The 139,396-nt window shown below is 34.3% G+C and overlaps 5 protein-coding genes, 1 long non-coding RNA gene and 1 pseudogene across 6 annotated transcripts; 6 read left to right on the top strand and 1 right to left on the bottom strand.

Moving 5' to 3' along the window:
- Positions 1 to 3,518: 3,518 nt before the first annotated feature.
- LOC128219966 (uncharacterized) lies at positions 3,519 to 23,486 on the top strand. The gene is made up of 9 exons (XM_052928179.1): positions 3,519 to 3,559; positions 4,470 to 4,605; positions 4,877 to 5,020; positions 8,522 to 8,719; positions 11,993 to 12,106; positions 18,218 to 18,295; positions 19,379 to 19,525; positions 20,712 to 20,802; positions 21,347 to 23,486. The coding sequence occupies exons 1-9, from the start codon at positions 3,557 to 3,559 to the stop codon at positions 22,008 to 22,010; spliced, it is 1,575 nt and encodes a 524-aa protein (XP_052784139.1). The 5' UTR covers positions 3,519 to 3,556; the 3' UTR covers positions 22,011 to 23,486.
- A 4,897-nt stretch (positions 23,487 to 28,383) lies between these two features.
- Positions 28,384 to 31,172, top strand: LOC128219459 (cytochrome P450 1A5-like; annotated as a pseudogene).
- Positions 31,173 to 36,480: 5,308 nt separating this feature from the next.
- LOC128219970 (uncharacterized) lies at positions 36,481 to 39,658 on the top strand. Its single transcript, XM_052928184.1, has 6 exons — positions 36,481 to 36,908; positions 37,724 to 37,785; positions 37,972 to 38,007; positions 38,279 to 38,370; positions 38,685 to 38,884; positions 39,551 to 39,658. Exons 1-5 carry the CDS (start codon positions 36,485 to 36,487, stop codon positions 38,881 to 38,883), a joined length of 813 nt encoding a protein of 270 aa, XP_052784144.1. The 5' UTR covers positions 36,481 to 36,484; the 3' UTR covers position 38,884; positions 39,551 to 39,658.
- Positions 38,998 to 40,760, bottom strand: LOC128219460 (putative nuclease HARBI1). Its single transcript, XM_052927271.1, has 5 exons — positions 40,697 to 40,760; positions 40,332 to 40,448; positions 39,811 to 39,922; positions 39,329 to 39,479; positions 38,998 to 39,186 (listed from the first exon to the last, which is right to left on the bottom strand). Exons 1-5 carry the CDS (start codon positions 40,758 to 40,760, stop codon positions 38,998 to 39,000), a joined length of 633 nt encoding a protein of 210 aa, XP_052783231.1.
- A 932-nt stretch (positions 40,761 to 41,692) lies between these two features.
- Positions 41,693 to 59,722, top strand: LOC128219968 (uncharacterized). The gene is made up of 10 exons (XM_052928182.1): positions 41,693 to 41,824; positions 43,350 to 43,547; positions 44,627 to 44,730; positions 45,932 to 46,067; positions 46,370 to 46,513; positions 51,196 to 51,393; positions 53,105 to 53,215; positions 57,134 to 57,280; positions 58,470 to 58,554; positions 59,355 to 59,722. The coding sequence occupies exons 1-10, from the start codon at positions 41,764 to 41,766 to the stop codon at positions 59,608 to 59,610; spliced, it is 1,440 nt and encodes a 479-aa protein (XP_052784142.1). The 5' UTR covers positions 41,693 to 41,763; the 3' UTR covers positions 59,611 to 59,722.
- A 34,107-nt stretch (positions 59,723 to 93,829) lies between these two features.
- On the top strand, positions 93,830 to 117,549 carry LOC128219964 (uncharacterized). Its single transcript, XM_052928177.1, has 12 exons — positions 93,830 to 93,934; positions 97,716 to 97,913; positions 98,741 to 98,844; positions 99,907 to 100,015; positions 100,324 to 100,467; positions 102,286 to 102,483; positions 104,183 to 104,293; positions 107,683 to 107,772; positions 112,726 to 112,815; positions 113,600 to 113,746; positions 114,758 to 114,848; positions 115,341 to 117,549. The coding sequence occupies exons 1-12, from the start codon at positions 93,874 to 93,876 to the stop codon at positions 115,993 to 115,995; spliced, it is 1,998 nt and encodes a 665-aa protein (XP_052784137.1). The 5' UTR covers positions 93,830 to 93,873; the 3' UTR covers positions 115,996 to 117,549.
- A 5,266-nt stretch (positions 117,550 to 122,815) lies between these two features.
- Positions 122,816 to 133,107, top strand: LOC128219973 (uncharacterized). The gene is made up of 5 exons (XR_008258693.1): positions 122,816 to 123,098; positions 123,651 to 123,733; positions 126,406 to 126,528; positions 127,806 to 127,891; positions 132,160 to 133,107. It is a non-coding gene; the product is annotated as an uncharacterized LOC128219973 (long non-coding RNA).
- The last annotated feature ends 6,289 nt before the right edge of the window (positions 133,108 to 139,396 follow it).

The following is a 139,396-nucleotide window of genomic DNA, read 5'->3' on the forward strand; positions in this document are numbered from 1 at the left end:
TTCCTAAGCAACCAAGTACTTTATAAGTAACCAATGACTTTCTTACCAACTACCTTCACCAATTGCAACCAATAACTTTCTTCTGAACTAGCAACCAGTGATTTTCTGAGCAACCAATGATTACTTTAGCAGTTTCCTTATTACAAAGCAACTAAGAAGGTCCTTTCCAACGAATGACTTCCTTAGCCTCCATTAACTATATAAGCAACCAATTACTTCCTTAGCAACCACTAACTACCTTAACCATCAATCACTTCCTTCTAAACAAAATAAGTTTCTTAGCAACCACATTATTCCTCAGCAACTACCTTGATCCATAGTAACAAATGATTTATTAAGAAACCATTGACTTCAATAGCAACAGTTGGCTTGCATTGCAATCACATCCATTGTCCCTGTTAACAACCAGCTAAAATTGTATTGATTTCCCTAGATTTGATTTTCTTATACAACGACCAACCTCTTCATCAACCATAAACTTGCTCGGCAACAACTTACTTATTTAGCAAGCAACAACATCCTTAATAACCACTTAATAATCACTTCCTAGTAGGTCATTTTAATCAGGTGTTCAACCATGTTGGCCTTCTTTTTTTCTTGATTTTTCGACAACTGGGCCCATCCCTGTAATCCCACTAAATAATAGAAATATGATGCAGAGTAAGAACAAATAATGCATAACGACATAGACGTGCTTTAGCGTTATAATAGTTTACGTTTTATAGTAAAACTTAATTTTATAAGAGTCTTAAGCATAGTCACAATTTATATATTTCAAGTTAGCATTTTTGTAAATCTAGAACATTAAATGCTAAATGAACTTGCAAAAGTTCGTTTTCCAGCCGATTGGTATTTTAATATGATTGAATTACTGAAATTACTGCTTGATTTGTGGTTGATAATGCTCAGTATCCATCAATTAACGTAGACCCAATGAGACACAATGTTAATGCCTAACATACGACAAACGAGAGACACACGAAATACAAAACAACTCAGAAAGACCACACGCCCATTAAAATGTTTGTAGTGATAAATACTGGGGTCACCGCCTTGAAACGACCATCGGACCAAGGGTATATGTGTCTTAACTTCGCACTTGTCCAAGCATACTTAAACAAAACGTATCTATTTACAATAAATTGGCCACAAATGGATACATCACAAATACGATTGCTTTGGTAAGGATGAGACGATACGGTCATCACCGATACATACATTCAAATACGAAAACAAACACTTGAGAAACCAGAATAGTGATCGTTTGTATAGACTTTTGTTTCCAAAACTTATACTGTTTAGCTATTTTGTGACTTATTTTAACATTATTGTGACCAAAATAAATACGTATGTGTTTAAAAGAGTCAAGAACGGAATACATTTCATATCTTTATCGATAAGCAACTGACAATCAATAGTACAATGAAAACTACAGGGACAAGCAGACTTTTCTAAAATTATAACGTTAATATGATGGAAAGGTAGTTGCTTATTAAATGAAGTATTAAAATATGGTAAAGAAGCGAAGTACTAAAAATCAAAATAGTTTTTTTTTCTTAGATTAGGAGAACGAGGTCTATTTTTTCTCTTCACGTTAGTTGTATGTGTAAGTAAACTTTGTATGAACCCACAGCATCAGTTAAGAAGGCAATCTTTTACTCTGTATGTAGGTTTATTCAGCCCATGTTAAGCAAAATCCTTTTATTTTTACTTAAACAAGTACACTTGTTTAAGCGCTGTGCGTTGTATGCACTATAATTTGGTTATTTGTCGAGCTGACGTGCACAGACATTGTTAAAACTGATCAATAAACAAAGATTTTCTTCGCCAATTTCGTTAATATTGTGCTATACAAAAGTATACAAACTATTTATCTATATAATCGTACTCTCGTGGTTGAATGCACACTCTTGTAAGGCTTTTTGGAAAATGTTTTAAATGAATCGGTTACTATTTATACAAGAAATAGATCAGCATTTGCATTATCATGTGGAATTTCAGGTCAGGGAGTTTTCATTTCACAAGATGAAACGAAATGGGCCGAGTCTAAATGCACCTTGGCAGAACCAAAGGTTACCTGCAAGGATTATGGCTCATGCATTGTTGAAAATGGTTTGGAATTTCATACAAACGCAGAAGATAAAAACAACGGATTTTGGATTGGATATGCCAAAACATGGATTAGTTATTCTTATGTTGGTATGTAAATGCACGTTTTTATGTATGTCTATGTATTATACATTAAATCAAAACAAAACCGATTCAATTATTTTGTCTTTATTTACAAGAATGTTTTTTAATCGGATTAAAAACAATAAAATAACATTAATAAAGTAGGCTAACGACAACTTTAAGACAATAAAGAATAAAATGAAACAAATTATACAAACTGATAGAGTATCTTCACATACAAGATACAGACAATATTGGCATTTCATAAAGGGTACGATAACACAGTCATTCGACATAGCTCCCCTGAGTCAGTTAAGAGTGTTTACATTCTAATAAATATATAGGTCATTATATATCATTGAAAGATCCTTAAAAAGGAAGATTGTTAAATCAAACATCAAATCATATTATAATTGACTAAAATACTCAACCACCAGATAGATTGAGTATTATAATTACTAACGACAGCTTTAATATATAAGTATACAATTTTTAAATGTAGGTTGACTCGAAATGAACACAATTTCTAGTTTTCCAGTTTTTATTAGTACATTAAATCGCAAACGTGACTGGCAATAATTTTGTTAAAAACTATTTCTAAAGGTATCTGACCGATGCACGTTCGAGTATTCTAGCTTGGTGGACAGAATGGACTATTAAAAGAACAGTCCTAAGCAAATTTTATTTTGTACAACAAGGCGCACAATGCAAAATAGTGACAAAACTGCCTGTCTTTTATCTCAATCGATGTTGACTTACTATATTGGTTATGATATGAATATGATTAAATCAGTATAATCTACCGGCTCTAGGATTTTCGTGCGCTTTATTTGGGGTAAATAAACTCGTAGCTTACAGTTTTGCAAAAAAAGGTATTATTCACCACGGTTATTTCGATTCGTCAGTACCTTGCTGCCGTAAGCAAATGTCTTTCTTTTGAAGGGTGTAACCAATTGAATGCTGGAGCCGAATTTATTGTTTCAACTCTTGGCGAATGTAGACGTACAACTGGATGCCAAACGTTCGGTATAAAAAATTCAACAGCGGTGAGTAATTCCGGGCAGAATTAATGTTATTTAATATTATCAAAGGACTAACTAAATATGTTATTTTCTGCAACAAAAATTCAACAACAGCAACAACAACAGTTGGCATATCGGTCCTTCAACATTTTATATTACAAAGTGTTTGTTGCCTTGTATCAGTAAGTAGGCCATAAACAATATATAGTCAGTATTTCTTGTTCGATATTTAAATAAAAGAGTAGCCATGAGAAACAAATGTTTGCACTTACAATATTCGATTTAACTTCTTTTTTCATATAAAGTTTCTCAAAACATTGTTGGTCAGAGCGATAGCTGAGGAGAAAGTTTGTACAAACATTATGGTAAAACATATTTTTGACACATGTGGCTAAAATTTCATGTCTTGACACAAGTATGTGCATCGAATGTGAAAACACTGATGTTGTGTTAGCCTGATGCAAGGGATCTGATAGAAATGAAAACAAACCTTTTTGAAGACGTTTAAGGAACCGGTATTATTCGCGATATTTGTTTTCAAACAGTCAGAGAATCACTAACGTTTGGCGAAGTACACACGCTCCAAATGATAACATTTCATTTTTTCAGCATGACTTGTTTCCTTGTCATATAAGGTATTTGTAATATGATGTCATTTTTGTAAGCTTTTATTTACTAGTTTATTTGACGAAAATGTAACCTCTTTATAACAGTGCTAACTGGCTTTTCGAATCAATCCGCATTTTTATTTTTAGCTTTTTCACTTTAATTCACTTTAGTCTTTTTCAAGGCATATGTACATGTTGTTTGTGAAGTTTTGTGCCGTTGTGCCATGTTTCTGGTTTGTGATGGTTTGTTAATGTGTGTTTTAAGTCTTTTCTAAATCGTTTACCCTGTGTCATTTAACGGGGGTTATGTTAAAACGTTCGGCTTCTGAGCTTGTTTATGTAGTTTTTCATATAAATGTTGAATACCTTTTTCTGTTAATAACAGCTCATGTGAAATAGTAATACAGAAATGCTACATTTAGCTTTAAAGTCTAACCTTGTAAAAGATTGAACTAAAATTAAAGTTTATTTCGGATGCTTAAAATCTCAAATTACACATTTGAATAGCTTTTAATTTGACTGTGTCAAAACATAAAATTTGAATGTTTCGTTTTCAACTAGTCTTTGTTACTAATATAAGAAAGAATGGCTACTAACTGATGGGGCATAACTTGCATTTTCCAGAAAGCCAAAGTAGCTTAGAAATGATGTATGAATACTATTTCAGGGATTGCGATGTATATGTGCCAGTAAAAACGCCTCGCGGACTCAAACATGCGGAGAAAAATGTAAAGAAGCAGATCAATATCCGTGTGGTGACACAGCTGGCACCAACATATTCTCATTTTACACAGTTGAAAACGGTACTAAAAATATTGATTTATTATGTGTACCTTCAGACATGATTATAAAATGTTTGCTTACATTAAAAACACTTTCTTTCGGAAATCAGCACGGAAAAGCTTACCGATTAAGCTAAATTCATTCTGAAAGAGGGATTTTTTTCTCCAAAGACACAAATGGAATATGTTTTGATAGTTAACAATTACATAATTATAACTTGTTATTTCATTTAAAATGAGATTGCACATGGTTTACTTTGTATGTGGCTAATCATTACCCCTTATATTCCAGTTCCTCCTAGCGAACATTCACAAAACAATAAAAGAAACTGCCTACTGTTCTACTATAAGTACAAAAATGGGAATGATTATTACTGGGAGTCATGCAATTTAAAAACCACCCCAAAATTATTATGCAGCAACAAAAACTTTTCAGGTAACTATATCAATTCTATGTTATGCCACTTTATATGAAACAAGACGAATCAAGTTGCGTAGCCTGATCATTTTATAGCGCCCACTTAACAATTTGGTTAATTGAAGTCACTTTAAGGCCAGAAGAAACCAAGCAACTTTAACACATAAAACGGTTTTGGTATCTTAAAGCATTAATCCCACGATTTTGTGTGATCACTTAGTGCACTATTTGAGAACCAATGTCATTTAAGGGTAGTGAACCATTCATCTTATGTTGTTGTTTTTCAATGGTGTGAAATTTGCTGAGCAAACGAGCTCCCTTGTTTGAAAAGGATTGTTTTGAATGTTGCTAAAAATAGTTGTTATGGAATGCGAAAATCACTTTCCGTGAGCAACGGATGATTCGTCTTAGAGTTGTGTACCTTTCCATAGCCCATTGGTATGAAATTAGGGAGTGACCATATTGTATAAATTTCAGTTGATAATAACATGTCTTTTTGAGTTTCGAATATTTATATTTTATAAGACCCATGTCGTTGCATTTTTATCCAGCCTACAAATTCGTAATATAATTGTGTATTTTTAATAATAAGCCATTGTCGGCATAACAGCCTTAAGCATAGTCACAATTTATATATTTCAAGTTAGCATTTTTGTAAATCTAGAACATTAAATGCTTAATGAACTTGCAAAAGTTCGTTTTCCAGCCGATTGGTATTTTAATATGATTGAATTACTGAAATTACTGCTTGATTTGTGGTTGATAATGCTCAGTATCCATCAATTAACGTAGACCCAATGAGACACAAGGTTAATGCCTAACATACGACAAACGAGAGACACACGAAATACAAAACAACTCAGAAAGACCACACGCCCATTAAAATGTTTGTAGTGATAAATACTGGGGTCACCGCCTTGAAACGATCATCGGACCAAGGGTATATGTGTCTTAACTTCGCACTTGTCCAAGCATACTTAAACAAAACGTATCTATTTACAATAAATTGGCCACAAATGGATACATCACAAATACGATTGCTTTGGTAAGGATGAGACGATACGGTCATCACCGATACATACATTCAAATACGAAAACAAACACTTGAGAAACCAGAATAGTGATCGTTTGTATAGACTTTTGTTTCCAAAACTTATACTGTTTAGCTATTTTGTGACTTATTTTAACATTATTGTGACCAAAATAAATACGTATGTGTTTAAAACCGTTAAACAGTATTTAACAGTTATAACAGTATTTAATTTGAATTCCTTTAACCATGACTTTGTAATTAGAAAAAGTTAAATGTTAAAATGTTAAAGGAAACTTTTAAAAGTTTTAATGTATTGTTTGGTCTGTAAGAATTGCATATTGCCTGTCGGCATTGTTATGTTATCTCACCGGTGTTGTTACGTGTCCCGTCGCAATGTTTTTTTATTCCTATGTTAGATTTTTTATCGCCGTTTTTACCACTTATGTTGAGGTTTACTTATTACATGTACGTATCCCGTCTTTCTTAAGTGATCTTCCGTCTTTGATTCGAGAGCAATAGCCGTTTTCCGTTAGCAGCGCTACCGATGGCGTTCTTGCAGTTACATTCTTTGTCACTGATGCTTAATCGTGTTTTTATATCACCAATGTATGCATTAGAATTTGACTTTTGTTTTTGATTTATCAATATTTGTGTTGTGCAATTTTACATGGATATATAAGAAATGTTTAAATAATCTGAGGTCGACAGTCCGCATAAAAAATGAGTCATATTAATGTTTACGTTTGTGACTTCAATATAGTTCACGTGGCTAATTAATAAACACAGATAACAGTTACCCCTCAAGCATCCACTGTTTAAATAATCACTATGCTTGTGTAAGGTGCGTACGTACATTCTTAACCTTGCCTTGATGTTATGCTTTTATAATATTTATATTATGATAACTAGTGTTTGAAAATCGGACTCCATTTGCTATCGATAATCGAATCGAATCGGACCAAGTATTTCGATTTACTATCGGACAATAATCGAAAGTTCATAATATCATTTAGGAATACATTCTTTATAGATGTACATAGTATAATCATGATCATTTAAATGGTTTAAGATGGAATCAGTACGTGTGATGCTATAGTCATGCTTTTTGCAACAGTAAATATCCATAACCTTTTTCTGTCATTAATAACTTAACGTAAAAAAACATAACAACAAAACACATACTTAATAATTGCACATCAATTACAAAATGATGCACACCGCAAGTAAGTTATTTTAGCATTTTATCCATGTAAAAGAAAATTATTTTTTTGTTAACCAGCTTAACATTCAAAAACCTGTCCTATTGAAGATTTCATTAGAATATCTTAATTTCATAAAACCTTCACCAAAAAAGTAAATTTGTTAATAACAATTGATAACAAAAAATGGTTTCAAAAACAAAACGCATCGAGCCAGAATCCCCGGTATTGGCAGGTAAGACCGGACCTATTACACCATAGAGACAGATTATTGAGGTTTTAAATGAAATATATAAACAATTAAAAACTATTTGTAATTCTGGGAGAGTTTGTAAGTTTTAAAGCAAGAGTGTTTACATTCACCGCATTTGTGTTAGATAGCCCACTTGTTAAAATGAATTAAACGAGAATTTACCGGAAATAAATATTAATATTTACCGCATAACAAAAAATACTTATTTACCGGAAGTAACATTAGCGACATCGATTTTGGACAACCACTATCGATTGTCGCCGACATTGCATTGTCAGCGACAATTTATCGATTGTACTCGATTATCGTTTCATCACTAATGATAACCGATTAGAATCGATTCACTGGAGCTTACAAGAGTTATTGGAATGTTTGCAAAATGAAACATATAAGCCTAATCGGAGCTTGCATTAACTTAACGATGAAAAGGATTCGAAAAAACTGTTACCGTAGTAAGAGTATTAGTTGTAGTAGTAGTAGTAGTAGTAGTAGTAGTAGTAGTAGTAGTAGTAGTAGTAGTAGTAGTAGTAGTAGTAGTAGTAGTAGTAGTAGTAGTAGTAGTAGTAGTAGTAGTAGTAGTAGTAGTAGTAGCAGTTGTAGTAGTAGTAGTAATATTACGGTAGTAGTACTAGTAGTAGCAGCAGCAATATCAGTAGCAGTACAGTAGTAGTAGTAGTAGTAGTAGTAGTAGTAGTAGTAGTAGTAGTAGTAGTAGTAGTAGTAGTAGTAGTAGTAGTAGTAGTAGTAGTAGTAGTAGTAGTAGTAGTAGTAGTAGTAGTAGTAGCAGTAGTAGTAGTAATAGTAGTAGTAGTAGTAGTAGTAGTAGTAGTAGCAGCAGCAGTAGAAGTAGTAGTAGTAGTAGTAGTAGTAGTAGTAGTAGTAGTAGTAGTAGTAGTAGTAGTAGTAGTAGTAGTAGTAGAATACACCTATTACATGTAACAGTTCTACAGGTAGGTGCGTATGACCGAATTTTAACATTTCCATGCTTTAGTAAGATTTGTTTTTACCATGATGCATGTTCTATTCTGTTATAGATTGTAAACCGATGGCAGAAATACACAATACAAGTAATGAAGTTTGGGCCAAGGCCGTTGAAAGCTGCGTCGATGGAGGAAAATTCCCTGCATCGATACAAAGTATCAAAAATGTTAAATTTACCAACGAGGACAAGCAGAACCATTGGACAGGAATAATTAAAAAAGAATCTATAATATCTAAGAGCAATATGCTTGGTATGTACATCATTCTATCTGAGTTTACCATCAAATGTTTCCATAAGATAACCACGGTTTTAACGTGTTGACGGATGCAGCTATTTACTTTAGATAAACAACTAACATGGTTTAGATTTTGTGTATATTTTCGTTGCAGGCCAACCAACGGTATGCATATTGTTCACCAACGTTTTTTTTAAACAAATGTTACGTACAACTGCTTTTAAGAAAACGCTCATTTGAAAGCAAAACATTAAACAAAACTTTTCTTTTAAACACATAATGTAAATTATTGTTTGTTTAGAATAAAAACTGTACAATTTAAAGCCGTGGGTTTTTTTTCAACAGGGATTAAATGTACTCCATTTAATAATGGATAACGTTTCTTTATTGGTTTACACATATCAACATTTTGATTGAAAAAATCGTGGCCTGCTAACCTTTAAAATATTTTACGTTCTTAGTAAATCTTTGTATATGCCTGAACAACTTAGAATAAATCAAGTGCAAGTTTTTGCAGCCAGAGCACCATGACAACAATGCGGATACATTGCCAACGGCTCCGCAAAGGCAGTTTTTAGGGAAACATACACTCTAGGCGGGAATTAAAACGAAACAGCAGTGTCACTTCCAAATGTTCTTAATGACACCTGTTAACAATTATAATGAAACAATATGTAACAAAATAGTGGCATTTTACCTTCCATTGGGGACTTCCTTTTAACTGATTTATCGTTCACGATTCAGGATTTTATACTCAAAGAGACCACGATTTGTTTTCAGAAATTGACGATTTCGTTCTGCATGAATTGCTTCTTGATAACTTGGCTCGTAAGGGAAATAATAATGATAATAATTGGACATTTTGCTTATAGCACCGCTTTTATAAGCAAACTATATCCGAAGAATATAAAATACATACAATGTTAGTTGTATAAAACAGAATCGACTACAAAAACAAGCCCTGCAGCGAAAGTTTGAATGTAGGCTCTTTTAAAATGAAACTTGGAAGATTTATAGATGACGTTTCATGTCAGAAAGTATAAAACGCTTGGACTGTTATTCCAATGATATACATATCTCTAATTTGTAACACCTTTGTTGCGTAGTTATCTGTCTGCCTTTCGCTCCAAATATTGCTTAAAATGAATTTGAAATATATATATATAAATATATCACGCCCCCAACATGAATAACGAAACACCATTGGTCCAGAACTGGGTCACGTGATGACCCCATATTTTCCATATTGGGTCACTAATTTTCATACCGTACCAAAATGGCGTCTATTTTCCGATTCCGATCAATAAATAAAACACTCCATAAAGCGTTGTCGTCCTGAGTAATGTAATTGATATGTATACGTCACGGGGCTACTATGTGACCCGATATGGGATATACGGGCGCATTAAACCATATTCGATATGGTTTTCTTTGCCCCGTATGTCCCTATCGGGTCACATACTAGCCCCGTTACTTATCATTTAGGTCTGAGAGTGCAAGAATAGTTTACTGGTGGAAATTATTACGTTCGTTTTTACCTACCTTTGTTAGTGCATTATAACTTGTGCAGTACTAGTAGAATTATAAAGGATAGGATGAATCATGAAATTTTAATTATATATAGATTGGAATGTGAAGATAAGATTTATCTTTTGCGTTTTATCTTTATCAAAAATTGTTGGGATAAGAGTGAGGTTTGTGCACATAAACTGGTTTAAACCCCCAGTTAATTTTACTGACCGTTCCAAGGCGGTACCTAACAATTCTTGATAAACATACCAATTATATATATATATATATATATATATATATATATATATATATATATATATATATATATATATATACATATATATATATATATATATATATATATATATATATATATATATATATATATATATATATATATATATATATATATATATATATATATATATATATATATATATATTGCTGTTTTCTAGAGTTGTGTGCTGTTCTATGTTTCTTGTTTGTGAATTTGTGTTCTATGTCTTTGGCGTTGCCCATTGCCACTAAACCGGGTTTATGTTTAAACTTTTTGCTACTGAGCATGTTTCTGTAGCTTTTTGCATATATATTGGACAAACAGCAAGACGAACAGTTATGTTTACCATGGCAAACGCTGCAATATTCTATGTCAAATATATCTATTCAATAATAGCTACGTGCGAACTAAAACAAAAATTATTTGTTCAATAATTGCAATATATTTAGTCAATAAAAGTATTAAAGGACTACAGTAGATCTTAAAAAATACTTGTTCACATATTTGTGGGGTAAAAATAATTAGTTTGGTGCAGTATGTTTTTATTCAGTTGATCTATAAATTGTAAGGTAAAACAAAACTATTGGTAATCGGGTTTATTGTAACAAGAAATTTCATTATTGATTTCAATAAATGTATACAAGTATATTTGTAATTAGATCGTAGTATCTTCTCTTTTATTATTTCTTAATTTGAATACTGAATCTTGTGTTCCCTGGTGGAGAAAGCAATAGGTTCCTGCCATACTGTTTTGCCTTGACCAATTTAAACTGAAATTATAAGAGGATGCAAATTAAACCCAATGTATTTATTTTAATCACATGCGATATAATTTTTAACTTTATCAATATATCTTTATGAATAGATAGATTTCTTTAAGTTCATCATTATTTTTTGTATTGAACAATTGGTTGTTCAGTCAATAAATATTGTTATTGAATAAATATATTACAATTATAGAACTCATAATGTCGTACTTAAGTTCGTTTATTGTTTTATTATTAAACAAATGTATTTGACATTAGATATTGGAACGTTTGTCACGCCATTGTTCTGGTATTTTTTATATCGAATATCAATATTTGAAATAGTATTTGTTTTAAATGCGCAGAAGGAGGAGATAGTATTTCTGGTATGTATGGATTTGTTGGAAATGATGTAGGAACGTATGACTCGGTTTTGCAGATATTCTAAACATATGAACATATTAAGAAAAAAAATACTGTTAGAATGAAGTATGTGTGCAAAATTGAGGAAGTCTGTGATATATGTAACATAGCCCGTATATCATGTATTTATTGAAGGAGAGAGAACATGTTTGGTATAATGCAACTTTCAGAAAGAACATACAAATGTATGATTTGTTCCGCTGATATTTTGAATAAATCAACGTAGTTTAAAAAAGTGTTTGAAATGAAGAAGTATATGTGCAAACTTAAGGAAGTCTATAATAGTTTGGATCAAACATCGAATAAAATTTACAGATCTATTACTTACAGATTATAGCACCGATCCACCTTTGACGTATGCATATGTGGAGAAGATAAACCAAGCTTTTGTCGTCAGCTTTGAAGGTGGCTCGAGAGAAAAGAAAAACAGCTTGTGCGCAGGAGGTAAATAGAAATTGTGAATTAAAATAATTTGTAAATACTGAGATATTTCTTTGTTTACTGACCGTGCCAATGCGGTTATCCCAACATGTATATCTACGCCACCATCGAGATCTTACTTTGTCTCCGCAGACTGTGCCAAGACGGTTAACCCAACATGTATATCAACGCCCCCATCGAGATCTTACTTTGTTTTCTCTGATTGTGACAAGGCGGTCATCCCAACATTTATATCAACGCCGAAGTGAGATCTTGCTTTGTTTTTACTTTCCCTGACAGGGCTGTCACCCCAACATTATATCAACGCCTCAGTGAGGTCTTACTTTGTTTTCGCTGACTGTACCAAGGCGGTTACCCTTACATATATGTCAACGCCCCAATAAGGTCTCACTTTGTTTTCACTGACCGTGCCAAGGCGGTAACCCAACATTATATAAAAGCCCCCAGTGAGTTATTTCTTTGTTTTCACTGACGGTGCCAAGGCGGTAACCTCAGCTTGTATCAACGCCCAAATTTTGCCTCACTTTGTTTTTACTGACGGTGCAAAGGCGGTTACCCCAACATAAATATCAACGCCCCAATAAGGTCTCACTTTGTTTTCACTGACCGTGCCAAGGCGGTTACCCCAACATGTATGTCAGCGCCCCTGTGAGGTCTCACTTTGTTTTCACTAACCGTGCCAAGGTGGTTACCCCAACATGTATATCAGCGCCCATGTGAGATCTCAATTTGTTTTCACTGATCGTGCCAAGGCGGTATACCAGAATATAAATCAACGCCCAATGAGATCTCACTTTGTTTTCACTGACCGTGCCAAGGCGGTTACCCAAACATGTATATCAAAGCCCCCAGTGGGTTCTTTCTTTGTTTTCACTGACCGTGTCAAGGCTGTAACCCCAACATGTATATCAAAGCCCCCAGTGAGTTATTTCTTTGTTTTCACTGACGGTGCCAAGGCGGTAACCTCAGCTTGTATCAACGCCCAAATTTTGCCCCACTTTGTTTTTACTGACGGTGCAAAGGCGGTTACCCCAACATGTATATCAGCGTCCCTGTGAGGTCTCAATTTTTTTCACTGACCGTGCCGCGGCGGTAACCCCAACATTAATTTCAACGCCCCAATGAGGTCTCACTTTGTTTTTACTGATCGTGCCAAAGCTGTAACCCCAACATGTATATCAAAGCCCCCAGTGAGTTATTTCTTTGTTTTCACTGACGGTGCCAAGGCGGTAACCCCAGCTTGTATCAACGCCCAAATTTTGCCTCACTTTGTTTTTACTGACGGTGCAAAGGCGGTTACCCCAACATGTATATCAGCGCCCCTGTGAGGTCTCAATTTTTTTCACTGACCGTGCCGCGGCGGTAACCCCAACATGTATTTCAACGCCCCAATGAGGTCTCACTTTGTTTTTACTGATCGTGCCAAAGCTGTAACCCCAACATGTATATCAAAGCCCCCATTGATTTCTTTCTGTGTTCTCACTGACCGTGCCAGGGCGGTTACCCCCAACATGTTTATCAAAGCACCCAGTGAGTTCTTTCTTTGTTTTTACTGATCGTTCCAAAGCGGTAACCCCAACACGTATATCAAAGACCCCATTGATTTATTTCTGTGTTTTCACTGACCGTGCCAGGGCGGTTACCCCCAACATGTATATCAAAGCACCCAGTGAGTTCTTTCTTTGTTTTTACTGACCGTGCCGAGGCGGTAACCCCAACATATATATCAACGCCCCAGTAAGGTCTCACTTTGTTTTTACTGACTGTGCCAAGACAGTGACCCAAACATGTATATCAAAGCCCTCGGTGAGTTCTTTCTTTGTTTTTACTGACCGTGCAATAGCGGTTACCACAAAATGTTTATAAATGGCAATATTATTATATTTGTGTATTGTTTGTTATCTTATCTTACTATGTTTTCTCTGACCGAGATTAAGCGGTCATCCCGACATGAATATCAACGCCCCAGTAAGAGCTTACTTTCTTTAACTGACCATGCCAAAGCGGTCATCCCAACATGAATAGCAAGGCCCCAGTGAGCGCTTTCTTTGTTTTTACTGACCTTGTAAAGGCGGTTACCCCAAAATGTTTATCAATAGCAATATTATTATGGTTTTGTAATATTTGTTATCTTGTAGCGTTGTGACTCTTTTTTGTATTTGTTAGCCAAAATGTTTCTTCATGATTTTAAACAGATTATCTACTCTAAGGAATTAACTTTGAAAATAAACTGAATGGAAGCAGGATGACCAATATAACTTTTCATAATATACTTTTGCTTAGATAACGAATTAAGAATGCACTAAGGCAAGATGAACAAGTCAAAAAGCAAGATGTAAATGTCAGAAAACAAAATGTAGTCTAGAAGTCAGAACGCAAGATGTAATGTTTGCTTCAATACCCTTCCATTAAATGCACTCCTGGTGTGGTAATCAAACCAACGTTAGCAAAACCACCAAACCCAACAAACGATGCTAAATTGTAAATTGGTAGAATGCAAAACCAGTCCTTTCTGTTTCAAAAATCGAGTAAAAATTAGTTATATATGTAAATAAGTTAAGGTGTATATACTGCATCTACTTAAAACAGATAATTTCACTTCCGTTGATTTAGATGTTCAATTCTCAAAGTGCCTTCAAATACCTTCAATAGACATGTACGGTAAAAATGTGTAAGACAATGCAACTGATTACCTTATCTTACAAAATTTCATCTAAACTTTTCTTATGTACGAAGAAATGGTTTGTCATTTAAATATTAGTGATTTTACAAAATTTATATGATTTGTGCAAGAAGTGCATATTTTATCTAACAATGTCATGTTTTTATTTCAACTTGTAGTTCAGACTTTAAATGTTTGTAAAAAGGTACCGCACCTATCGTGACAGAAAGAAAGCGTCTTACATTGTTTTAACGGTGTATGGTTAAATAAGTTTAGATAAGAACGAGTTCATTTCCTGTTTGCTTTTTAGCAAAGAACAGTTTCAAAGACTGAGAATCAAACTCAATCAATCTGCGCTGAGTTGTGCGTTTATGCTTTATAATGTGCGTAATGGAAAACCAGATGATACTCTACGTAGAAAAAGATCTTATAAAGGCCCAAAATATAAGTTCATGTTGTTTTGTTTTGTTTAAATTGCCATGCATTGTTATGTTAAACTCATTTCACTTTAATGATAAAAAAATATGATTTAGGTACAGATAAAACATTTTAGCTTTCATTAAAAAATAAGTGATGGCTTCGATGCCGCAACTTCCCCAGTGACAAAAGCGCCGAAATATTGCAAGTACTTTGTTTTATCTGTACCTATATCATATGTTTTGTTTTTGTTTTGGTCATTAAAGTCAAATGGTTTAAACATGATAATGTATTTTTAAAAAATGGACATCAACCTATACTGTGCGCCTTACTTAATTGCTTTTGGTAATATTGTACCAACAATTTTGTTCATATTTTGATGTTCAAGTTTCTTGTTATCACCTTTCACTTTTTTCCAAAGAAGTTTACTTCTATGGTTTTATATCATAGTTTGGATCATGTAGAAGAAGGCTCAAATTGATTGAACAGACTTTTAACACATTATGATAATATTATAACTACTACTTTTACTTTCGACGAGGTTTCCCTTTCAGTCAACAAAACAGGTTAAACTATGACTTTAATATCACCTGTACTCATTCAATTGACTGTCTAGGATGTATTACTAGTAGCAGTTACTTATGGAAGTTTGAGAGAGTTACATACTAGAAACACTATGTTGTGCATTATAAAAACATCCTTTCTAATCTCATCTGTTATTACAAAAAGTAGTAACACTCTCATAAAAACCACAAGAACAAGCCCAGTAGCTTAACATTTTTAGCAAGATCTTGGCCAAAGGCATATAGGTCCACGCCAAGTTTTTTGCGGATAGGAACTAAAAGATTTATACAGTTTTTTAAGTTTAAACACATTAAGTACCCAACATCTACAAAACGTTTTGATACAAAATCAAGCTCACTACAAACAATTGTAAAGGATGTATTTAAACCGAAACAAGGTAAAACATGTGATCAAATATCATATGATTTTTTTTTCAAATAAATGTATCTCCAGTCCAGTAGAGATTCTAAATTCGATTTTGTACAACAATACAATGAAAACTTCAAGTATGATCCGAATAATAGAACCTCTGTTTTCCCCTGAAGTTGGCTCTATTTACTTTTGAGAAACGTTAATTATATTCAACACTTGCTTCTTTAAACAGCAACAATCATTTAAAAGCAAAACATTTTAAAACTAATATGGCACAATATTCCAAGATTTAAGTATGTTCCGATGAATGTTTAAAGGCGATTCCTGAAGTGAATAACTATATGTTATGCCAATCTTTTATATAAAGGTCTTCACTTGTTGGAACAATATCTTGTGTTTTTTTATACGGCTGAGAAACCTGATTATCTATAATTTATGATAAATTGAGAGATTAATGCACACCTTGAGATTTGATAAACTTTTATCAGAATATGAGAAATTTATTTTTCTGTGTCCAACAGTAATTGGTTTTAGTTAGCATGGAACATTTATCAAAAGAGAATTATCTCAGATAAATTTAAAAGTAATTGGGCAATTGTAAGAAATTAGTTTTTGTAACTACACTTTTAAGATTTTATGTTTTTGTACAAAAAATAAAACAATGTATCGAAATGAACAGTTATATTTTATGAACATGCATGTTTTAAAATTTATTTATTTTGTTATTTTTCCAGTCGTTTTTGGTTGAGATTGTTTATTACATTCATAGTATTTTAATTATTATTGGTACATATCTTAACTGCATTCTTATATCATGGTTGTAAATTTGAATTATGTTATGTCATACTATGCAATGTAAAATGCATGCAAATTGTTAATGGTAACATTTAGAATATACAATTGATTATTCAAATTGTTATAAAAAAAATGATTGATAGTGGCATACTTGATAAAATGATTATTATGTAACACATTCTAATGAATCCTTTTTTTCTAATTTTGAAGTTACGAATGTAATGGTAGTAGACACTTTTGGGGTAAAGAAAAATGCTTTTAAAGCAATGGTAAAGTGTGTACTTAAATATATTTACAACAAAAAAGGCGTGAAAATACCAAGCAATGTGTCTAGCAGAGAGATATATGTCTGCTTTGCATTGGTTCGTTCAAACGTCTCGGAAAATCGTCCTCCGACAAAAATTAACAACTTCATTGAATATGGGGCGCAATATATCCTTCTGAAAGACCATCGACCTGTGTGACATTTTAGATGTATTGACGTTTGAAAACGTTCTATCTTAACTCTTTAGCGCGTATGAAAACTTATTGAATTTGGTGATTTCCAGTGTGTGTTTGGTATATATAAAATTGACCAAACATGTCTGTTGATATTACCCTCAAGCACGAAATAAATGGTCTTGGATGTTATTACGATGTGTTTTTTTCTCTTTTGGTGGCAACCAATTCTCTTTTTTTCCTGAATTCAATAACTAAACGTTTTCTCCGTTTTCTAGTTACCTTTAATCATAGATTTAGATTACATCGACGTTATATTGACGCCTGGGAAGGGCTGAAACTTAAGTTGTAATAACTTGTAGCTCAACCCATTTCGTCTTTCTTTTTTATTTAATTGTAAGTGTATGTGTAAATTGTATGTAATTTATACTGTTTACAGAAAAGAACGATAAAATATTATTAAACTATATCATGGTTTATATCGTGTTGAATAATGCTCAATTCTAAATTGAACAGAGTATTAACACATTATGTTTATATTAAAAATACTACTTATGCTTTCGACGAAGTTTCACATTCAGTTGACAATACAGATTAAATTGAATTGATATCATCTTAACTCATTCAATTAACTTATCATGTTTCCGACGAAATCCTTCATGGTTGTATTTTGTCTAGGATGTATCACTAGTAGCCGTTGCTTATGGAAGTTTGAGACAGTTGCATACTAGAAACACTATGATATACATTTTAAAATCGTATCTGTTATTACAAAAAGTAGTAACACTAAAATAGAAACCACAGGTCCACGCCAAGTTTTTACGCAGATATGATTGAACGTTTATGTTTTGTTTTATATTGTTCAGATGGCACCACATCGACAGGACCCACGATAACGACAGGAGATACACAATCATCTTATTCGGAATCAACCACGACAACAGGTTATTACTTTCAGTTGTTACACAGTATAGAGTTTAGACACATTAGGTACCCAACATCTTTTTTGATACAATATAAAGCGTAAAACAAACAATTGTAAAGGACGTATTTAAAACTAAACAATGTGAAGCATGTGATCAAATACTAAATGAATTTTACAAATAAATGTATCTCCAGTAACTGATTCATATCGTCCTTGTTTATGTACCCATTCGTCTTTTGGATTTTGATGTTTTAAATAAAGTTGACTTTTTGGAATCATAAAGCATTTGAATGTTTGATTACAATTGCATTGAACCAAAAAATCAAACATCAAAGGGGGATCATAAGAAAATCATAATTTCGGCCCTAAACAATTATTTCAATCAAATATCCGAACAATTAAATGCAAGATTTAATTATTTTAAGTTGCAACTATCTAGATTTTTTTCTGGAATATTTCTGCACTAACAAGCTTGGAAATATCGTAGAGATTCTAAATTCGGTTTTTACAACAATGCAATAAAAACAACAAGTTTTATCCGAATAGTTGAACCTCTGTTGTTGTTTTTTCCTGAATATATCTTTTCTTTTCACAAACGTTAAATGTCTGGAAAACTTGCTTAAATAATTATTATTCTTTGGGATAAAAACTCCATTTTATGGACATTGATAAAACACAATGACCGAGTGAATAACAAGAATTGCTTTGGTGTTATTGTATACTATAATAACTTACAGTTGAAAATATTATTTTCAAAACAAACAATAAACCACTATTTGTTATCTGATGTTTTTCCATTCCAATGTCACTTCAAGCGTATCGTAAAGGAGTGACCTTGTAATGGCTTATTAGTCAATTTATCGTTACATCGTGTTTTTGTTGTTTTTTGTTTTGTTGTATTAACTTCATGTTTATCATAAAGATTAAAATCAGAAATAACTCAATCGAGCAGTATTACCGATTGGTAATATTTCTCAATTGTGGTTACTCACACAACTATATTTTTCATACAGCCCAAAGCCGAAAAAATATTTCGTAAATAATTGGGAATTTGCGCATAGTTTTGATTTCTCAGAGACGTGTACCCCATATACCACAACAGGTCCTGCATCAAGCGTGACGTCAACCCGGGATGACAAAACAACATATACACATTCGACACAAACACCAGTATTGAATGCATCTACAACGCCAATATCGCATCAGGTACCTGAAGGAACAGCAGCGTCCTTAGACAAGGACGAAGGAGGTATATTTATAGTTAACCATATTCATGGAGCACTTTTTACAGTTTCATTTCAGTTGGAAACATATAAAAGTCAACTATTATTTTAAAGCAAAACATTTGAAAACTAATATGACACAATATTCCAAGATTTAATTATGTTCCAATGAATATTTACAGTCGATTCCTGAAGTGAATCACTATATTTAATGTCATTATTTTATATAAAGGTGTTCACCTAGTTGAGACAAAATTAAGCGGTTTTCTCGATACAGCCGAGAAAGCTAATTAACTATAAATCATGGTACATTGAGAGTTTATTGGACACTTAGAATTTATATATGATAATTTAAATTGCTATAGAAAAGTGATTGATGTAGTCATACTTAAAAAAGTAATTTTAATGCAACAAATTCTAATGAATCATATTTTTTTTTAATTTTGAAGTTTCAAAATGTAAAGGTTGTAGACACTTTTGAAATAAAAAAAAATGGTAAAGTGTGTACTTAAATATATCTACAACAAAAAACGTCGTGAAATCAAGAAATGTGTTAAGCACGGAGAGGCAATCCATATATGTCTGCTTTACATGGGTACGTTCAATCGTCTCGGACAATTGTCCTCCGAGAAAAAATGACAACACAATTGAATATGGGGCGCAAAATACCCTTCTGTGACAGACTTCCAACCTGTGTGAAAAGTTTTAACTTTTTAAGATTTTCTATCTTTAACGTTTTAACGCGTATGCAAAGCAATTGAATTTGGTGATTTCCAGTGCATGTTTGTTATATCAAAATCTGAGTTCACGACTTTGTATAATAATGATATATAACAACTTATACTTTGCGAAAATATTTCGATTAGATACAACCAACATATTGAGTAACAGATATGCTTGATTTATGAACAGTCCGTACTTTCTGAGTTTAATAGCATACCATATCAAACACCCGTCGTAGTTTGGTATGAATCAAATGTTTATTTAGCTGGTCGCAAATCTAGCTCTTTGTACGCATCGTAAAACATGATCGAATAGAACTTGTATATTTTCCATAAACACAACAAGAAAGAAACAAACAGAGCAATAACAAAGATAATATGTGAAATGTGTTATCAAATATTAATTGCGCACGATTAAACTCACACACATGGAAACACAAATGAGTGTGCCTATATAAAAACTATCGTGTTGTTTTTATATATTCCACAGGTTCAACGGCAGGTGTTACTGCTGGTGTGTCCGTTTTTCTGGTACTGCTTATCATTATTACGATCAGTGTACTGATTTTCATGAAAAGAAGGTAGGTCTGATTAATATATTTCATAAATAATTGTCCAAATCATTTATTACGCGAACGTTTGAAATGTTGTTTCAATAAAACTAAGGATAACAGGTTTAAACTTCTCTTCAAGGCAAATTTCAGTTTAAGCGGCATGTCCTTATCGTGTTGCAAATATGTTTAAAAGGTCCACACCCCTTGCACTTTTCTAAATGTTGCACTTGATAGAACGTTAAAATATTTCTCTTAGCTGTAGCACAGTTTTAATTGAATAAACACTTTAAAAACATGACGCAATGACCTTAAATGGTGAATTTGATTGCACGTGTATTTCTAAGATTACAATGATATACAACACAAGGTCTTTCGCTCGATTGATTTTCGAAGAAAAAGCAGTGCTTTAAGTATCTCTGGTTTCGTCGTTAACCTGCGTCATAGCTCAAAAAGAGACTTAAAGTCTTCAGAGGTCATGCAAGGGTCCATAGTATTGCTCATAAATGTATCCGATATACATTACATACTAGCCAAAATGATAAATAAATGCTACGTTTGTTTAACTTTACAGGGGACTTTTAACAAAGTGCAACAAACAAAATGATGAAAAAAGCAGCCATACCGAAGACACAGCCACCGATATAGCATACATATCAACACCGATATTTGAATCTACTACAAACACAATGGATGACTTAACAGACACAAATCATTCTTATTTTGTGCTTGAAAAAACGTTTGATGAAGAAACCAAAGAGGATACTGATTACTATGCAGAGCCAGATACGACCGATGTTGACCATTATGATTTGACCGATGAGTCACAAAAAGATACTGATAACAATTACGACACAACTGATGACAAAAAGAGCTCTGTCAAGGCTGGATTGGTGAAGCCAAATAATAGTTATAACAAAGTCACTTTAAATCAAACTAATGAGTACGATCATATTAATGGAAGACCGCCAACGTCGGACAGACAAACTGAAAATGAATACGATATTTCGAATAACCTGATCGACGGTAAACGTAATGATAATATCGGAGATGACAGTGATACATATAACCATTTGAACAAACATGAATCGAAGAGCTCTGGCACAGATAACGTTTATGGAAAGTCAGAAACAGATGGCGATAGTGGATATGATACTTCCCGTGCTCTAACCCTTCGCAGGAACGTAGATGAACATGATCAGCAAGCTGATTATGATGTGATCAAAAAGAAATGGTAGAACTATGTGCCAGTTAAAGGACATTTACTTAAATAACTTGATCATTTAAAGTTATCAAATTCCATGAAATTTGAAAGATGCATAGAGAGTTTGTCAACTTAATGTTCCTGATTAATCCTATTCTTGTAAAGTTGCCCTATCTGTCACTTTTGTTTGCAAAAACACTCAACAAAACATGCTCATCCATCAGTTAAGAAAAACATGATCGTAATGCATATTTAATATCAAGGAGAAAGTATTTTTGCGCACTTCTTGCCAGCGTTATATATATCTACGATATTACTGTTCGCCTGAAGTGAAACATGTTCTATAAGAGAACGTATGGAAACGCATTAATGCACTACGTAAATTATGGAAATTTAAGCAACTCAAATCTAGACGTAAAACATATACATGTATATTGTGTCTCTTGTACAAAATGCATTTTTGCATGACTACATCCTATCTTTCTTGTTAAATGACTTCATCAGTTTCAGTATATTTGTCCAATAGTCTCAGAAAAAAACCTCTCCGCGGTTACGGAACTTGAATTGAAAATCACAACACGTCTCGCAATCGTTTTACCATCAACAACATCTTTTTGGATTGCGCTTCCGTCATCCATGAGAAAAGCTACATCACTGCAATCATTACTCTTTTTGTTAAATAACAATGCTTAGTATCACCAAGGGTCTAGCGTCAACAACTTTCACCATGCTTACATTTGAATGCATTGCAGCAATGTAAATGAACATCTCCTCCTTAGAATATCGTAGAAAGTCCCCTGTGTACATTTGGAGCAATAGAAGACACTTAACACCTTTTTAACAGGTCCATTATATATAAACCACATAAAGGTCGTGTTTGAAAATATCAGTCCCCTTAACCCTATTACTATACAACTTATATTGTTTGAAGACACATCTTGCACCTCAATTATCAACAAGCATATCGTCTACCAAGTATAAACATTTACTCCTAACACCAAACGTTATACAAACTTATTTCAACATCGAACATACTCACCATCCCTGACTATGCTAAGTTACTTATATTTCCCTTTCATCTATCTTTCCGTCCTATTCCTTCACTCCTGTTCTATCTTCCGTACTACACATGTCAAACTTTTGTTTATTTTTATGCATTTAGAAATACATGTAATTTAAATCATTTTTGCATTTTGATAATGCCATCTTCTGAAACAATTATCAATGCCTGTTTATTCTTTATATTAAGTGTGAATAATGAATCAAAAATGACAACATGTTAACACATCATGCCATTTGTTCTAATGCTATACAGAAGAGAGACTTATAATAATATGCCTACTTCTCAATCCGGTAAATAAACAGTTAAATTTATAGTGCTAGTAGAACTAATTCTTGATATCTTAAACTTACAAATATTGACTACCATAATTACTTAAAATATTGACTACCATAACTACTTTGTGATTATTTGTCTACTTGTTATTATCTGTGTTTTTGAACCTTAACTCAAAATAAATACTGGTTAAACCAATTAACCATCAGTGAGTTAAATAGTCTCCTTTGCCCATCGTTTCAGGTTGTTTGCAACACATTAATTACTTAGCAAACCAAAAAGTTGATGTATTACTTCGATAAATATTTGAGTCTGTATAATCACCTTTTTTAAATGTCCACGACGTAGGGAAGCAATGTTCTTCTAAAATGTAATTCAACATTATTTCCAAAGGTGTCACCAATAAAATATTACGCATGTACTATATATAGTAACATATTACTATAGAAGGTTGTCCCTGCAAAAGGATTATCGTTTCCATCCGTAAGATTATCACGGCACTTGAGGGTGATGATGGCACAATTGTCCGTGAAAGTGAAGCACATGCACAATGACGTCTTTTTTTACGAAAATAAAAACGACCTACGAATACCTGGCCCCAATATCACGAAAATACTTAAGTCAAATCTCAAACTCAATCTCAACTCATTTTAACATAAAACAACAACATTTATTGAAAAAAATATGATTTTACACATTTTAAAACCGCATCCTGTCATTGAATATGTTGATTATAATCTTTGATCTAGACTCCAAAGGAAAAATATTCTACAGCCAAAAATGTACTTGAGTACAATTCATTGCCTTTTAACAATCACTCAAGTATATATTTTGCTCTAGAATTAGTTTTCTTTGAGATATTGTCAAAATCTTTTAATAACATACTCTTCGAGAAAATACATTTTCTAAGAGAATAAAAACATACTAGATTTTGAATAATACTATGCTTTTATGTGGTCAACTGAGTTGAGATTGAGATTGAGACTTAACTTGAGTATTTTCGTTATATTGGGGCCTGGTAGGCAAATATTTAATAAAGAAAACCTTTAAAGGGATTTAAACGGAGGGATCGGGGCAAGAAGTGTGAAAATAGTTTTACCATAAATGACACCTTTCTGGTTTAAGTACTGAGTTATACTTGGAAATGTACCGGATGTTTACATTCGGTGCAGGTCATAAAGCAGTGCGAAAAGGAAATGTTGACGAAGTCGAACAAGCGATTGGAAGGTGGCGAAGACACATAAGTACTAAGGCGCAGGAGGAAAGGGACGAAGGCGAACAAGCGATGGAAAGACGCCGAAGACACGAAAGTCCGAAGGCGAAGGAGCGAAGTGAAGAAGGCGAACAAGTGATGGAAAGACTCCGAAGACACCAAAGTACGAAGGCAAAGGAGCGAAGGGACGGAGGCGAAAAAGAGCAGTCGTCCCTTCGCGTACTCGCTCATTTGCGTAAGGGCGAAAACACGACGGCCCTAACAGAACACCGTACAAAGACACTTATAAATATGTGACACAAGGAAAAACTGTCATTGTCCTGACACTGGTATACTGGCCTACATAGGCTGTTTTATAAGCAACAATGTGAAATACGATCAATCAAAAATATTGCCGTTTCATTAATTTGCCTTGACCGTGTTTCGTCGGCCTGGGCTCCCATTTATCCTTCAAATGGTACTTAATGTCATATTTGGTCAATTTAAGTACGAATTTTGCGAATTTTCGTTGTATTATACTTCATAATGTTAAAGGTCGTGATAAGAAATACATCTCTGGTCGGTTGTCATTGTCAGCTGCAGCAGCATTATTTTCTGACGCCTGAATACTTGCTTTGATCAACATAAGTTTATTTATATGTAATTTAATGAATTTCAAAACGCATTCTCATGATATTATTTAACACATTGTTTATTTGTTTAATTTTGTCAAAGCTGCTGTGTGTTCACCTCCAACACAGTCCTTGTTTCCGTTAAACTAAGGTTTGCGTCTTTCTATGGTGCAATCGAAGCTAATTGTGCCAGCTCTGTGCTTAAGATATGCACTGGAAGCTTAGGGTGCGCGCCCGATGCTTAAAGTGTGCGCTCGAAGCATAAGTTGCGCGCCATGTGCTAAAGGCTTTCTCCCTGTTCTAAATATGTGTGCGCTGTGTTAAAGGTGTCATTCGAAGCTTACGGGGCGCGCTCTGTGGTAAAGGTGCTCGCTCGAAGTTAAATGTTCGTGCACTGTTGTTAATGGTGTGCACTCGAAGTTGAAGATGCCCTCCCTGTCCTAAAGGTGTGCACTCGAAGCTTAAGGTGCGCGCCCTGTTCTAAAGGTTTGCGCTCTAAGCAAAACGGGCGCGCTCTATGCTAAAAGTGTCCACTCGAAGCTTTAGGAGCGCGCCCGGTGCTAAAGGTGTGCGCTCGAAGCTAAACGTGCGCGCCCTGTGATAAATGTGTGCACTGGAAGATTAAGGTGCCCTCCCTGAGCTTAAAGTGTGTATTCGAAGCTTACTTAAGTTGCGCGCCCTGTGCTTAATGTGTACGCTCGAAGCTTAGTAAACGTGCGCGCCTTATGTTAAAGGTGTGCACTCGAAGCTTAAGGTGTGCGTCCTGTGCTAAAGGCCTGCTCCCTGTTCTAAAGGTGTTCGCCCTGTGCTTAAGGTGTGCACTCGAAGCTTAAGGTGTGCGCCCTGTGCTAAAGGTGTTCATTCGAAGCTTACGGTAAAGATGTGCGCTCGAAGCTTAGGATGCCCGCCATGTGCTTAAGGTGTGCGCTCGTTGCTGAAGGTGCCCGCCCTGTGCTTTAGTTGTGTACTCCAAGCTTAAGGTGTGTGCCCTGTGCAAAAGGTGTGCACTTATCGGCATATGTTTGTTTTGTTTTATTGACATTTCCCAGTGTTTTTATCGGCAATTCCTTTAAGAAAATAACATAATATGTTGGTGTTTTCTTCCTTGAAGGCATGTTTTGATATATGGCGTGACCAGATGCTAAACATTGTTGTGATGTAAAAAAAATCTTAAATAAGCAATTGACCAGGTCTCAATTTCCTTAAATAATGTGTTCATCTGTCCAACGTTTTGTGAAAGTCCTAATGTCCGGACGGAGTAATTGAAAGGTATGTCTGTTTGTTGTGATAATGAGAACGTTCAGTCACAACGTCTGGAGTTCAGTGTTATGCGAACGCATCTCAGCATATTTGTTTTAGTTGGGTCATTTTGTCACTTCATTTCACGCATATAAATATGTTCATTTGACCAGAAGTTTGAAGTAAATTTAGACTTAACACATTCAATTTCAATTACTTTAACGCATTGAGGATGATGTAGGTAATGTTCTACCACATGTTTCAATTGAATTTTGTTAATAGACATTATTTATGCCATATTCAAATATCCAAAATAACCCCTTACTGTTGTTTATGTCGCATTGTATTGAATATTTATTCAAAGGCTGGCCAAATACAACGGAGAAAGTCCCTTTAATCCCCGTCTGCTAACCCTAACATATCCATCATAAGTTCAACAAAGCACTCCTGGTAAGGTTCCATTTAAAAGTAACATAATATCAAGATTAAATATTTTAATGTTTCCACAAAGAACTTTTTTAAAGAGACATTGTTTTATTTAAGAAAAAAAAAACGTATGTACATAGTTGTTTTATTACCTCCCTTTAATAGTATATACTATTACAATAGTAGCGCCATTATGGTGTTATTCAGAAATAAAACTCATGCAAAATAATATAATAGTTAATAAAAAATAAAAATAATAATAAAAAAATATAAATTAAACATGAAAATAATATCGATTTAAAAGGGGCTGTACTCCGTGTGATAAAATAGCGGGGTAAAAAAAGAAAATTGTCGAAAACTGACATAATCTTGGCATCGATGTTTACAATGCATTGCAACTTTCTAACTGAAGTATATAGTTTACAATTTATTTAAGTTTAGCTGTGATTTCGTATTTTTCCATTAAAAAATAATACTGGATCTAACAGTTAGAATTTATTCCTTATGCGTGATTGGCTAGTCGGTGTTATTAAGTGATATTATCGAGGTAGGTGTATAGCTTAATAATGTCACCCAACTAAATAAGCCGTCGTAGCTCAGTGGATACGACGTTGGACTGCAATTTTGGCGACACGGGTTCGAACCCGGTCCCCGAGACATGTTTTTTTTACATTTTGGTACTTCTTTTACAATTATGATATCAAAGCGTAACACATTCTATAAGAAATTGTCCTGAGATTCATTACAGAAAAAAAACAATGTTTGGTGCCAATCTGGTGTACAGTACCTAAAATACACTTCCAGATCTTTCCATCTAAATTATAGATGACTTACCTTTAACTAATGAAGGTCTTTAACCTAAACTCTATGTAAACTTAAATTGGCATTGATTTCAAAATAAATTCAAATTTCATTCGTTGGGTGGACATGAAATGTGTCCAGCAATGAACTTATTCAAACTCGAACAATCTATAGGAGAGTATATGTCCTTCAACGGCATTTTCTGATTTGAAAGACTTGTGTTATTCCTCGGCTATACGCTAAATCATTACATTCAATGATATGTTTAGACAGTATATATATATATATATATATATATGTGTGTGTGTGTGTGTGTGTGTGTGTGTGTGTGTGTGTGTGTGTGTGTGTGTGTGTGTGTGTGTGTGTGTGTGTGTTGTCCGGCAAAGCATGAACATCACATGGATACATTTGTTGGTGTTGCAATTTTCAGTGATCAACACTTTTATATACATATGTATGGAACCTGTGTATTTTGGACTGCCGGCCTTTAAATGTACATGTAAATAAACACGTATTGTATACATACTGACATTGTTAATTGACACTGTGACCATCCACTGCTTAAAAAGGTGATTCAATTTATCCGTCATTGAAGCGTCCAGACACTGGTCACTCAAAGGTCACAGACGAAGTACAGTCATTTTTATGTTTTTATAACATGGTATCATTTTTCATCGAAATTTGAGCTTACATAAGCTTTAACTATATAAAATCGCACAATATAAGCGAGTTATGCCAGTCAAGGCAGGCTCTCGGTGTTGAGGTGCTTAAAAGATTCAGAATGTACACAACGGCGGTGTATCGGTTCATTATGGCAGTATGTGCTGTTAAAGGAAGATCAAAGAATTCTTCATGCAATGCCCTTTGTCCGACCGGCGTGCCAATTCTGGGCAATTTGTAACAGTTGGGACATAAACCGCACCTGACGTTAACGTCATTTCGACAAAAGTACAGCGACGTCTTTCAAATTACAATGGGATCGTATCCTACCGTCGTCCTAAACGGATTGAGAGCAGTTAAGCAAGCATTGGTCAAACAGGCCGAGGACTTCGCCGGACGGCCCGACTTCTACTCGTTCAGATATATCGCCAACGGCAAAAGCATGGGGTTCAGTGACTACGGAGCTAAGTGGAAGCTCCAACGGAAGATCGCACAGAACGCTCTAGCGCTGTGTGCCAACCGGAAGTACAACCCTATCGAGGAGGCGATCGTCGCGGAGGCGCGCCTTCTTGCCTTAAACCTGCAGAAATCCGATAGAGAGCCGGTTGATCCGCACAATGAGATATATCTTTCCGTAGGAAATATTATTTGTGCCCTCTGTTTCGGGGAGCGGTACCGCAGGGACGATCCGGATTTCCAGCAACTTGTCCAAAACAACGACGAGTTTATGGCATTTGTCGGAGCAGTTAGGGCAAATATAATTATTTTTGTTTTGGTTTACTTTTCTCATATGCTACTGTTAGCCTTGCTGTAATTGAAGTAATCTTATACGAGCGTCAGTGGCCACTTTAGCAGCCTTTAAACATATAGTAATTTGTTTTATCATATTATATATAATATATAAGAGATCATTTGTATTTTGCAAGTTTACCTGCGCAAAATACAGCAAGTGTAGTATATATTTAAAACATATCAGAATGTATACAAAACAAATCAGTTAACAATTAAATCGAACCCTTTTACCCGAGCAGGCAACCCAGTGGACCTTATGCCATGGGAGCCGACATTTCACGAAGCGTTCCTTCCGGCAGTTCCTCCGCATCCTTGAGACAATGGACGGCCTCTGCCTGAAGAAGCAGCGGGAGCATCTGGCCACTTACGATCCCGCGCGCGTCAGGGACATCACAGACGCTCTTATAATGGCGACCGAATAGACACCGGAAGTTGACAAGAAGGCTACCGGATTAACTGACGAAGACATCATGACCACGCTACAGGAGCTTATAGGTTTGTCTTAAAGAAACCAATCAACAAAATATTTCTTACCGAAAATCTATACCGCGTGACTCTTAAATGATTTAATTTTCTAGAGCATTTTCAAACGGTAAATGTGTTCTCGTTTTGTCAGAAATGGTCAGTTATTTATCCCTATAACTTTAACCTTTTAGTGTATTACCAGTCCTGGCTGTACACAAGTACTGGTATCCTTCTTCATCCTAATTGAATACCAATCGGTCAATCGATACTTTTCGGCTTGTTTCGGATTGGCCCCTGTGGGTATCATGCCATTCCAGTGTTGTGCGATATGCCAGGCCAAGCTTCGATCATAAAGCTTCAGTCGGGTATAAAATGATGATCACTGAAACCAATCACATTTGAGTTCCGAGTGGGCAAGCGGCGCTGTCCTGGTGAAATCCTGGCCAAAATGGAACTCTTTCTGTTCTTTACAGTGCTTTTTCAGACTTGTAAATTTTCCGTAATTAATGGGGAAATGCCTAAAGTAGACAGCAAATACGGATTAACTTTAAAGCCAATGAATTTCAATGTGTTGGTGTCTAAATGGCTATAATATTCATGCTACTAGGCTGTACATAAATGTCACATCTGTTATAGTAGTGAATTTATGCTGTAGCCAATAACATTTCACATATGCTTATACGAATAAAGAAGATGGATGTGCACTTCTATGCTGTCAACTATATCTGCAATTCATATGTGTTAGCTTTGTTTTCAAATGCATGTTGTCTTTAGAAGGAACCACACTTAATGTCAGATATGCATTGTGTTCTTGTAATGATAGTTTGTACTGAATTGTTTGACATTCTGTTCATCATTGCATGGCACCCTTTTACATTAAAAGATCTTAGTCGTCACTTACAACATCTTAAATCTGTAGATACGTCACAGATGGCACCAAGTTGATTTCTTTCACTTCATTGACTTTGTTTTTTAATTTAAAAAATGTTAAAAGCTATATTCACACCAATATGTGGCAATAAAACGAAATTATGGCATTAATATAATTTCCCTTTGCGACTACGGTCGTTATTGAAACATGCCCCAGCCAAACGACCGATCGACTGTCCGACCGACCGATTAATATTTATACCCCATAAAACACACAAGTGGTGAATGAAGTTTCTTTGGTACAATTTACAAATGGCATTATGAAAATTAAGAACACATCAATGCTTTTTTTCGAACCCATTTTATTGTATAAAAGTTATATACATAGATTGTATACATTACATTCCTAACCATCATCTAGTTAGTATAATATGTCTTATTGCACATGTCTAACTTAATTATATATATTTTTCTTGCTACGCCACACCGCATTTATCAACCAATTTCCAGTTGCATGGGCGCAGGAAAGATTTTTACACAAGTTAGTGTCAAATTGTCGAGCCGCCCTTACATTCATCGTCTGTTTTAACAGGCACCATTTCCAGTTGCTCGGGTGCTGGTGAGGATTTTCTTGTGCACGTGTACACGAGCGCAACTAGGAATCCGAAGCTTCTTAGGCCAATTAAATGGGACTTCAGTGAGAGAGAGAGAGAGAGAGAGAGAGAGAGAGAGAGAGAGAGGACGAGAGGGGACGAGAGGGGGGGAGAGGAAAGGTGCGAATGAAAGAAGGTCAGAAAGGAAGATTTGGGCACCTGATTCCCATATAAAGAAAGCGGATATAAACAAAGTAAGATATTGAGAGGAGAGAAGGGGACACAGACGAAAGGAAGGGATAGAGGGGTGAGGGTAAGGGTAAGAATAGGATCCAAGGCGATAAAGACACTGAGAGGTATGAAGCGTGTGCGAAAGGAAAGCGCGACAATGAGGTTGGGGGAGAGCAAGGTGATTGGGGTCGCGGGGAGGAGAAAATGGGAAGAGAACATAGAGAGAGGATGTGTTTTGTGAGAGACAGCAAACAAGAGAGAGACCCGGGCCCGAAAACTAGCTTCGATAGGTCCCTTTAAAATGCATCAAGGATTTAAAACCCATGTAAATGGTTTGTCATAATATTTGTCGGTTCAGTAGCAGATTATTGTAACACGTTTTAAACACCTTCATGTTATAAGATCTTACATTTAAAGTTATGTTCTCGAACAGTACCTAATACGAATTGGCTAATTCTCATAGTTCAGGGTAGAAAAGTTCAGCCACGTCTTAACATATCGAGTCTATGACGTCCCGCACGATGTTGGGCATTTCCGTTCAACGTTCAATTGTGTGGCTATTAAAGTATTGTGATGATGTATCAACACTTGAATAGAGAAAGTCAGTCGATTTTGACGTTATGTTTACTTGTCTCAGCATGGTGCGCGACGTTTTGTCTGTCCGTACCTGTGTCCGGACTTTGACGTCTAATCCGGCGTTATCCACCACGATGGCGGTCAGTACAGATTCTACCAGCAAGGCAACGAAGTGTTACATCCAAACACGAACCCATCACGTTTGCGGGTAAGAGCACTTGCTATCTGAGCTCTGGTATATAGGATGAAAATAAATATAATTAACAATAACATGTAGTGAGAATTAAGTAGAGCATTGTATGCTCATGCTATCTCTCGTCAAATTCCCATATGCTACAAATAGTCAGACGTGTTTACTTGAAACCAATTGTGTAAGGCTTGATAAATCATCCACATATTATAATCTTGGCTAGTGTGTACATACAAGCAATTTGATTGTCCATGCACAATTTTTGAACAAATATTGACCATTCAAAAATAGTTTGGCTAACTCTAACCAATCCAAAGTCTTAACCAGTTGTATATGAGTTGACTACATAATGACACACTTGTATATTGATTGTTTGTAAACATATATGTTCTTAATTTCGAGTATAAATACTTTACACAAATTGTTTACAGACGAAGCCAGAAATATGATGACATATCAATGGTATATATATATATATTACTCAACAATTAATAAATGAAGATATACATACGCTGCTTTGACCAGAACAATTTTGTAGGTGGATCGAAATAAATCGTAGAGAACGTAGCACACCCAAATGCTCGAAGTTTGTGACATGATCAAAAGAAATATGGCGTTAAGTCCGCAAATGACTGTTGTAACTAGCTGGCATGTTCCCGGGACTGACCAATTAACTGGCAGGAAGCCGACTGCTAACACGGCACATGAGCCTAAAACCATAACAAAATATTATTGCATATACTGTCTCGTAAAAACATACTTTTCATTACATGTTCTGAAAGCTAATTACTTCTAGCCAATGTTATGAACAAAAGGGTGTTTATGTTTCGGATAAATTAGTGTATGTCTACAAAATATTTTAAAATCAAATTAAGTCTAAGCATGAAAATCCCTCTGATGAAAGGTGGTATTGACTTCACTGAATACTATGGGGACAAGCCAAGTAGCCATCACATTAAAACATGGCATTGTTAGAGGAACATGTTAGACAATACATAAAAATCAGTCTATAATTATATAAAATGTGGGCAAAAAATACTAACAAAGCAATAACAATATTGGTAAATATATGAACATTCAGTTGGTCACCTGCGCGCTTATTGAAATGGATTATAGGAGTGGTAGGATTCCTCAACTTATTTCTTATTCTAAACGAACTGTAGTCCACAATAGTAATTGTTGTTGTTTTTTATTATACGATAGGACAGAACCATGCTAGCAATTGTCATAAAATTGCAGAGAAAACCAGCACACACGCACAGTATCATAAATTTAAACAAGGGAATTACTCGAAAATGGCTAGCAGCTTCCACCATTCCACTAGCGCCATTATAGATGTGGTGCTTCCTTGGATTATAGTTCTGGTACGGCGAAAGTATTTCCCACAAGTTCTGAACGTAGTTCGCAACTTGAAATTTTCCACAGGCCGCTAGGGCCCATCATATTGACCAAATTTGAACCGTCTCATTCGAATAGGCTGACTTTGCAACAGCCAAATAGTCTATTCGGAAACATTAAATCTAGAGCATAGTTCAATGTCTCCGCTGTCGTCTATTGTTTTGTCTGTTGATGGAGCTTGTGGATTATTTGTTTTCTCTTCAGTATCGTAAACCAACAACAAGAAAAAAATAACGACCGAAACAAAAACAACAGAAACTACTACTACTACAACAATACTACAACAACTACTACTATTAAAACTATTACTACTACTACTACCTTTACCACTACTACAATATTACTACTACTACTACTACTACTACTACTACTACTACTACTACTACTACTACAACTACTACTACTACTACTACTACTACTACTACTACTACTACTACTACTACTACTAAACTAGTTTTTTTTAATAATTGTCAAACATGTTGTATTGTTTTCAGTATTGTTTTTGCAAAGACACATCACTGCAACAAGTGTTCAGTGAACTAAGTTAAAACAAACATTAACATTTTAATTTATTGTCTAGTCATTTGTCTTGAACAAAATGCCTTTCCTGTAGTTTTTTGAAAATGTATGAATAAATTTCGTAGATTAATAGCATTACCTAACACTACTTCTTTTATCAGTTTAATTAGAAGAAAGTTTGTCTGATCATTTACTATCAATGCCTATATTCACTTTGGATTACATTAAACTGTATCGCTTGTCTATGGATGGAACTCAACACGTGTTCATTATTATACCATCATGGGTCAGATTGGAAGACCAAATTTAACCCAAACGCCGGATATTTGTCATTAAGTGCATAACAGTCAACCAAATGATGTTAATGGCGTTATATTGCAAGAGCGTGTTTTTAATTTGAAGCCCTGACAGCTTGAACATTAAGACGCAACTGAGGGGTCAGTGCATGACAAAAGCTTGAAATCTCACCTTAACCTAAAATTGACAATTTTCTCATCGGTTTTATTTTTACTAGAGTTTTGCTGAATGCATCATTTCAAAATCAGATATAGTTGATTCTTTTTTCAATGATAACTTTGCATAGTACAAGTCTGATTCTAATTTTGATATTTTAGTATTGAAGTAGAACACTAATGGATCACCCGGATAACTCAACATGTAACTTATATTTCTTTTGTACTTGTTGCTGCAATAAAACAGGTCATTGCTCTTGTACTCGGTGGTTTTATAGACTGCCTACAGCGATCGCAAACATACTTTTTAAGGATAGCAAAAATCCGAGCTCGAACCCTTCCCAGCATGGCAAATACTTGTCATCAACGACATGCACTTGTCCTAGATTGTTCGTTAAAACCATGTTTTATGTGGTAAGTCCTTCCAAAAAGTAAAACTTGTAAGCATCTCCCCTTCCCCCAACTGCAGCCAAAGTAATGCTGAATATTGAAAAAGCTCGTTTCCTAATGGAAAAAGTGATACTTTGAAACACTTTCATTATATTGATTTTTTTACTTGATGTCTAGTCTTATTGATTAGACGTATAAATGGAGATAATATGATTTTGAAAACCTTTGTCTAACGCTTCACGGTTTGCCTCTCCCGATCCCACCCTTGGTAAGCAAAAAGTACTAAAAAGTTTTATTATATTTGTAAAAGAGATATGTTTTGCAACTGTCTTGAGCCGCGGTTCATACCTTCAGCTCTGTTGTTTTGAAATTTGATTTACCACTGCTTGTTAGTAAAGTTAACCAAGGAGGGAAAGTGCGCAACCCACAACTGATAAACACCAGCACGGAGCTGTTACTGACTGAAGAAAGCGGACGGATGGTTCTTACCCTCACATACTACAGTCCTCTCCTCCTTAACATTTCAGGCCGATCCAGGCACTATTGCCTTTTATTTCTGACCGAGCATACCTGGTTGCTTGTTGCTACCCATCCTCACACCACACTTGGACCCCCCCCCCCTTCATCCCCTTCCCTCCCCCTCCCTCCTTCCGTTAAACAAATATAACAGATTGTACAAATTGCTATGTACATATGTCGTGGATCAGACCCCCAAACTCTCGCTCGGCTACACGCACCTTTCATATGCAATGAATGCAAAGCTTTCCTTGTAACCATCAGCTGAACCAAAAGCAACCCATGCCAGTGTGCATTACCTCACGTTAGAAAGCAATAACAGCGTGCCATTGTATTGTTCGTTGTCCTATTTTTCACAATGCTTTTACCACCACATCCCAGTCCAATGGATATTTCTCCCGTTAATATTCATACTTTGAGTTTATTTTACAATATCCTGTGTTTCAATGATGTTCTTGTGTATGTTATAATATCTCAAAATTAAAAGCCATATGTGTTATAATCTTTTTAACATTTCACTTAATGATCAGAATAAGTTTTTCAAAACTAAAATATATATTTACTTTAAACGAAGTCAATGATGTATAGCCAGAAAGTCCTGATACAAATATTTTACATGATTTTCAATTAAAATTCTTAACAAAACCAAGGGTATGCTTTAAAATGATTAATTATAACCATACCACATGTATTGATGTGTTGTGCCTCAGGATCTACCTTATTTTTTCTACTTGCTTTTAGTTTGTAATGTTATTTAAACATCATTGCAGAAAATATAAAGCGTACATGTATCTATACATTTTAATTTGAATGCCCTCTGCTCCACTTGAACACGTTTAACAAATTGTTCAAAATCTGAAACATTCGCCTACATGAGCGCAAAGGCTCAGGTAAAAACCATTTAATTAAAGCATGAAATCAATTAAATAGACATTGGCCCGATTGTTCAGAAAGTCGCTAAAAGTTAGCGAATCGTCAAATTAACAATCGCTACTTTTTTATGCATCGCTTGCTAACAAATTGTTAAAATTCCGATTGTTCAGACTATTGTTATCGCTATCGCTAACTAATAATCGTTAAACTATTTAACGATATCTCTAGGAAGTTTAGCGATATCGCTAAATTTTAAGCGACAAATGTATAATGGGGTTGACCCATAATGCATTTGCTTTTTCCCACAATGCATTTAAATGCATAAAGTATTACCCACAATGCATTGAAAAAAACATAATGGCTGCCCAAGCAGACAACACTTTGTCATTGTCAGAAAAAAATAAGAAAAGAGGTTGCAACTTTAGTGCATATGAGAGGGAAATTCTCATAACTGAATATGAAAAAGTAAAGGACAAATTAAATAACGCAAAGGTATCACAAGATGCGAAACAAAAGATGTGGGATTGTATTGGAAGTGCTGTTTCACTTGCTGGAGTTGGGATAAGAACAGGAAAAGATGTGAGAAACAAATTTCACAACTTGAACCGGGTTGCAAAGTCAACAGAAATGCAACAAAGAAAGCATTTGAAGGGAACAGGGGGTGGACCACCATCTGAAAAACCGCCCGAGGTGGTGCTCCGCCTTATTAACATCAATAAGGCAGACCCAGGCTTCAGTGGGATTCCTGGTGGGCTAGAAACCACAATTGCAGCAGAGAAGGGTATAAGACTTCTTAATTCATTGTTTATTTATAGATTTAATCATCAAGTACTACTTAATTCATTAAGTATCATGTTTATTTACAGATATATTTCTACACTATCAAATGCTTATTAAAATATTTCCGTCTGCTAAAAAGATACACAAATGAACTCGACATGTTCTAAAAATAGAAAATGGAATTCCTACCTCCATTTTGTTTCCATGTGGAGTGTGAATATGACAAATCCTTGAATAATGAAAAGATGTCATGATAATTTACCATAGTCAATTGTCCATGACATAAGTTCATACCTTTGCAAGTACATGCTACGTGTCGCAGCTTCAAATATTATCCAGTAAAGCGATTTTTTCTTCCAGCGCTTGCCAACTTCTGTCATGATTCATGTGCCACTTGATTGTAGAATGGTTTAACCGGTTTATGTTATTAAAATTCGAATGTCACAAACTTTTAACACGATGAAATAATCATTAAATCACAAACAGTTGTAAACAAATAAATGTGATACATGTTAAATGTATCTTTTGCAAGCATTTATATCATTTTGTTTAGATCTATTAATTTATTTATTTAAAATTATAATCAAGCAATTCTATATTTCATGACAGTGCCTTCCCTTGATATTTGAGGCCCTGACATGGGGTCACCATAACCCATTGTATAAATAAAATCCAAATTTTGAGACGGTTATTAGTATTGAACTGCTTCGATTCAGCACATTAGATGCAATGGATTTTATTTTATCCTTTCAATTTAATTTTGTTTCATCTATCATCGATGTAACTTTAAAAAATAAACATAACATATATTTTCAGAATTAAAGGTCGATGAGCTGCCAAATGGTGATGTGGTTATTCAAGTCATACCAGAATCAGATGTATGTTTATTTTATTCAATTGTAAATTATCATGTTGATATAATGTATACATTTATGAATTAAATACCTTAATTTTTAGCAATTAAAATTGAATTATATATCAACAATTGATCATTAAAGAGTGAACATGTAATCACACCCTATTCTTAAATAGTACACTTCGATGTATGCTTTATACATTTACAGTCAGAAGCAGAGAGACGTGCAGTGTTCGATTTGGACGTAAGAAATTAAAATTATTTTCTAGGCTGTATTAAAAATGTTAATGGATTTAGAGGCTGAAGGAGGAAACAAATTCTGAAATAAAATATATAATTAAATGGGTGTTATTTAGGGTTATAACTTACTGTCAAACTCAGTTGCAAGATATATATTTTATTACATTGAAAGTAAGGTACACACATACGAAGCCAAAATCATGACTTGTAAAACAAAACAATAATTCTATCCAATGTGTATTAATTCTATATCTTAATTTGCTTTCTCATATCAGACGATAGAATTAGACAGAGGAAGCCAGTCCACCGGCAAGGAATTCCAAAGTAGAATGCAATCCTCGAGTAATCAGCAAGTGAAAAAAATGAAGTAAGCAATTTTATACATATAAGGAATTGTTAACTTTAAAATGGAATACTAACTTATTTGAACTCTGGAATGAAATATGTAGTTGTATATTTATGCAACAAGACGTGAATAGACATAATAACATTGTATTTATCGCATTAAATGTTTTCGTCTAGATATGAAGATGATACTACCTTCAATAACCTTGGTTTCAAATACAAGCTGAATAAGCAATAGATGGGCAACGCTGCAAATGTTGTTTTATTTAGTTATTAGATACAATAATTTTAAATTTTAATTAATGTTTTTTTTTCATTAACATGTTATCCTTGCAGAACATCTCTGCAGGAAAAGGTGCAGACAGCTCAACTGGAATGGTTCGAAGGACAAAATAAAAAAGTTGAGCTGGAGATGGAGCTTTTGAGGGAAAAGATCGCAACGTCTAGGGAGAAAAGGAAGCTGTTTAAAGCTTTGCAGATAGAGTTGAAGGGGAAGGATGACATGGACATAATTCCATTAGTTTGTGACGAATAGGGTAAGTGGATCAGTTAACAGAAATGCATAGAACACGTAACATAAACTTTACTTTGTTACATCAAAACAACAACATAGCACCAGCTGCATGCTTCCTTCCAATAGGAAATGTTCCTATCCAAAATAGGCCTGCGCAATATGGTCACGGATGGCAAATCCATTTTCACCACCAACATAGGGTATAAGTGGAAGTTCATCCACATCGCCGTCATCAACGTCAGGTTCACCAAACAATATGGCAATGTTATGCAATACTGCGCAAGCGACAATCTCTCTACATGCTTGAGCGGGTGTCTTCCTTACCTAGAGTATAGTATATAAAACAAATTGAATAACTTAACATATATAGGCAAAGCTTCGAGCTTATATATATATCCTTTTTTTATATCCTTTTTTTAAGATATATAGCATAATTACATAACCTAAATTAATCTATCAAACAGACCTTCTTGCACATGACGGAGAATCTTCTCTTCCATCTACCAAATGTTCTTTCTATAACAACCCTCGAACGGCAGTGGGCTCTGTTGAATCTGGTTTTCACCGGTGTATCAGAGACTCTGTACGGCGTCAACATGTAACGCGAACAAGCATATCTTAAAAAAGACAAGAGAGAGAAATACTTTAATCTTGTGGCTGTTAATAATGTTATAATTTGTTGTTTCAGATTGGACCATAGCAGATAAGAAACAGGGGGAGATCATCAGTTCTGAAAATAATACTGTGTTAAAAAGATGACACTATTCATTCTGAGTATTAATAATGTTTTAATTGATCTCATTTGATAAACATATTGAATTCAAAGGTTTGAAATATACATTATAACAGTGTGATATACTGTTGTAATAATAATTAGATTCAATTTTTTTTATCTTTCAAATGTTTGTGTATATTGTGTGTTGCCCAAAAGTTTTAATGTGGACCTACCCGCTGTCAACAAGTAGAACACCATCTTCAAGTGTATGAATATTTTCCTCCAGAAAGTCCTGTAGCGAAGACGCTCGAAAAACAAAACTGTCATGCGCAGAGCCCGGCCATTCTGCATTTATGAAAGTAAATCTTCCTGAAAATATGGTAAATTCACTGACCTTTATCAACAGACGATTGATTATGTGATCATAAGGTCAAATAACCAAGTTCATTGTTATCTTTTAAAAAAGGATTTCACCTTGATAAACATAAGACCCAGCTCATCCAACATCTTCAAATATAAATTCAAATACTGATGTTAATACACAAAACATGATTTTGAGGTCAGTGTCCTTCTGACCAAATCACTAAATGATATTAATCCTTTCCAATAGGCGAAAATTCAGATTCAGACTTTTACTTTTCAAAATCGGCGGAATACTCAGTTAATATGCAATACACACGATAGTTTATGATAAACACATACGTGAACAATTAAAACAGGATTCACCTGAATAATGTATTGCAATATTATGTACCTTTATTATCACAAACTGCCATTACATTTATGGATGCCCTTCCCTTCCTGTTAATGAACGGCCTTTCTTCTGTTGGGCCTGGCTTCGTAATTTCAACATGTGATCCATCAATGGCATCTGTTGTCGAAACACATTTTATTACAAATGAGCATAATTAATATAAATTGATCACTATGAAACGGAATGGAAATTCTTTAATCCATCTACAAATATTTGTTTTTAAGATTAATGATAAATTTAACAACAGCTTTAAAAAAAATGAATGAATTGAACCAAAATTAATGCAACATATGAACGTATGATAATGTGATGTTGGTTACACTCATAATTTTTATATTTTTTAATACATATGGATGATTTCGCACCAATCACATTTGGAATCCCAACTACATCCGCAAACCCTGCCATAATGTTGCGACGGGTGTCCATTCTAGTCGGCCAACGTATAAAGCGATCTTTCATCTCTACAAGACCTTCTGTTACATGTTTTACCACGCGACAAACTGTCGCCTTGTCGCGCCCCATGGTGTCCCCTACCACATCGAAAAATGCCCCAGTGGCATAATAACGTAGAGCAATGCAAACCTGAGGGTAAGAAAACATACGTATGTTTTTACGTAAGTTTTTGTTTCATTGATAATACATTTATGTTTTCTACGATTAACAATTAATATCACGGGTCTATTAACTGATTAAAGGTCCATGTTAATATTAATGATTGAAAGGTATATATATACACATAAGTCCAATTATAATTCCTCTGATTAATTGAAATTTTTACCCAAAATGAAAAAAAAATGGTATAAATATTTACCTGCTCTGCGGGATCCATGGCACAACCTTTACCGGTAGGTCTACGGAGCCTTTCTTCAAGCCGGTCAGTTATAAATTGCAACCCTTCCTTACCAAATCTGTACTTTGCACGCAGTTCCTTGTCTGTGAGAGTTTTATATACAAAATTTGGCCGATAAACACGTTTTTTCCTGATGTTTACATTCTGAGCACCAATTATTGCGGCCATTTTGTTTGTCGTCGTTAACCGTCGCTAAATTTTTGATATCAGGGTAAGAGGTGATTTAAATTTGTTGTTAGTTTAACGAAAATGTTGACGATCGCTATTGCTAAAAACTTCTGAACAATCAAAAACAAATTAGCGAATATCCTAACGATCGCTATCTGTTTATCGCTAAATTTAACAACGATTTTCGTCGTTAACTATTTAGCGACTTTCTGAACAATCGGGCCATTATGACATAAACTCAAATTGCTACCAAAGATTGTGGCTTTCAACATACGATAGCATGACTAATCGAGCATTTATCGTGGTCATGAATGAGGAAGTTTAATTGAGCCAGTGATAACTTACTTAAATATTTATGTGAAACCGCGAAACATCCTGAATGAAGTTATAGGTGATGTGAAGTAACACAAAATGAATCCATTGAATTGTGTAATTGTGACCATTCTGTATTGTTTCGGAGTAATTTGCAAAGGTACTGTGGTATTTCAATATAACACCCGTTAAGCTGAAAACTCCATACGTATAGATATATGTATTCATATAGCTTAAATACTCAGATATGAACGTGTCAGCGTGACCATCGTAATATGCTGATGACTGTTAAAAAAAACTAATTCTTAAAATAGATTTGTGTCGACATTTAAAATGACTTTACGGTTATGATTTACTATGATTATTAAGATTTGAAAACATACACAAAAACATCAATGAAACAAAACATGATGTAAAATATACTCAAATGCAGCTTATATTTACAACAGGAAGAATTATTGCTACCCCAACCTTAATTATTTAAACTAAACTTAACAACCTAGAAACGCGAGTTTTGAATCATTCATTCACGAAAATTGTGTGTACTACCTGTCTTGTATCATATTGTCTGATCGGAATACAGATTTATTATTCAAATAAAAAAAATCTTCAATATGGTACATTTATTTTAAACTTTATGTTTGTAAAATTCACACTATGCTTATCACCAGTACATTGACTGTTTGAACCTACTTATATTTGTGCACACGAGTTACTCAATGAATACCATATAAGGTATTCAAACCAATACATAACTCAGTGCTAGACAAATCAATTGTTTGTCGAATAATGTTATTGCTTACAAGTCGATGTTATTAACCTTAGTATAAAAGTGACGTTAAAATCAGTTAAAAGGTATTATTATCACTGTGATAAAACGCAGTCCAGATTGAATAAGCATTGGTCAGATCAACAAAGTGCTGAGAACTCTTACATAGTACATACACATATTGGGTTTAAAATCTATCAACAGGTATTTTCGACTAATTAACATTAGTGGGAAGATTTGGCGTTAATTCCTTACATTCGGAATTAATTCGTAGCATAGTTTGGCTAGTAAGAGCACTTTCGTACTTCAATTTGTTCAGCTACGTTCAGTCGCGTCGAGTATATGAAACATACTATTGAACAAAGCTACATTATATAAAAAATAGGCATACTATTTATGATAATATGTTAAGTAAAGACGTATTCTAGCGAATGACACTAGTACTAATAATAAAAACCTAATTTTAGCACCCTGCCCAAATAATAATAGTGTGCCTCTTAACTGTTTTAGCTCTCATGAGCAGGAAGTGCATAGAAAAATTGTGCTGAGTGTGGAATGATACATGACGTCATAGACATCTTTTAGTGTTATAGTCATTTACATGTTATCGTTAAACTATATTTTATAAGTATCACCAACGAATTGAATACATTTTATATTTCATTTCTCTAGACAACTGACAATCATTAGTGCGATGAAAACTACACGGATGAACATACTTTTCTATAGTTATAACGTTAATGCGATTGGAATGTAGTTGCTTAATGAATTGAATCTAAAATATTGTATTGAATCATAGAAAAAAAAATAGGTTAATAGGTTGCACACGTGTACCTGTCAGGCTATTTAAGATTGTTTTAAATGAATCAGTTACTATTTATACAAGATACAAATCGATCAGCATTTCATCATTCAGGTCAGGGAGTTTTTATTTCACAAGATGAAACGAACTGGGACGAGTCGAGATGCACCTTGGCAGAACCAACTATAATATGCATGGATGATGGCTCATGCATTGTTGAAAATGGTTTGGAATTTCTTACAAATGTAGAAGTTCAAGAAAATGGATTTTGGATTGAATATGCCAAAACATGGATTAGTTATGCTTATGTTGGTAGGTAAATACATGTTTTTACGTAAATATAAAAATAATCACAACACTTCCGATTTAATAAGTTTGTCTTAATTTACAAGACATTTTTTGAAACCGTTTAGAAAACGATATAATAGCGTTAATATATTTGATGTGTTTTTCTTTTATACATTTGAGTTATCGCCTTTGAAAGGTCGCTTCAATACAAATTTACTGGGGTGGGGGGTCTGTAGTTTTTCACAAATATTTAAATGAGTTTTAAACGCAAAATCAATTTTGCTTCAACATTTATCAATATTTACAAAATTGAAAAAAAGGTCAAAATCAAAGCTAGCATCAACTAGCATGACAATAAAGAATAAAATGAAACAAACGATATAAACTGATAGTTTTTTCACATACAAGAAACAGACAACAGGTGCATGTCATCAAATGTACGATAACACAGCCATTCGACATGGCTCGCCTGAGTGAATTAAGAGTTTACATATTCTGAAAACCATATAGGTAATCATTTAGCATTGGCAGTTCCTTATAAAGGCAGATTGTAATGAATCACGATCATCACATCATATAATAATTGACTATAAATACTCAACCTCCAGCAAGTTAAAGTTGTATCGTAACCAACAGCAGCTTGAATATATAAGTATAAAATCAATGCAGTTTGACTCGAAATGAGCACGGATTCTATTTTTCCATTTTTTATTTGTACGTTAAATTCGCAAACGTAACTTACTTTTGTTGCAAACTCGTTCTTTAAGCATTTTGCCGATATCACGTTCAAGCAATCTAGAATGGTGGACAGAATGGACTATAAACATAACTGTCTTAGGCAGAATATATTTTGAGCAACAAGGCAAACAAGGCAAAACTATTAACAGAACTGCCTGCTTTTATCTCAATAGATTTTTACATACTCCTTTGGTTATGATATGAATATGATTTAACAACTATTACCTGGTGGCTTGAGGATCTCCGTGCGCTATATTCGGAGTTATAAAACTTTTTACTTAAAGTTTGGCTCAACGGTATTGTTTACCGCGGTTAGTTTGATTTGTCAATAACTTGCTTCCATTAGCAATGGCTTTGTTTTTAAGGATGTGGCCAATTGAATGTTGGATTCAGTTATTCTGTTTCAACTCTGGGCGAATGTAGACGTAAAACAGGATGTCAAACGTTCGGTATACAAAAGTCAACAGCGGTGAGTAGTTCCGGAACAAGTTAACATATATTCAAACTGAGATATTTGCAGGAAGATTGGAAATGTTATGGAAACGGGTAAGCTGACCGATTGGATTATAATGACTGAATACTAACTGCTGCGTATTTTGATATTTATAGTCATCAAAGGACTAACGCAACTATCAAAAAACAATGTCAAAAATTACAACAGCTGGAATCTCGGCCCTACAACTTTTTGTATTAAGGTGTTTTGGCTTGTATTGTTCTGTCATTTGTTTAGGGTGTGTGTGCCTTTAATCTTGTCCTTTAAACGGTAAATTGGTTTGAGGTCTGTGTACAGATATAGTCTCTGTCGATAACAATATGTCAACAGTTCTGATTAGATATCTAAAATAGAACATATGAGTAGCCATGCGAAACGAATGTTTGCACTGACAATCTTTAATGTGATTTCTTGTTTTATTTAGAGTTTCTAAAATCATAATTGGTCAGCGTGATAGCTGAGAAAAAATGTTGGTCCAAACATTATGGTAACACAAATTATGTACCCATGTGGGTAAATTTTAATTTCCTGACAATTATTTGTATGGTGTGTGAAAACATTGATATTGTATTAGCTTGTTGCCTGGCATTGCTTCAAGGTAATTTAAAGCTTCCTGTTTTGACTGTTATTCCTTGTCCTGAAAACACTATGTAACACTTGTGCCTCTGTGTAATCAATGATGTCTCCTCTTGTAAATCACATGCAAGAATTTCGGTAATAAGTAAGATTTGCTTTGGATTAGTACACCATAACATTTTGGTGAATATTCATATTCTATAAATGTAATTAATAAAATACACATCAACTTATTTTACATGTTTTAAAAATTCTTGATAACTATGTAATGCTTATTTCAGCATCATTTGATATAGTAATACACATAATCTAGATCTTACATTTAGTTTTAAAAAATAACTTTGAAACAGATTAAAAATTTAATATTCAAGTTTAATTAAATTGCCTTAAATCGCATATTACACAAATGGTTTACTTTTTATCAAACTGTGTCAAAACATGAAATTTGAATGTTTTGTTTTAAATAAGAGAACAAATCGCCTTTTTTGATAAGTATATCTTGTTCTTTTAAATGACCGATAGGGATTTTCTTGCATTATATTTTCGCGATGGCAAATGTAGCTCAGAAATTGGTGTTAAAAATGAATTGATCCTATTTCAGGGTTTGCGATGTAAGTGTGCAAGTAAATTCGCATCGCGGATTCAAACATGCGGCGAAAAATGTAAAGAAGCTGATCAATATCCATGTGGTGCCACAGCCGACACCAATATATTCTCATTTTACACTGTTGAAATAGGTACCAATTACATTTATTTATTATTTTTACCTCCAGGTGAAACTTACAAACGAACATAATGTTAATACATGATTACAAAATGTATGCTTAGATAAATCCATCGGTAATCAGCACGGAATAGTTTGCAAGCGTACTGATTAAATTAATTTCATTCTAAAAGAGTGATCCTTTGCCCTCCAGGGACACAAATGAAATAGGTTTTTAATAGTTATCAATGAAATATAAGTTTATGATTAATTAAAAAATATCGCATATGGTTTTCTTTGTACGTGGCTGATACATCAACATTTTTTATGTTTCAGTTCCTCCTAGCGAAAATTCACAAGACATTCACAGAAACTGCCTACTGTTCTACTATAATTACAGACCTGGAAATGATTATTATTGGCAGTCATGCAATTTAAAAGCTACACCACAGCTATTATGCAGCAACACCTATTTTTCAGGTAGCTATTTCTATTTCAATTTTCTCTGCCACCTAATCTGAAACTAGGCAAACATAGTTGGGTAACCTGACTTTTTTAAGCGCCCACGAAACAAATTTATGGTTGGTCGGCAGGTTTACAGATGATTATTAAACTTTGGACATCCTTCGTGGCTTTTTTTAATCATGAGATGCACCTTTTCATGAACTAATGTCGGTTAAGAGTTGTATACACTTTAACTTACTTTTGTTTCAATTTCTAACGGTATGGGATTTGTGGAGTGAACTTGCTGCTTTGTTTAAGTGAGATTGATTTGAATGTAAGTAAATATGAGGTGCAAAGAGCACTTTTTGTAAGCAACGGATAATTAATTTGAATAGCCCCTTGGTTTAAAGAAAAGGAATGATCATATGTCATCCAATACTAAAACGTATTTCGGCTTATAATATGGCATTTTATGTTCCTCTTTATATGTATGATACCCTTTCTGTCGTTATCCTTGTCCAGCCTACAAAGTGTTTGTATTATTGGCGATTGCTAGCATATCGCGGCAACTAGCATATTGTCAATTCATGTAATATAAATTAGCCTTTTGAAATCTATAACATCAAATGTTTATGCGTTACCAAAAGTTTTATTTTTCAACATAGTGGTCGTTTTGTAATAATTAAAGTACTGACAGTACTGTCGTCGATGATTTATGATTGATTGCATTTAGTAGCAACCAATTAACGAAGCGCCAATACGGCACAAGGCTTTGGCCTCAGATACACTAATCGAGAGACACAGAAAGACCACACGCGCATTAAATTAGTTTTATTTATACAGTTTAGGGTCACAATGCCAAAGAATCCTATCCAATTTATCCAAAGAAGAGAACCATTGTATGCAGGGGCTATGCCTGCATATACCTGGCATATTCAGAATGTTCCAGTCAGTGGTTTTGCGATTCTACAGACAACTTTTATCAGTTATCTGCTAATAGCTAAATCAACGAATTCTAATGGCCATTACGCACAGCATGAATTGCATAGGGGTAATGATTTTGGACAGTTTTTGGAATAGTGCATGCTTCTAAGGTTTAACGCTTCATTTTATTTTGTATATTTCGATACTCGTCAAACGGTCAAACAAAAAACAATATATTTTACTAATATTTTCTTACTAAATATAGACATGATTTTCTGAACTATAATTATCTTATAATTATGTATTAAATCTTTGATATTGTTTATAAACTATATTCTTGACAACAGTGTTTAACTCTCTAAACCACACACTTGAGTTATGTTTAAAGATGGAAACAACATGGTGGTGGTGGTGGTTGTGGTGGTGGTGGCGTTGGTGTTGTGGCGGTGGCGGTGACATTGGCAATAGCAGTAGAAGTAGTGGTAGTATTAACAGCAAAAGGTGCAGCATAACCAGCATTTCCAGCTGTTTCGCTACGACTTGAGAGCATACATATTAAATAACCAAACATGTTGACCTTATACATTTATTTAAGCTACAATATGACATAGTCGGGTCTGTTCGGGTTATATTCCTAATTACAAACATGATTCGTTGGGAGTCTTTTTTAAGGGATGGGAGAGGGGGCTCAATATTTTACAGAAAAGGAGTCACTCAATGATAATGATTTTGTATGGGCAAATTATGTTCTTACACCAATCACGGTATGAAAACAATGCAAGATGCACACAAAAAAGCAATTTTATTGATTGAAACTTTTGCAGAACAAACCGCTATCTGTTATACTAAAATGCATTTCAAACGCCCAAGAATGTTTTCATGATGATGTGAACACAATTGAAGTAAATTTAACATTCGGAGTTTCAGATTTACCAATATGATGTATTTTCAAGTTTTGTTTGTATTTTCCATGGTGTAAACTTATACAGTCGAACCCTGCTCAAACAGGATGTTAAGGACTCATTTCATTATACTGAAGGAAAGAATTCCCGCTTGGTTCATCTTTTCTTAGACTCGAAGTATTTTGCCGGACCCTAGGAGTTCGAACCAACGGGGTTCGACTGTACGAATTTAATAAAAAAGACAATGAAAAAAAAAGCTTTTAAGATGGATAATTTAAAGAGTGTTTTTTTTAAAAAAAAAATGCGAAACCAATAAATCTGGCATTGTAAAATCAATATATATACACTTAAAAAAGCACACACCAAAATACAATTCAACCTATGAAACGGCCAGATTCATACATAATGCAATAAAGGTTACATTAACATTCCAAATAAAACACAATTGGTAAGCATGCCATTTTCATTAACATCTGTCATATGTCTAAAGCATTTTAATGTTACTCATTAAAAAAACTTATTTTATTTAATTATGTAAGTTTATATTAAGTTTAACTTGTCAATAATTAGTTATAACACTTAATACTTCTTCATGTTTTTCTTGGCAAATTTAATACATTATTTCAAATCTTGACCAAAACCACAGCAATTCTCAAGACATGATAACATGATTAAGCACATCATGATTTAACACATGGTCAAGAATTGACCTTAGATTCTCGGTCAATTAGGGGTTAATGTGTAGCTGAAGTTGACTCTCGTGTAGAAATGAAAAGTGCAACAATTGGCTGGTATTTCTTGGCACGCGCATTGAAACGATCATCGAAACAAGAGTATATGGGTCCACACTTTACTCTTGTCGTTACAGCCATCAACAAAACATGTTAATTTACGACTAAACCATCACAAATATAAACAAAAGCTACGAAAGGGAAAGGAATGTCATAACTTGTTAATTTTAAAAGCTGTGTAGTGATACATTCTGCGGAATTACCGTGGAACAGAGTTCAACGGTAGGGAAGAGAAGTTACGTTCATCTCGCGATACGATATGCATCGAAACAACTAAACACCGATACGATAAGATACCGATACAAAAATCTAAATGGAAAACCAATACACTACAAAAACTAGAATAGTGATTGTTTATTTATTGAAAAAAGTGTTGAATTTGCGTTCCTTTTACTAGGTAAATGTGAAGGAATACATGTTGAATGAACAATGATGCCTATCGATTGTTTGTCTATGTTTAGTCTGTTAAAATTGTATACTGCCTATCCGACTCGTTGTGTAACCTAAAAGGTGATGTAACGATGCCCGACACCGTATATTACCGTGTGACCTCTTTCGTCGTCGATGATACCACTTATGCCGATGTTTACTTAATACTTACTCCATCTTTGTTGGTTGGTTATTGAGAGCAATATCTGCATTTCGTTTGGGCGCTCCCATTGACGTTGTTACAATTTACTTCTTTGTCACTGATACTTCGTTTAACCAAGAAATGTCTAATAATTTGGCTTTTGTTTTCATTCATCGTCAGTATTTTTGTAGTGCGAATGCACATGATGTACGCTGAATATTGAAGAAATGTTCAAATATTCGAAGGTCAGCAAACGAATTCCGTAATATGAGTGTTTGTGACTTGCATATATTTGACACATGGCCAAATTATCACAAATAGAAGTTAACCCTCAAGTATACCATGATTTTCCCGCCGCTGTAATTGTATAAGATACGCTCGGATATTCTTAACGTTGCCGGATGTTGTGCTTTTATAATTGTGGTGTAATGATAACCGAAAAGAATCGAATCACCGGGTGCATTAAATAAGTAAATGGTATATTTGAAAAATAGCAAACATTAGCCTTATCGGAGCTTGTATTGATAATTAGGCAATGAAAAAGCTTTGAAATACTGTTGTCATTAAATGTTTCACCGGTACTTATTTACCTCAGAAGAAGGCGTCATATTATAACGGTTATGAAAATTAAATATATGCTGTGGTATATTTATTATCTTATAAGATTTGCAACACGCAGGCAGATTTAACAACGAAGGAGTTGAAATCTTATTCGTTGACACTATTTTCACTCGGCTAGGGTCTTACCGAGGTCTGCTGTCCTTAGTCTGATAGATTTGGGACTTTTTTAAGCATTGTATATTCAAATGTTATGGTTTTAAGCTCCTGCAACAAACACATATTGTCACGTACATTATTAACTGTTCGGTATTTACGGCTACTGCTGAGGAATAAAATATTATTTGGAGATAATGCCTATATTCCTGCTTAAGTTTGAAAGAAATTATTTGGAAAGTACAAGATATTTAGAATTTATATTTAGAATTTTTATATATATGTTGCGTGTGAAATAATTTAAATATTATGATATTTAAAAAAGCATTGGCGCAAAATCAAACTCTCTTTTCACATATAACGATTTAATCAACGAGGTGTGCATGAGGAAAACTTGCGGTTATACAGTTTTTGAACAAATATAGACCGATTAAAAATGCGATTTGGATAATTATATGAACATCGAACATTTTCCTGTTATTTTCTATTTTTAATTAATGTCTTGAGCATATCTTTCAATGAAAATAAGAAACAAAAACATTGTTTTATTTTAACATTGCACTGTGATGACTTGATTTGCAATATTTAGGGTAATGACAAACAATAAAGGATAACGCTGACAGCAGAATAGTAGAAACAACGATGTACATTGTAAACCCATATGATTGTTCTTGTTGAAAACCACATTTGATGATGTACGTAAATGCGTTGTCTTTAAAATTAACTGTTCTGTAGGTAGGTACGTATGACCCAAATCTAACATTTCCATGTGTGTGATTTGTTTGTTACCATGATGTGTGTTCTATTCTGTTATAGATTTTAACCCGATGGCGGAAAGATACAATCAAAGTAATGAACGTTGGGCTCAGGCTGTTGAAATTTGCATCAATGAAGGAAAATTCCCTGCTTCGATACAAAGTATCAAAAGTGTGAATTTAACAAACCAGGACGCACAAAACCACTGGACAGGAATAATTAAAACAGAATCTATTATATCTTTGAACGATATGCTTGGTAAGGACATCATTCTATCTGAGTTTACCCTATAATGTTTTCATACATGTTACAACGATTTGAACGTATGGGCGGATGCAGAAAGTTATTTCTGTAATTGTAAGAAAGGCTTACTAGATAAACAACTACCATGGTTCAGATTTAGTGTTTGATTTCGTAGCAGGTCAACCGATGGTATGCATATTGCTCACTAACAGCCTTTTTAAACAAATTTTATCTTCAACTACTTTTAACAAAACGATAATTTGAATGTAATACCATTCAACAAAACTTTCCTTTTAAACACATAAGGAATAAACGTTTTTTTTGTTTAAAATAAAAGAACCGGTACAATTCAGTGTTAACGTTAACATGAGTAAAGTGTACTCCATTAAATAATGGATATCGTTTTCTCTATTTTATAAGAATCAAATTATTACCAGTAGTGTTGATCGTGTAAACTATTTGCTACGATTGTGTTTAGACGTAATCTAATAGTAACTAAACACATTATTGTGAAAAGATATTGACCAATATTTGCGAAATGTTTCCTTTCCATCAATTGATATTTCTTTCATATTGTAGGTACAACGAAAGAGTTCATCTCTCTTTAAATGAAAGACATGATACGTCACATTAAAAATATATTTGATATATTTTAGAATACGTAGAATAGAATAGTGTTCGGAACTTTATGCTTCAATAAAAGAATCGTAACTTTTGAAGTGAAAAACATCAACCAGAATATCGGAAATTGTTAACCCGCTCGTTCGTATCCACGGTGAAAATCTCCGTAGACAATTCATGCGGGAAGCATACAATATAGGTGGGAAACGAACCGGAACAAAATTTTCACGTTTATTTAAAAAAAAAAATTCAACTTCAAGAAAAGTCTGAAAAGAGAAAAATTGAAGGATGACATAGTGATTTTGAAATTGTTACTTTCGATGTCCCAACCGAGGCATTAGCCGAGTTTGACATATACTTATCGCTCTCAATGGATTTTTTTTTTCTATCATACCGAACAAACAAATGCTTTTGTGAAATACAAAGAATAAAGTCACTTATATCAATCAATCTATTAGGTTACATACAGGTTTGAAATTGATTTTTTTTCAAAACTCAATTTGATAACGTTTTGTGATTGCAAGGTAAACTACAGGGACAAGTCCCAAAGCCAAAACTTGAACGCAGATCCTTTCTAGAAGGTACTTGGAAGATTGATGCATGACCTTCAGATCATAGAAAAAAAAAGCTGCAACCAATGTTCAAATGACGGATAACATTGGTCTCCACTCCACCGCACAAATGTTGTCAAAATAGACTTGGATAATACTCATTCTGTCTGTCTGCATCGTAAATGTTCCATTTCTGGTAAAACTCATACAACGAAGGAAAGGACATTTCACTTGGATTATAATATAAATGGGAATGTACAGTTTGCTAGAAAAAAGGTCATAATGGTTTTATGTCGAATAATTCATATAATATTTCTTTAAAATGCATTGAAGGGGAGACGTTTTGCTGGTATAATGCAACTTTTTGAAAGAAAAAAGAAACATATGATTTGTTCGGCTGACCCTTTCAGCATATAAAAAGTTATATTTAAATGTTGTTGTTGTTTTTCTAAATTAGGTGTTTGAAATGAAAGAAGAATATGTGCAAACTTGAGAAAATTTATGCTATTTTGTATCATACTTCGTATAACATTTACTTGTATATTACCTTACAGATGATAGCATGTATCCACCTTTGACGTATGCATATATGGAGCAGATCAACCAGACGCTTAACGTTAGATTTGCCAAAGAAGGTGACTTGAGAAAAAGCCTATGCGCAGGAGGTAAATACAATTTGAGGATGACTACCATTTGTAAATACTAATTCATTGGGTAAGTGAGGTATTCTTAACGGTTTAAATTCCCAGTGAGGTCTTGCTTAGTGTTTACTGACCGTGCCAGGGTGGCTATCCCAACATGTATATCAACGCCCCAAGTGAGGTCTTACATTTTTTACTGACCCTGCCAAGGTGGCTATCCCAACATGTATATCAACGCCCCAAGTGAGGTCTTACATTTTTTTACTGACCCTGCCAAGGTGGCTATCCCAACATGTATATCAACGCCCCAAGTGAGGTCTTACATTTTTTACTGACCCTGCCAAGGTGGCTATCCCAACATGTATATCAACGCCCCAAGTGAGGTCTTACATTTTTTACTGACCCTGCCAAGGTGGCTATCCCAACATGTATATCAACGCCCCAAGTGAGGTCTTACTTTGTTTTACTGACCCTGCCAAGGTGGCTATCCCAACATGTATATCAACGCCCCAAGTGAGGTCTTACTTTGTTTTACTGACCCTGCCAAGGTGGCTACCCCAACATGTATATCAACACCCCAAGTGAGGTCTTACTTTGTTTTACTGACCCTGCCAAGGTGGCTACCCAACATGTATATCAACGCCCCAAGTGAGGTCTTACTTTGTTTTACTGACCCTGCCAAGGTGGCTACCCCAACATGTATATCAACACGCCAAGTGAGGTCTTACTTTGTTTTACTGACCCTGCCAAGGTGGCTACCCAACATGTATATCAACACCCCAAGTGAGGTCTTACTTTGTTTTACTGACCCTGCCAATGTGGCTATCCCAACATGTATATCAACACCCCAAGTGAGGTCTTACTTTGTTTGACTGACCCTGCCAAGGTGGCTATCCCAACATGTATATCAACACCCCAAGTGAGGTCTTACTTTGTTTTACTGACCCTGCCAAGGTGGCTATCCCAACTTGTATATCAACGCCCCAAGTGAGGACTTACTTTGTTTTACTGACCCTGCCAAGGTAGCTACCCAACATGTATATCAACACCCCAAGTGAGGTCTTACTTTGTTTTACTGACCGTGCCAAGGTGATTACCCAACATGTATATCAACATCCAAAGTGTGGTCTTACTTTGTTATACTGACCCTGCCAAGGTGGCTATCCCAACATGTATATCAACACCCCAAGTGAGGTCTTACTTTGTTTTACTGACCCTGCCATGGTGGCTATCCCAACATGTATATCAACACCCCAAGTGAGGTCTTACTTTGTTTTACTGACCCTGCCAAGGTGGCTACCCAACATGTATATCAACGCCCCAAGTGAGGTCTTACTTTGGTTTACTGACCCTGCCAAGGTGGCTATCCCGACATGTATATCAACGCCCCAAGTGAGGTCTTACTTTGTTTTACTGACCCTGCCAAGGTGGCTATCCCAACATGTATATCAATGCCCCAACTGAGGTCTTTCTTGGTGTTCACTGACCGTGCCAGGGCGGTCACCCCAACATTTATATCAACTCCCCAAAGCGTTACCTTACTTTGTGTTCACTGACCGTGCCAAGGCTGTTACCCCAATATGTATATCAACGCCCCCAGTGAGTTCTTACTTGGTGTTCACTGCCCGAGCCAAGGCGGTAACCCCAACATGTATATCAACGCCTTCCACTGAGGTCTTACTTGGTGTTCACTGACCGTGCCAGGACGGTGACCTCAACAAATATATCAACACCTCCAGTGAGTTCTTGCTTGATGTTTTTTCCGTGCCAGGGCGGTCACCCCAACATGCATATCAACGCCCCCAGTGAGTTCTTGCTTGGTGTTACTGACCGTGCCAGGACGGTAACCTCAACAAGTATATCAACGCCACCAGTGAATTCTTGCTTGGTGTCACTGGCCGTGCCAGGACGGTAGCCTTAACAAGTATATCAATGTCCCCAGCGAGTTCTTACATTGTTTTACTGACCCTGCCAAGGTGGCTACCCCAACATGTATATCAACGCCCCAAGTGAGGTCTTACTTTGTTTTACTGACCCTGCCAAAGTGGCTATCCCAACATGTATATCAACGCCCCAAGTGAGGTCTTACTTTGTTTTACTGACCCTGCCAAGGTGGCTATTCCAAAATATATATCAACGCCCCAAGTGAGGTCTTACTTTGTTTTACTGACCCTGCCAAAGTGGCTATCCCAACATGTATATCAACGCCCCAAGTGAGGTCTTACTTTGTTTTACTGACCCTGCCACGGTGGCTATTCCAACATGTATATCAATGCCCCAACTGAGGTCTTTCTTGGTGTTCACTGACCGTGCCAGGACGGTGACCTCAACAAATATATCAACGCCTCCAGTGAGTTCTTGCTTGATGTTTACTTACCGTGCCAGGGCGGTCACCCCAACATGTATATCAACGCCCCCAGTGAGTTCTTGCTTGGTGTTACTGACCGTGCCAGGACGGTAACCTCAACAAGTATATCAACGCCACCAGTGAGTTCTTGCTTGGTGTCACTGGCCGTGCCAGGACGGTAGCCTTAACAAGTACGTCAATGTCCCCAGCGAGTTCTTGCTTGGTGTTCACTGACTGTGCCAGGGCGGTCACCCCAACATGTATATCATCGCCCCCAGTAAGAACTTACTTTGTTTTATTTGCCGTGCCAAGGCGGTAACCCAACATGTATATCAGCGCCCCCAATGATTTCTTGCCTGGTGTTACTGACCGTGCAAGGACGGTAATCTCAGCAAGTATATCAACTCCCCCAGGGTGTTCATGCTTGGTGTTCAGTGACCTCGCCAAGGCGGAATCCGCAAGATTTACCAATGATGTTTGTATCTCGTAGCTTTGTGTCTCTTGTTTTGTGCTTGTTCGACCCTTGTCATTGTGCCTGATAAATCCTTGATAATGATTTGCTAATGTGCTTGTCCCAGGTGTTTGCATTTTTATGTAGACAGATATGTTGATAGATATGTATATTTTACGCTACAATTCAATACCATGTATGAAAAGCTACAATGATTATGCTTTCAATAACGCGATACATACATATGATGATGCAACTTGCAGACAAACACAAAATTAAAAATACAAACGCTTAAGTAGTATAATTCAAATGACGTCGTACATGTGATCTTTCACTTTTTACATTGTAAACCTATGACCGAACCATTTGTTGTCATCGAATCAACAATAAACGATGTCTTGCAATTTCATGTTTTTGTATTTAGTTTACATAATTCTTCATAAACCTGTGGTTTAATTTGTGTCAAATACAAGCATTTGGGGGTTTGTATCCTGTTTAAAATGCGATTATATACGTTTGAATACTGTTGGTATTAGAATATTAAAGCATTTGAAACACAATAATCAATTTAGAAATTATCGAGATAGTATTGTAAATCAATACAATGCACACTTCAGGCAAATGCTCGATCGAATCACTCCCTTACCTGTATATTTATGTGACTGAAATTTGACTTAAATGCAGTGTTGATCAGTACCCTTCAACCAGCGTGGTTGGATGTACTACTGTTTGATAAAATGTCAATGTCTGGACAAGAATGTTCAATAAATGCCAACAAATCAAATTCTACTAAACAATGGCTGCAAAAGTCTACTTTTGACTGTTAGGAACCCTTAGAAGATCAAACGATTTGTTTCCAAAACCACACCGACTGTTGTTCTAATACAATTGTGTTCATCTTCAATAATACTTTAGCGTAATAAAATGCGAAGCCCAATCATATAGTGATATATTAGACATATTTAAAAAAACTACTCTGGAAATAATGTTTTGTATTTATTACATATTTACAGTACCGATGCCGTCAATTGCTAATGACAATATAATAAACACACATCGAACGAAACTTTCAACATTGAAAATGTTTTGGATTTCCGCATAGTTTAGATTTCTCAGATACTTACGTTCCATTATAACACACCAGGTCCTCCATCAGGCGTGACGTCAACCAATGCTGTCATAACAACAGATACACATCCGACGCAAGCACCAGCATTGAATACATCTACAATGCTAATATCGCATACAGTACCTGAAGCAACAGCGGCATCCTTAGACAAAGACAAAGGGGGTATATTTATTGTCAACTATATTCATGGAACATATTTTACATTTCACTTTAAATGTAAACAGAAACAGTTTGAAGTCCTTTTGAGAAATGCTATACATTTTAATCAAAATTATAAAACTAGAATACAAATGTCCAAGCAGTAAGAACGTTTTAATTACTATTTTTTGCATTGATTATCGATTTCAAATAACTAAATTATTAGCCAAAAAGATATTTACATCTAGCTCAAATTAAATTCAATGCTTTTGATAATTCGACCGAGAAACTTAATCGCAATTCATTATATTACTATAAATGATAAATATTCCTATTGTAGGAACAAAATTAACAAGAAGTCAATTTCGGCATTGTTAGGATCACGAGTGGTGCTTCGTGGGTAATGCTATTGCCCTAGGGAAGCCGTTGAATCGGAATACAAGGTCTTTTCATGTAAATTTAATGACATAAAACCTGACCTCAAATCAAAAACTCTAAACAAAGAATAAAAGAAAAGTTAAAAAAGAAGCGCTTTTTAAAAAGTCGGTATAACAAGACAGATCGAAGATCATGAAAATATTCCTGTCGTTTTTGGAGCCTGTTCAACATGTATTTGTTAAATGATTAAATATTGAACGTCTAATGTTTTTCTGCGAGCCGGCACAACGTTCATTTATTGAGTTGACTTACGGTTGTTAACTTCGTATTCTCAAGTGTAGATTGTATGTCAAGCCAGCTTAACATTATGTTCTGAATGTCAATAGTCAATTGTGAAGCCAGGTCCACGTTCAATGTCCAATTACGTTTGTCGATCTACCTCCACATAAATTATCTTAATTTGTGAATGTCGTTCGTGAACGTAGTAGTTATGCTTTTATTTATGTCATAATGAGTTAACTCTTCTAGTACCCATCAAATACAGATTTCAATACACACGGCGTATTAGATACCATGAATCAAAGTCTGTATTAGTCGATATTTGTGTAAATTCCATACCCAAATGTAGCAATATGGAAAATCTTGCTTTTTACTATAATCATCGTAAAAAATATATTATGTTCAAATGAAAGGTGACAGTTAGCTAGAAGCATGAAGAACGTGACTATGAATACAACAGGGAACGTCCATTCCAAGAATTAATTTTCCATCAATTACTTAACAGAACGGAATTTAATTATATTCTCAAATAAATCGTCATTTACTATTATTACAGGGTCATTCATTGGAATAGTGGTCGGTGTGGTTATTGCTGTGACAATACTTATTGCTGCAGTTCTTGCGGTTATTGTCAAGAGAAGGTAACTCATCTAATAATAATTTCTTATTATTATGTCGTTATATATTTTGGACTGCTTTTATTTGCATGTGTTAATCATTATTGGGTAAACACTTATATGTAACATTACCCTCTATTGAAAACTGATTACAATATAAGATGTATATGTTGACGTTTTAATGAAATAAAAAAGGCTTAGATTGAAATATTAATACCTGTTATCACACGGATAAAGAACGTTTAACTGATTTGAAATACAAGTTTGATTTTTTTATTAAATCCAGTTATCTTTAAAACGGTCAAAACAAATCATCTTTAGCATATTTAAGCAATTGTAATCTGATTGAAGTTAAAATAATGATATTTCAAATACAGATGCCTTAATATTAAAACTTTTCATTAAGTTACGACGTAAAGTATAGCATATTTTCTCATACAAATCTTTACCTACAAAGAAGACACATGATTGAATGCGATTTGCAGGATCTAATGATGCTCACAAAAAACGCATCATTTTGTGAATCGTTTTCATTACAAGCGAAAATATAACAGTCAGTGTTTAAATCAAACCCCTTTGAACTAAATAAAGAAAGACATGCTGAGCTGTTTTCCTTTTAAAATAGTGAAATTCAAGCGCATGTAACAGTACACACATAACCTTACTGACATTCAATTGAATAGGCATTTACTGAAACAAACAAATGTGTTCGGAATGCAGGAAGAGGGATTTTTTTGCAGATGTTATATATATTACTAAATTGACATTTAAGGTCAGTGTATGCTGCAGGCCTATAAAACGGTATAATGTCGATATTTTTTCAGGTACATGGCGAGGGCTTGCTTTAAAAACGCCGCAACAGCAACACCTTCAGGACAGCCATCCACAGGAGTATCTACTGATGTGGACAATCAACAACAAGTTGAATATGTTAACACAGCAAATAATGAAATGCATATTAATACTGGAAACAATATGGAGTCTAATACTTACGAAAAACTTAACACGACTAAGGGTGTTGACAAGTATCTCTCACTCCAAGAAATAAATGCAGTCGAGCACGACTATCAAAACACATGAAGACAAAGAGAAACATAATAATGAAAAGAGAATATTTGCTTTTATTGAGTTGTTGTTGTTTAAACTGCATGGATATATTAATAACAAATATAGTACAACAGTTTATATAATATGTCACATTATTTATTTATTTTTATTATCCAACACAGATGTACATAATTTTCAGTAAATAATTGTAGTTTGTTCTAACCAGCTTCAATACAGTACACAAAATATACAGAATTCAAAGCCTATTCCTGAAGTTTTCTTTGTTTCATTAATTAACATAATTATTATAATGTCTGTCAAATTCCTTTTCCATATCCGACAGTGAAAATACAGCACACCGTATTGAAAAATCCGTATCAACATACTGTCGTTTTCAGATTCCGTATCATGCGAATACCTTGTGTAATCTCGACACTACTTTCGCTTTGCTGAACATAGCGTGACCAAAAAAAAACTGGTAAAACCTGTCATTTTTTAAATACATAAAATTATCTAACTTTACTCACGCTCCAGAAGAATGTAAATAATCAGGATCATGATTCTCATGTTCTTCAAAGAAACATGAGGATAAGCACGAAGCAGAGAACACTTCCAATCTGATCTAGACATCTACTTCAGTGAACTAGTTGTTTGCCATTTCGAAGTCCATTATTTTCATAAATATGAGCAGCTCGTCAATACAAAGAAGAAGGCGAGTTCGCGTCATCGATAAACATAGCGACTGACTCACGAACTTCTCTCAATTCTGCATAGTATACTCGTCAAAAAATTCCTCGATTACTTTGTTAAAAATGGCCGCGTTCCGTCAAAAGGAAAGTGTATACTCGTAAAATACCGTTTATTTGTTATATTTTTGTGATGTGACATTTAATAATTGTTTTCGCATTAGAAATGTGTTAATCTTGCTATAACATAAAATGTGTTGTCTTTTTTTGCTCAATAAAGCGAATTCTGTAACTTCTGACTTCGTTTCGCTGTAGTAGCCTCCCTCGACTTCATTACACAAAACAAAGTAACACATTCAAATTTATACGCGCATTTGAATCAAATGGATACCGAAAAATAAAAAGGTATAATTAAATAGGCAGGTATATAATGAATGGAATATTACGATAAAACTATTTTCTGCTGACCTGCTTCACCACTCGTTCGGTGATTTAACATGTATCCGTATTTACACACCGAACTCGACGTGATACAGGTCACCAGAAAAGCGTCCTATCATAATATCCCCTATATTTCACATTTGTCGAAGTTCGATTGCGGATGTATATTAATTAAATCGAGTGGTCATAGAAAGCAACATTTTCACGACTAGCAAAGACGAGTCATTCAGTGATAACAGGTGAAGTTAATTTGTATTCATTATTCTGATTTCTATTAATCAACTGAAATGTTCAAATAAAGCTTCTGCGCAAAATCAAGACCCAGCTTGACACTTATTTAGCACTTACGAGTAAGACTTTTCTATTATTTTCATCCATGTCATGATACCATAGGAACATTTCGAGTTAATCATATTTTCGATTGTTTACGTTTTAGTCTTACATTTCCAATAGTTAAATTCAAATCACATCTTGCATCGATATAAATTTGCTTTGACGTTTAGCTTTGAACTTATGATGAAAGTAAGGTTTTAAGTTGTTACTTTTACTAAAAAATGGAAATTTATAGAGACTGAATACACTTTGAGCATATCTTCATATTTAGATGTCTATGATAACGTATCAGAAGCATATGAGGTAATTTAACCTTGTGCCGTTTCGAAATCTGGGCTGGTATATTTGATGTAATTTCTTGAGATAAGACATATTATCTAGTTTTAAATGCGTACTGGTCAAATAATACACACATTATCATGATAACGTTAAAAATCATTATTTGCAATTAACTAAGTACACTGATTCATTTTTTTTTTCAATTTAATAAATAGTTAATATACATCACTAAGAAAGTGAAAGAAAAGTACGAGTAGATACAAATGTTTACGGAAATGAACGAGTAGATATGAACTTTACGGAAATTCTCATTCAAGATCATGGTCCCTGCCGTGTGCGGCTTCGCAGCAAGTTTTTAATCCATAGTACACAAGGAATCGTTATGTATGCTTCTCATGCAGAATTTTGCAAACGGATCTTTAGATAACTTTAAAAGTGATTCTGCACGTGAAAGCGGTTAGTCGGCGTGGGATTTATGGGTATTGAAACGTTATCATTACCTTTAACGTAGTTTGATTCACATCGGAAGCACTTTAAAATGATTTGGCTTCAGAAATAGAATAGAAGAAAATAATAAATCAAGAAAATATCTCACAATATACAGTTTTATTTCAATACAGATATGACTACTCAGGGGGTGCTTCGACAGTTAAAGAAAAAAGTTTTTGCAATTAAAATACATACATTACATACAATAAAATTCGCCTCCGATGTCAACAGTCAATGCATATGTAAAGAATAAATGTTTTAGTAGGATTTTGCAGACTAAATAAATCTTCTCCAAGCAAAAGAACTTTCATCGTTCTACTTTCTTTCATCCTTACAAATGTACTCCTGCCATTGCGAAGTACGCGCGCACCGGGAGCGGACAGGTTACTGCCTATGCAATGTGGGGAGCTGTAAATAAAAGGCTGGGTAACAGTCAACGAATATAACAGGAATGTTTTAGTCTGATTTGCAGACAGTAATAAATCTTCTTCAAGCGGAAGAACTTTAAGCTCTTCTAAACCATCTATTGTCTTTTAACCTTACAAATGTACTTTTGTTATTGCAAAGTATGTGGGCACCGGAAGCGGATAGGTTGCTGCCGACGCAGTGTGGAAAGCCCTGGACTACTCAATTTTCGTTGGGAAGATATTATCTATGTAATCAGTTTTGGGTATTTTAGTCAAATTGTTGACAAGACATACCTTTTCACGAGCTTATAAAAACTCTATACTCTTAGGAAAGTATGTTATAAAGTCCTAAAGATCATACACGTGTCAGCGATATAACGTTTTGCAATTCAAACACCTCGGGTATATAAAGCTTAACATTAAAATTTGTATTCACATACATACTTAATTGTATACTCGGATTATACTTGCTCTGCTGCAGCTTCAATTAAAGTCTATTGTAAATAGGTATGTATCGTTCTTTTTCGAAATGGGGTCGTTTCAGTATATATCTATAAACGTTACCGGTAGCAACATATTGATTCTTTTCCTCACCTTTGTATTCATTTTTTTATATTTAAAGTTTACTCAACTCAAATATAGAGCAAACTTATGACACGAATATAGTTCAATTTTGACTAAAATCGACTAAGATCTTTATAGAAACAGGCTACATATAAATAGAAGCAAACTAGTTTTATGAGCCATTCATATGAGTCGCACAGATTACGGTAATATATAACCCCAGTTGAAAAGGCCCCACTACATAAACGGGGCATTCTGCACAAAGAAACTACATCGAACGGTGCTACGTTTTGGCTTTCAAAGCAAAAACCAAAACAAAACAGCTTTTTCACTGTTTTCGATAACAACTACAGATGTGAGCACATTAGTCGCGAATTCAGAATTAAACCCCGTTAAATAGCAGAAGGCAAGGGCCAAAATGACAGCACTACCGCATAGACACCACATACCCACGTCACTTGACCAGCTACAGATAAATGATAAAATAAATTGTACAAGCTACAATGCAAAATAATGTCTATTAACAAGCGGGTATATGATAGCAATAATCTAAGCTCGTTTTGGCGTTTTTCTGAGACAATACAGAACAAAGATGTGTTATGCTAGAACAAAAACTTAATGCACACATTGAACAAAGTTTCTAACGTCCGCTACGAGTTTGATCATGATAATTAAATAAAACATACATCAAAAGTGCTATACACACATTTTACGCCTTTTATTGTATTTTTTTTTATTAAAACACAAAATATTGTGTAGGAAAAAGTATGAAATTTACTAGCTTGTATGACCACCATTTGCAGCAATGACTCCTTGGAATCTGACCTCATTGAAATCACATATCTGTGCTTATAATTGTGTGGAATTATGTCCAACATCTGACGAATATCACTAGCTCGTCTGCATTGTGTTGTTGGGGCAAAGCCCTAACTCTACTCTTAAGCAAGTCCTGCTCATGTTCTATCAGATTCGGGACTTTTGTGTGGAAATCTAGAACACGATTGTTGTTTGTTGACAGCATATTCTGAGTTCACTGTGTACCATAACGAGGCGGTTTGTCTTTGTCAATTAGCTTGAATTAGCGGTATCAATACAGGTTGATTTATGTAGCCCTGATATCTAACTGCGCTTAAATTACCTTGGATTAAGATAATTTCAGTCTCTGTGTGCATTGTAATATTTGCACAGACCTACACGGAACCATCGCCGAACCGATCTGCATTATCCAGGCGCTAGCTGTGCTGCTCTGTGCCTCGCGGTAAGAACAGGAGCCGTCGGTTATGTGTTACAACTGCCTTGCTGTTGACGTAGCCGGATTGAAACGATTGGATAGGTGAGATAAAACCATAAAACTATCTTTATGGCGAGAATTTAATCAGCGTTTATGACCCTCGGTGCATACCAGCAACTATTCCGGTTCTTCTAAATTTCTCCTACAGCTGACGGATATTCGACGCGCAACCTGAACTATAATGATTACAATGCGTCGTTGGTTAAAACAGTACCCTTTTATTATTATTTACCACAGTATATCGAATTTTATTAATTATAAATCTAAAAAACAAGTCACGCTTTTCGCTTGTTTCTTAGTATTCTAAATTGATTTGTTTTGTAAACCATTCATTATTAGATTGACCTCTTCTCTGTGATATAAAATAAGCCTGTGGACTTGTAATTACATGTCTTTGTCATTCTGGATGGCCTGCTTTTTTATTCATTTGGGAGCAGCAGACTGGAGGCACCTCCAGTACAGTGATTTATATTTCACTGTTTGGTTTAGAGTAAGTTATCTGTTAGTATTATTCTCGGACATTGTGGTGAACACATACACAAGTATTACAAAAGTTATCAGACTGCAGTTGTTCGAATTTTACACGCTGCATGGTTTGGGCGTCCTCTTCGTAAAAGGAATGTCTTTACAAATATTGGAATTAACTTAAACCCTAGGTGTACACAATGAATGGATTCCAATGTCGATAATATATATCTATATATAACGGTTGTAACTCTGAAGTAAGTAGTGCGAGAGTTTGTACTGTATATTCTGCTTGATGGAGATATTCGTCCTTAAACGTTGATACCAGATTTGGTAAACATTTGCTATCCAATGTTTGAGTTAAACAGAAGTCGCTATCATGGATTAAATCAAGGGCCATAGATCTGGTGGTGAGAATGTTAATATATGGCTGTTTATAGTGCTCGATCGGGCTATTTTACCAAACAATAAAGTATAAAGATTTGTTAATATCGTTTAGAAATGATTTTGTTTGAGAACTTAATCTAAAATAGGACTCTAAGATGCTATACAACAATATCTCTATATGGTATTCTCTAATTTGAATTGAACACACATACTCAAAATAAAATACTAGAACTTTCGTTCAATATTTTATTGTCTCCATACAACGCTAAAGTCAATAAACTAAGTTTTCTGTGTGACATTAGGGTAATTAAACATGGTCTTAATTACAACTTGTTACACTGACCCAATTCAAAGTGATACTTTTAATTAAAGTGACACTCTTATTCAAAATAAATACATACACATTTAAAACAAACATAAATTTTGAGTGATAAACCCTCAACTAATTACTAATACATGAAATGCATTTAGAAAAAATATCAATAATTATTAACAATATTATATATATGTATATCATCATCATATGCAACCTTGTTTTCGACATTTGTTCATCTTTTTTGGTTTATTAAATAAATTTCATTTAATCTTATTTAGGAGTAATATTGCATCTTTAAGTTAAAAGAACTGTCTAGCCAGTCTAAACCAGCGACATCGAACTGAACAGATAATTGATCTTAACACGTTTAATGTAGGGTATCTGCAGAAATCAGTCTAAACGCGCGATGATTCACCAACATTTTTAGTATTCAATTTTATAGTTTTAAAGCGAGGACCAAAAAGGACAAACCAACACAAGAATACCTTACTTTGTGTCCTGTCCACTGCCATCACATCTACCATTCACCCACTGATCATTTGTCTGACATTGCGTGTTTGGTAAGCACTAGTCACCGATAAGATAAGAGTAATTTCATCAACACAGATCATCTTATTTAAATACATGTTTGTCAAATAGTAGCTGCCAATGCATGTAATTAAATCGAAACGTTTGTTACAACAGGAAGGAAAATACAATATTTCAAATGTAATTGCAGTAAAGATATTTTAACACCCAAAGAGCACCGCTAGCGGATGCAAACTTTCGTCTTGTTTTTGCCGACCAGTGGAATATTTTGAAAGCCATAACATATTGGGAGTTGCAGCACATCTGCATATTGTATCTAGAATAAAATATTAAATCATATACAAAGTACAAATAGATAAAGATGATAAAGATGCTATTGTCCCTCAATGGTGACCATGTTCAGCTTGTGATGTTTCCCCCGTTTTTGCTATTAGGTTCGTCTGTGTTGTTTCATATAATTTAGACAATACTTGGAAAAATTCAAACTACGGCTACGAGACTGTCATTTAAAATCTCAATGTTTGGACCACACATCATACCTGAGCAGAACGTGTGTAACGTTGAAGTGCTAGAATTGTGTTTGTTAAAGTGAAAACAATTGTCTTTCTCAGTAATTAGAAGTGATTTTAGCAGTTGGATTAATAACTTTGTTAAGCATAAGTCTCTAAGATCTCAATAGATGTCTCAAAATCAAAATACCTTATTAATTTCCACTAAAGGTATCATGCCGGAAAACTAGAAATTTAACAATGTTTTAATTTCAGTTCTGACGAAGCAAAGGTATGTTTTCTTCCCAGTCATACCATTGTGCCTGTATAAGTCTGTTGTGCATTGAGACTAGCTCTTTGTTATTTCTTTGCTACTTGGCTTTTCCTCGCAATTTGCATTTGAATATAAATATTTTTACAGGGAATTTATAGGGCGATATTGTTTGTTTCAGTGTAAGATCGTAATATATTTCAACGAGTTAGCACCAAAAGATATATTTAATTTATTTAAAGTTTTTTTCAGAAAATCACACAAAATCGTATGAACGACAATATATATTTTATTCTATTTTATTGTATTAAGACATTTTCGAGAAAAAAGAGAATGACTTTTTATTCAAAATCTGATAGGATTTTATTTTGACACAGAAAGATATTCATTTTTTTATATAAAGTTTAAAAAAAAAATAGTTTAAAAATTGAAAATGCTTTTGGTTGAAATTCTGATAAAATCTTATTTCATAAAAATGCTCAACTCCTTATTTCACATAAAGCAATCAAGTGTCTATGTTTTGGTCCTTCAAACTAATTGAATCAACAGACCCTCGAGATCTCTTCAATGTTTACGACATAACTCCTCTAGTGTTGAACGTGCTAACACGAACGTTTTAATAATAGAAAGTCTTTACCTGAGATCGTGATGCATCCATTGAATTCTTTAACTGTGACAATTTTGTATTGTTTTGGAGTAATTTGCAAAGGTACTCTGCTATTTCAACATAACACCCATTCATAATTTACATTTTTTACATAAACAATTTTATTTAGAATGAAATCTTTTTCTGATTATGACTGTTAAACAAAAAAAAAAAACATTCTTAATGTATGAAGCTCGTTAGATATAAGTTGACATTAAATTGACCTTACGGCCTTTAATGTACTACGAGTATTATGATATGCAAGCATTAAAAATAGCAGCATAAAAACACGATATGTTGTAAAATGTATGCACAAGGCAAGTGAAGTGATTGCTTCCATTACCTGGGATATTCAAAATAAGTTTTAACATTTTCTCATTTTTTTCATCAGGAGAATTTGTTCGTGAATGAAAAAACACTTTTGAGTATGGATCATTTTTTAAACTTCTGTAAAACTTTGTCGCTAAATGTGTTTCTATATGTGATACAGACCCTCAGCATTTGTATTTTTACTACTTATTTCTTCCACCCTAGATAAGTAGATCCAATAATTAATATAACCATGCTAGAAATTCTTATCTTGCCCACGGTTGAAGATAAAATGCCTGTGTGAAACTCCTTTTAATTGGTCTTCACATTGTAATTACCTCCCTTGTTTAAGACTGTCGTCTGTAGCATCATGGAAAGCTTGACTTGTGGCAATATTCAAAACGCTAATTAATTATTTCTCGCTTCAAATGTCACCATAATCCAGTTTTCACGCACCTATCAAGAAATAATGCTTCATTCTCCTTAGGACTATTTAAAGAGCGATTTGACTGTTAACATAATCTGAATCCCTGCGCGCATATCCATGGCAACCACGAATCATCGCGTTTCCATACGCAATATATTCACTAAGCACAAAATACATTTTTTACTTAATTTTGTTAAACTGGGTTGGGAGAAAAAGCTTCTACCATAGCCGCTCGTGTAAGATAGGTTCATCCCGATGTTATTAATTAAACGTGATTTTCTGAAGTTGCATACAGAAGTGACGTCAAAACAGTTTAAAGGTACTGTGAATACTACAAATGTAAAAGACGAAGTCAAGATTGAATAGGCATTAATCAGATCAACAAAATGCTAAAAGTTAAGATAAGTTTGACATTATCGGCAATATCTATTCTACATTAGAGTGCAAACTTCCGACAAATGTTGTCTATCATTGGGTGCGGTAGGTAGACCGAGGCGATAATTTTGCATAATTTTGCTATTTTAATTACCTCGTGTCATGCTATAAAGCCCATTCTCGTTTTTTTCAATTTGTCCCACACCGATTGGTTCAGTATACGGAACATATTAGTAAACGAGCTTACATAGCAACGAAATATGCATTTTATGTTTATGAATTTGTTTAATAAATACATTATTTAGCGTTGCTAACCATGTGATAAGTACAATATTTTAAATAGAAACATAAACACTGTCGAAATCAGTTTTGACCCTTCAATTGTGGCTCTAAACAGGTCTGATGTGGTTTTTTCATCAATATTGCTCTTAGTATGTCTTGAGGTTAAAAATCGCCCCGCCCAATGGGTCAATTCTTTTCAATAGACTTATATTGACTGATATAGGCAGAGTTTGAAATCTTATTCCCTGAAATTGCATGGCACAGACCAATGGGTTTTCGTATGAAGCCTCAGGTAGTGATACTTTTCCAAGTTTGACCAAAGCCTGATGTATTGGTAATTAACCTTTTTGGTTAAGAATGGCTCTGCCCAAGGAGTAACAAGTTTATAATAGACTTATTTAAGTAAAATCTTTGAAAGTTGATTCTCTGAAACCGGTAGGCCCATACGCTTTACTCTTTGTTTCGAGCCTCATGAAGTGGTCCTTTACCAAGATTGTTCTAATTATTACCATTTAGCCGAAAATGACCCCGCCTTAGGGGCCAATAGTTTTTTAAATAAAATTTGAAATATTCTTGTCTGAAACCGCAAAACCAAGAATTTTGCAAGCAACGGCTGTTTTTTAAATACTTATATAAAATCCTTTACTCTAAAACCGCATAGCACAGACCCATGGTTTGTAGACTTATGTAGAGGTCCCTTATCAAGATTCTTTGAATTATATTCCTTTGGTCAATGCTCGCTTTGCGCCAGAGGTGTAAGGTATTATATTTACATTATTTATATAGTAAAGACCTCAAAAATCTTCTTCTCTGAAACATCATGGCCCAAATCACTAACTACCCTAACCACCAATGACTTCCTTCTAAACCAATGACTTTCTAAGCAAGAACGTTCTACCTTAGCAACTACGTTCAGCTATAGAAACGAAGTATTTCTTTGGCAACAATTGTTTTCCATAGCAACAGTCGGCTTCCATTGCCATCACATCAGGTGTCCCTTTGGATAACCAGCTGACAATATCTTGACTTACCTAGAAATACTATTGATTTCCTTTAACAAGACCTTATCAACCATCATATTGCTCGGCAACTACTATCTTCCTTAGCAAGCAGCAACATCCTTAATAACCATTGACTAGTTGGTCATTTTAATCGGAGGAGCGATATAGAGCCATTTTGTTATTTTGTTTTCTTTTTTATTATCGACTGGCTTCGTCCCTGTAGTTTTCAATATTTTATCGAAATATATTGCAGAGTGGGCGAAGCATGACGCCACAGTCGTGTTTAAGTGTTATTTTTTTTAAATGTTATGGTGAAACCTAATGTTATAAGAGTCAGGAATACATCGAATACATTTTGTATCTCTATCGATAGGCAACTGACAATAAGTAGTACAATGAAAACTACAGGGACAAACAGAACGCGCATGTTCTATCCTTATAACGTAAATATGATGGAAAGGTAGTTGCTCGTTAAATTTATCTCTAAAATACTGTAAGGAAACATAGAACAACAATAAAAAAATGATCTTTTTCTACGATAAGGAGGACGAGGTTGATTTCATTTTTCTTCACGTTAGCTATATAGGAAAAGTTAAATTTGAATGAACTCACAGCATTATTTAAAAATGCAAGTACATACTCTGCAAAAACAACTTTTCTCAGCCCATATTCAGCAAATTAATTGTATTGTATTTTCATTAAACAAGTACAACTGTTTAAGTAGATTGGTATGCAATACGTTTATAAATTTTGGTTCAGTTTGGTTGAGCGGATGCGCACAGATATTGTTGAAATATATCAATAAACAAAGTTTTCTTCTAGAATTTGTTAATATTGTGCTATACAAAAGTATAGAAACTGTTTATTCATATCAACATACTCTCGTGGTTGAAAAAGTAAACCTGTCAGGCTATCAACATTGTTTTAAATGAATCAGTTACCATTTGTAAGATATAGTATTTGCCCTATCATGTGGAATTTTCAGGACATGAAGTTTTTATTTCACAAGATGAAACGAAATGGAACGATCTAGATGCACCTTGGTAAAACCAAATGTAACCTGCCGGGATGATGGCTCATGCATTGTTGAAAATGGTTTGGAAGTTCTTACAAATTCAGAATATCAAGACAATGGATTTTGGATCGGATATACTAAAACATGGATAAGTTATGCTTATGTAGGTAGGTAATCGCATGTTTGTATGTACATATAAAAATAATCAAAGCAAGTCCGATTTCATTAGGTTGTCTTAAAAAAACAATTTTCTTCTTGAAAGTGTTTAAGAAAACACGATATAATATAATTAATATATTGATCGATTTTTAATATTGGAGTAACCGCCTTTTAACAGTCACTAAAACATGAGATGCTTTGGGTTTAAATGAGTTTTAAACGCAAAATCAATCTTGCCTCAACATTATCACTACAATTTTTTCTTTAAAAGAAATCTAACTCAAAGCTAGCATCAAACTGAAGACAATGAAGAAAAATATTAAACAAATAACATAAACTGATATAGTTACTTCAGATATAATAAACAGACAGCAGTGACATGTCTTCAAAGGTACAATTGCACAACAATTCGACATAAATCTCCTGAGTAAATAAAGGGTTGATATCTTCTTATAAATATATAGGTACTTATTATCATTGACAGTTCCTTATAAAGGAAGATTGTTATTAATCACTTAATATACACAATATCAGATCATATTAAGCTGACTAAAAATACTCAATCTCCGAATATATAAAGTATTATAATTACCAATGACAACTTTAATATATAAGTATAAAATTAATGATGTTTCACTCGAAACGAGAACATTTTCTAGCTTTCCAGGTTTTAATAGTACATTAAATCGCAAATGTGACTGGCATTACTTTTGTTGCTAACTCTTTCTTAAAGCATTTTGGACGATGCAAGTTCGAGCAATCTAGATTGGTGGACAGAGTAGACTATAAACAGGACTGTCCTAGGCAGAATATATTGTGTGCAACAAGGCAAATAAATCAAAATAGTGATAGAACTGCCTGTCATTTCCTCAATCGATGTTGACATACTCTTTTAGATATGATATGAATATGATAAAATAAATATTACCTTCCGGCTTTCAAAACCTAGTGCACTATATTTAAAACCCTTAACTTACAGTTATGCTTAAAGGCATTATTCACCGTGTTTGTATGATATTTTAGTAACTTTCTTAGTAACTTTCTTCAATAAGAAAATAGCCCAGTATACCTGTGATATGCTGATATATAAACAACATATGAATAAATACTGTTTAAACCAAGCAAATGTCTTTTACTTGAAGGATGTGGCCAATTGAATGATGGAGCCAATTATTCTGTTTCAACCTTGGGTGAATGCAGACGAATAACAGGATGTCAAACGTTCGGTATACGAAAATCCACAGGGGTGAGTAATTCCGGGACAATATTATATAAAACAACTACAGTAACAAACTCGGTAGTGGAAAGTTTAAACATAAACCCCGTTGAATGGCACAGGGCATACGCCAAAGGCATAGAACACATAAACAAATAATCACAAACCAGAAACATGGAACAACAGCACGAATCTAAAAATAATACGGTACATGTATACTATATAAAAAAAATAGGCGTGTTAACAAGAATTCATACTGAAAAATTAGCACGAAGTTTGAAAATGTGACGGAAACGGGTTAGCTGACGGATGGGATAATGACGACCGACTAATAACTTCTGCGTTTTGATATGATTTTATTTATATAAAACATATTTAGATAGAGCGATAGCTGAGAAAAAATGTTGTCCAAAAATTAAGGTAACACAAATAATTTACACATGGGTTTAAATTAAATTTCCTGACAATACTTTGTATGGAATGTTAAAACATTATTGTATTAGCTTGTTGCCTGGGATTATATTGATTTAAGGTTATTAAAAGGTTCCGGTTTAACTGTTATTCCTGATCTTATATACTAATATAAAAAGTAGAGAAACAAGATCAGCAGCATAACGTTTAAACACTATCTGACACTTGTGCCTCTGTGTAAGCAATGAAGCGCCTTCTTGTAAATCACTTGCAAGAATTTCAGTAATAAGTACGATTTGTTTTGGATTACGACACCATAACTTTGTTTCATGTATAAACCTTTTAGGTGAAAGTTCATATTGTATGAATATTATTATTATCATATACATAAACTTATCTTGAATGTTTTAAAAATAATGAGGGTTGATAATGACACATAACCTTACATTTAGCTTTAAAGTATGATTTTAAATTGATTAAACATTTAACATTTAAGTTAAAATTTGAATGTTTTGTTTTTCAACAAGTCTTTTTCCATGGAAAGAATGGCCTCTTTTTGACGCTTATGTCTTATTGGTGTAACTGACTGATAGGGAATTACTTGCATTACATAATGGCGATGGCCAAAGTACCTCAGAAATATGCCTTTAAGTATAAATACCATTTCAGGGTTTGCGATGTAAATGTTCCAGTGAAAACGCCGGGTGGAAACAAACATGCGCAGAGAAACATGTGTTGAAGCTGATCAATACCTGTGCGGTGGCACAGCCGACACCAATATATTCTCATTTTACACTGTCGAAAATGGTACTCATTGCACTGATTTATTATGTCTACCTCCAGGAAAAACTTACAGACGAACATAATGTTAATACATAATTATAAAATATATGCTTACATGAAAAACAATCTTTATCGGAAATCAGCATGAAAAAATGGGAGTTTTTCATCTAGATTAATTCATTCTGGACGAGGGATCCTTTTCCTTACACGGGCACAAATGATATTAGGTTTTAACTTTTAGATATACATGTAACTTTATATTATATTAAAAACAGAGATTACACATGGTGTACTTTGCACGTCGTTGATACATCAACCTTTATGTTTCAGTTCATCCTAGCAGTAATTCACAAGACAATCACAGAAACTGCCTACTGTTCTACTATAATTACAGTCCTGGACATGATTATTATTGGGAGTCGTGCATTTTAAAACGCCCCGTTATGCTTTACTGCAGCAACAAATATTTTTCAGGTAACTATTTTAAGGTTTTTGAAGAGTTGTTCATCCTTTACAATTGTTTAACTTTTTAACGGTAAAGGATTCGTTAAGCGAGATAACTCCGTTGTTTGAGTAAGATTGTTTTGAATGTTAGAAACATTGCTGTAATGAAGTGCGAAAAACACTTTTGTTAGAGACGGATATTTGGTCTCAAAGTTGCGTAGCCCTATGGTATACAGTTATGGAATAACCATAATTCATTCGACTTAATATCGAAAGGATTTCGCTTAATTACATAACATTTTGTGTTTCGAATGTTTATATTTATAGACCCTATCTGTTTTGTCCTTGCCCAGCCAACAAAGGTGTAATAAAACTGTTTTTATTATTGGCCATTGCTGGCATTACATCCACAAATGTATTGAAAATTCATATATATTAGCCGTTTTAAAATCTATCACAGCAAATGTTTAATGCGTTTTCAAGAGTTTACTTTACAATATAGTGGTCATATTAATATTACTTATGTACTATAAGTACTGCTGAAGTTGATTTGTGATTAATTGTGCACAGAAGCCACCAATTAACTATAGCCCATTTAGGCACAAGGCCTCATATACACTTAACGAGAGACGCACAAACCAACACAGAAAGACCACGCACCCATTAAAATGTTTCTTTTCATAAATATTGAGTACAACGGCTACAAATGATCATAGAAACAGGTATATGGATGCCGACTTTACACTTGTCTAAACACCTATCACAATAAAATGTATTTAAGATTAAATGGCCACAAAAGAAGACATCACAAATAAGAACTACAGATGGCAAAGGAACACCATTACATATTACTGGTACAAGCTGTGTATTGAAACATACTGATGTGCCGCCTTCGAACAGGTATTGAAATCTACAGATCAATAGTGCGGAAAATACGATACAGTCATCCGATACAAATGGGGCACTATGAAAGGATGTTTCTTTACGTTTTGTATCACGTTAAGTTCGATGTGTAAACATAAATCTGTCGTGAACGCATAGCGTTCAAAACGGATATATGTGTATACATTAACCAAGACTTGCTACAGGTCGACGGAAAGGCATTGTATCGTGATATTCTTCCTATGATATATTTTCTTTGAATATTTCCACGTTTTAACGAAACGCCTTTAGTTTAAACCGACGTTACTGCACTCAGAATTTACACGATATTTCCCGGAATTTTAATGTCGAAAATGACGTCATAAACCAATCGAATAAATGATTAAATGGAATTTCGTAAATATTAACACAAATCATCGATTCGGCGAAATCCTTTCTATAAGAAAAGAAATAAGGTCCTGAAAAGAAAAGTAACTGCATAGTAACGTTATGTTGAGTAATGTAACAACAGTTGAGTAATTCGGAATTTTCAATACTGTGTGCTGTATTTTTACTGTGTGATATGGAAATGGAAATTGATTGGCATATAATAAGTATCGATACAACTACATACACTTCGTAAACAAACACTTGAAAAAAAAATTAAGAGCCATTTTGTTTTTAAATTGAGGAATGTTAAACTTCTTCTTACATTATTGTGACATTATTGTGACAAAACATTTATATAAAAATGTAGGTGTTTGAAAAAACCAACAAAGTATTTATTTTGCATCTCTTTAACTACGTATTTGTGACTAGGATACATGTCATATTTACAAGGGTGCTTATCGATGTCATGGCTTTTTTTGGTGTAATTGTACATTGCCTGTCGGCTTCTTTGTGTAACCTCAACAGTGCTGTTAAGTCTCCCGCCGCCATTGGTCGTATCCGGTGTTAACTATTTCATCGCTTCTGTTACCACTCATTTGGATTTGGTTGTGAATATTTGTCAATATTTTGTGTAGTGCAACTGTCCATAATTTACGCTGAACACTAAAATACATGTTTAAAACCTCGCGCGTCGACAATTTGCATAAGAAATGTATATTGTTTGTGTTAACGTTTGTGACTTGCGTATAGTTGACATGTTTCCAGAATGTCAACATATAGCAGTCAATCCTTAACCATCGTGTTTTTCAGACGCTGAGTTAGTATTAGATGCGCATGGGTATTCTTAACCTTGTCGGGTGTTATGCTTGTATAATTCTAATGTAACGATTTAGGTGTAGAATCAAATTATTGAGTTTGTTTTCAAAATCTAAAACATTAGCCTTATCGGGACTAGCATTAACATTAAGGCATTGAAAAGACTTTTAAATGATGTTAATCCATTAAAGATCACTGGTACTAGCGTACAGTGCGACCCTCAGCAGCAGGCGTCGCACTATAATGATAATGAAAATGAATGTTTTCTGTGGAATATTTATTATCTTATAAAATGTGCAACACGCAAGCACATTAAACAACATAAGATTTGAAATTGTATCTTTCGTCACGTGGTCCGATCGGTCTCAAGAGTCTTGAAAAGCTGTTTATTTCACCTGACCTTATGTATTGTTGCAAACTTATTTTAACTTTATGGTCATTTTAGATCTAATGTTTTCTGCTGAGGCAAAGTCAAGACTAGAAAATAATGCCAATATTCCTGATTCTAAATGTGTATTTTTAAGTACAAGACATTGCAAACGATATTTATTTGTCGCGTGTAATTATTTACATCTAATGATATTTAAAAACAAACTCATTCTTGCGCAAAGATTAGACTCACCATGCACAAGAAGCGGTCTACTCAATGATGAATGCAAGACGAAAACATGCAGTTTTATAGATCGTCGTCGTCGTCGTCGTCGTCGTCGTAGTAGTAGTAGTAGTAGTAGTAGTAGTAGTAGTAGTAGTAGTAGTAGTGGTAGTGGTAGTGGTAGCGGTAGAAGTAGTGGTAGTCGTGGTAGCCGTAGTAGTAGTAATAACGGTAGTAGTAGTAGTGGTAGAAGTAGTGTACTTTAATACACGTCTTACGCCTAACAACTTTACATGTAGGTAGGTTTGACCAAAATCAAATATTATGATGCTTACTACAGTTTGAATTGTTAGTTACAATGATGTTTGCATTTTTCTATTATAGAAAAAAACGTTATTGCGGAAAAATATCCGACAGGTCGTTTAAAGTGGATTCGGGCTGTTGAATACTGCGTCGTTCAAGGAAAATTCCCTGCATCGATACAAAGTATTAAAAATGGGAATTTCACAAATCAGGACAAGCAGGACTACTGGACCGGAATAATTAAAAAAGAATCTATTATATCGTTGAGCGATGAACTTGGTATGTGCATTATTCTATCTGGGTTTACCGGGTTATAACTTCACAATGTTACCACTATTTTAACGCATTGACGGATGCAAAGATGCATTTCTGTGATTGTAAGAAAGGCTGACCAGATAAACAACTACCGCGGTTCAGATGTTGTGTATAATTTCGATGGTATGCAACGTTCCGTAAAGATGTGAACAAATGTTACCTACATTTGCTTTTTAAACAAAATGATCCTTTGAATGAAAACCATTCGCCAAATTTTCCCTTTAAACTCATTACGAAAAAAAGGTTTTGCTTAAAACAACATATACGGTTCGTTTCAAAGCCGTAGTCTACTTTCATTTAGAACAAAATTGTTCATTTAATAATTGATAACAGGTTCTCTTTTTTACGTAAATGTTTCCAAAATGCCAAAAGCATACACAGTGTATGTAAATAAGAGTGAACTAATTAGAGTTGATCTTGTAAACCATTCATTACAAGTTAGTTCAGAGTTAATTCAACAACTCATTTGTATTATTTTAGAAGCGATTAAACCATTTTTGCAATTCTATCAGATATATATCTGTATTTGCAAAATATTTTTATCAATTGAAATTTATTGCCTATTGCACGTATAATGTATGGGTGCAGCAGTGTTTTAATGAAAGGCATATATCGTGATAAACTTAAGCTTAAATTGGTAATTTGGCTAAACGAAATGACAATAAAATGACAATAAAATGCTTGTTACACAATATATATATATATATATATATATATATATATATATATATATATATATATATATATATATATATATATATATATATCGAAATAAAAAATATAGAATAAATAAGTTTTACATATATGAATGGACTTGTGACGCAAACAAGGCTGAATTATCAATTTCTTGAAAAACACTATAATTATATAGCAGTAGATATAGTTAAGGCAAACTATAAAAAAATAAAATAAACAGTTTTACCACATCGATGATTGAAGACACAACATGTTGTATCATAGTTAACAAGTTGATTTCCAACATTTATATTAGATGAAATTGTGCATTTAAAATTATCCAATTTTACTAATTTAGTAGCTTTTCCGTATATGTTCTATACTGTTCATTTGGTAGAACGTTTGCGATTAACAGCTCGGTTATTTTTTTACATATATTTGCGCAATATCTACAACTTGGTAACCCATTGTTGAGTATTATTTTCATGCTTTTCGCCAAAAATATAGATTAAATTAACTTTAAATTAAATATTTATATATTGGTCTGAGAGTGCAAGAATATTTAAATCGTGGAAATTATTGTGTTAACTTCCTATTTTCGTGGATTAAAACTTTGAATTTCAGGTACAAAAATACAATAAAAAAGAAGGTTGGATTACGTATATATTGCAATGTGAAATTGGCCAAATTGCTAGACGGTGGTTTTCTCATCGAATATTAATAATTAAAAAAATATGTTTTTTAAAAAAGTAAATACTTTATTTTGAGTTTATATTGAATTTAATTTAGAAAAATAAAAACGAATGATTTGCTCTGCGGATATTTTGAGCATATCTAAATACTATTTTTCAAACTTTACTTGTTTACAACAGGGTTGTTTGTAAAGTCAAGAAAGTATTAGAAGCAGTCTTCATAGTACATGCACTTCTTTGCGTTGAAGTGGAGACAACATGTTTAGTATGATGCAACTTTTTGAAAGAATATAGAAACGATGATTCGTTATGCTGATGTTTTTCACATATGAACGTATTTAATTAATGTAAAAACCCTTAATATTTGAAATGTGCAAACTTGGTATAACATTTACTGATATATTACCTTGCAGATGATAGCACTAATCCACCTTTGACGTATGCAAATGTGGAGAAAATAAAACAAACATTTTACGTCAGATTTGAAGGTGATTCGCGGAACGAAAGGAAAAGCTTTTGCGCAGGAGGTAAAAACAGTAAATACAAATTAAGAATGAATATCATTTGTAAATACTAAATGTTTGGGTATATGTGAGGTCGAGTTTTAAAAACCGGTTAAACTTCCCAGTCAGTTCTTACTTGGTTTTCCCTGATCGTGCCAGCTCGTTTACCCGCAACATAAATAATATATATGGCAATATTTTGATTCGTTGTGTAAGGCGAAAAAATGTTTGTGTAAACTAACCCGACCGACCCTTTTATTTACCTCCCAACCCTACACATTTTCCCGTAGTGTGGATTTTATTTCGTAGTTTCCTAAAAAATGTGTCTTAATTTGATTAAGCATGTTTAAATTCGACCATTTATATATATAATATTAAACGATAGTGATTTACCCTAATATCGTATAGGTATACTTGGTACAGATTCTCAGTTTTCGAAATAAGTAATAGAGAAAAAAATGAAATTCCTATCTGTCATGGTTTTTTAAAAGAATATCGTATCCTTCTTCTTGGTTAAAGGATGACCCGGAAGGGATATTTTAAAATGATTTTTTTTCAAACCGATTTAAAAACAACATGACTGGAAAGGTGAATAAATTGTAAGGTAATTAAGCAGAAATGTAAAGCAAAAGCATCTATTCATTTTTTATTTCTGCAATAAATAAGTTTACTGTAGTTCATTTAATTGTCGACCATTATGACTTGATCAAATTTAAAATAGAGAAATTCGTAGTATATTTACTAAATATTAATGGTTTCTAAAGACACGTGAATTTAAATCAAATAATAAGAAATTAGTTCGACGTTTTGAATTTGTAATTTCTACCACAAAATAGAAATGCACGACCATTTCGTGTGTAATGATTTTACAGTGCAAAAAGTATGATTTAAATTAAGGTATGCTGTTTAACAATCTGCTTTGGAATTTAGAGTTCTCACATACAAATCATTCTTTAGTGCACACTGGGCTGGGCGAAAATTTAACGATGTCATTTCCGAAATAAGGTTATGTTTGAATACTGTTTGGCACCATTTATGAAAAACTATATTTAAAACAAAATTATATCCTTTTTAAAGATATGAGAACAAAGTAAAATTGTTCATATCAGTGTGAGATCGCAAAATATTTCAGCTCCTGAACACCAAAAATAAATATTGTCGTGAATTATAACTTTTGCTGCTTATTCGAAAATTTATTGCGATCTTACAATGAAACAAACAATTATCCTCCATATTATTAAAAATAAGGATTAAACGTATGATTTGCTAAAATATCGCCAATTAAGCAAAACACTAAGCTTACTAGTAGTGAAACATTTTCTGACCAATAGAAGATACAAGTGATGGTTAAAGTGGGTCGAAAATAAGGTTCAGCATATGTTAAATTGTACCTAGGATAACTAAACTATTGATTAGTAATAATGCACAGGAATCGAGTCCAGTAGCCTGATATTTAACCAAGATTCAGCTTAGAGGCACAATTAAATAGGCCAAGTTATTACTTAGCCAGTAAATGATTCAAAATTGATGCAATCATGTTCTGTTTAATGCCTTTCATATTAGCTCATAGATAAGACCCTCAATACCGACACGAGATACGGAATAAACCATATCACCCGTCAAACGCACAAAAGGTTAATTTAGAAATATATCGGCAGCGATTACGATTGAAATGTGTCATTTTGGTATATTTTTCCCGTTAATTTCAAATGCATTTTAAGCAAGGTTTTAATTTTGTTAGTATTGATAAATGTTTAAACTAGTGTGAGGGATAAACTAATATATAAACCTAGTGGAGTCGTGTTCCAGTGAACTAGACTGGCTGAGAAGCAGTTTCCTACAAAGCGCTTTTTCGCGTACTTTCTTAAGATCTTTAAAGAATGTACTGCTATTCAACTATATGGTAACTAGGCAATCAAATGTTGAAATTCTTACCTTACAAACGATGAACATTTGTACATATTTGTGAACACTGGTGCCATGCTTGTTTCGCACCCACATTCACTTAAATGTATACAAACACAAGTTTCTATAAGAAATGATTCAAAGTATCATTGATATTCAGTGTCAGCCTGATTTCAAGTATGAATTGACTGTCGTAAATTTTAAGGTTTTAAGTTTTCGTAAATGCTGAAAAATTAAAAAAATATTTCTCTTATTATAGTCTTATATTTAGTATATTAAATAAACGGATAATAAAAACGCACAATAGGCACCTTAAATCTGCCCCACATTCGATATGTCGGAAACTGCTTCTCATCACAAGCTAATCAGAACAGTGTAAGTACCCTCTTTGCGCCCCTATTAGATACACTATATGTGACGTCACACATGTGAAAAATAGATCGACAATATCATCTTGAGCTGTAGTTATCTAAAATGTGAACAATTTTTAGTCGATATTTAAACACGTATAAATAATTCAATGAAAACGTAAAACAAATTGTCGGAAACTGCTTCTCAACCAGGAGAGTCAATGGAAGTTACTAGGCAGTTATTCAATCGTTTACCGGTAAAGCTATTTGTTACGTTTGAAGTCTGTCTGTGGTGATTATATTCGTGCATGTATATTTGTGCGTTGGTGTCTTTAGTTCAATGTTGTTTGGGTTTTTAATTTGTGCCTCTAAAATGGCTTATAAAAGATGTTTTATTGGTTGGATTTCTCCCTGTAGGTTTCATTGTATTACTAGAAATTCTGATTAACAGGGGTGAAATGGTCGAACGCGTTTTCTCTTGTGAAATGTTTAGTTTAAATTTTGACGGGGTAAATGATCATGGTGCGCTGCTACGTAATTGACGTGACGTCATTGAAAATACATAGATAACCCAATGGTCTTTTGCGATTAACAATAACTCTACAAAATTGCACATACTACGTCACAATTGTGTATAAAAACTACATACCTCTGAAAAAGACCAATATTCGATAAAAAAAACATATTGATGACGTTCGCCTTTCTTCCACTTCGCAGGTTACAATTGCGTCCTTAGATACAAAGATTTTGAAAGGATTTCTGCAAAAGAATATGTCGGGAGTTGTATATACAGCTTCGACGTATTTTTAGAATAGCTGTCGTACTAGTAAAAAAAGTAAAATATTTCTTCACAATGGCATTCAAAAGTATTACCTTCGCTTCATTAAGATTGTGAATATGCAAATAGTTGTTGTCAACATCTCTCGAAAAGCACAGAACTGACTCCTCCTATTACTTTTCAACTGCTTAACCCGATAGACTCACGCATTCGATAAACTATCCAGTGCACGTCGGATACCAAAAATTCAAATATTCTGCTTATAAGTAAACAACACATTCCGTTGGTACACGGCGCGCGCTAACGATTCACAAAAACGCAACCTGAACAGTTAAAAAGATATGCGGAATTTATTTATGGGCTATTTTTTGCGATCATTGTGAAACTTTTGAATTTTTTATTGACGGTTTAAATGAAAATAAGTTGATAATTGTTGTGTCATCGTGAATATAATATATTTCTAGTCCAGTTTGAATACCAATGTACTGTGTTTTTGCGCAATTGTTTTCAAACAATGAGCTCTCTACGGGTCTATAAATGGCTTGTTTTTTAACATGTAGCGTTTTTATCTACTAGTATGGGAAAAACCTTTTATATTGCAAAAGGCATTCATATTTGTGGTTGAAATGATAACCAATTATTTCGATCATAGTAACAAACTATTAATAATCAATAATTTCATGCTTTAATTATAGCAGTGCCGTGTGTCAAATACATATAGTGACTTAACAACGGTTTACCCTTAGTAGACAAAACGATATGTTTAAAAGACTTAATTGTGTTCGTATACAATTGTGTTCACCTTCAATGTATAAGCCCATCATATAACGATATATTTAACACTGATTCTATTTGTTTTTGGCTAATAGGTGAAAATATCCAACCTTAATGTTTCTTTAAATGTTTTTCCATGTCGTAAACATATTTAAAGTAGTTTAAAATCAGCATTTACATAGACAAGCAGGATTTGAGACCGATATGCTTCCCAATGCGCTTACTTACAAAAACTTATATAATACTTTTACAACACATAACGGGACAACTATCCTAGAAATAATGTTTTATATTAACCGCATATTTACAGTACCGATGTCATCGACCGATTATGACAATACAGCATCTACACAACGAACGCGGGCACCAACATTGAAAACAACGAAAATATCGCACCTGGTACCTGAAATATCGACAGCTTCTTTGAACAAGGATGAAGGGGGTATATTTATTGGCAACTATATTCATGGAGCAATTTTGACATTTTTATTTTAATTGGAAAAAAAGTGATTTGAATAAGTATTGAGAAAGGCTATCGATTTCAAAGGTACGACATAAATGACTCTTATAAGACATTTTTATTTTAATTGGAAAAAAAGTGATTTGAAGAAGTATTGAGAAAGGCTATCGATTTCAAAGGTACGTCATAAATGACTCTCAAATAACAGGATGCTCCCTTTTTATTTAAGCTTGAGCATGCTACTTCAGATTGATAGTTTGTTTATGTCTGAGTGATGCACATACCGTATAGTTTTTATTTTTAAATCTAGTCCAATACATAAACTCGAAGACTAAAAAAATCATAAATATCTCAGAGAAAAAAAAACAACATTGCACGCAAGAAATAAGTTATAAACATTGACCGTCATAACGTCTTACCTTTTATTGCATAAATCCTGATGAAGGCCAAGATTTCTTGGACCTTGTTAGATAACATGTTGTTATGTTGAAGTTGGTTTAAACTGGTATATTTTACAACGATTGCGATTATTTTAATCACTCTCGTTGGCACGATTTTACACGAGCGTGTGCTATTGTGAATAGGGGGTTACTTAAGTACCCGGGGGACGTCCGGCTTGATGACCACAAATCAAACATGCGCCCTTGATTGGAATTGAATTGCAACTCAATTCTTATCGGAATCTCAATATATTTGCAAATGAATCGCCATTTTTCTTTAATTACAGACTCATCAACTAAAATAGTGGTCGGTGTAGTAATTGCTGTGACATTTGTTGTTGCTGCAGTCCTTGTAGTTTTGATTAGGAGAAGGTAAGTCATATAATAATAATTTCTTATTAATATGCCGTTACTGTTTTGTTAATCGTTACTGTTTTGAGTATTTGCTATATAATATATATATATATATATATATATATATATATAACAGTTACCTAACTAAAACTAATTATAATATAAAATGTATTATATGATGACGTTTTTGCTGAAACAACTTGAAAGATACTTTCGAACATCAATGGCTATATTCTCACCGCCGATAAAGACTTTTATTGACTTCCTTTTAACTACACGTTTTGTTTTTTTCTCAAATCTAGGTATTTTTAAATGGTAAAATAGCTCATTTTCAGTATATCTTAGCGATGGTTTTCTTATCAAATTTAATCAATGATAATCAGAGTACAGATTCCTTTTAACATTCAATACGTTTATACCCGTTGTAAACGTTTTGCATATATTCTCATACAAATGTAAACATGCAAAATATGGCACGTTGTTGAATTTGATTTGCAGGAACTTATTATGCAAAATAAAATACATGTGAAACATTGTCATTACAAAGTTAACATAAATCCCATAGAATTAAATAAAAAAAGACCATACTGAGCTGTCAAATGAAAACTATCAAGAGCATGTAAGAGAACATACAGAAACATCAATGTTCTTCCATTCAATTCAATGTGAATATACTGAAACAAACAAATAATTTGATCGGAATGCAGGAAAAGGGACTATTTTGCGGATGCTATACATACAATTTAAATATACCAATTAACATTCAAGTTTACGTTGCACGCGGATAAAACGGTATACTTATGATATTTTTCAGGTACATGGCCAGGGCTTGTTGTAATAACGCCTCGACAGCAACGTCTCCAGGACAGCCATCCACAAGGGGTGTCTACTGCTGTGGACAAACAGCAACGAGCTGAATATGTTAACACCGCAAATAATGAACTGCACAGAAACACTGGAAATAATGCAGAGGGAAATACTTACGAAAAAAATAACATGACTAAGGGTGTTGACAACTATCTCTCACTCCAAGAAATACACGCGGTCGAGCACGTCTATCAAAACACATGAAGGCTCAGAGGCACACATAATGCAAAGAGAATATTAGCTTTTGTTGATGTTTTTTCTTCGTTTAAACTATATTTCTACTCAATTCCAATGATAGTGTGCGTTATATATAAAATTGTACAATATTTTTTTTTTCTTGATTCGACATGCATAATATTATACATACATTTGTAGTAGATAATTTCAATTTGTTCTTATCGGGTTCAATACAGTACACACACTACATAGAACGCAAAGCTGGTTTCTTTTGTTTTTACTGTATCATCAATAAACGTAAATATCATAATTGGCTAAAGTTCGATTTCGGATAAGAATTAATCTCACCGAGTGGTCACAGAGAGCAACATTTTTACGATTAGCAAAGACGGGATTTTCTGCGATTAAGAGTGAAGTTAAACTTTTCTTCATTAGTCTGATTTAAATAAATCAACTGAAATGTTTATAAAAGGTTCTGAACACATTTTAGACTCAAACTTGCTGATCAGTGGTCTATGCCGTGTGCATCTTCGCGTTTAGTATTCAAGCCACAGTGCATAATAACTTTTCATTCGATGCATCTTTCACAGGCAGATTTGGTAAATGGATTATCAGATAACTGCGAAGGTGATTATGTTTCTGCACATGATACAGGAAATTTGCCGTGGAATTCATCTGTATAAGTGCGATATCATTATTTTGAGCGTAGTTGATTTCAGAGTGAAAATACTTTAAAATAGTTTGGTTCCAGCTTCAAATAGAACAAAATTAAATTAAAGAAACGGTCTTACAATTATTTTCAATACAGATTTGCAGGAAAACATAAAATGCATGGATTTGACATCTCAGAGGGTGCCTCGACAACTAAAGTAAAACAGTTTGCAATTTAAGCACATAAGAACCATAATATTCGCCTTGGATTCCTCCGGGGGCTGGTTAGCAGTCAACGAATATATTGATTTGTTTAAGTCTTATTTTGCAGACTAAAATAATTCTTTGTCAGGCGGAAGAACTTTTAGCTCTTCTAAACCTTCCATTGTTTTTCATCCTTACAAATGTACTTTTTAAGATTAGTGCCGAGCAACAGACCCGATAACCACCATTATTCTCTTATTTTCGAGAACGAATGTCAATGAATTATTACCAAAAAGCATTGTGACAACACATCAATCTTGTCAATCTACTAAACAAGAATCGCCTTATTCTATGTTTTCGCAAAGTAAACTTATAGAATATATTTAATTTCATTCGATTAATTGATATTAGACTTTGATTATTTTGAAAGGAAATCATTGTCTTTCATGGTTAATAACTTGGTATTAGACTTTGATTATTTTGAAAGGACATCATTGTCTTTCAAAGTTAAACAAAGTCAATGAGCCCATTATATTGGCACTTACCTAATCATTATTACGTTCATAGGATTTTCAGTAAAGGAACTGTTATGCTGTTTTATAGTTTTACGTTTTGTTTTGATTTCTGCACCGAAAATGTTTTGAATCTATCTCAGAGCTATTGTCAACTTTTGAGGATTAAATATAATTATAATCGTTATGTTGTTTGATGGTGGTTGTGTTAAGAAAAAAGACTGTGACAGAACTTTTAAAGATTCAGATATTGTGTCACCTTTTGTTTCGTTACAAACGTTGAAAAATCAGTTTGGTTTACAGTGCAGATAATAAAATGAGTAGGGATCTTATAGAAAAGTTTAAATTTGTGCATTTCTGTTCCTTTGGCGTTTCAGAATATATATGCAAAAAGCTACAGAAACATGCTCAGTAACAAAAAGTTTAAACATAAACCCGGTTTAGTGGCAATGGGCAAACGCCAAAGACATAGAACACAAATTCACAAACAAGAAACATAGAACAGCACAAAACTCTACAAACAGCACAGTGCATAAATACTATATATATATATATATATATATATATATATATATATAATTGGTATGTTTATAAAGAATTGTTAGGTACCGCCTTTGAACGGTCAGTAAAATGTAAATTTACTGGGGGTTTAAACCAGTTTATGTGCACAAACCTCACTCTTATCCCAACAATTCTTAATAAAGATAAAACGCAAAAAGGTATATTTTATCAAAGTATGCATTAACTTGAGGAAACTTATCAATAAAACAAATAATAATAAAAAACGAAAAGGTAAACCCCAAGTACTTCAATGATAGAGATCCCAACTCTATCTGCAGACGGAGGGAAACAATTCAGAGCACCTAATGCAAATACCTTTCAAAGATACGATGCAGTCATCGTTAGAAACCAAAAACATCACACACAGTCTGCCTTATAAAATAATAATAAAAAGTACCATTGTACTAAAACTGGGAACAAATAAAAAGAAAAAACATTATTAAAAATAAAAGCGACTTGTATATGCTATTCTCTCCTTCCAAATGATTTGAAAACGTAAAATATTTGAAGAAAATTATGTCACAGCCAAAACACTCAGAGTCAGTCAACACGTGTCCGCCAAAAACGGTTTTAAAGATAACATGAATTAGCAAATTCTTCATAAAAATCAAAGCACTGAAAGTTTAGTTATGAAAGGATGCTATATTCAACCCAATATTTTGTTTCAGGTATTCATCTTCAAAATCAAGAAGGCAAGTGCTCTTCAAAATATTGCCTTTATATGAACGGTTTAAATACAATCCAAGTAATTCATTAAGTCTGTCTGCCCAACTACCTGCTGGAAACATTTTAATGTTACGAATTTTCTTTAAAACATCACCATAAAAATCGGGATGAGCAATACTTTAAGTAATCAGGGAGTTAAGACTACTATTTTACTTTGATATAAGATTTAAATGACCATTTACAAATTTTGAGAAAGTTTTTCTTAATTTAAAATATCGGAAACCCTGTTTTAGAAGTTTTTGCGTCATAAGTTTACTGCGAGAGCTCAAATTTTTGACATCTGTACATATTCTAGCAAATCGTATTAACTGTGCAATAAAATACCACATGATGATGAAATAGGAACATCACCATCTAAAGAAGGGTAATTAATTATTTTAAAATTAAAATCATGACGTTTATCATAAAGATTGATGCTCAATATACCTTCCTTTACTTCTAGTTGCAAATCCAAATAGAATGTTTTTAAAACGGATGTATTAGATTTATTAAGTGGCAATTGTGAAGGGTATATCGAATGAATGTTATCTGTAAACACAGGATTATCTAAACATAGAATATCATCAATATATCTAAACGTGCTATTGAATTTATCAACAAATGCTAGATCTCCAGACTTAAATAATTTTAATATATATTCACTTTCATAGCAGTATAAAAAGAGGTTTGCAAGTAAAGGTGCATAATTTGCTCCCATTGGAATTCCAATAGTTTGCTTATATAAACATTTACCAAATTTAAGAAATAATTATTGAGTACAAAATTTACAACTTCAATGACATCTGTGCATGACCAATAGATATATTTATCTGAGCGATCATTAGTAAAAAAAGCCTTTTTAACATTAACTACCATGTAAGTAGTTTTCTCCATAGCAAAAGTTTTTTCGATAAGAGGAGTCAATTTATTTGTAACTAAAGACTGTGGAATAGATGTATAGATCGTTGAAATGTCATAAGTATTAAGTACTGAGACTTTATATCGTATATTTTCAAAATCATTAACTAAATCTAAAGAATTATTGATAGACCAAAAGAGATTAATTCCAGAATTCTTATAAACTTTACTACAGTATTTTTTTCACATGAAACTTTATAGCAGTTAAGCAGGATGTAAGTAAAATTGAAACTTGTTTAGTAGAGCAAGAAATAAAGTTAACAATAAATCGTGATTTATACGGATTTTTATGCATCTTAAGCAACCAGTGTATTGTAGGAATGCTATTATGATCATCATTCAAAAGAACTTGAAATTTAGCATTATAATCAATATGATTTTTAATAACACTTTCTTCATCGAGTTGGCTAGAATTGTAAGTTCTGGAAGATTTTAACTCTCCAATAATAGTATTTACATAATATAAACGTCAAACTATGATTACATTATTAGCTGCTTTATCAGCTGGTACAAATACAAGTTTTTTATGTAGGGATTTGATATCCATTATCAACTTTGGAGTTATCGAAATAGACTTTGCCAACGGATTATTGTTGAAAAACTCTATTTTCTTATCTATTAGGTACAATATTTTATTCATCCACGGTAATACGGCATTTGGTTCAACCCCTTCTCTTTTGCACCAGCTTTTACTATATTTGGATAAGGTGTCTGTCAATTCTAATTTACATGTATGGACATTAATTTCAGATGCAATCCGGTATTTAGGACCTTTATTAAGCAGTATTCTAAGAGGATTATTTTTAATAAAAGAAATATCTCCTGTAACAATATGCCCAACAGGGTCGTAGCGGTACATTGAGTCAGTACAATCTCATGAAGGTGTATTTGCGGAAATATCATCTTCTGATACTACTGTATTATAATTAAATATGAAATTTCTAATAGGCTTTTTATATTTGTAACATATTATTGGTATTTCTTTATTCTTTAAGTATTGTGGAAAACATTTTTCCACATTTTTATTCTTAAATAAATTATTTAGATTAAGAAGATCTATACCCTTGTTGCTAAAAGAAAGTTTATTGCGATATCTTTTGCTAGTATCAACATTTTCAATATTGGGATGAAGATAATGTTTAGTATATCCATTAACGATACAATGGTTAATTTATCTAAGCTATGTCCGGTCTTGTAAAAATGTTGATATAGAAAATTTAAGGAGTTATTATACTTTTTTATTTTATAAACATGTTTACGTAATCGGGCTTTCATGGCCTCCCTGTCTGTCCTACATACTGTATTCCACAAGTATCTACATTTCAAGTTAAAAACATAAAGAATATTAGATGATTTCAAGAGACATTCTCCTTAAGAAAACAATTAAACTTCCTTTTATTTATGGACGAGGTAATATTAGAGCTATTTCGAAGAAAAGAACAACAGATACACTTCCAAGAATTGCACGAAGAAATTTTAGGAAACAAGCCCCATCGTAACTTTTGCACTATTGGAAGTTTTAATGGGGAGACTACCACTCTTAAATTATTTGAGAACAGTTTATTATTTGAATCTGTGTTATAAACTAACTTGACAAGTATTAGCTAGATGTAAATTCAATCTAGGAATATTTACTATAGGTGTCTTTTTAAACAGTTCAGGGAAATGATGTTGATTAAAAGATAACGAAGCCTGCCTCCTAGTCAAAGGTTTTTGGTTTATTTTTTTAGGTACTGTATTCATAATTATTTGTTAGTATAGCCACCTCGTTTATAGAAACGTTGCAGAACATTGCCAAAAAGCTATATTAAGAACTACCAGAGATAAATCGAGTGAAGGATCCTGGCATATTAAATGCGGTCTAAAATTCATGAGTGATTAATAATTCAGTAATATAAATTACGTGAATGAAATAAAAACTGAGTGATTAGAAAAATGTACTGCAACCTTTGTATAAAAAAGGTCTTCAACATGGCTAAGATTATATAAACCAAAAACTACCGATCACAGTCTCTGTAAAACTGGAAATTATGACAATTTTAAATGTGAAACCTTGGGTTTATGAAGCTTAACATTTAGTATTCTATTCACTGACACACTTAATTGTTTATTCGGATGATACTTGCTCTGCTGCAGCTTCATATACAGTGGATTGTAAAAGTGTATCTATTGGTCTATTTCAACAGGGAGGTGTTTCAATAAATATATATTATAAACATCTCGTATGGCAAAGCAATGATTCTGTTCCTGACTTTTGTGTTCATTTGTATTACTTAAAGTTCAATCACTGAAATATAGAGCAAATTAACTTATATTTTTTTATTGAAACGGGTTACAGATAAATAGAAGCAAACTAGGTTAACCCTTGGGAAATTATGAGCCATTCTTATGTCTCACACAAAAATCGAAGATGAAAAGCCCGCAGTTCATAAACAGTGCATTTCGCACCAAAAAACACCAGCGAAGGGTGCTAAATTTTGCCTCTCACAGAAAACACATCAAACACCATGGTTTACAATGTGATTTAAATAATTTTGGTGGTTCCACAAGAAAACCTGTAATAATACAATTGCAACGACAGAGGTAAGCCACATAGTCGTAAATTCAGAAACAATATGTTAAGACGCACAAGGCGAGGGCCTGAAAGACACAGAACAACGAATACACACCACATACTCACGTCATGTCACCAATTACAGGTAAATGATAAAATAAACTGTACAAACTAAAATACACAGTATTCTCTATTAAGAGATGGGTATATGATAACAATTACCTAAGCTCACTAAGCTATTTTCCGAAAAAATACAGAAAACAATGTGTTCAGCTGGAAATAAACTTAATACATACACTGAACAAAAGATAAACGTCCACTAGGTGTTTGGTTTAAATTTGAGAATGAATTAAAACAAGTCCCAAACTAGTTTATTACACACATTTTAAGCCTTTTATTGCAATCATTTTTATAAAATTTCATTTCATTAGAATAGTTTGAAATAACAAAGTTAAAGTTGGTTACCCATAAAATTAAAAGACACAAAAAAGAACTAAATTTAGTAGCTTGTATGTCCACCATTTGCAGCGATGACCGCATGACACCTTGACCTTTTTGATACCACATATCGGTGCATGTAATTGTGTTGGAAAAAGTCCCACATCTGACGAATAGCACGAGTTCTTCAGCATGCTCTTGTTTGTGCAAAGACCTAACTTTCCTCTGTAATAAGTCCCACACAAGTTCTATCGGATAAAAGAAAATCAAGGAAATCTACAACACGAATGTTGTTTGTTGACATCATAGTGTGGATTCCCCGTTCAACATTACAAGACGCATTGTCGTGCAACACAATCATGCCAAAAGCAAATTGAACGTGCCGTTTCAATACAGGTTGAATAATGTCGTTCTGATATCAAACTAAAATACCTTGGATAGGACCAATTGGAGTAGTGGTGTACATCCTGTCCAGACCAATACGCGCCCGTCTTTTCCACGGCGCTACAATCTGGTTTCATCAGCCCAGTCACCTCTAGTTAACCGTTGATTCCGACTGTATATACGTTATCCGTCTGCAGATTTATCTTGTCATATGCATAAACATAAGTTCGTTCATCGTCTCTCGTCTTCGATATAACTACTTTTTATATCCTTACTTATGCAAGATTGAAGTTAGGTATATGGAAAAAAACGAAATGTTATTCTTGGCTATTATTGTGTACACATACACCAATACTATAAAAGTTATCAGACTACACATGCTCAAATTATAGATGATGCATGCTTTGGGCTTAACCTTCTTAAAAGATAAAGCTTCAACAATAATTTAAACCCTTGGTATAAACTGTGAATAAAGTCGTACATTGATAATACAAGGGTCGTAGCTCTGGAGTGAATATTGCGATCTGGTTGTGCTGTTTATTTTCCTTGATCGAGATATACGCCTCGAAGGAGCCAGACAACATGATCTCTTAATGTCTGTCATGTAACCAAGGTGACTTAAACATCTCCTGTCTAACTTGAACAAACATGATACTAAAAATGAAATACATGATTTTCGTTAAATATTTATAAGTCTGCAAACAACACTGAAGCCAATAAAATAAGGTTTCTGTGTGACATTTAACATGAAAGTATTATATTGTATTAATATATCAACTTATTAAAATGACCCAATTCAAAGTGATACGTTTAATTACTTGTTTAAAGTCTAAAAAAGCAACATCAAACTGATATTTCATCTGTATATGTTTAATGTTAGGACATTGAAGATGTCTATTCTGTCTAAATGGGCGATGATATTCATACAGTTTAAGACGTTTAGTGCACATTATATATATACATCTCTTGAAAAAGGTAATGTTCATTTGTCTGGCATTGCTTGTTTGGTAATCACAGATAAGAAATATCTTAACGCATTTGAGTGATTGTATAAACATATATCATCTGCTTTAAATGCATACAAGTTGTACTCAGCACACTTTCATCAGTTTATCAATTCTACACAGACCATACTTGACTGATATCAACTTGTGTATTAGCCATATATTAATGCAATGTGCTTGTCAAATGCATGTGACTACATCGAAACTTGTGTTACAAACAGGAAGAACTATGCAATATTACAAATTTTATTGCAGTAAAGATATTAAAACACCCAAAGGAATTGTGTTTAAACTCAGTGCGCGCAAACGTTAAATTTGGAAGTGAGAACGTGGTCAAAACAGTGAATAATAAAAAAATGTTATTTCACTGTTTGAAACACGGAAATCATCAAAAATTGAAATATCATTTTCATTTCACTGAGAATTTTTTATTTATCACCGGAACAACTATACCACATCATATTCTTTCTCATGTGTGCTTTGCTGCAAAATTTCAGATAAAGCTATTTAAGCATCAATTAGTTTTCTTAACGTTAATTTGACCAAATGCTCAACTCCTGAAACATTCGCTTTAATGAACGTATTCTTGCGATTTCTTGATGATATAGTTTCAAATAAGAAAGATATCAATTATAATAATGCAAAATAGTGGATTAATTTAATTCCCTGCTTACAAAAATGCATTTTATTTTATAACCTGATCACTACAAAGCCACAAGGCATCGAATATTCTTTAATATTACGACAAGAAAAAAATATCTATTTTGTCTAAAGACATTTTAGAAAAAAAAAATACATGTTGCAATGGGTGTTATAGTATGCTTGCTATAATTCAACTTCAATACGAAACTTGAAACAAGAAATAATTGTTATGTTTTGGTCCTTCAAACCAACTTTTTCATTGTGGAAAGACCTTAAATTGCCGCTAAAACACTGTGCTATCATAGATAGAAACGCAGGAAACTCGAGGCACTTCAATGTTTATTAAATGACTACTCTAGTGTTTAACATTTTCATACAACACGGAAGTTTTAATAATAAAAGATCGCGTGACCAGATTTTCCTTAAGGAAGTTTTTAAGTGATAAAATGTAACACAAAATGAATCCATTGAAATGTGTAATTGTGACCATTTTGTATTGTTTTGGAGTGATTTGCAAAGGTACTGTGATATTTTAATATAACAACCGTTCATCTAAAATATCAATTTGTAAAGATATATCTATTCATGTAATTTAAATATTTAAACATAAACAATAGAATTTAGGATGAACATTGTTTTCTGATTGTGTCTGTTAACCAAAACTCATGTCCAATGTAGTAAGCTCAATAGCTTTACGTTTACATTAAGGTTACATGTGCTATGCGTATTAGAATATGAAAGCATTCATAAGCACAGCACTGAAACAGGAAATTGTTTCAAATGAAAGCACAAGGCAATGTTTAAAATGTAAAGAATAGTTATTGCTACCACTACCTGGGATATTCAAATTACGCATATCGAGAGCGTAACTCTAGTCTTGTAATATTATAAATAACTATGTCGCTAAATGTGTTTCTAAATCTGAACGGAATTACTCGAGAAGTATCGTTTTCATGAAAAATGAGTTCTTTTTTTAAAATTATGTAATTAATTAAATAGTGGTGTTCTAAAGTTTCATGCAAAAGTGACTTCAAACTTAGTTAAAAGTATTGTAAATACTGTGAAAACACGCTCTAGGTTGATTCATTTCAAGATTTATTGTACATTCCTGAAATTCGGTAACAGACTTTCGACAAAAGTCTATTAAAGGGTGAGATAGGTAGATCAAGGAGATTTATAGCATAGTTTGGCTAGTGTAATGACCTTGAAACATTCTTTATGGCGCATTCTCGTATTTCATTTTGTCCCACAACGTTTCGTGCGTTAAGTATACGAAACATATTATTGTACAAAGTAACATCATTGACTAGTAGAACAAAGATACATTTAAGCGTTTATCATTTTATCCATGATATTAGTACTGTTAAAAAAAGCATAGTATTAACGAGTATTCCCCGTCGACATTAATCTTGGCCCTGAAATGATGCCTCTAAATATGTTTTTTAGAGAACGAAGTGCTGAACGTCGTCGATTGTTTAAGCCATATGTACGGCGTCCGTGGTCCGCCGTCAACATTGAAGTGGTCCCTGACCTAGATTGTTCTAATCATGACCTTGGATCTAAAATGGCCTTACTCAGGGGTCCATGGTTGTCTATAGTCTTATATAGACTTATATAGACAAAGTTTGAATTATTATTTTCTAAAGCCGCATAGCCCAGACAAATGATACTTCGTATGCCTCATGGAGTGGTACTTTACCAAGTTTGATACAATTATGTCTATGTCGTCAAAAGTTGCCCCATCCTGGTGATCACGAGTTTTCTACATTCCTATATAGTATTTTTTTCTCCTCTGAACATGTAATGTAATTCCTAGACCCTTGATATGTAATATAGAGTATCATGTAGTTGTCCTTAACTCTTTTTTTTAAATTATGTCACTTTGGTCAAAAGTGGCTCTGCCTCATGTGAAACAAGTTTCCCATATATTTATTTAAGAAAAATCTTTGAAATTCTTCTCCTATGAATATATATGCAAAAAGCTACAGAAACATCACAAACAAGAAATATAGAACAGCACAAAACTCTACAAACAGCACAGTGCATAAATACTATATATATATAATTGGTATGTTAATCAAGAATTGTTAGGTACCGCCTTGGAACGGTCATATGAAACCGGTAGGCCCAGCCAATTTATATTTTGTATTTAGCCTCATGATATGATCATTGCCAAGATCGTTCTGATTCACTGGGGGGTCAAGAATGGCCCCAATCTAGGTTTATATATATACTTTTACAGTTATTTTGAAATATTATTCTCTGAAACCGGGTGGCACGGACCCTTACTATTTGGTATGCAGCTATATGTAGAGGTCCTTTACAAAGATTGTTTAAACTATGTCCCTTAGACCAAAGCTGGCCATGCCACGGGGGTTCAAGGTTTTCTATTTAAACATATACGTAAAGTCTTTGAAATATATTTCTCTCGGAAACCGCACTTTCGAGTTCATTGATGTTTGGTTTGCAGCTTCAGGTTGTGGTCGATTACAAAAGTGTTTTCAATTTCTGCCCCTTTGCCTTTGGTCATAGCTGACGCCGTTTTATATAAACTTGTACAGTTTTCTTCCTAAGCAGAAATTTACCCCTCTAGAAACTAATGACTTCCTTAGTAATATATTACTTCCTTTGCATCAAATGCCTTACTAAGTATCCACTTACAACTTGTTTGTAACCTACGACCTTATTAGCAACCAATGACTTCCTTAGTAACCGTTAGTTTCCTGAGCAACTACCTAAATCCATAGCAATCTATGACATTTTTAGCAACCACTGACTAAGCTAGAGACGACAATATTAGCAATTACCCAAAGTCATAACAACCAGTGACTTCCTTAGCGTCAAATGATTTTGAGAACAACCAATGCCTACTTCAGTAGCTTAAGTATTTTCTAGTATTTACTTTATTCCTTAGTAATCAATGACTTCCTTAGCAACGAATGACTTTCTTTGCAACTACTCACTTCTAAGCAACTACCTTTATACAAAGCAACCCATGAGTTCTTAAGCAACTGATTACTTCCCTTTCAACCACTGACTTTCTTTGCAAACATTTACTTTCTTAGCAACCACAAACTTCCTAAGCAACCTATGACTATCTTAAGCTAATGACTTCCTTAGCGACCAGTGATTTTTTCAGCAACCACTGACTACCTCAAAAGCTTCTTTATTACATAGCAACCAGTGACTTCCTTTTCAACCAATGACTTCCTTAGCCGCCATTATCTAACTTAGCAACCAATTTCTACCTTAGCAACCACTAGCTACCTTAACTACTAATGACTTCCTTCTATACCAATGATTTCCCTACCAACCACCTCTTCCGTAGCAACTACATTTATCAGTATCAAAAAATGTATTATTAAGACACTATTGAATTCAATAGCAGCAATCGAATTTCCATTGCCATCACATCCATTGCCGCTTTGAACAACCACCTGAAAATGTCTTTACTTCCCTAACCAACGTCGTTATCAGCCATCAAATTGCTCGGCAACTACTTAAGTTCTTAGCAAGAAGTACCATCCTTAATAAACACTAATTTGTTGGTCATTTAAATCCGGTGAACGCTTGTTTCTTGATTGTTCAACAACTTGGTTTGTCCTTGTAGTTTGAACTGTATACAAATAAAATGCAGAGTAAGGAAAGTATAATGCGTGACCTAATAAACGTGTTTTAGGATTATGATCTTGTACATGTTATAGGAAACTTAATTTATAAGAGTCAAAAACGGATCGAATGCATTTCATATCTCTATTTATAACCAACTAACAATCTAAAGTGAAATTAAATTACAGACACAAACATAACGCGTTAATATGAAGGAAAGGTGGTTGTTCATTAAATTAAGTTTTAAAATATTGTAAAGGAACATAGTACAACAATTCAATATAGGATAATTTCTTAGATTAGGATGACAAGTTTGATTCTTGTTTTCTTCACGTTAGTTATATGTTTAAGTTAATTTTGTATGAAACCACAGAATCAGTTAGTACGGCAATTATTTACTCTGTAAGTAAAGTAAACCAAACTCCTTTTTGTTTTAATTAAACAGGTTCAATTGTTTAGTTGAATGTACTGAAGTTTGGTTAATTGTCGAGCGGATTTGCACAGACATCGTTAAAACTTATCGATAAACATTTTTTCTTCGTCAATTTGTTACTATCGTGCTATACAAAGGTATTATATCAACGTGCTCTCTTGCAAAAAACTAATTAAGCTATTTAAAATGTTTTAAATGAATAAGACACTAATTATATAATATATAGACCAGCATTTGATTAATCTTGGGAATTTTCAGGTCAGGGAGGTTTTGTTTCACAACATGAAACGAAATGGAACGAGTCTAGATGCACCTTGGCAGTACCAAGTGTAACCTGCAAGGATGATGGCTCATGCATTGTTGAAAATGGTTTGGATTTTTTTACAAAAGCAGACGGTCAAGACAATGGATTTTGGATTGGATATGCCAAAACATGGATTAGTTATGCTTATGTTGGTGGGTAAATGCATGTTCTTTATGAATATACTAAAATAATCAAAACAAGTCAGAACTAATTAGTTAATCTTTATTTAACAAATAAAACTATTTTAATACGGTTGAAAAATCAATACATTATTATTGATATATTTGATGAATTTTTAATTTTTGAGTAACCGCTTTTGAACAGTCACAGAAACACGAGATCACAAGGGTTAAAGAGAGTTTTAAACGCAAACTCAATTTAGTCTCAACATTTACCATTACTTTCAAAATTAAAAAGATAATCAAAATCAAAGCTAGCGTCAACTAGCATGACACTGAAGAATAAAATGTAACAAATAATAAAAACCGATACAGTTGCTTCACATATAAGATACAAATTCCACAAACAAACAAATGTATCCAGTCGAAACAACAGCGATATCTCGTGAAATGTACGATTAGGTCATTCAAACACATTCTCGCCTTGTTAAACTCAGGACTAAAAACTTACAGTAATTTCTCATACAAGTAACAGACAACAGAGACATGAATTCAAAGGTATGGTAACACAGCTATTCAACATAGCTCCCCTGAGTATATTAAGGGTTTATATCATATGGTTAATATATAGGTAATTGTAAATTATTGATTGTTAGAAATCACAAACATCAAATCAGTTCATAAATTGACTAAAAATACTCAACCACCAGATAAATATCACCTTCTAGCTTACATCTTCGTGCGCTATATTTTGGGTAATAAAACTCTTAACTTAGGAGTAATACTAAATGGTCTATTCACCGTGGTTGGTTTGATTTGTCAGTAACTTGCTTCCGTAATCAAATGTCTTTGTTTTGAAGGATGTGGCCAATTGAACGATGGAACCAATTATTTTGTTTCAACTCTGAGCGAATGCAGACGTACAACAGGATGTCATAAGTTCGGTATACAAAAATCAAAAGTGGTGAGTAATTCCGTTGCAAGTTATCAAGTATCCAAACTGGGAAATTTACAGGAAAATGGGAAAAGTGACGGAAACGGTTAAGAACATTGATGGGATAATGATAAGTTAATAATAATTTCTGCGTTTTGATATTTATAGTTATCCAAGGACTACCGCATTGTCAAAAAATGTAAACTATTGAAATCTAATAACAGTTAAATATCTAAAATAGAACATATGAGTAACCATGCGAAACGAATGTTTACACTCACAACCTTCCAAGTCATTTCTTCTTTTGTATAAAGTAACAAACAAAATTGGTCAGCGGAATAGCTGAGAAAAAATGTTGTCTAAAAAAGAATTATAACACAAATTATTTACACATGTGGCTAACATTTAATTTTCCTGACAATACTTTGTATGGAATGTGAAAACAGTGATATTGTATTAGCTTTTTTCAAGGGATTTCATTAAATCAAGGTGATTTAAGGGTGCCAGTTTTGACTGTTAGTCTTTGTCCTGAAAACACTATGTCACACTTGTGCCTATGTCATTGCAATGCGGCTCTTCTTTTATATCACTTGCAAGGAGTTCAGCAATTATTTTTTAGGTATGATATGTTTTGGATTAGGACGTCATAACTTTGTTTCATGTCTTACCCTTTTAGGTGAAAATTCATATTCTATGAATATGATTAACATAATACATATAAAACCTTTCTGAAATGTTTTAAAAATTATCATTCTTGATAATTACTTACTGTTTAGTTCAGCATCAGTTGCAATAGTAATACACATAATCTTACATTTACCTTTAAAGAACAACTTTGAAACAGATTAAATATTTAACATTCAAGTTTAAATCCGTTGCTGAAATACCAAATTGCATGTATAATTTGCTTTTTATGAAATAGTGTCAAAACATGAAATTAAAATGTTTTGGTTTTTTTCAACGAGTCTTTTTTTTATAAAAAGAATGGCATTTTTGACGCTTATGTCTTATTTTTGTAACTGACTGGTAGGGCACTACTTGCATGACATTATGCCGACGGAAGTAGGTCTTTAAGTATGAACACTTTTTCAGGGCTTGCGATGTAAATGTGCCCGTAAAGTCCCTAAGCAGAAAAAATCTTGCGGAGAAAAATGTGACACAGTCGACACCAATATATTCTCATTTTACACTGTAGAAAATGGTACCAGTTACATTGTTTTATTATGTTTATATCAAGGTAAAACTTACAAACGATTGATATTGAATACATGATTAAAAAATGTATTCTTACATGAAAAAACAATCTTTATCGGAAATCAGGACGGAAAAGATTGCGAGTTTACTGATAACGTTAATTCATGCTGATAGACGGGTTCTTTTCCTTCCAGAGGCACAAACGATAAAGGGTTTATAAAGTTATCTTTTAAATATAACTTCATATTTGATTAAAAAAAAGATTGCACATGATGTACTTTTTACGTCGCTTATACGTCAACTTTTATATTTCAGTTCCTCCTAGCAATAATTCACAAGACATTCACAACAACTGCCTTCAGTTCTCCTTTAAGTACAGACCTGGAAATGACTACCATTGGGAGTCATGCACTTTAGATACCTACCCAAAGCTTTTATGCAGCAACAAAAATTATTTTGGTAATTATTTCTTTTTCTATGCCACCTGATATGCAACAAGATGAAACAAGTTTCGTAGCCTGACAATATTATAGCGCCCACTCAAGAAATGTTGGGGTTTTAATCAGTAAACTATCCACCAATGTCGTGGAGTTGTATACCCTTTACCTTTTGATGAACATTTTAACGGTATACGATGTATTGAGCGAAACAGCTTCTTTGTTTAGTAGGATTGTTTCGAATGTTAGCAAACACTGTTATTATGAAGTGAGAAAAACACTTTTTGTGAGCAACGGATAGTTCGTGTTAGAGTTGCTTGCCTTTAAAAAGGCCCTTGATATGAAGTTAGGGAATAACATATTTGTGACTAGAATACATGTTGAATATGAAAGGATGCTTATGATTTTAATGCCTTTGCTAAGACTATTGAAATTGCATATTGCCCGTCTGCTTCATTGTTAAGTTCACCGTTGCCGTTGTTAATATCCCTGGGTTAACTCTTTTATCGCTGACACAACTTATGTCGACGTTTACTTAGTACTTATCCCGTCCCTTTTAGTTGTTCTTCAATCATTGTTTCGAGGACAATGGCCGTTTAACGTTAGTGGCGCTATCGTTTTTGTTTTTACCATTTCCTTCGTTGTCACTGATACTTCCTTGTCGTTTTTTTAACACCGATCAATTTTATCTTTTGATATGATTGATCGTCAATATTTTCGTAGTGCGATTGTACACGATGCACGCTGAATATTAACCAAATTGACCAAATACTCGTCTGTCAACACTCCGCATAAAGAAATCCGTAATGTGCTCACGTTTGTAACTTGCATATAGTTATCACATGGCTAATTAATAAACAACAAATAAAAGTTAATCGTCAAGCATCCCATGTTTTCCCGCCGCTGTTCTAGTATCAGATGCGCACTGATATTCTCAACGTTGCCGAATTTTATACTTTAATGATGTAATGTTTACCGAGTAGAATCGACTCACTTGGGGCTTAAAACAAGCTATTGAGGTAAACAGACTGATGGGTATGTTTGCAAAATGAAAGGCATATAAAGGCTTTGAAATGCTAATTTAATACATTAACTTTTACATTGGTACTTGCTTACCACACGACATTCAGCAACAAGTGTTACATAATAAAGATAATGAACTATTCTATTTTCTTGGGTATTTTTTCAACCCATGAGTATTGCAACAAGCTGGCAGATTTAACAAGGTAGGACTTGAAATTGTATCTTTTGACATTTTTTCACTCATCCGAGGTCTCAAGAGCCTCCACAAGCCGTTTATTGCACTTGGCCCTTAGCTTGATGAATTTGGGAATTTTTTAAGCATTGTATATTCAAATGGTATGGTTTTACGCTCCTGCAACAAACATATATTGTCACGTTTCTTGTGAACAGATGTGGATCTACGGCTACGACTGAGGCAAAAAGGCGATTAGGAGATAATGCCTTTATTCATTCTTTAGTTTGAAAGAAAGTATTTGAAAGGTAATAGATATCTAAAATTGCAATTATATATGGCGTGGTATTATTTAAAACTTATTACATTTAGAAAAACATTCTTTGCGCAAAATCAATATCTCTATAGACAAGGAAGGGCCTAGCCAATGATGTGTGCACGAAGAATTTGAGTAGAAAAAATGTACATTGTATGCCCATGTGATTGTTGTTGTTAAAGAATACATTAATTGATGAACGTAAATGTGTTGTCGTCATCTACCTTTACAAGTCTTCAGGTAGGTACGTATTACCAAATCGAACATTTCCATGCTTACTCAAGATTGACGTGTTTGTTACCATGATACATGCACTATTCTATGTACAGATCGTAAACCGAAGGCGAAAATACAGACTCAAAGTTATGGGAATTGGGCTCAGGCTGTTGAAAACTGCATCGTTGGAGGAAAATTCCCTGCATCGATACAAAGTATAAGAAATGCGAATTTTACAGACCCGGAAGACCAGAACCACTGGACAGGAATAACTAAAAAAGAGTCCATCATATCCTTAAACGATATGCTTGGTATGTACATAATTCTATCTGGGTTAACCCAATAATAGGTTCATACAGTTACGACGATTTGAACTTAAGGACGGATGCAGCTATTTGTGTTTAGGCAGTAGGCCGCTAGGTATTCAGACTTTTATTACCGTAAATCAGAATCTAACATCGGCAGATCGACATAATATGTTTTACATTTGACAAATAAATGCGTGCACGGTCATTTCAACCCGAGTGTTGTATTAGCGTATTGCTCCATAACTTTTTAAATGATTATTTAAAGTGACTTATGATAAGACGCTTTTCAGCTGACCTGTATCACATCGAGTTCGGTGTGTTTACACGTATCTGTCGAGACCGCAGATCTTATCTAGACTGGTCTTTGCTGATTTTGTCATGCATCCCCTACAATGACATTGCATACACTTATGGATAAAGCCGATTGCATTGTACAGTCTAAGAAAACATATGTGTTTGTTAACCGTTACCAAAAGTTCAAAATTGTTCTCGCGATTGTTTTCTCCTTCGTCGTCCTCTTTGTCGGTTTTCCAAAATCATATTTATCACAAAATTCAACCAAACAGGTTACAAACAACTGTAATATTAAAGCGTACAGAGTGATTGAAGTACTATATTTGTTAGTTGTTCCAAGTATGTTTAAAACAAGGCCCTTCACTTTTAAAACCAGTCGGTAAAAAAGAAAAAAATGGCAGCCTTTTAGACTCATTTACAGCATTTTCATATTGGGGCGAGTTTCGACATCCAATTAAAATGGTCCATTCCTCTTATCCCGTATTTTGCGAGTTTAGTAGCGAATTAAAACGGCAGAAACTCATATTGGCTGACATTGGTCAATATTGGGCGAGTTTTGGCATATATTATCGTCAGTTGTCAAGAATAAATATTATTATCGTCCCGGTACGAAATCGTAACAGTTGATTAATAAATAAATATATCACGCCTCCAACATAAATGACGCAACAGCATTGGTCCAGGATTGGAAACGCGATGGTCAAACAGTTTTCCAAAATGGCGTCTATATCCCGTTTCCGATTATTAAACGAAACATTTCCCAGATGGTGTTGTCGTATTGATAAATCTTAACAGTCAGTCGAAATGATATATACATTACGAGTTAGTAGGTGACCCGACGTGGGATGTACGGGGCGCAGAACTATATTCCATATGATTTCCGTTGCCCCGTACATCCCATATCGGGTTATCAACTTATAATCTTGGTCTGAGAGTACAAGTATATTTCACCCGTTGACACTGTTGCGTTCATGTTAGTTACCTTTATTAGTGCACTATAAATTTTGCATTACTAGTTAAAATTATAAAAGAAAGGATGGGCTATGAAACTTGAATTATTGGAATGTGAACTTGGGGAAATAGCAAGACGAACAGTTCTGGTGTTTTAATGTCGAATATTAATAGTTCGCATCATATTTGTTAAAATTCATTGAAGGAGAGACATCATTTAGTGTATATATTGATTTGTTGGAAAAAATGTAGAATGTATGACATGTTCTGCAGAAATTTTAATCATATCAACATATTTAAATATATTTTTTAAAATGTTCTTATTCGCGTTAAAGGGAAGACATCATGTTCGGTACAATGCAACTTTTTGAAAGGATATATAAACGTATGATTTGTTCTGCTAATATTGTACACACATAAGTAAACGTATTTAAACTGATTCATTATTACCTTACAGAAAATAGCACCAATCAACCTTTGACGTATGCATATGTGGAGAAAATCAACCAGATTTTTTACGTCAATTTTACGGAGGCAAAAGAATTGAAAACAAGCTTGTGCGCAGGAGGTAAATACAAATCGAGAATAATTATCATTTGTAAATACTAAATGTTGGGGTACGTGTTGGGTTGAGCTTTCCAAAATGGTTTCATTCATAATTGATTTTCGATGACCGTATCAATGCGGTCACTCAAACATGTTTATCAACGCCCCCAGTGAGATCTTACTTTGTTCTACTGACCGTGCCGAGGTGGTCATCCCAACATGTATATCAACGCTCCCAGTGAGATCTTACTTTGTTCTACTGACCGTGCCACGGCGGTCATCCAAACATGTATATCAACGCCCCCAGTGGGATCTTACTTTGTTCTACTGACCGTGCCGAGGTGGTCATCCCAACATGTATATCAACGCCCCCAGTGGGATCTTACTTTGTTCTACTGACCGTGCCGAGGTGGTCATCCCAACATGTATATCAACGCCTCCAGTGCGATCTTACTTTGTTCTACTGACCGTGCCGAGGTGGTCATCCCAACATGTATATCAACGCCCCCAATGCGATCTTACTTTGTTCTACTGACCGTGCCGAGGTGGTCATCCCAACATGTATATCAACGCCCCCAGTAAGATCTTACTTTGTTCTACTGTCCGTGCCACGGCGGTCATCCCAAGATGTATATCAACGCCCCCAGTGGGATCTTACTTTGTTTCTACTGACCGTGCCGAGGCGGTCATCCCAACATGTATATCAACGCCCCCAGTGGGATCTTACTTTGTTTCTACTGACCGTGCCACGGCGGTCATCCCAACATGTATATCAATGCCCCCAGTGGGATCTTACTTTGTTTCTACTGACCGTGCCACGGCGGTCATCCCAACATGTATATCAACGCCCCCAGTGGGATCTTACTTTGTTCTACTGACCGTGCCACGGCAGTCATCCCAACATGTATATCAACGCCCCCAGTGGGATCTTACTTTGTTTCTACTGACCGTGCCGAGGTGGTCATCCCAACATGTATATCAACGCCCCCAGTGAGATCTTACTTTGTTCTACTGACCGTGCCGAGGTGGTCATCCCAACATGTATATCAACGCCCCCAGTGAGATCTTACTTTGTTTCTACTGACCGTGCCGAGGTGGTCATCCCAACATGTATATCAACGCCCCCAGTGGGATCTTACTTTGTTTCTACTGACCGTGCCACGGTGGTCATCCCAACATGTATATCAACGTCCCCAGTGCGATCTTACTTTGTTTTACCTACCGTGCAAATGCGGTCATTCGAAAATGTTTATCAACGCCCCAGTGTGATTTTGCTTCTTTTACTAATCGTGCAAATGCGGTCATCCGAAAATGTTTATCAACGCTGCAGTGAAATCTTACGTGTTTTACTGACCGTGCAAATGCGGTCATCCGAAAATGTTTATTAACGCCCCCAGTGAGATATTTCTTGTTTTACTAACCGTGCAAATGCGGTCATCCGAAAATGTTTATCAACGCCCCCAGTGAGATCTTAATTTGTTTCTACTGACCATGAGAAGGCGGTTACCCCGACATGTATATCAACGCCCCAGTGAGATCTTACTTTATTTCTACCGAACGTGCCAAGGCGGTAACCCCAACATGTATATTGCCGTCCCCAGTGAAATCTTATTTTGTTTTACTGACCTTGAGAAGGCAGTCTACCCCAACATGTATATCAATTGCAATGTTTGTATAGATGTGTCATGTTTGTCATATTGTAGCGTCGTGGCTCTTGTTTTGTGCTTGTTCGCCCTTTTAGTTTTTTTAATGATTTGTAGCAGATTATCTACACTGAGGAATTAACTTTGAAAATAAACTGAATGGAATAAACAACATCAAATAAGAGTCGAATATAAATTAATTATGATAAACTGTTGTTCAGATAACGAATTTAGGGTGCAATAAGGCAAGAATGTACAAGCCAGAAAGCAAAATGTACAAGTCAGAACGCAAGATGTAATTCTACCATAAAAATCGCGCCTGGTGTGGTACTCAAGCCAACGTTGCAATGGAATGAGTGAAATAAAGGAAACTTGACTTGACTTGACTTGACTTGAGCAAAAACACCAGTGCCTGCAAACAAAGCTGATGTGTATATTGGTTCAATTTAAAACCAATCCTTGCTGTTTCAATTATCGAGTCAAAATTCAGTTATATATGATGTATAAAGAATATAGTGTGTATTATGCACCTACTTAAAACCGATATCTTACTTCCTTTAATTAACTAACGTTTCAATTTTTAAAGGAACCTTGAACATACGCTGAAGTGACATTTACGGTAAAATATGTGTTGAGTAAAGGACACTTTATCTTATCTTATCAAACGTTAACCTATACACTACTTATGTACGACACAATAGGTTGTCATTTAAGTTTAAGTGATTTAACAAAATATATAAAGTTTGTGCAAAGTGTACGTTTTTACATCTAAGAATGTCTAATTCTCATTTCAACTTGTGATTCAGACTTTAAATGTTTGTAAAAGGGTACCGCAGCTATCACGAACGAAAGAAGGGTTTTATATTTTTAACGCTGTATGGTTAAACAATTTCAGGTGAAAATTAATTTGTTTCCTGTTTTTGCTTTTTGTAAAGTACAGTTTTATCGACTGAGAATCAAATCCAATCAATCTGCACCGAGTTGTGCGTATATACTTGATACTTTCCGTAATGGAAAACCAGATAATGTTCTACGTAGAACATCTTTTAAAGTCGCAAAATATAGGTTAATGTTGTTTTGTTTTGTTTTGTTTTAATTTTCATGCATTGTTATGTTAACCTCATTTGACTTTATTGATAAAAAAGACTATGATTTAGGTACAGGTAAAACATATTAGTTTTCATTAAAAAATAAATGATGGCTTCGAGGCCTAAACTTCCCCCAGTAAATAAGCGCCAAAATATTGCCAGTACCTTTTTATCTGTACATATATCAAAGATTTTGTTTAATGATTTCATATCATGGTTTGGATGATGTAAAAGAATGCTCAAATTGATTGAACAGACTTTAAACACATCAGGTTTATATTATAACTACTACTTTTACTTTCGACGAAGTCTCACTTTCAGTTGACAATGCAGGTAAAACTATATCTTAATATCATCTTAACTCATATTCAATTAACTTATCACGTTTTCAACACAATCCTTAAGGGTTATTTGTTTTTGTCTAGGATGTATCACTAGTAGCCGTTGCTTATAGCAGTTTGAGACAGTTGCATACTAGAAAAATTATGTTGTGCATTTTAAAAACATCCTTTCTAATCTTACCTGTGGTTACAAAAGTAGAAACACTATAATAGAAGCCACAGGAACAAGCCCAGTAGCTTTACATTTTTAGCCAGATCCTGTTCAAAGGCACACGGACCAATGCCAAGTTTTTACACGGTATATGATTTACCGTTTGTGTTTTGTTTGATAATTTTCAGATGGCCCATCGACAGAACCCACGATAACGACCCGAGAGACACAATCATCTTATTCGGAATCAACCACGACACCAGCCAATAGTACAACAGGTTATAACTTTAAGATTTATACAGTTTCAAGTTTGAACACATTAAGTACCCAACATCAACAAAACGTTTTGATACAAAATCAAGCGCACTACAAACAATTGTAAAGGACGTATTTAAACCGAAACAAGGTGAAACATGTCCATTCCAATAGATATTCTAAATTTGATTTTGTACAAAAAAATACAATGAAAACTTCAAGTATGATCCGAAAAAAAGAACCTCTGTTTTCCCCTGCAGTTGGCTCTATTTACTTTTGAGAAACGTTAAATACCTCCAACACTTGCTTTTATACACAGCAACTATCATTTTAAAGCAAAGCATTTAAAAATAATATGGCACAATATTCCAAGATTAAAGCATGTTCCAATAAATATTTATAGGCGATTTCTGAAGTGAATCACTATATCTTATGCCAATCTTATATTAAAGTCTTCATCTAGTTGAAACAATATCTTGTGTTTTGATACGGCCGAGAAACCTGATAATCTATAAATTGTGATAAACTGAGAGATTAATGCACACCTATAGATTTGATATAGTTTTATTAGAATATAATACATTTATTTTTCTGTGTAAAAAAGTATATGCTCCAAAAGTAATTCGTTTTACTTAACATGGAACATTTATGAAAATACCAATATCTCAGATTAATTTAAATGTAATTGGGCAATTGAAAGAAATTTGTTTTTGTTACTTCACTTTTTAGATTTTATGTTTTTTGTACAAAAGAATAAAACAATTTCTTTCATGCTTTACGATGAAATATGGGGTTTTAACAGTGAAATAAAACCAGATATTTTCACTGCAAAAAACGGAGTCAAAATATCAACTTTCAGAACTACTTTTAAATTCCTATGTAGTAATTTCCTTCGATCAAAACAATAGTCTTCACTTTGAACCAGTAATTGTTGGCAAACAATGTTTGAAATTTAAAGAAATGTTTTCTAAATTTTGTAGCGTAACCGCATATTTGCACGATTACCGCCCTTTGTTATAAATTGGCCATTTGCACTTACAAAGTTAAATGTCAGGCGGTGTATTTCAAAGGTTAGTTTTACATTTCAGACTTATTTATTCCATACAAATATTCTATTAGCGACAATAATAATTAAAGAAATCATGTTAAACATTATTTATTAACCGGGAGTTGTTTTCATAAAGAGTATTAGTAAAAATAATGTTTTCGCAAAGTGGAATATACCCGTTTTACCCATCTTAATAATGAACTCGTCCGCCCGGTGAGTATATAAGCGCGTCGCTCAGCTGAAAGATTCGTTCTGTGTTTGACCGCCGTCGAGGTAACATCAAACAGTAAACCGGAAATATTCTTTTGAAGGCAAATAATAAGAGTCTTGACCTTCTGGCTGTTTATGATTGAACACAGAGCATTGCGATCTGTGGGAAAAAAAGGCACCAGGAACTTGACATCTATAGGGTTATCTAGCGTTCCAGTTCAAGTAGCCAGATACATACAGCATTGCGATCTAGTCTGGTGAACGTAGCTGTTGGCTAGAAACTCTAGTAAGCCTTATACCTGACATCTGCGTAGGCCTCAGAGCATTGCGATCTGCGCGCTGACAAAGGTTAAGGTATTTTGCATCGCCAATAAACAAGCTCCCGTAAGAGAAAGCCACTCATCATTAAAGTGATTGAACTTCATGCAAAAGAATGCATAATCTTTGAACCCTGATTATTTGGTTGATTATATTTTATCTCACCAATCATTTTTCGAATATTTTGTTTTAATCATAAGGCAAAGCAGCCTGAGGAAAATTTATATAAGAGCGATCGATATAAGCTCTACGACACCGATTGAACATACAGCCGGCACGTTACAATTTAAATAAATATATATTTGGAAATTAACAACTTACCGTTTATTACCGATTATCTCGTTTTCAAACATTTTCTTGATCTTGAAGCTGAATGTTCCAACATTTGCTTTCATACCAAACACATTACAGAAAAAAAACTATTCGGACATAAATAAATGTATTTTGAACTGTTTGCCGTTGTAATACGTAAAACGAGCTTCCCGGAAAATTCACACAAGAATTAACAGATAATCCGATACACGCCTCAAAATATGTCAACAAACTAGCGAGGCATTCACTCTTTACCTGGTTAATAAACCTTTTTTCAAGCGAAACAAACTGGTTTCTGACAGTAAGCTGACTGAATATTCATTTATTATGAAAAACATGCAGTCTTAAATTAAGATAAATGTTTAAAACCCAATGAGTATCCGCATTTGTTTTGCTAACACATTTGACCTTCCAAATGTTCATTCATTTAATGGCCAGCGTAGAAATTTGGTTATGTATTCATGCCCCACTTAAAATAAAAGTGTTTTCGTTATTTTATGGAACATATGTGCATTTATAACTAATCATTGATTACTGTTCATAAAAACTTTGTACTTAAAAAACAAGGGAATAATATACTATAATAATGAATAGCAGAGAACTATTTCTCAACAAACCGGAAATAGAAAAGTGTACAGCTATGATTTTGCGAGAGGGGCGCCCCACGGGTAACGGCATAAATAACACCCTTTTCAAAAAAGGGGCTTATTAAGAAATAAATTTTAAAAAAAACTAATAAAACTCCAAAAAAGCATAAAAGAAACAGAAATTACTCTTGATCATAGAAAAACTATATTTTCTATGACAGTCGTGAAATAAAATACGATCTTACACTGAAATAAACAAATATCCTCTATGTATCGAAATTAACAGTTATATTTTATTCACTTACATGATTTATAATTTATTCATTTCGTCAATCGTTCCCAGTCATTTTTGGTTGAGACTGCTTTTTAATTCCATAGTATTGTAGGTATTATTGGTACATAACTGCATTCTTATATCATGGTTGTAAATTTAAATTATGTTATGTCATACTATGCAATGTAAAATGCATGCATATTTAATGGTCACCTTTAGAATATACAAATGATTATTCAAATTGTTATTGAAAAATGATTGATGTAGACATACTTGATAAAATGGTTATAATGTAACAAATTCTAATGAATTTAATTTTGAAGTTTCAAAATGTAAATGAAGCAGACACTTTTAAGGTTAAGTAAAATGTGTTAAAAGCAATGGTAAAGTAAAGTGTGTATAAGGTATAGGTATATCTGCAACAAAAAAGCGTGAAAATACCTAGCAATGTGTCTAGCAGAGAGAGGCAATACATATATGTCTGCTTGCATTGGTTCGTTCAAACGTCTCGGGCAATTGTCCTCCGACAGAAATTGACAGCATCATTGAGTATGGGTCGCAATTGTATAGTACCCTTCTGAAACAGACCTTCGACCTGTGTCACATTTTAAATGTATTAACGTTTGAAAACTTTCTACATTTAACTCTTTAGCGCGTATGGAAAGCAATTGAATTTGGTGATTTCCAGTGTGTGTTTGGTATATCTAAATATGAGTTCAGGAATGAGTATAATAATGATGTATAAAAACTTATGCAAAATTATTTTGAAGGGATACAACCCTCATATGGAATAACAAATATGCTTGGTTTATAAATAGTCCGCGGTTTCTGAGTTTAATAGCATAAATACATCAAACACCCGTCGTAATGTGGTATGAATCAAATGTTTGTTTAGCTGATCGCAACTCTAGCTTTTTGTACGCAGTGTTAAACATGATTGAATACAACTTGTGTACTTTTTCCTAAACATAACAATAAAGAACTAAAAGGAGCAGTAAACAAAGATAACATGTAAAATGTGTTATCAAATATTAATTGCGCACGATTAAACTCACACACTTACAAACACGAATGAGTGTGACTATATATTGGTAAGCTATTTACTACAGTTTTGAATAATAGATTATTAAAATTCATTGAAAAGTACGATATGTTAAGCGAATTTCAAACTGGTTTTAGACCAGCACATTCAACAGTCGATAACACGTTTCTTTTAAATATGCTTAAAGAACACTTGTACACATCTCGCAAGAAATTGTTCTGTGCCTTTATTGACTTAGAAGGTGCCTTTGATTTTTTAATAGAAACATGCTATGGTTTAAACTACATGGACAAAAGATACAAGGACATTTTTAAATGTTGTTAGGAACATGTACGAACAAGCAAAAAGCTGTGTAATAGTAAATGGAACAAAGTCGGACTATTTCCCTTGTTGTGTTGGAGTCCGGCAAGGAGAAAGTTTATCTCCTTTACTCTTTTTAATTCTTTGTAAATGATTTGCATCAATATTTTCTAAGTAGCTTGGTTGTAAATGGTATTGTTATTAATAAACATGAACATGATTACAGGTTAATTGATTTTTTAAAGTTATGTGTACTCCTTTATGCGGACGATACTGTTATATATATATATTGTAGCTCAACTCATTTCTTATTTCTGTTTGATTTAATTCTAAGTGTATGTGTAAATTGTATGTAATTTATACTGTTTACAGAAAAGAACTATTAAAATATGACTAAAGTATAACACGGATTAGATCGTGTAGAGTAATGCTCAATTCTAAATTGAACATGGTATTAACGCTTTATGTGTATAATTAACAATTTGAATACTAATTATGCTTTCGACAAAGTTTTACATTCAGCTGAAAATAGAGGTAAAACTGACTTGGATATCATCTGAACTTATTCAATTAACTTATCGTGTTTCGACGAAATCCTTCATGGTTGTATTTTGTCTAGGATGTATCACTAGTAGCCGTTGCTTATGGAAGTTTCAGTCAGTTATATTCTAAAAACACTATGTTGTACATTTTAAAAAAAAAACACAGTATCCTTTCTAATCTCATCTGTGATTAATAAAAGTAGTAACCCTATAATAGACGCCACAGGAACAAGCCCAGAAGCTTAACATTTTTAGCCAGATCTTGTTAAAAGGCACACGGATCGACGCCAAGTTTTTACACGGTATATGATTTAACGTTTATGTTTTGTTTGATAATTTTCAGATGGCACATCGGCAGAACCCACGATAACGACACGAGAGACACAATCATCTTATTCGGAATCAACCACGACACCAGTCAGAGGAACAACAGGTTATTACTTTAAGTTTGTATACAGTATAAAGTTTGAACACAAAGTACCAATAATTCTTAAATCGTTTGATGCAATATCAGGCTTACTACAAACAATCATTTTTAACCCGAAACAAGGTGAAGCATTTGATCAAGTGCTATATGTATTTTACAAATAAATGTCTCTCCAGTAATTGATTTGTACCGTCCTTGTTTATCTACCTATTCGTATTTTTGATTTTGATGTTTTAAAGTTGTTTTTGAATCATTAAGCGTTTGAATGTTTGATTACAAATGCACTGAGCCAAAAATCAAACATTAAAGGGAGATCAAAAGAAAATCATAATTCCGGCCATAAAAATCCTTTCAATCAAATATCCGACCAAATAAATGCAAGCTTTGAATATAATAGGTTCCAATTATTATCTAGAATAATTTCTGGAATAACATAACGCGCATTAACAAGCGTGGGAATGCTAAAGAGATTCTAAAATCATTTGTACAACAATGAAATGTAAATTGAAAGTGATCCGAATAGTTGAACCTCTCTTGTTGTTGTTTTTCCTTAATAGACAGAGTTAAGGAAATCTTATGTTTTCTTTGCATAATATTTTTAAGTACATAGAGTAAAATCAGAAGTAACTCTATTGAGCAGTATAAAAGATTGATTATGTTTCTCAAGTGAGGTTACTAACATAACTATAATTCTTATGCAGCACATATCGGGAAAAATATTTTGTAAGTCATGTTTGTGAAGTCCGCTTAGTTTTGATTTCTCGGTAATTTTAACCATATATCACATCAGGTCCTACATCACACGTGGCGTCAACCAATAATGTCATAACAACAGATACACCTCCGACGAAAGCTCCAGCACTGGGTTCATCTACTACGACAATATTGCATCCGACACCTGAAGGAACAGCAGCGTCCTTAGACAAGGACAAAGGGGGTATGTTTATAGTTAACCATATACAGAGATCCCTTTTTACAGTTTCATTTTAGTTTGGAACATTATTATTTTGAAGTCCAACACTCATTTTTAAGCAAAAGAAATTAACAACTAATATAGGACAATATTCCAAGATTTAAGAATGTTCTATTACGTATTGACGAAATATTCCTGAAGTGAATCACTATACTGTATGCCATTCTATAATATTAACGTTCTTACCTAGTTGAAACAAAATTCAGTGTTTTTGTTAAGGCGACCGATAAACCTTATTATCTATATATCATGATACATTTAGAGTATAATGGACAACCATGAAATTTTTTCAAATCAAATAAGTGATGTAGACTTATTTCGAAAATAATTCTAATAGAACGAAACATGTTTTTAATTTTTAATTTTCAAAAGGTAACGGTATTAGACACTTTTAAGGTAAAGAGAAATGCGTTACATTCCATCACTTAACACTGCCATGGTAAAAGCAATGGAAAAGTGTGTACTTAGAGATATCAACAATAACCATATAACGTCGTGAAAAAAAACGTGCAAGGAGAGACAATACAGACTCTTTAGAGCGTATGAAAAGTGAAATTTGGTGATTTCCAGTGTGAATTTAGTATATCTAAATATGAATATAATAATGATGGATAACAACTTATGTAAATTATTAAGAAGATATGCAACCAACATATGGAATAACAGATATGCTTGAATCATGAATAGTCCGCAATTTTTAAAAACATAACATATGATACACCCGCCGTAATTTGGTATGAATCGAATGGATATTTAGCTAATCGCAAATTGAGCTTTTTGTACGCATTGTAAAACGTAATTGAATACAACTTGTATATTTGTTCATAAACACAACAATAACTAAACAAAAAAGACATATAAGTATGATTTATAAAATGTGTTATCAAATATTGATTGCGCACGATTGAACTGACATTCTTGCAAACACAAATGAGTGTGACTACATAAACACCCAAATTATCTGTTATATTGCAGGATCATCGGCAGGTCTCGCTGCTGGTGTGTCCATTTCTCTGGTAGTACTTATCATTGTGACGGTCATAGTGCTGGTATTTTTGAAAAGAAGGTCGGTTTACTTTTTAGATTTGTTTTGTTTATATAATTGTCCTAATGAATCGATACGCGAACGTTTAAAATGTTATTTCACTAAAACTAAGGATAAGAGGTTAACTTTTCTCTTCTAGGCAAATCTCAGTTGAAGCGACATGTCCTTATCTTGTGGCCTTTATGTTTAAAACGTCAACATTCCTTGCACTTTTCTATATGTTGCACTTAAAAGAACTTTAAAATATTTCTCTTAGTTATAGCATAGTTTTTATGGAATGAACACATTTAAAACATGACGCAATGAACTTGTATGTTGAATTTGATTGCATTGTTAAACGTGTATTTGTAAAATTACCGTGATATACAACACATGGTCTTTTCCTCGATTGATTTTCGAAGAAAATGACAAAGCAGTGCCTTAAGTATCTTTGATGTCATCGAACGCGTCTCCGACATATAATACATAGTAGCCAAAATGATAAACAAATGCTACGTTTGTTTGACTTTACAGGGGACTTCTAACAAAGTGCTACAAACAAAATGATGAAAACAGCAACCATACCAAAGACACAGCCACCGAAATAGCATGCATATCAACACCGATATTTGAATCTACTACAAACACAATGGATGACTTAACAGCCACAAATCATTCTTATTTTGTGCTTGAAAAAACGTTTGATGAAGAAACCAATGAGGATACCGAACACTATGCAGAGCCAGATACGACCGATGTTGACCATTATGATTTGACCGAAATGTCGCAGAATGATACTAATGATGATAACGAAACAGCCCATGACAAAAACAGCTCAGCCAGGTCTGAATTGTCCAAGCCAAATAACACTTATAACAAAGTCACATTACATCGAACTAATGAGTATGATCATATTCATCAAGATGGAATGCCGCCAAAGTCGGACAGACAAACTGAAAATGAATACGATATATCGAATAACCTGATCGACGGCAAAGGCCATAATAATATCGGAGATGACAGTGATACATATAACCATTTGAACAAACATGAATTGAAAAGCTCTGACACAGATAACGTTTATGGAAAGTCTGAAACAGATGGCGATAGTGGATATGATACTTCCAGTGCTCTAACCCTTCGCAGGAACATGGATGCTGATTATGATGTGATCAAAAAGAAATGGTAGACTTATGTGTCAATATAACATTTAGGTACATAATTTGATTTTTTTTAAAGTGATCAAATTCCATGAAATTTGAAAGATGCATAGAGAGTTTGTCAACTAAACCGTGACACATGTTCCCGATTAATCCTATTCTTGTAAATTTGCCCTATCTGTCAGTTTTGTTTACAAAAACACTCAACAAAACAAGCTCATCCATCAGTTAAGAAACATGATCGTTATGCATATTAAATATCAAGGAGAAAGTATTTTTTTCACCTCAATGGCAGCTTCGGGCTGTAAGTTTCTTCAATGAGTTTTGTTTATTTTTGCGCACAGCGTTATGAAAATCTACGATATTACTGTTCGCCTGAAGAGAAACATGTTCTAAAAGAGATCGTATGGAAACACATTAATTCACTACGGAAATTTAAGCAACTCAAATCTAGACGTAAAACATACATATTGTGTCTCTTGTACAAAATGCATTATTGTATGACTACATCCCATCTTTCTTGTTAAATGCCTTCATCAGTTTCAGTATATTTGTCCAATAGTCTCAGAAAAACATCTTACGGTTACGGAACTTGAATTGCAAATCGCAACACGTCTCTCAATCGTTCTACCATCAACAATATCTTTGTGAAATGCGCTTCCGTCATCCATGAGAAAAAAACTACATCACTGCAATTATAACTCTTGTTGTTTAATAACAATGCTTAGTATCACCAAGGGTCTGGCGTCAACCACTTTCACCATGCTTACCTTTGAATGCAGCAATGTTAATGAACATCTCCTCCTTAGAATATCGTAGAAAGTCCCCTGTGTACATTTGGAGCAATAGAAGACACTTAACACTTTTTTACATGTCCATTATATACTAACCACAGAAAGGTCTTGTTTGAAAATATCAGTCCCCTTAACCCTATACAACTATACAACTTATATTGTTTGAAGACACATCTTACACCTCAATTATCAATTATCATATCTTCTACCAAGTATGAACATTTATTCCTAACACCAAACGTTATACAAACTAATTTAAACATCGAACATACTCATCGTCTGTGTCTTGCCTAAGCTACTTCTCTTTCCCTTCCATCTCTCTTTCCGTACGTCAATTTTTTGTTTATTTTTATGCATTTAGAAATAGATGTAATTTAAACCATTGTTTTTGCATTTTGATTACGTCATCTTCTGTAACAATTGTCAATGCCTGTTTATTCTTATTAAGTGTGAATTATGAATCAAATATGACAACATGTTAACACCACATGTCATTTGTTCTAATGTTATACAGAAGACAGACTTATAATAAGCATTTATGCTTACTTCTCAATTCTGTAAATGTATAGTTTAATTGCTAGTAGAACTAATTCTTGATATTTAAACTTACAAATATTGACTACCATAATGACTTACAAATATTGACTAAAAATGACTTACAAATATTGACTACCATAATTACTTTCAAATATTGACTACCATAATTACTTACAAACATTGACTACCATTATTACTTTGTGATTATTTGTCTACTTGTTATTATCTGTGTTTTTGAACTTGCATTATCAAAATAAAGACTGGTTTTACCAATTAACCATCAATGAGTTAATAAGTCTCATTCGCCCATCGTTTCATGTTGTTTGTTTTCATTTATTAACACAATAATAGCTTTGCAGACCAAAAAGTTGATGTATTACTTCGATAATTATTAGAGTCTGTATTATCACCTTTTTTAAAGATAGGTAAAACTACGCCTATTGTCCACCAGCTAGGGAAGCAATGTTCTTCTAAATTGTGATTCAACATAATTTGCAAAGGCGTCACCAATATAATATTACACATATACTATAAATAGTAACATATTACTATAGAAGGTTGTACCTGCAAAAGGATTATCGTTTCCATCCGTAAGATTATCACGGCACTTGAGGGTGATGATGGCACAATTGTCCGTGGAAGTGGAGCACATGCACCATGACGTCATTTTTACGAAAATAAAAATGACCTACGAATACCTGGTAGGCAAACATTTAAAAAAGAAAACCTTTAAAGGGATTTAATATTTTTTAACGCAAAAATCGGGGCAAGAAATGTGAAATTAGTTAATAAATGACACCTTTCGAGTTTAAGTACTGAGTTATACTTGGAAATGTACCCGATGTTTACATTCGGTGCAGGTCATAAAGCAGTGCGACAAGGAAATGTTGACGAAGTCGAACAAGCGATGGGAAGGTGGCGAAAACACAAAAGTACGAAAGTACTAAGGCCCAGGAACAAAGTGACGAAGGCGAACAAGATATGGGCAGGCCGAAGACACGAAAGTACGAAGGCGAAGGAGCGACGGGACGAAGGCTAACAAGCGATGGGAAGACGGCGAAGACACGAAAGTACGAAGGCGAAGGAGCGAAAGGACGAAGGCGAAGGAGCAGTCGTCACTTCGCATATTCGCTCATTTCCGTAAGGGCGAAAACACGACGGCCCTAACAGAACACCGTACAAAGACACTTATAAATAAGTGACACATGGAACACTGTCATTGTCCTGAAACTGGGACACTGGCCTACATAGGCTGTTTTATAAGCAACACTGTGAAATACGATCAATCAAAAATGTTGCCGTTTCATTAATTTGCCTTGACCGTGTTTCGTCGGCCTGTGCTCCTATTTATCCTTCAAATGGTACTTAATGTCATGTTTGGTCATTTTAAGTACGAATTTTGCAAATTTTCGTTGTATTATACTTCATCATGTTTAAGGTCGTGATAAGAAAATACATCTCTGGTCGTTGTCATTGTCAGCTGTAGCAGGATTATTTGACGCCTGGATACTTGCTTTGGTGAACATACGCTTAATTATATGTAGTTTAATGAATTTCAAAACGCACTCTCATGATATTATTTCACACATTGTTTATTTGTTTAATTATGTCACAGCTGATGTGCGCTCACCTCCAACACAGACCGTGCTACCGTTAAACTGAGGTTGGCGTCTTTCTATGGTGCACTCGAAGCTAATTGTGCCAGCCCTGTTCTTAAGATATGCACTCGAAGCTTAGGGTGCGCGCCCGATGCTAAAGGTGTGCACGCGAAACTTGTGTGCGCCCTGTGCTAAAGGGGTGCATTCGAAGCTTACGGGGCGCACCTTGTGGTAAATGTGGTCGCTCGAAGCTCAAGATGCGCGCACTGCTGTTAAAGGTGTGCACTCGAAGCTTAACATGTCCGCCCTGTGCTGAAGGTGTGCACTCGAAGCTTAAGGTACGCGCCCTGTGCTAAAGGTGTGCGCTCGAAGCTAAAGGTGCGCGCTCTATGCTAAAGGTGTGCATTCGAAGCTTAGGATGCCCGCCATGTGCTTAAGGTGTGCACTCGAAGCTTAAGGTGCGCGCCCTGTGCTAAAGTTGTGCTATAGAAGCTAAGGGTGCGCGCCCAGTGCTAAAAGATGTGCTCTCGAAGCTAAAGGTGCGCGCCCTGCGCTAAAGGTGTACTCTAAGCTAAAAGTGTGGCCTGTGCAAACGGTGTGCCTTTATCGGCATATGTTTGTTTTGTATTTATCGACATTTCTTATTGGGTTTTTTTATCGGCAATTCCTAAAAGAGAACATCATAATATGCTGCACAAAATGCCCTAAAATGGGGTCGGCAATCTCGAAGATATCTCAGCATCCCTACACCTGACCAGGCTGGGACCAACTTGTCCATGTAGGGGACGCTAAACCCTTCAAGATGCACCCCTTGGGGTGTGCGGGATGATATTTGGTCACCGCAAACCAACGCGTCAAAGTATGCGCCAATTCGTAAACAAAACGCGCTCCCATATAGCTCATAAGGGGGAGCTAATCTCGAAGATATCTCTGGAACCAAAAATGATAGGAGGTTGGTTCTGGTGTTGAAATTCACGTCTCCCCATACCCTACGTAACGCGCACGTCGGCGCAGCGCTGTCGTTATTACGTCACAATTTTCATTCACCTATAAGGTTATTTCATACGCTAAAATGCTGCACAAAATGCCGTAAAATGGGGTTGGCAATCTCGAAGATATCTCAGCATCCCTACACCTGACCAGGCTGGGACCAATTTTTCCATGTAGGGGACGCTAAACCCTTCAAGATGCACCCCTTGGGGTGTGCGGGATGATATTTGGTCACCGCAAACCAACGCGTCAAAGTATGCGCCAATTCGTAAACAAAACGCGCTCCCATATAGCTACTAAGGGGGAGCTAATCTCGAAGATATCTTCGGAACCAAGAGTGATAGGAGGTTGGTTCTGGTGTTGAAATTCACGTCTCCCCATACCCTACGTAACGCGCACGTCGGCGCAGCGCTGTCGTTATTACGTCACAATTTTCATTCACCTATAAGGTTATTTTATACGCTAAAATGCTGCACAAAATGCCCTAAAATGGGGTCGGCAATCTCGAAGATATCTCAGCATCCCTACACCTGACCAGGCTGGGACCAACTTGTCCATGTAGGGGACGCTAAACCCTTCAAGATGCACCCCTTGGGGTGTGCGGGATGATATTTGGTCACCGCAAACCAACGCGTCAAAGTATGCGCCAATTCGTAAACAAAACGCGCTCCCATATAGCTCATAAGGGGGAGCTAATCTCGAAGATATCTCTGGAACCAAAAATGATAGGAGGTTGGTTCTGGTGTTGAAATTCACGTCTCCCCATACCCTACGTAACGCGCACGTCGGCGCAGCGCTGTCGTTATTACGTCACAATTTTCATTCACCTATAAGGTTATTTCATACGCTAAAATGCTGCACAAAATGCCCTAAAATGGGGTCGGCAATCTCGAAGATATCTCAGCATCCCTACACCTGACCAGGCTGGGACCAACTTGTCCATGTAGGGGACGCTAAACCCTTCAAGATGCACCCCTTGGGGTGTGCGGGATGATATTTGGTCACCGCAAACCAACGCGTCAAAGTATGCGCCAATTCGTAAACAAAACGCGCTCCCATATAGCTCATAAGGGGGAGCTAATCTCGAAGATATCTCTGGAACCAAAAATGATAGGAGGTTGGTTCTGGTGTTGAAATTCACGTCTCCCCATACCCTACGTAACGCGCACGTCGGCGCAGCGCTGTCGTTATTACGTCACAATTTTCATTCACCTATAAGGTTATTTCATACGCTAAAATGCTGCACAAAATGCCCTAAAATGGGGTCGGCAATCTCGAAGATATCTCAGCATCCCTACACCTGACCAGGCTGGGACCAACTTGTCCATGTAGGGGACGCTAAACCCTTCAAGATGCACCCCTTGGGGTGTGCGGGATGATATTTGGTCACCGCAAACCAACGCGTCAAAGTATGCGCCAATTCGTAAACAAAACGCGCTCCCATATAGCTCATAAGGGGGAGCTAATCTCGAAGATATCTCTGGAACCAAAAATGATAGGAGGTTGGTTCTGGTGTTGAAATTCACGTCTCCCCATACCCTACGTAACGCGCACGTCGGCGCAGCGCTGTCGTTATTACGTCACAATTTTCATTCACCTATAAGGTTATTTCATACGCTAAAATGCTGCACAAAATGCCCTAAAATGGGGTCGGCAATCTCGAAGATATCTCAGCATCCCTACACCTGACCAGGCTGGGACCAACTTGTCCATGTAGGGGACGCTAAACCCTTCAAGATGCACCCCTTGGGGTGTGCGGGATGATATTTGGTCACCGCAAACCAACGCGTCAAAGTATGCGCCAATTCGTAAACAAAACGCGCTCCCATATAGCTCATAAGGGGGAGCTAATCTCGAAGATATCTCTGGAACCAAAAATGATAGGAGGTTGGTTCTGGTGTTGAAATTCACGTCTCCCCATACCCTACGTAACGCGCACGTCGGCGCAGCGCTGTCGTTATTACGTCACAATTTTCATTCACCTATAAGGTTATTTCATACGCTAAAATGCTGCACAAAATGCCCTAAAATGGGGTCGGCAATCTCGAAGATATCTCAGCATCCCTACACCTGACCAGGCTGGGACCAACTTGTCCATGTAGGGGACGCTAAACCCTTCAAGATGCACCCCTTGGGGTGTGCGGGATGATATTTGGTCACCGCAAACCAACGCGTCAAAGTATGCGCCAATTCGTAAACAAAACGCGCTCCCATATAGCTCATAAGGGGGAGCTAATCTCGAAGATATCTCTGGAACCAAAAATGATAGGAGGTTGGTTCTGGTGTTGAAATTCACGTCTCCCCATACCCTACGTAACGCGCACGTCGGCGCAGCGCTGTCGTTATTACGTCACAATTTTCATTCACCTATAAGGTTATTTCATACGCTAAAATGCTGCACAAAATGCCCTAAAATGGGGTCGGCAATCTCGAAGATATCTCAGCATCCCTACACCTGACCAGGCTGGGACCAACTTGTCCATGTAGGGGACGCTAAACCCTTCAAGATGCACCCCTTGGGGTGTGCGGGATGATATTTGGTCACCGCAAACCAACGCGTCAAAGTATGCGCCAATTCGTAAACAAAACGCGCTCCCATATAGCTCATAAGGGGGAGCTAATCTCGAAGATATCTCTGGAACCAAAAATGATAGGAGGTTGGTTCTGGTGTTGAAATTCACGTCTCCCCATACTCTACGTAACCCCCCTTCGTAACCGTTTTCATCTATATATTTTTCTCGCGAAAATTATATAAGTAAGTACAGTTTCATTCAAGAATCACAGTTGTAAAAATCATTGTTATGAGTATGCTGTATTAATAATTTTGGGATCCCCGGCCTGGGTATACAAAATTTATTTATTGTAACGAGCTTTACCAACGCTGTAAACTGTTGACTGTTACCATGGAACTGTTTAACAGTTGTCCGCAACATATTTTGCCAAACTAGACGAACAACAACAAACACAACCACAGCAAAATACGAAGATATGTCGTGTGCAGCCCTTACTAGTGTATCGTATCGGTGGATTTCAAAGGCATCAACGAAACATTCGGTTCAACGGTCATTTTTTGCCAACCTCGACTGTTGATGCACCATGAGCACAGTTAACTACAGATCGGATAAACAACCATTCGGATATCATGATCTTGTGATAGGGTCGCGTCTTAAAATTATGCAAACAAAAAGATTGACATCTCAGTTCTATACAAACGTAAGAAATATAACCTTAGCCCTAACCCTAGCTGAATTAAAATCATTGTATTCTAAACTCAATATTTTCTCCCAACAACTGACAAGTAATTTGCATTTCCCTTTTAGGAAAGTTTTTTTGAAACTAATATGTTAACATTAAAATTTAAGTATTAAGTACAAAATTAATAATGCCATGTCAGCCGCTGTATAAAAATTTGTTGTCCAAGATATCACTGTCTGTTTCCCTGAGCCATCATACTTCATTACAACTTGAAATTTCGAAGCTTCCTGCCTGACACTTTCCTCATAATTACATTTGGAAAAAGATATTGAAAATAATTATTTAATGATTTTTTTTTATCTGAGTGGCTAAATCTGGCGTCCTATATATGTGTGTCAAGAGGGAAAACCACAATAAAGGTAGCTTGACTTTGTAACAGAAACCTTTGGTTGAATATTGCTGACTAAGAACGAAATACTATAACATTGCATTACAAGTTCCTATATGATGTGCTTGTTTAAGTCAACTTTTTTCAATCAGTTTGATAATTATGTTTGTCCTTTTTGACAGGACCATTTCCATGTATTGTTGGAGGAGGAAAGTGATGCTGCCTTTCTATTCGAATACAGATGCAGAGAACCCGATTTTCAAAAGTATTTAACGCTTATTGTGATTCTTTATGATTAATCTTCTTTTTATTTCATTCTTCTGTATATGTTGATAAGTTAGAATTGAAAATAGCATTAAGTGCCAGGTAAATAACACCCACTTGTGAATATTTTTATATTATTTTTTGCTTTCTGACATGCATGATCCTTATCACTCCTGTGATTGCTCTAGTTGTCTCCGGAGATAACACTCCTGTGAGGGCTTCCATGAAAGTGACACTCTTATTCAAAATCAATATACACATGTATAACAAACATAAATATTTACTGATAAACCTTTAACGATTTACTAAAAAAATGCATTTATGGTTACTATTTATTACTGATGACTTAGTTTGTAACCCTGTATAACCCTGTATTTATTAACAGAAAATCTCAAAAATATTAAATGCTAAAAGATTTACTGTGATCTACTATATAGTCACACAAGGTAGAAATACCATCTTTTATGCACAATTATTTCAAATTAATTATTAAATCGGTATCATCCATCATTATAAGAACGATTATTTTCAACATTTATTCATTCTTTTTGGAATATTAAAACATAATGCTTTATGCCACGAGCTGTTTTCTTCATGAATGCATGAAACACTACCAAGTTATTACACCTGTGCTTGGCATCAAATTATTTAAACAAGCCTATATAATATCTAGAATTTAATAAAACCAAGAAAGCAGTTCACCTGAGTTCAATGCTTATAGGCTTGTGAAGTTTTGACCACAGTTTTGATAATACTTGCACTGTACCAACATTCCTCATACATAATACTTACACTGTACTGACATTACTCGTACATAATTCTAACACTGTACCGACATACCACAAACATCATACTTCAACTGTACGACATTCCTGGTAAATAATACTTACACTGTACCAATATTCTTCTTACATAAAATTACAGATTTACAGATTTCTGTTTGAAAATTAATGTTTTATGGTTTGAACCGATACTAACGGTTTAAGAAAAAAACATAAAACATGATTTTTTTAACTAAAATATGCAATTCTGCGTTAATATTTTGTCAGCAGTTTTATATCACTGGTTTCAGTGGATTTTTTTTGTAAAAATTGGCTCATTCCAAGACAAGTTGTCATAAAGTTCCATCTGTGAGAGTGCAGCTTTAACATGCTTGATTAGGTACATGTACTTTTGCAAACTTGCTTGTCATTATACATTTTTACATTAGAAATTGAAATTCTGCAATGGTAAAGGCTCCTCCATTTCAAGACTGTTTTTACATGTCCATACAAAACATATCCCAGCTTGGGCATTTGAAACAAGGAGGACCAGAGGGTAGATATTCTTTGTAACATAAAATAATAAATAAACTACTGAATGGAATTTAACTATATTTCATACAATGGTAAAGCACATTGAGAGAAAGTGCAGTGTACAAGAACAATAAATATATTTCAGCTAACTACATAGTTGTGTAACTTCTGATTACTTTAACAATTTGAATCAAACAGCAAACATTGGTTAAACATGCCACATTTATGATCATATGTTCATGGAACTTGATCAGAATGTTATTCTTGATGATCTTTAGGTAGAGTTTGAAACTGGGTAATCAGAGGTCAAATACCAGGCCACTTAGGTCAAATCATAGAAAAAAATTGTGAACACTGTAGAGGTTACAATCTCCCTTTCATCACCATGAAACTATGTCAAAATGTTTGTGTTTATGAAGTCTTATAAGTCAAGTTTGAAACTAGGTCACGAAGTCAAATCATAGAAAACATTGTTAAAACATTGTTGAGGCCATATTTTCTACTTGATCTATATGAAACCTGGTTAAAATGTATTCATAACAGCAAGGTAAGGTTTGCAACTGGGTCATCCGTGATAATAAAAAAATCATCCGTGATATCAAAAAAAGACATTTGGTCACTAGGAAGGATCTAAGTGATATATTTTTTAATTCCAGCAGGTATAAATGTTTTGATTCCATACCTCATGATTATATGCAGATTTATTGAAAATATACTCTATAATTTAATAAGAAGTCCTTCCATAATGTAGTCAAAGGATGTATAGTAAGTTTTAAATGTTTCGTGCATTTACATGTAGAACAAGTGTTTAATCACACTCACTGCTAAAAAACATTCTGAATTAAATGAAACAATGTTCATGTTTATACTCCATCCATAACAAGAACAGAAAATAAAAATGTACAAAGACAAGTACGCATCCTTTCTAAGGTAGCAGACCACCAGACTGACATTTCAAATTCTCTAAAACTGTAATACCCTCAACTTTAAAAATTAACATGTAGCATTGAAAACTAGTCCTAAATTTGTTTTAATTAAGTCCCTTCTTGTTGCACTTTCCATCGCCCTGAAAAACACTTATTTCCTTCTCCTGTCACAATTGGCCTAGCCCTGAAAGCACTTATTTCACACTTGAATTTGACCAGGTGAGCAATACAGGGCCTTCAGTTTTTTGTTAGCAGTGCTGTATCACTGGTTTTCAGAAAATGTGCAAAAATTTGGTTCATTGCTAGACAAAAAGAAAAAAAAAACTTGTCAAAGTGAGAGTGCAGCTTTAAATAAGAGTATTTTTCACTCAAGCTCCTTGATGACTTAAATTTAGGCATCTCCATTTATATTTGTTCTAGGATTTAATTAATTTTTTTAAAATGTATTGCAGGCTAGAGCTACAGTTATGGCAAATTGAAATGGAAATTATGAGGCAGTGGCCTACTTGAGTTTTACAAACTCTCCACTGAAATTGAGACCAGCATGCAAGACCAAAGTCATTAAACACAACAAGGTACATTCATGTTTAGTCTTATTGTGTTTTTAGCTCTACTGGCCAAAGGCCAGAAGAGCTTATGCGATGGTAATGTGTACGTAGTGTGTGCGTCATACGTCATGCGTCATATGTGCGTATTGAAAAATAGTTCAATTTTCAAATGAAAAATTTGGCAATTGTAAACTACAATACATTCTTGAAATATGGTATGTGGTCTATTATAAAGATGCATAAGGTGAAGTAAATGTAGATTTTTCCCTTATTTGATTCTTGTTTTAATTACAGTAAAAACTTTGTGAGGTAACAATTTGTTTTTGGTTTCAAATTTAGACAAAATGTGTAGATTTTTTTTATGCCCCCGAAGGTGGGCATATTAAAATCGCACCGTCCGTCCGTCCGTCCGTCCGTCCGGCTCTGTAACTTTCCCTTGTATGGACAGATTTTAAAATAACTTGCCACATGTGTTCCACATACCAAGACGACGTGTCGCGTGCAAGACCCGTGTCCCTGCCTCGAAGGTCAAGGTCACACATAGTGTTTATTCACAATGGAGTGCTGCATATATGGACATAGAGTATAGGTTGTCGTGTCCGGGCTGTAACTTTCCCTTGTATGGACAGATTTTAAAATAACTTGCCACATGTATTCCACATACCAAGATGACGTGTCGCGTACAAGACCCGTGTCCCTACCTCAAAGGTCAAGGTCACACTTAGTGTTTATTCACAATGGAGTGCTGCATACAAGGACCTAGGGTATAGGTTGTTGTGTCCGGGCTGTAACTTTCTCTTGTATGGACAGATTTTAAAATAACTTGCTACATGTGTTCCACATACGAAGACGACGTGTCGTGTGCAAGACCCATGTCCCTACCTCTAAGGCGAAAGATACACTTAGTGTTTATTCACAAGGAAATTCTGAATATATACATGACTACACACAGGTATTAATTACTGATTATAAAATTCAGAAAAAACATTTGATTTTTGCTAGGTTCTTGTCATAAGACACTTGTATAGATCACCCATATTGTTAGAAATGTTTGCAATGTTTGGATTTAAGGTCAAAATATGTTTTTATTTCTATTTCCTGATACTTTCCCAAAGTTATTTTTGTGTAATTTGAAGTACTTTCATGTAAAATAGGTGACAATCATGAAAACTGGGTTTGAATTTTTCAACCCCTATGTCACACTTTTGCCTCATTATTTTGAAAAACACCCTTATTCTGCATAAAACCTTTTTTAATTAACTACCCGGCATACAGTTACCTAGATTTACACCCTCCTCTTGCAGATACTGCTGTTGGTGTACATGTACTTCAGATGCATCAGTCCGGTTTATCAGCTGTGTGAAATCAACATCTCCACAGCAGCAGCTGGGTAAGCTTTTGCATATTCATTTGGGCTGAAAAATGGTTCCCAATCAATAATTGAATAACGCTTGTGCCCAGGAACTTCATACTAAGCAAACTTTGTTTACATTTTCCAAGATTAATCAACAACACTTTTTTCTCTTCACCATTTGATATGGGTGAATAAACGAAACTTCACTGTTGGTTCGTTTCCAGTCCAAAATTACAAATTTCATGTCCATCATTTATTTTTTCTCAGCTACGACCACACAATAGGGGAGACAAGCGCTTTTTCAAAAAAGCAATCTGTAGTTGATACCGATTTTCTTAATAATTGATTTTTAAATAAAGATATGCGCATGTAGATCAATACTAGTCTGACAGGATTTGGTATTAACTGGTCACCATGTCATATCTAGCTAATTGGGGTGTGAATGGCTTGAAAACAGTCGGCTTAATAAAGATTTTTCAAAAACTTAAGTTGATTGCTTTAATTGCAATTACTCATTAATTTAGATTTGTCATTAAATAGCCAGCAATATGTATTCTTTCAAACTCAACACATAAAAGTTTGAATTCAAAATGGACATAGAACAGAACATACCAAATCAGCCTTAAAGTTTTAAATTACCAAAGATAACTTTTGTCATTAAACAAACTGAACACATGGCATTCAACTCGCAATGTTTCCAAAGACACTCATGGCTTCACTACGAAGAGTTAAACATTGCGCTAATTTGTTATTTAATATACATAGTAAAACTATGCAAATATATGTAAATGTTACTGAACGATGATAATAGTTTTATATCTTCTATTTCATATCAACTATTTTACCAGAAAAGATTTAGAGAAAAACCATGAAAATAAACCTGAACTCACTGAAAATTGAGTCTTTCAATGTTTAAGATTACAAGAAAAAAATCTTGATGGTAGGGGACACCCTTCCCGAGCCCACCCTTTCTGCATCCCCAAAGTCAATTTCCTTCTTACGCGCCTGCATTGTCTTAATACTTCACACAATTGTTTACAGCCATCACACAATTAGGTTATATATTTGTAACCAAATTGTAACCTGGTTAAAATGGTGTACGCTGTTGTTCTGGCGGGAAGGCACCTGTGGTAATAAGAATCATTCTTACAAATTGTGACTGAACATGGTTAAGATACATGTTGGAAGAGTTTATGAAGACTTTTCATGGCATTCTGTTTCTGGCCCCTGACTCATGGTCAATGTCACTTTAACTACTAATAGAAAAATGGTTAGAGCGAAGAGTAAGGGCTGACATTTTGTGAACAATTTTGGTTATATACTAATGGCCAAAAGTCATGTCCGGTCTACTAAAACTACAATATCTGTTTAGTTTTATATCGCACACTCATAAATTTGGTACCGATAGACAGAGGACATTAATATGCATTCAATGAAAATTGAATTTTGGAAATCGAGCCAGTACTGCCGAGCCAGTACTGCCGGTACAGTAATGTGATGAAAATTGGCATTGAGGATTTGCAAGGCACAAATGATTGCATTGAGTGTGTCTTAAATAAAACGGCGTTTTTAGTAGTGTGTATGACCCCCATTAATCCGAATGAGTTCAGTGCACCTTTTACGCATTGACGCTACAAGTCTGTGCAGGAATCCAGCCGGAAGTAGGCCCCATTCCTGAGCAATGGCGTCACGTAATTGATGGACGTTGTACACGTTCCGTGCCCTAATCTTCCGTTTCATGTAGTCCCAAACGTTTTCGATTGGGTTCATATCCGGCGATAACGCCGGCCATGGCAACGTTTGGACATTTTAGCCGCCAGGAAGTTTTGAGTCAGCCTTACAACATTGGGCCGGGCGTTGTCGTGCTGTAGGACAGTACCTGGATGGGCAGTAAGGAATGGGAGAACAATCGGCTGCAACACTTGGACTACGTAAAGTTGTGCAGTGAAGCCATTAAAGCGTCCTCGGCCATATTCGAGGAATACAAGTTGGGTTTTATGATGGTTAGTAAACCCTGCCAAAACCATGACGCTCGGCCCACCCCGGCGGTCATTCTCAATTACACAGGCGTCCGTAAACCTCTCACCAGAGCGTCGATAGACATGTTGACATCGGTCATTTGAATCAACGTTAAATTTAGACTCATCTGTAAACAAAACGGTTTGTCATTGATTCAAGCGCCATCTCCGATGACGTAACGCCCATATTACCCATAGACGCCTGTGATTGGGAGTTTATCTTGCTCCACGATATGGCCGTCGGCAACGTAACTCGACTGCCTTAAGACGTTGCCATACCGTTCTGGCACTTATGTGAGGTGGATTACGAGCAGGTGTGTTTCGCGCCGTGTCATTTGGAGCGGCAAAACGATGGCCGTCCGGAACGTGGGATATCTGCCACGGTGATGTGCCTTGCGAGTTCTGTACGTTATCGACGAATGGTTTTCTCATTAACCCCGAAATTACGGCCTACATGTGCGGCAGTTGCACCAGCCTCAAGTTGGCCTATTGCGCGCGCACGCCTCTCATTTGAAAGCTTCATCTTATAATCAAAATCAATATTTTCTTCAAATATTCTGATGTCTTCCGATCTGGATATCATACGACAAGAGGATAAGGTAAATCATTTTATCCAATTGGTCACAATACTGTATACATGAGGGAGCATGTGAAAAACGTCGCCGGTAGTGTATCTCAATTGTTAGAGCGCGGACGACTATCAAAATTCAGAAACCGGTTTAAAATACACGCGGTATAAAGTAGACAAAATTTCAAGGTCGTAACTTCACGCGTTTAAAAGATATTATGGAAACCCATACCGGACAAGACTTTTGACCATAAGTATAGTTTTTTAGACCTTTCATGGGTTTGGGTTTTGGGCCCCTTAAGGGTCAATGTCACTTTTATTAAAAATAGATACCATTAACCATTGTGTATAGGTTGCTATTGATTGTAGAATGCAGGAAAGAAATTCAAGAAAAAATAAGAAAAAAACTTAATTTAATCTTGTCCCTATTCTTTCTTGAAAAAGCGCATATATACCCAATTTTTGTATAAGTAGCTAGAGAAATAATGGAAAGGTTTAACTTAATGCATTGTTTGAAATTAACTAAATCTTGAATTAAATAAGAAGCCATCTCAGTATTTTGGTAGGAATTAGTTTGATGCAGTAGGTCTCCAGTGCTGAAAGAGGGGTTCTATGATGACAATGAGTGGTGCATGTTGACAAGTCAGAGACACCAATTTTAGGTTCATCTCCTCATCATGTAGCTGTATCCCTTTTAAAGCACTGGTTTCTAAACAAAGATAAATACATGTATATCGTAATCGATGAATAGGATTAAAAGTCATATACTTGCATTCAAAAGGGTAAAAAAAAAATGCATCTAAAAGGTAAATAAAGAGCCCTACTACCTCTACTTTTTGCTCTAAATATCCCCATGAAATGCTTCATTTCACATTCAAATTTCAACTCTCTGACAGGAATAATAATGAAATGGTCAGTTTATAAACAAGATAAAAAGATAATAGACAAACAATCAGAGATTTCCCTATAGACATTATAAGATAGACCTGTATGAAACACATGATAATAAGATGGAGAAATATTACTCAGCCTAAAGCATTTTATGGTTCATACCTACCACCAAGATAATATTAAGCAAAAGTTAAACAGTTCGTTATAGAAAATGTCGGAAAGGAGTGAATAAAAATCAGAAAAATAATTATTTGATAAAAAAATAATGGAAAGAATAATTACTCAAATGTTCATTTGCAGTCACAAAGTGACAAATCCCTTGAATTATTTCTTAAAAAAACTGTTTGTTCTCATTTAGGTAGCATTTGATGATGTGTTACATTGTAATGATGTATGTAGTGACAAGTGCTTGCATGACTTAAAGCTGCACTCTCACAGATTGAACGTTTTGACAACTTTTTGTATTTTTGTGTTGGATGAACCATTTTTTGCCAAAATCCATGAAGACCAGTTATATAAAACTGCTGACAAAAAACCAGATCGCAAATTATATATATAAGTTTGAAAACTGATGTTTTATGCATTTTTCTTAAACTGTTAGTAACTGTTTAAGCAATATTAAAAACATAAATTTTCGAATGGAAATATCAAAATCTCCAATCGTTTTTTTTGTCGGTAATCTTATATCATTGGTTTGCCGATATTTAGGCAAAAAATTACTCTTTCCATTACAAAATATCAAAAAGTCGTTAAATTGTCAATCTGTGAGAGTGCAGCTTTAAATCATGTGTGTAGACAGTGATGTGGTTTATACCGATATTTTACAGGACCTCATTCTTTGCTGGATGGATACAGAGATGACCCCAGAGATGTAGCCATCACTGTGACATGGACATTATAGATAGTGACCTTAAACTAATCATAAAAAAATGTTGAAAAATTATGGTTTTCTAATATTAAGTTGAGATTAACATTATTTTTAGAATTTGTGAACAATTAGTGTTAAAGCTGAACTATAGATTGAGAATACATAATGAAGAGGTACGGTAAATTCACTGAGGAGTTATTTAACATATAACAATGAAGGTCGACTTCCTAATGGTCTGTCACCAATTATCAGATATGTCACATATGCTGCACGCTTCATTTGCTTCAGAGACTGAATAGATTTTCATACTGGGTATTTAAGTGTTTTGCTTATTTCGATTTTAAAAAATATTTTGAAATTAATCGCCAAAAAAATTGAAAGATTGTCACCACTTTTGCAAATTTGCCAAGGGCAATTGCCAATGGAAACAAAATTGAATTATATAAAAAACAAATATTTGGCACAAATGTGTCCGTAATTTCTTGCATGCATGTAGGAACTGCTTGATGAATATATGACCAATTAATGACTTTATGAACTCTGCATGATGTTTACATCAGATAGTTACTTTCTATATCTGTAATGACATTAAGATATATGAGCATTAACTCTAAGGCATTGCATGTAGTAAGTGGTGATATATTTATGTGCATTTGAGATGAGTCTGCCTTGCCAAAATCTGCGTGTTCACCTCCCAGTTCAACAGTGACAATAAAATGTGCCAAATCAAGTTCACAGTTAATATTTAGAAATACTTTTTTGTTTAGGAAGGTATAGAGTATTTGTGGCGGGATGACCATAGGTGGCAGTATTAGTCAGGGATGGTCAACCCTCAACATACACTTTAGTGAAACATAAAGGTAAATCAATGCAGTAACTATATATATATATATATATAAATATTACATCTTAAGGGGCCCTTTATCTTTTCCATTCAAGCTATGTTGGACTGATTAAACCTTTGCCAACAATATGCAGGGCTAGTTTTCACTATATAACTATAAATCAACTTGAATCTACTCCCCACTAACAACAGGCCAGATTGTTTAACAGAAATGTTCCTAAGATGGCCTTTTATAAAACTCCTTTTTTACTTGGCCTTTCAAAGAAGTGCTTAGGGGACAAGTGGTTTAAACATACAAAAATGTTCTATTTTAAGTCTTCCAGATGTACTGGAAACCAACCATGGATACTGGTAGAGCCAAAACCACAAGCACAATATGTCTGTGTCCTTTCAAACGTAACGACTTTCAACATATGTTTGTGTCCTTTCCGATGTAACCACAGTCACGATAATATGTCAATCAAAGGATATTTCAATTATCCGCATTCTTCTGGCACATTTTTCTCTCTTCTTCTTATGCTGAAAACTGCATGGACAAGCCCAGTACCACACCGCAAGTCTGCCTCTAAATCCTTATACTTTAATCGGTTACCTTTGGTTTATCTGTAAATTGTTTATTGTGGCATTTGGGTTAAAGGTGAGTCTGCATTAATAAATTTGTGTGTACATTAATGTTTGCAGTATTTTTTTCATTTCCTCTGTCTTAGAAATGAGAAATATTTTTTTGAAACCATAGTCCAACACATGGTTGAGATGAGAGTTCAAACAATTAAAATAACAAAAGATCACAAGCAAGTAGGTAGTGACTACCTTCATTCAAGGAAGGACCTTCAAGTATATAATAACCTAATTCAAGAACGTACAAGTATCCAAAAAAATTATTTAAAAACTGACGTACAATAAGCCAAGAACTTCAGTAATAGTAAGGCCTCTAAGAAACGAAGAATTGCATTTAAGAAAGGACCCATAAGAAGTAGTCAAGAACATCATTCAAAAAACGGACCTACAAGTAGTCAAGAACTTCATTCAAGAACGGACCTACAAGTAGTCAAGAACTTCATTCAAGAACGGACCTACAAGTAGTCAAGAACTTCATTCAAGAACGGACCTACAAGTAGTCAAGAACTTTATTCAAGAACGGACCTACAAGTAGTCAAGAACTTCATTCAAGAACTGACCTACAAGTAGTCAAGAACTTCATTCAAGAACGGACCTACAAGTAGTCAAGAACTTTATTCAAGAACGGACCTACAAGTAGTCAAGAACTTTATTCAAGAACGGACCTACAAGTAGTCAAGAACTTCATTCAAGAACGGACCTACAAGTAGTCAAGAACTTTATTCAAGAATGGACCTATATGTACAAGAACTTAGAAGCCAAGAACTTCATTCAAGAAAGGCCTACAAGAAACCAATAATTACATTCAAGAAAGAACCCATAACAAGTAGTCAAGAACTTCATTCAAGAAAGGACCTTCAAGAAGCTAAGAAGTTCATTCAAAAAAGGACCCAAAACAAGTAGTCTAGAACTTTATTCAAGAAAGGATCTACAAGCAGTCAAGAACTTCACAATCAAATGACGTAATAAATGTATTGTTTTTTTTCACATTCTTTTTTTTCATGGACATTTTTGTTTATTCAAACAGTAAGTACAACAACATTCATTAACATGCAAAGTAACATTCTACTATTCTTTGTATTGTTAGAACTACTTGGCCTTTTTTGTTTGGAGCCATGATATATGTTTTTCAAGATTTTGTTGCTATTCACAGTCGAAACATGTTAAGCGTTTAGGTATATTAATAATTCTTATTATATATGGCTTTGTAATATTTGGTTTACATTTTTGGCTGTGTTAATAAAGAGTTTTACATGACTTAAATAACTCTTTTTGAAATAAAACCATATTGACTTAGTCAAATTGAGCGCATGCAGATTCAATTACACATTACATGATGAAGAAAAAAATAGAGATACAGGTACATAGCAATGTCACATCTTTGTTTCCTTACCTTTTTGATGAAAGGGACAATTTAAGCTCTACAGAACTGTGTAAATAGTGACAAATGGCCTAAAATAAGGCTATCTATATGCATTGAGTGATTTTGAAGACCAAAGTATTGTCTGGATCTGTTGAATGGCAACCATTCCATATTCATTGAACGATATTAGGGGTGTTTAATTAGGAAGTGTTTTTTTTCATTTCATTTTTTATGAAAGTCATTTTTAATGCAGTTATTGACTTTTAAATCCACTTTTGATGTATATTTATGGTAGCCATAGTAAAATTATGCTTTAAGTGACTTTGATGACTGATATTGTTTTGTTTGTTTAGTTTGCTCTTTTAATCATAGCCATTTGTAATATATTAAATAACTTAGTTCATTTGTTTTTGGCTCCGTCTTGGAAGCCATACTTTATTTATCACATATGAACATGGTACTTTTATGAAGTCTGTTAAAATGATTGTTTTGGTAGTTTTGGCTCATTTTTGATAGACATGGTACATGCAAGTTCTTTTATTTTTCATTTACTGTGAGGAAGTTTTGGATTTTTAGCTCACCACGAAGTGCTCAAGGTGAGCTATTGTGATCGCCCTGTGTCCATCGTCGTCCGTCGTCGTCTTCCGTCGTCAACAATTTGACTGTTAACACTTTAGAGGTCACAATTTGGGCACTATCTTAATGAAACTTGGTCAGAATGTTACCCTCAATAAAATCTTGGATGAGTTCTATATTGGATCATCTGGGGTTAAAAACTAGGTCACCAGGTCAAATTAAAGGAAAAGCTTGTTAGGTCACATTTATAAAGGTTTCTTCATGAAACTTGGTCAGAATGTTTATATTGATTAGCTCTAAGTCAAGTTTAAAACTGGGTCATGTGCTGTCAAAAACTAGGTCATAAGGTCAAATCATAAGAAAAGCTTGTTAGCACTCTAGAGGTCACATTTATGACTGTATCATCGGGAATCTTGGTCAGAATGTTTATATTAATCACCTCTAGGCCAAGTTCGAATCTGGGTCATGTGCAGTCAAAAACTAGGTCACCAGGTCAAATTTAAGAAAAAGCTTAACACTCTAGAGGTGACATTTTTAACTGTATCTTTATGAAAGTTGGTCAGAAGGTTTATATTAGTAATCTCTAAGTCAAGTTTAAATCTAGGTCAATTGTGGTCAAAAACTTTCATTTGGTCAAATCATAGGAAACGCTTGTTAGCACTCTAGAGGTCACATTTATGACTGTATGTCCATGAAACTTAGACAGAAAGTTTATATTGATTAGCTCTAGGCCAAGTTTGAATCTGGGTCATGTGCGGTCAAAAACTAGGTCACTAGGTCAAAATATAGGAAGTATTTTAACAATCTAGAGGCCACATTTATGACCATATGTTCAGGGAACATGGTCAGAATGTTATTGTTTATGATCTTTATTGGATCAGGTGAGCGATCCAGGGCTTTCAGGGCCCTCTTGTTTGTTGTTACCATGAATGTATGAGGTAACATTTATAAACTGTGTTGTTTGTTTGTGTTTTTTGGTGTTAGTCATGGTAAATGTATTATGCTTTGATGAGTAGTATTTTTTGCTCAACTCTGTAGTCATGCGGTATGCATTACATAATATTAAATTTCGTTTGTTTTTTATTTTTAAATTTGTGTCTGTATTGTAGCCACAGTACATGCATTGAGTGACTTAAATGATGTTGTCTTAACTGAGTTTTATCGCTCATATTATAGCAAAATTTATTTTGGAATATATGTTTTATTATTGTTTTGTTTTTAGCTATTTTTATGGTAGCCAAGGTTAATGTATTACATGATTGTGAACAAGTGTCTTAAGTTTTTGATTTGTTCTTAGTTCTGTTTTGGTAGCCTCAGTTTCTTTATATCATGATTTTTGAGTGTGGTGTACTGGCTTTATTTATGTTTAGCTCATTTGGGATAGCCACAGTAAATGCACCAAGCTTATGTTGTTAATGTAATGTCAGTTAGTTTTGCTCTTCTAAATGGCACAATGGTTTATATAAGTTAGTGTCAAATATTGTCTTGTATTGCCAGATTTTTGTGTTAAAAAGACAATTGGAATATTTGTGTTAGTGTTGTTGGTCTGTTTTTGCCTTTTTTCTGGCCATAGTTTCTGTATCAAGTAGCCATGTATCAAGTGATATTGAGTGTTTTGGCTCATTTTGGCAGCCATAGTCTATGTACTATTAACTTAAATTAAGGAAGTATATTGTTAGTTTGTGTTTGTTTTTTACAGTGACATTGATGAACTGCATTCTATTATCAGCTTTGTTTATGTGGTTTATTTATTGCATATTGTAAATTTAAAGAGCACGATTGAAGTATACATTTATGAAGTCTGCTGTATTGTAAGTTTGTTTGTACTGTATGTGAAGCCATGCTGTATGTATAAATTATGTTTTATTGTAAGTTATATTTACTGTTTGTAAAGCTATGTGTATTTATGAAGTCAATCGTATTGTAAGTTTGTTTTTACTGTTTGTAAAGTCATGTATATCAATGACGTATGTTGTATTGTATGTTTTTTTTCTGTTTGTAAAGCAATGCTATATGTATGAAGTATGTTGTATTTAAAGTTTGTTTTTACTGTTTGTAAAGCCATGTATATTTATGAAGTCAATTGTATTGTAAATTTGTTTTTACTGTTTGGGAAGCCATGCTGTATGTATGAAGTATGTTGTATTGTAAGTTTGTTTTAAACTATATGTAAAACCATGCAGTATGTTTGAAGTCTGTTGTACTGTAAGTTTGTTTTCACTCTTTGTAAAGTCATACTTTATGTATTAAGTCTTTTGTATTGTAAGGTTGTTTTTACTGTTTATAGAGTCATGCTGTATATATTTAGTCTGTTGTATTTTAAGTTTGTTTTTTAATCTTTGTAAAGCCATGTTGTATGTTTGAAGTCTGTTGTATTGTATGTTTGTTTTTTTACTTTTGTAAAGCCATGCTGTATGTATTAAGTCTGTTGTATTGTAAGTTTGTTTTTACCCTTTGTAAAGCCATGCTGTATGTATTAAGTCTTTTGTATTGTAAGGTTGTTTTTACTGTTTATAGAGTCATGCTGTATGTATGAAGTCTGTTGTAATGTAAGTTTGTTTTTACTCTTTTTAAAGTCATGCTGTATGTATGAAGTCTGTTGTATAACTTGTATTTTAAGTTTGTTTTTACTGTTTATAACCCATGCTGTATGTATGAAGCCTGTTGTATTGTTAGTTTGTTTTACAGTGTGTGTAGCGATGCTGTATGTATGAAGTCTTTTGTATTGTAAGTTTGTATTTTTCTGTTTATAGTGTCATGCTGTATTTATGATGTATGTTGTATTTTAAGTTTGTTTTTACTCATTGTAAAGCCATGCTATATTAATTTTATGAAGTCGATTGTATTGTAAGTTTGTTTTTACTGTCTGTTAAGACATGCTGTATGTTTGAAGTCGGTTGTATTGTAAGTTTGTTTTTACTCTTTGTAAAGCCATGCTGTATGTATAAAGTCTGTTGAATTGTAAGTTTGTTTTTACCCTTTGTAAAGCCATGCTGTATGTATGAAGTCTTTTGTATTGTAAGGTTGTTTTTACTGTTTATAGAGTCATGCTGTATATATTTAGTCTGTTGTACTTTAAGTTTGTTTTTTAATCTTTGTAAAGCCATGCTGTATGTTTGAAGTCTGTTGTATTGTATGTTTGTTTTTACTCTTTGTAGTGTTTATTTAGTTTATTTTTACTCCTTTTAAAGCCATGCTGTGTGTATTTAGTATGTTGTATTGTTGGTTTGTTTTTACTGTTTATAAAGTCATGCTGTATGTATTAAGTCTATTGTATTGTTAGTTTGTTTGTACTCTTTGTAAGGTCATGCTGTATGTATGATGTATGTTGTATTGTAAGTTTGTTTTTCTCTATTTGTAGAGCCATGCTGTATGAAGTTTGTGGTATTGTAAGTTTGCTTTTGTACTATGGATGAGACTTTAATAAATAGATAAATAAATAATCATTGTAGCCATGCAATATATATGTATAAATTCTGGCATATTGTTTTTTGTTTGGCCTTTTATGGTAGCCATCCTATATGTATACAGTCTTGTGTATTGTTAGTTTAGTTTTATAAACTATGTATTTTAGCCTTGCTATGCAAGTAAAGTCTGGTGTAGTGCAAGTTTGACTATTGTCATTTTATGGCAGCCATGCTCTTTGTATAAAGTATATTGTATTATTAGACTGTTATTGTTTTATTTATTAAATATGTTGTATTGTTTGTTTAGGTTTTTATTAAAGCCCTGCAATATGTATTCAGTCTGGTGTAATGTTAGATTGTTTTCGGCTCTTTATTATAGCCTTCCTCT

The sequence above is a fragment of the Mya arenaria genome, chromosome 15, assembly GCF_026914265.1.
Source record: "Mya arenaria isolate MELC-2E11 chromosome 15, ASM2691426v1".
Classification (NCBI taxonomy): domain Eukaryota; kingdom Metazoa; phylum Mollusca; class Bivalvia; order Myida; family Myidae; genus Mya; species Mya arenaria.

What these genes read in the sequence shown, in the direction of transcription:
- LOC128219966 (XM_052928179.1), top strand. An exon ending in GGAATCAACCACGACAACAG is followed by an intron (nt 18,296 to 19,378) that starts GTTATTACTTTC and finishes ATACCACAACAG; the next exon opens with GTCCTGCATCAAGCGTGACG. An exon ending in CTTAGACAAGGACGAAGGAG is followed by an intron (nt 19,526 to 20,711) that starts GTATATTTATAG and finishes TATATTCCACAG; the next exon opens with GTTCAACGGCAGGTGTTACT.
- LOC128219970 (XM_052928184.1), top strand. Translation starts at nt 36,485, where the DNA reads ATGGCTGCCCAAGCAGACAACACTTTGTCATTGTCAGAAAAAAATAAG. An exon ending in AAGTCATACCAGAATCAGAT is followed by an intron (nt 37,786 to 37,971) that starts GTATGTTTATTT and finishes ATACATTTACAG; the next exon opens with TCAGAAGCAGAGAGACGTGC. An exon ending in CAGCAAGTGAAAAAAATGAA is followed by an intron (nt 38,371 to 38,684) that starts GTAAGCAATTTT and finishes TTATCCTTGCAG; the next exon opens with AACATCTCTGCAGGAAAAGG.
- LOC128219460 (XM_052927271.1), bottom strand. Translation starts at nt 40,760, where the DNA reads ATGGACACCCGTCGCAACATTATGGCAGGGTTTGCGGATGTAGTTGGG. An exon ending in GTTCTACTTGTTGACAGCGG is followed by an intron (nt 39,480 to 39,810) that starts GTAGGTCCACAT and finishes GTCTTTTTTAAG; the next exon opens with ATATGCTTGTTCGCGTTACA. An exon ending in TCTCCGTCATGTGCAAGAAG is followed by an intron (nt 39,187 to 39,328) that starts GTCTGTTTGATA and finishes ACTATACTCTAG; the next exon opens with GTAAGGAAGACACCCGCTCA.
- LOC128219968 (XM_052928182.1), top strand. Translation starts at nt 41,764, where the DNA reads ATGAATCCATTGAATTGTGTAATTGTGACCATTCTGTATTGTTTCGGA. An exon ending in ATTTTACACTGTTGAAATAG is followed by an intron (nt 46,068 to 46,369) that starts GTACCAATTACA and finishes TTTATGTTTCAG; the next exon opens with TTCCTCCTAGCGAAAATTCA. An exon ending in CTTAGACAAAGACAAAGGGG is followed by an intron (nt 57,281 to 58,469) that starts GTATATTTATTG and finishes CTATTATTACAG; the next exon opens with GGTCATTCATTGGAATAGTG.
- LOC128219964 (XM_052928177.1), top strand. Translation starts at nt 93,874, where the DNA reads ATGAATCCATTGAAATGTGTAATTGTGACCATTTTGTATTGTTTTGGA. An exon ending in TTTTGGAGTGATTTGCAAAG is followed by an intron (nt 93,935 to 97,715) that starts GTACTGTGATAT and finishes GGGAATTTTCAG; the next exon opens with GTCAGGGAGGTTTTGTTTCA. An exon ending in AACAAGCTTGTGCGCAGGAG is followed by an intron (nt 104,294 to 107,682) that starts GTAAATACAAAT and finishes GATAATTTTCAG; the next exon opens with ATGGCCCATCGACAGAACCC.